This window comes from Puma concolor, chromosome A1 (genome assembly GCF_028749965.1).
Source record: "Puma concolor isolate L17-30 chromosome A1, mPumCon1.1.hap2, whole genome shotgun sequence".
In the NCBI taxonomy this organism is placed as follows: domain Eukaryota; kingdom Metazoa; phylum Chordata; class Mammalia; order Carnivora; family Felidae; genus Puma; species Puma concolor.
In genome coordinates this window covers 186657991-186802169 of record NC_141667.1, presented here as the reverse complement: position 1 = coordinate 186802169, position 144179 = coordinate 186657991, and the positions used below count along the sequence as shown (strand labels likewise).

The 144179-nt window shown below is 34.3% G+C and overlaps 1 long non-coding RNA gene across 2 annotated transcripts; it reads left to right on the top strand.

Annotated features, from left to right (window-relative positions):
- Window positions 1–51279: 51279 nt before the first annotated feature.
- Window positions 51280–136340, top strand: LOC147584674 (uncharacterized). Of its 2 annotated transcripts, none has more exons than XR_015255767.1 (3): window positions 51280–51494; window positions 60752–60843; window positions 136278–136340. It is a non-coding gene; the product is annotated as an uncharacterized LOC147584674 (long non-coding RNA). The 2 variants fall into 2 exon arrangements; XR_015255764.1 differs by lacking the exon at window positions 136278–136340 and adding an exon at window positions 77832–80138 and having other exon boundaries at window positions 51288–51494.
- The last annotated feature ends 7839 nt before the right edge of the window (window positions 136341–144179 follow it).

The window sequence follows — 144179 nt, the reverse complement described above, 5'->3', positions numbered from 1 at the left end:
ATCTGTCTTTACTATTATGTATATTGCTTTCCAATCAGTATTTATCTGGACTTCAAGATATGGATTCATGCTAATTAGTGTAAATGAGACTGATATAGATATCACAATACAATTGATAGAATTTAAAAAGGAAGATATTTCTTTCCACAGCCTGAATAATGACTTTTATCTATCCAAGTACCACTTCCTTTAAAAGTCTACAATAGGAAGGAATACAGAGAAAATGGTAACTTACTGTGTATCCATGTTATATTATATACAATTCAGTACACTAAAAATATTCAACATCATAAGAGAATGAATCTTAGATTATCCTTGCGTTCCAAACACCCATGACTTATCAAATACATGGGTTTCAGCTTGCAGTCACACAGTGCTCCCCCCTTTTGATGTATTGCCAAATTCAAGTGAGATCCCATGTAGATATAGGTCATGCAGTAGATAGGCTACAAAGACAGCCTTTATTAGTGTTTTCTCTACCTCTACATACATACCAATCACCTCAGGAGGTGAATCTACTTCCTTTACCCTTTAAAAATAATTGCTGCTCTAACAAAATCCTAATCCAAGTGGTATTGGCTCTGGGATTGAACAGTAAGCAAAGTCCAGAAAGACAGCAAGAAGATTCTCAGAAAGACAGCAAGAAACAGGAAATTCAGTGAGAAAACTGATATTGGAGACTGAAAAAAAGCAGGCATGTTATGTTTTGGTAGAAACACTGGCAAAGCTGTTGACTGTGTTACATGCATGATAGAAAATATACCCAATAGATTTGAGAGCCTAGTAAACATATTTTAAGGCATAATTTTCAAGGTGCTAGTTGGTTTATACATGCTCCCCATGATATACTGAGAGAGAGAGAGAGCGAGAGAGAGAGAGAGAGAGAGGGAGAGAGAGAAAGTGATGAACTAATGACGGGCTGTTCAGTTTTCCAGCAGAATTTGGGGGAAATATTTCAAATCCAACATTTTTAAGTTAGAAAATAAAATCTTTTGTCATCCCCTACTCTTCTGACAAGAAAATTTTCTTAAAGTGAGAAATAGCATTAAGATAAATACCAGTCCATAGTATTTCTAGTAAAATGTGGCTTCAGGGTGAAGAGAAAACTACAAGTTTAGGCTGCAAGTCTCTTATTACAATCTTTGAAAGATTGGTGTTCTATGATCCCTTGCAGCTAAACAAAATGAATTCTAAGAATCTTAAGGGGCATTGTCCCAAAGCAGCCTTTCCTGCTTTCAGTAGAAGGATGTCTGTCTCAGATGGAATTAAGAATGAGTCTTTAGGGGCATGGAGTCAATCACACTGTTACTTATTAAAACCAACAATGTTTTTAAGAGAATTGTATTGGTGAAAGAATCAACAATCTGGAATAAAAGAGGCAAGACTGTAAAAGAAAAGAGAAATGTGGGCTTTCTCTTTTTAAGGGCAGTGTAACTAAGAAGCTAAGAAACCTATTCAGTTGTAAACGCAGGCTATTTTTCATCAAGACAGAAGAAAGAGTAAACTCAAAAGGCAGAGAGAAGCTCTCAGAAGGTAGTGCTAAAAGCTGTGGAAAATACTCCCAGGGAGAGAAAGTAGGCCTTAATTGAAGAACATTTCCTGTTCCAGGAGTAGGATTCTCTAACAAAATATACACAATTAGATTTCAAAACTTTCTTGGAACAGTGGCTGTTACGTGCTTTTATGTCCTACCTGTTTGGAGTTTCTGTGATTATTTTTTTCTGTTCTCGCCTCATCATTATATTTCGGGTTGTAGGGTAAGGGGAGAAGATTTTTATTTTTGTACACATATATTTAGATTTAGAAAAACCTCAGGTAACTTATCTTTTTAGTTCTGGAATAAGAATCCATTAACCGAGAAAAAACTGAGAAGCTGCCTCTGAGGAAGGCCTCTCAGTGGGATCTGATATACATGATGTAATCCTGGCTTTGTGCTAATGCTAGTTTTGGATAGATTTTGCAAGAGGTGGGTGTGTATTTTACATATTTCTAGTCCAGTTCATTCCTGTCATCAGTTGATACAGTAGAGAGAAAAACTGCTATCTGCCATCATGTGGAACAGAACTGCCCAGCACAGCACTATGTGAATTTCTGTCCCACGAAATCACGAGAAAGAATATATTCTTGTTCTAAACTACACTATTGGAACTATTATGCGGGAATGGATGCCTGACACAGAGCAAGATATCATTGATCTCTTGTAGCAAAGTTATTATATAGATAACCATGGACAGTTCTATAATGGTTAGGTATTATAGATATATTAAAATCACTGTTACAAATATGAGAATCAATTGAAAATGAGCAATTTTTATTTAAAAAATGGAAGCCTGTGCATTATACAGAAGTTAGTAAAATTTAAATTTTACCTCAGATTTTGGATCAAATTAGAATAATGTATTGGGCCTGAAGAATTTTGCATGACACATTTTTAATTTTGTTTTTGTTTTTGTTTTCATAAAGGTACATAGGTCTCTCTCAGATCACCTGGTGTTTTTGTCACAGGCAAGCATCATGGCCATGAAATAATGATATGGTGTTCATATGAGAGAAAAAATAGAATTCAATTGTTAATTTTAGAATTGTATTATTTTAATCATATTTAATCAGATTTTAATATATTTTATTATGAAGTCTCATCATCTTGTTCATCTACTTGTAGTCCTCTTTTATTTGTTGAAATGTATAGGATACATGAAAATTACTTGTCATATGAAAAGGCCCTTTATGGTTGCTATGAGTCTATCATAACTATCTTACCAGTTCATTGAGAAAGCAATACTGTTATAAAGCTCTTAATTTAATTCATGAAACTGAGCAAAATGCATTTTTAACATCTTTTCCTTTGTATTACTTATTTTTATTATTCATCTGAGAAATAGTCAAAATAAGCAAAAATGTTTTGTGTAACTCAGATGGAGGGGCAGAATTAGACTTTGTATATGTAGCAATTCTTGAACTAAGCACACCTTCACTTGCATGGATAATGCTGAGATTATATATGTGTGTGTGTGTGTGTGTGTGTGTGTGTGTGTTTGTGTGTATGTGTATATATATACATATATATATTAATCCTGTAATTTTTATTTTATAGTGTTACTTATTGAAAATAACTGCATTAATATTTTAAATGGATACAAAACAGATTTTAAGAAAACAGTGATAAAATGTGAAAAATGTTAACAGTACTTTAAAGATTCCTTATTTACCACATTTTTAGGTCTATTTCTGCTGAAAGTGACAGAAAACTAACTTGAACCGATTTAGTCCACAAAAGAATTGATTGCAAAGCAATGGAAAAATCTTTGGGAGTAATTCTGAATTCAGATATGGATTTAAATTGTGTCATCAAGACTTGATTTCTCTCTACATTTTGCTCTGTCATCCTCTCCGTTGCCTTCACACTCATGTTCTCCAAGTTACTGAGAGTAAATCTGTACCAGAAAGCAGTGAGTGCACCTGGAATGTTCATTAGATTCACTTAAGGAAATCTTAATCCTTAGCTAAATCCATCACCTCATATTCGTTCTTAGTTAGTCTGCAGTGAACTTACACATCCATATTTTCAAAAGCTCTTCAAGTGTTTGTGACAATGAGAGTTCTCCTCTTCTCTCAATAGAGGAGCAGCCTTAGGTGCAGATCTCAATGGACTCGATTGAATCAGAACCCAACCTAAACCAATCATTTTAGGCCACTCTCAGGACTATCAGGCCAATCAAGAATGGGCCACCAGTTTGCTAGCAATTGGGACAATTCCATCAAAAGCACATGTAGAGAGTCAGTTGTAGAGAGTGGTACATAAAGAAAGTTAGGGTAATATTTTGACAAAAAGATGACAGGATACCGATAGCAAAAGCAGCAAGGTATCTATCCAACATAGATGAAAAATTTAATATACTTGTTGATGACTTTTCTAATATTTGGTGAACCATGATACAAGAAATTAGAATGTGAGAATACTTTAAAAAGTAATATTTCACTGTAAGTTATAGTAAGGTGTTTTCTGTGTGTCATACAAATTTCCCAGATGTAGGCATTATATTTTAAATATAGCAAATAAAATATATAAATGTGAACATTTATGTTATATATGCTATGAGTTATTATTATTATTATTATTATTATTATTATTACAATAACCAAGAACTTTTTCTTCCCACTAGGTACAAATTATTCTACAAATAAAAACTATGTATCTTTAATAGAAGATAAATATATGAATGAGATAAAAATTATATCAAAATTATACCCTCCTAAATTCAGACAGTGAAAGAAAGATTCTGATATACAAATCAGGATCTTATCCTTTATGTATATTCTCCTTCATTAAGAAATATAATATGTCATTCCACAATGTACTTGGATATCTGATGCTCACTTAAATCTCAAAAACTCAGATACCATTGTGAAACACCATTAAGTAAATAGACCACAATTATCAGAGAAATTGAGGTTACATACAGTGAATCACACAGAAAGAGAAAGAAGTTGGTTTACTTTAATTTAACAGACTCTCAAGTATTAATAGTACCTGTCAACAACAGAGAAGATGCTTTCCGGGAAGCAGGAGTTGCAAGTTCCCTGTTAATTCATTTATTGATCTATGACCTAATGAATAGAGGATAATTAAATGAAACTCTTTGTGAACACCTATTGCACTAATGTGAACCACAGCATTCATTTGTTAGTTATTGTTTTGGGGGGTTTTTTGGTTGTAATTACAATAACCGGTTAACATGAAGAAAAATGAATCTATCGAAAAGACAGTGGGCTATGCCAAGAAATTAGAAGAAATAACTCAAAGGCAGAAAAGAAACTTAGAAACTTCAGGAGCATCAGCACAGAATTTCGCTGACCTTCTCTCTAATGAATATCCTTGCTGTGCTAAATGTAGCTCAGCTACTAGCAACATCTGCACTACCTGAGTGCTTATAAGAAAGACAAAACTGTGTGCTGTATTGTAGACCAGAATCTGCGTTTTAACAGGTTCCTCAGTTAGCCTTATGCACAAAGATTGAGAAGCACTTCGATTAATGTGGCCCAATCACAGTAATAAATCTCTATCTCTCTGTTCCAAATTCGAAGGTATAGGAGGCAAAATCTGATCAACCTGCCTCTAGTTGAGTGTCAAAAGCTGTATCAGATATTTAGTAGGGATTGGTCACACAGCACAAACACTGGCTCTTAGATTCTCTTGTCATACCAGTGTGTTGACTCAACCGGTACATTAGTTCATAAGTGCAGAATCACTCCCTTGCCTTTTGACAGGTGTGAATATGATATGAACAGGGAATTTAAAAATAAGGAAAAGCAGGAAAGTATGAATTTGCAAAAAATAATTGCAGAAATAAGTTATGTGAAACAAGTGTTAGAATCCATAACATTTCAAAAGAAAAATATATTAATAAATTTTAATTAAGATTGAAAATCTCCTTACAAATCATCAATGAAGAATTTAAAGACATGCTTATTGAGGGACAAGAGAAAACATTTACTGTGTAGTTATCTGGGGATACTTGGGAATATGATCAATGAGTAGGTAAAGAAAAGCTGGGTTTAAAAATCACAAAGGTTGAGAAGATGTATTATTCAACATTGATCTCTATTTCAGAAAAGAGATAACTTCTTAGGCACTGATTCTTAATAATTTAATAATTGTATTATTTCTGAATGCTGTAGTAAATATATGAAAAACTTAGGGAGAATGACCTTCAAGTTACATTGTTAAGAAAGCATGCCACAGTCCATTTGTGTAGTATATATTTTATGTGTGCAACTAAATGTACAAATGCACATACATACTTATATATGCACACAAGACTATAATTATATATGCAAACATGTATTTATGAAAATATATTAATCTATTTGTATGCCTGTACTCGTATATATGTGTATATGTGTATGCACACTACGTAAAATATGCATGTATATGTACAATTGTATGTTAGTGTGTATGTCTGTATCTTTGGAATTATTTAAATACTAGTAAGAAAAATTGGGGTGAGAGTGGGGTGATAGTTCGAGAGAGAAACTAATTTTTCTATATGTTCCCTTAACTCAAAAGTGTAAATTCTCCAGTCCTCACAAAATAGTGTTTAAAGGTTTATATTTTAAGTTTTACCTTAAATGGCATAAAATACTACCTGAAGCTTGTATTATCTTTGTCATTAACTACTAACTTTAAGAATTATTTGGATTAATTTATTAAAAATTTTGTTATACATCCAGTTTTGTGATATAAACCGACATATATATGTAGATACTTGCAACCACACATGCTTACATTACAAATACTGTTCATGATTCATATTTATAAATAACTTTATAATTGATATAGATTTGGATCTTCTGGTAAATAATTCATTTATTCATTTACATTTTTTATTAGCTCATATACTGTTTTAGTAACTTCAACAGTTAAATTACCAGTAGATTATGTTTATTCCAGAATAAACAAAAATACTTTTTTATAAATGAGCTGATACATGTATATTTTCTTATATCCTTTCTTGCATGAAAATTGCCATAATATAAATATTATTTTTGTATTTTTCCTTTTTTTCCCCACTTAAAATATACTCTGGAAATAAACCCCATATATTTTCAGAGATTTTTCTTATTCTTTTTTTTGCATAATTTATTCAACCTTTCTCTTAAATATAGGTATTTAGACTGTTTTCTTTTTTTTTTTAATTTTTTTTAATGTTTATTTATTTTTGAGACAGAGAGAGACAGAGCATGAACGGGGGAGGGTCAGAGAGAGAGGGAGACACAGAATTTGAAACAGGCTCCAGGCTCGGAGCGGGTAGCACAGAGCCTGACGCAGGGCTCGAACGCACAGACCGTGAGATCATGACCTGAGCCGAAGTCGGATGCTTAACCGACTGAGCCACCCAGGTGCTCCTAGACTGTTTTCAATATTTTACAATCACATACAATACATTTAATAACCTTCTGCATGTATATGTTCATATCATTCAGGTATATCTTCAGTATAGATTTTCTGAATGCATGTCCTGGGTAAAAGCTGAGTGCTAGTTTTTTCCATATCAGGACTGCTAGATAGATAGATAGATAGATAGATAGATAGACAGATAGGAACAGGTAATGTATTAATTAATTAATGTAGAAATTAATGTAGATGTATATGTAAATGTGCATTAGTATATATACATATATTTATTATTTCACTCCACTGTATTGCTAGACAGCAACAAAGTCCACAAAGTGATAGGGGCATGTCACATGGATAAAGGAAACAACTTGAAAAAGTTCCCAGTGGCCAAAACTGGGACAATTTGAGTAAAATAAATAATGAAACTATTAGATTTTTTACCCATGTAATAAAATAAATACCCTTGAGTTTATACTGATGCAAATAAATGAATGAAAGATACATAATTTCTTAAAATAGAATTCCAACTAAAAAATACAGAAAGAATAATGGAAGTAGGAATTTACCATTTGCTAAACAATATAGTGTTAATTACTGCAAGCAAGGACCATTGACAGATATTAAAATTAGTAAGACAAAGTATAATGAGATATGAGGATGTTATTATAGTCTTAAAGTATCTCCACAAAAGACAGTTATTAATTACAAAGAGAAAAAATAATAGGATTAGAATTCAGAAATCTGACAGACACAACTGTAACAAGTGGTTAATGTTACTACCAATACCAGTAAAAAGACATATTGCTGTCATGCATCTCCTAACTGGATAGACTGTGAAGAACATGACACTATATCTGTGTCATTCTTCCACCAAATGCGAACATCAATATAATCATTAGAAAGTATTAGGCAAACTTAAATTAAGGAAAAGTCTCCAAAATAGCAGACCAGGGTTGGTGAAAAATATGAAGGCAGAAAAAGATAGGAAAGACTGAGAAATAGTCTTTAACAGATAGTCTGTAACAGAGTAGCAGAGGCTAAGGAAACGTGACTAATAAATTTAATGTAGGATTCTTGATTGGAACCTAGTCCAGAAAAAAGTACCAGTTGGGAACTTGGTGAAATTTGGATAAGGTCTGAAGTTTAATTAACAGTATTATAGCAATGTTAATTACCTGGTTTGATATTTGTAACATTGTTTTTCTTTTAATGTTTATTTATTTTTGAGACAGATTGAGACAGAGCATGAGCGAGGGAGGGGCAGAGAGAGAGGGAGACACAGAATCTGAAGCAGGCTCCAGGCTCTGAGGTGTCAGCACAGAGCCCGGCGGGGCTCGAACTCACCGACTGTGAGATCACGACCTGAGCAGAAGTCGGCCGCTTAACCGACTGAGCCACCCAGGCGCCCCTGATATTTGTAACATTGTTATATAAGATGTTAACATTGGGTAAACTAGGTGAAGGGTTCATGAGGAAACTATATGCTACTTTTATACTTTTTATTACTATTATTTTTTAAGTAGGCTCCATGCTCAGTGTGGAATCCAATGCAGGTCTTGAACTCACAACCCTGAGATCAAGACCTATACCTCTTTTGTAAGTTTCAGTGTATTTCGAAATAAAAGGTGGAAAATAAAAACTTACTTTTTTTCTTCATATACTTTTGTGTAACATTTTCTTCAGTTAAGGATTAATTCCCAACATAGTTATAAAATGTTTGAAAAGTGGACAATAAAAATCAAATTCAAGTAGTGTTGAATATGAGTTTGGATTAGACAGACTCCTTTTGATGATGTATTAATTTAGCAGATGTTTCATATTTTTTTTTGGTTGTTTGTGTCTTTACTATTAATATTTAGGAGATTTTAGTAAGTCATTTTTCTGTGATAGTAAAGCAAAAACTATCAATTTTATTTACTCATATAAGGAAAGAAAACAATGTATATGATTAGAAGGTAATAGTTTTTCTATTTTATAGCTGGTATACACAATCAAATACACAGAATCAAATGCTATATTATTTAATTTCTGAACAGTGAATTAAAATAAGCATTATTTTTTGTTGTTGAATGTTAATTCATGATGTTAGCCCACTATTCAATTTCAGTAATAAATATTTCCTGTTAATAAAGATCTCGTTCCTATAGATTTTCCAGATTACGCAAATATTTCTTAAGTCCACATCATATTTATAGTGCAGTTTTAGGTTCACAGCAAGATGAAGTGAAAAGTGTAGAGATTTCCCATATGCCATCTGCCACCACACACATGTAACCTCCTCCACTATCAATATCCAAATGGTACATTTGTTAAAATCAATGAATCTACATTGATGCCTCATTATCCAAAACCCATAGTTTACATTAGGGATCAGTGTTGATGTTACACATTCTTTGCATAATGACATGCATCTGCCGTTTTAGCATCGCATCATTGTACAGAATTAGCTTCACTGCCTTCAAGTCCTTTATGCTCCACCTATTCATTCCTTCCTTCCCACTAGCTCCTGGAGCCCCTGGATCATTCTCCTGTCTCCATCATTTTCCTTTTTCCAGAATGTCAGATAGCATATTGTATACAGTATATAGGTTGGCTTCTTTTACATAGCAATATGCATTCAAAGTTCATCCTTATGTTTTCATAGCTTGATAGCCCATTTGTTTTTAGCTCTGAATAACATTCCCTTATCTGGATGTACCACAGTTTACCCATTCATTTGCTGAAGGGCATCTCCCTTGTGTCCAAGTTTTGGCAATTTGGAGTAAAGATGCTATAAATATCCATGTGCATGTTGTGGGCGCTCCGATCAGATGGGAGCTGGTGGAGAGAGAATACACCCAAGTCAGAACAAAAGAGATAGAAGTTTATCCAATGCACTGCAAGGGAGCAGCGGGCAAGACAGCAAAGGAGAGACTATCTGCCAAGAGGAGATGGTGAGGGGCCACAGTTATAGGGCAGAGTGAGGGAGTATGAGGACACATGGAATTTTCCCTTTTTTTCGGTAATCTTAGGAACTGTGCCTAGTTATAATTGGTCATTTAGGGCCTATGGTTATTTTGAGGTGGGTCGCTTAATGAAGCTGTTTGCACTGGTATTCCTTGTGGACCCTTTTGCCTTTTGCTCAGGTTTCCATTGCTCAAGCCTGTTTCCTAAGAGAAGCCTTTGCCCAGGTTTTCATGTGGTATCATTCAACTCATTTGGGTAAATACAGGGAGTATGACTGCTGTATTTTATGGTAAGAGTGTGTTTGGTTTTGTAAGAAACTGCCAGACTGTCTTTCAAGCAGCTATTCTATTTTACATTTCTACCTGCAATGAATTTCATGTAGTCAGTGTTTTGGATTTTGGCCATTCCAATAGGTGTGTGTGGTATCTCATTCTTGTTTTAATTGGCAGTTCCTTAATGACATGCGATGTTGAGCACATTTTCACATGTTTATTTGCCATCTGTATATCTTCTTTAGTGAGGTGTCTGTAAAGAGATCTTTGCCCATTTTTAAATAGAGTTGTTCATTTTCTTATTGTAGAGTTTTAAGTGTTGCATATTTTGGAATAGCCTTTTACTACATATGTTGTTGCAAATATTTTCTCCCAGTCTGTGTTGTCTTCTCACTCTCTTGACATTGTCTTTCACAGCAGACGTGGTTAATTTTCATCAAATTTAGCCTGTCAAATATTTCTTTCATGGTGTTGTATATAAAAAGGCATCTCCAATCCTGGTCATCTAGGTTTTCTCCTACATTATCTTCTAGTTTTATAGGTTTGCATTTTATAGTTAGGTCTGGGATCTGTTTTGAGTTAGTTTTTGTTAAGGGCAGGTCTGTGTCTACATTCATTCATTTTGCTGGTGAGTGACGAGTTGTCCCAGCACAATTTGTTCAAAAGACCGTGTCTTTGGTCCACTACCTTTGTTCTTTGTCAAATATCATTTGAATATGTTTTTGTGGGGTGCTTCTTTTTCAAATTAGCATTTATCTATTTTATGAAAATGTGAAAATATCTGGAAAAATATAGTTCTTATAGTCAAGATGAAAATGAATTTTTTTTCTAGGAATTGGCAGTGTGAGAAATGAACAAACAAAAATCCTGTTGTTCACTGAACTTAAATCTAACACATTTAAATTTTCTAAAAAATTTTATTTCAGTATGTCTAGATACCCTCCTGGAGATTAAAGATGTAGAAGATTACCAGAATTCTAGCTTCCAGGTAGAAGAAGGGTACCCAATCAATTGCTTTTTCATTTTTAGATTATTGTTATAGTATCGTTATCAATAATAGACAAGCTATTATGTCACCATACTATTAAAGAAGAAAAGCATTTAATCACTTCGCTGAGATTCTTGTACCTGCTTAATCACTATGCTAATCTATCACATTGTAAGCATGTATTAGCATATATTAAGAGCAATACAGCAAAATCAAACATTCACAATATGTCAAACATTTTGCAAAAAACTTGAAAAGCAAGACACTCATTTACTTCTTTAGAAATGCTAATTAATCATGAACAGTGCTACAGAAAAAGTTATCTAAGAGCAAGCCTACTCACAGCAACAGCTTTGTCGGTTAGGAAAATGGCATTGTTCCAAAAAATCTTTTATATGAGCATTAAAGACGAAATGCAGCAAACTTCAATCTTAATTGGAAATATTGAAAAGAAACTTTGAAACCCAGAGGATGGGAATGAAAAAGAAACCAAAAAAATGATAAATAAGAAACACAGACACTTCAAAATAAATTCCTTTAGGAAAAAGGTTAAAATTACATTGTTGCTTCATAGAGAAATCTCAATGGATAGTTTCTAATTTACATCTGAAAATAATGTTTTCTGATCACAACTGTCTAAAAATTTTAACAATAACTTCGAGCGCCTGGGTGGCTCAGTTGGTTGAACGTCCGACTTTGGCTCAGGTCATGATCTCACCGTTCATGAGTTTGAGCCCCTCACTGGTCTCTGTGCCTGGAGCCTGCTTCGGAATCTGTGTCTACCTCTCTGTCTGCCCCACCCTCACTCATGCTCTGTCTCTGTCTCTCTCTCTCTCAAAAATAAATCAATGTCAATAAATAAATAAATAAATAAATAAATAAATAAATAACTTCAGAGTTCAAAATCACAGCAATAAAAGCATAAGGCTGTGGCCAGTGAGCTAATACTAAATGGTGCTGATTTGTTTTCAGATTTACAGGACAAAATGTGACCAAGAAAGTTTTCACTATTTTTGTATGCAAGAACTAAATTACTAATTAAATGAAATTATGGAAGAATGAAATTATGCATACGTTAAATATGTGTTATTTAACAGTACACTCCAAATTTGGAACTCTTTAAAGCTCTATTGCTATTTTTTACATTTTTAATATTTAAGAGATATACAAAGTCTAAACAATCAGTTCTATATATTTCAACCTGTGTTACTTAAAATAATGCTATGTGCTGTCATTGAAGTACAGATAAACAAGCCACTATTATTTATTGAAAAAGCAATAATTATTGATGGATTTGGAAATCATGGAAATCTCTCCTCCCAGTTCAGCTGTCTCAATTTATCTATGAAGAAACTGAACATCAGAAAGATGAATTGACTTGTCTAATTTTGAACTGAAAGCTAGTAAAAGCCACAGCTTTGCCTCATATATATTAAAGGTAATTCCACTTGATGATCTCATTTTTGTTCCAAATATTACTTTGTGATATTCTTGTTGAAAATCTGAACACATGCCTCTCTCCTGGAAGCAATGTTGAATATGACAATATGCTCTGTGACCAGCATTTCCAAAGACTGTATGAGCTATATATTTGTTCAAGGCTAACTTCTTGGTTCCTATAGTAGAAGTCCCTTCTGTACCCAAAGGAAAAGATATATATATACATTTCCCTTTTTAAAATTTTCTTAGGATTTGTATTACATGTTTGGATTAGTGGGACTTCTTTATTTTGCATATATCCCGTTAAGCACAACTATAAAGAAGTATGCCTTCCTTCCTCCTTTCTGGCCATACTCCCTCTCATATTTTCATTTCCTTCCCTCTAGGCTGTCAGCGACTTCATGCACTTTCTTTAAGCCATCATTTGTTATTTTTCTTTCTATCAATTATATTGTGAATGATTTATTTTAAGTCGACTAAGTTCATAGAGAAATGAACTTAATCAATTCTCTGTCCTTAATGTTATCCCAATATCCCATTACAGAATATATATATTGAATTAAAATATGACTATAATCCCAGTGGAGTTCCTTCCATATACTATGATAAAATGTATTACAAATGAATGATTCTGGCTTTTAAACTACAGAATTATTTTCAATGGACAGGTTTATCATAAATCATCTATAAAGTACTGGTCATGTCTTTAGTTCCATATTGCTTGGCCCTTAGCATCCAAACCCCAGGTCCTGTTTAAGATGAATACTCCCGTTGGAATTCAAGACTCGTTTGTTGTGCTGGGGTAGTGGTTTCTTTGCAGGGGAGCTGGACTGCCCCAGTAAGACTCTATAAATGTAGTAAAGGAACTGGTCTATTCACTTGAAGCCAAAGACTGTTTCCAGCTGATAAGTTTGATTGCTCTCTTTTAGTCAATGCAAAAGCCCTGAAGGGAAATTGCTTTAGATTCCTTTTTAGACCCTAAGCCAACTCTGCAAAGCTCCAAGAAGACTAAACAAATTAAAAGACTTGGGGAGTGATTTTAAAGTGAAAGCAAAATGGTTTAGGGTAACATGAATAATACATTATGTAACCAGGAAAAAAAAAAACAAAGATGGACTCAATCAAGCTCTATGAAAAAGACAAAAATAATCTCTCTGAAGCAATCAACTTAAATATATGAAGAATATTACAGCACATTTAAATTGTTTTCTTGCTCTAACTCTAAAATTTTGTAATGTCCATCTTATTTTTCATAAATAAAACTGAAAAGATCATGCCTATTTTGCTCAATTGAATGAATAGTCCTTTTAAACTTGTAATGCAGAATTGGATCATTCTGTACTGGAAATGATGTTACTGCAACATGGCACTCCAAGCCATCTGCAATCATGTGAATTATTCCAGTGGCATTTAAGATAGGAACAGCTAATTGTAAGACTGATGAATAATAAGTAAATAGTGGTTTCCTAATTATTTTAAATTATAAGTTTTCAAATATTCAGAGCTATGTTTATTAAAGAATAAAGGAGAGAAATCAATTCTATATCAACATTGAAAACTCACCTAAACAGATTATGAGCTTTTAAATATTAAATTATTTCAGTTTTTCTAGTTATCTCGAAGAATAAATACCATAAAATACACCTTTTCAGATGTAGCATTTTACTATACTGTTAATTTTTATAAATCTGATACAAGGATGGCAGTAATATTAATCTATTTTCTCTCACAATATATAAAATATTTCCAACTTGAAGATTCCTTTTCCTCTCCAACACATTATTGCATAGAAAAAGAAGTAAGTTTCTCTCCACAAAATTAAACAAGTGGTATACGGATACATTCTAAAAAGAGGTGGAATTTGAAGGGAGATGGAAAGAGGAACTAGTATTGACCTCATTGTAATTCATGTTAGGAGGCAACTGAAAAAAATGTAACAGAAAAAGAGTGAAATCAAATTGTTGTTTATCTCTGAATGAAGGAAAAGGTAATGAATGGCAGTAAAGACAAACAACAGCTGAAGAACAGGCTAAGACTTAAACATATCAGAGCTTGAGAATCAAAAAGGCTGAAATACAGGGAGGGGGGCGGGGAAACAAAACCAAATAACTTTTTAAGTAATTGCTTCCATGGGAAGCCACTGACTTTACAAGAATGTTGCAACTTAAAAAAGGAGCCAGAGTAATTCCCAACTTTCAAGTATCACTCATGTTGTTGTTACTTTTTGTCAAATAAACTTATTATTATAAATGTGTCTTATTGGGAACAATATTCTGAAAATAACTAAAATGATTTAATCATTTGTTTTTTTAAGCATAAAATGCACCCACAAATCTTGCTAAAGATATTTTATGACTATAGGGAAATTAGCATTGGGTACCAAAGGAAATAAAAGGTAAATTGAAGATAATAACACTTTTTTGGTATATAAAGTGGGGGTATAAAGCTAGACAGTAGCATTTAGAACCAGGTATTTAGGAAGATCATTTTTTCTATTTATTTTTTTCTTCCATTTAAGTGAATCAAAGCTCAAAACAGGAAGCCTCAGTTCATAGTGTTCTCTTGAAATACAGAGAAAAATTTATTGTATCTATGACAGTCCTATGAAGCTGTGGCCAAGATATTTAAGGAATAGTGGGCCTGAAAGAATAACTACCCTATTTAGGGGAGCATAGAGGATTATGGGAAGGAGGCAAAGGCAATCAAATGGGAAGAGTTTTTCCTCTCTCTGGGCTTTGACCCATTGAAGAGGAAGTGGTTTAGCAATAGAGGTTACCAAAAAGGGCCGACTAAGGGCTCTGACACTTACATTAGGGATACTGCAGAGAGGCTGCTGTGCAGAATATTTCATACTGACTTCAGGTTGAGTCATATCAAAGTACATCTGGTAGTACTACATGCTCAGGCAGAGGGAAGTCTCTGAGGTCTTATTTCTGCCTTTACTTCTCACATGTTGATGGCTGGATTCAGATATTGCTGGGAATCTGCATAGGGAGTTTGCCTTAGAAAAGCTAGCTAGGTCTGTCATGTACTTACAGAGCAGACTACCAAAAATGTTCCTCTAAAGCACATTATAGGGGCGCCTGGGTGGCTTAGTCCCATATGCATCTGACTTTGGCTCAGGTCATGATCCCACGGTTCATGGGTTTGAGCTCCACATCAGGCCCACTGCTGTCAGCCTGTCAACGCAGAGCCTGGAACCTGCTTCAGATTCTGTGTCTCCCTCTCTCTCTTTCCCCCTCCCCTATCCGTGCTCTGTCTCTCTTTCTGTCTCTCAAAAATGAATAAACCCTAAAAATTCTTTTTAAATCACATTATAGAATTGTTTTATATATGTACTGTGATTATGTTGTTTACTATTTAGTTTCTATGATATAAACAAGATAATATTGAATCATTCCTGAAAAAAAAAAACACTTGGTATAGTGCCTAATATGTCTAAAAGCATTTTATCTATATTCCTTAACATTTCACAAGAGTCCCACAAGAAAGTGAAGTGTTACTCTTAGCATTGTCTTAAAGCCTCCATGATGTCTATGCCATCACCAAAAACATCAATAGCAAACTGGGAAATCTACTAGATTGCCACTGGCATATTCATTGTACCACCTATCAATTCTTTGAGCCCAACATCTAAAAATCTTGATTTGCTGACCACCAGTCTCAAAACACTGGGCTTATAGTCATCTCCAGTCATTAATCTTTTTTCTTCTTTTTATTTTCATAGAAATATTCCTCATTAAATGTCTGATTGAATGCAACATCCAGGAAATATTTTCTATTACTGAGGTTCATCAGATGATTCGAATAGTCCTTCAACACCAGAAATCTGAAAAAAAACTAAGTAAATACATTTTCCTAAGTTGTTCAATGGGAAACTTGGTTTCTTTTGATCAAGAGGGAAGACTGACCAAGACAATTTTTCCTTGCCAAATCTAAGATGAGAAAAGCCTTCTCTTGAAGCTAGCAACCTCATCGTTCTGTTCATAGATCACACAGTGATCTTAATATGAGTAATGCTTTTTCTTTTTCAACTGTTTGTTTTCAAGACATATGTTTTTACACATAATATGTATTTATCAGTTTTAGAATAGTAAATAAAACAAATTACAATTTTTAAATTATTTATAAAAATAGAATATCTTTCCAATATTCATAGTAACAATACTTCTTGTTTTAAGTTACAAAAGAAGGGCGCCTGGGTGGCTCAGTCGGCTGAGCGTCCGACTTCGGCTCAGGTCATGATCTCACGGTCTCTGAGTTTGAGCCCCGCGTCGGGCTCTGTGCTGACAACTCAGCGCCTGGAGCCTGCTTGGGATTCTGTGTCTCCCTCTCTCTCTCTGACCCTCCCCCGCTCATGCTCTGTCTCTCTCTCTGTCAAAAATAAATAAACATTAAAAAAATTAAAAAAAAAAAAAGAAGTGCATCTCATGTCTAGTAACTTCTCTTGGGTAACAAAACATATTTGACATTATATGCCAAGTTCAGATAATAAGAGGAAAGAAAATGCCTTTCAATCCTTTTTTTTGATATATCAGGGATTGATTCATCACAAAAAATTATTTTATGGGCATATTTTTTGGGAGATATACCTAGGCTTACCCCTTTAAAACTATTGAATATCTTTATATTGCTTATTCAGATATGAAGCATTACCTTTATATATAGACCTGAAAAGCCCCAAAATGTTCTCTGGGATAACCTGTAGACACACATAGCTCTCAGATGTTACTCTTTTCCCATGATTTATTGTGCATATGATTATCTTAGTCCCCACTCCCTTCTAAAAATTAAATCTAACCTTACTTCTTTCTTCCCTAAGTTTCATACTGTTAATTGCATGCTTTAAAAAAAAATTGTGTACCTGGACGATCATATGGGCCTGACACAGTTAAAAGCCTTTGGTTCGGAGGAATATTTTAATTCATCTCAGAAGAGTTTTGAAGTGTTATATGAATGTGGTTAACTGATGAACTGATGTAAGAAGAGTGATTATGTCAAAACACCAGAGTCCTATCTCAAGCTTTTTCCTGATCATTTAACACAGCATCTTAGTACCTCCAATACTCTAGCAACACAAGCAACCCTATATAGAACTGTATTTTGCAATTGTAAGAAAAATAAATTGTTAAGTAATTTCAATTCAGCAACTTCCGGGTATATGTGTTGCTGTTTGAAAATCGTTTTTATGCGATACTTAATAAATCGCTTAGATCTTGTGATAGTAAATCTTTCCATAGGAGAGTGACAAAGGATGAAGGTAGCAGGTGTGAGCCACTTTCAATTTGGATTTGATTGCTACTCAAGCTACTTAAGAATCAAGAAACTGAATTTTATATCTGTGTACCTTCTGTATATAATGAAGCTAATTATTCTAAAAATAATTGAGCTGACATTTCTGTGGTAATACCATCAAACCTGATTGTCATAATCTTTGAAAAGAAAAGGTTGAAGTTTAAATGATTATTTCTTATTTATAGTACAATAATTTAGCAGAGCCTGGAAATTACTTTGTAGGATTAGAATAGATGTTAATCAAATCCAAATAAGATGTGAGAAAATAATTGGAGTTTAGGGTGCAGGTTTAATTAAGGGGTGCTTAAGAACCTGCATAACCCATTTATTTATGTAGAAAACACACATAATAACCTTTAAGGAATATTTGATAGCAAATGTATGGCATTCAGAAAATCCTGTGGGTATTACAGACACTCAACAATCATCTAACAAAAACTAAGGAATTATACTTATTTCTTTCCAAAGGTGGAAAATAGGAAATATTATATACTGAATGTTAATTATGCAAGTTAAATATGTACAAAAAGCACAGATTGAAAAGCAGTGTTTCTCAAAATGTGGTCACTAGACACATTTGATTATGAATAATATCTGATTATGAATAATATCTGTGCTTATTTAAGAGGCAGATGGATGAATCTCATCAGAATACTCATGAGTAGAATCTGAGATCTGGATCTTAATTTTCTTTTTTTTTTTTTTAATTTTTTAGATGTTTAATTTATATTTGACAGAGAGAGAGAAAGAGAGAGCAAGCACACACGCACACACACGCACAAGCGGGGAAAGGGCAAAGAAAGAGGGAGACACAGAATCTGAAGCAGACTCCAGGCTTGAGCTGTCAGCACAGAGTCCAATGCAGGGCTTGAACTCACCAACTTTGAGATCATGATCTGAGCCAAAGTCAGACGCTCAAACGACTGACCCGCCCAGGTGCCCCAAGGATCATAGTTTTCAAGGGCCCCATTGTATGAACACTAACATTCGAGAATCACAGAGGAAAGATGTAGCAAAAATTTGAAATCATCCCATTGTGAGTCCCAGTTAGGTTTGTTACATAGTAGTGCATAAACTTTAGTCAATTTCTTATTCATAAGTAACATGGAGAACTTAACAATATAGATGCTTATCTATCTCACAGGGATTGAGAAGAATAAAAACAATTCATTTTCAATTGTTATCTGCATTACATGTTATTTGCTGTTTGAACAATTTTTAAGATTGCAAATGATACAAAAAATAAATATTATATAGTATACATGTAATATTATATATATTTATAAATGTTTATAATATATATGTTAGAAAAATAAACCATTTGGGGTATGCATAACTTCTATAAGAATCTTGTTCTTGGTGTCATTGTTACTATAATCTTGGATGTTGGTAAAACATTTTCTAATATCTCTATACCCTTCATCTGTCACCATTCCCAAAACATTTTAATGATTATGATTCACTACTAAATGATCAGCTTAGAAATAAGAAGTAATTATTCCATATATATGGTCTTCAATAATAAATTATTGATTGATAATTTTATGTGCCTTGATTGATAATTTTATTGGCCTTTTCCTTGATATCCAAGTACTAGGTCAGAACATTTTAACTTTTAGGACAAGAAATTATTTATTCTCTATTCTCAGAGCAGGTGGTTTTTTTTTTTTTTTTTAAATTCTATGTATATGACTTGAAAAAGCAAATTCAGGTATTAGAAATAATAACTAAAAACAACAAATAAGTCCATTTGAATGAAGTAACATTTAACACATACAATAAATCATTATGGTAAATGTTAAGGAGCAAAACTGGACTAAAATCATATAAAGTAGTCAGAACATAAGTGGACAAACTCACATTTTAGTTGTTACTGGTGCAAAACACTAAAGAGTAATAAATTTAAGGTATTCCAAAAATATGTCTCTACACTTAAGAAAAGCAAATTTTTAACTGATGTTAAACACATCAAGCAATACAGAAAAGCATGAAATGAGTAAAATAGAAATTAGCATGTACCTATTGTTACAGAAATGTCTCCTTTATTTTTAAGCCGTTGGTTGTGTGTACATATGTAATTATTAATTTATTCATTTGATAGACATCTTCTTAGTTATTCTCCAAGTACTTTAAATGTATTAACTCATTGAAAAGATGCTCAACATCACTAATTATCAGGGAAATGCAAATCAAAACCACAGTGTGATTAAACCTCATACCAGTCACAATGGCTAGTATAAAAAAGACAAGAAATAACAGGTGTTGGTGAGGATGTGGAGAAAAGGAAACCCTCATGCACAGTTGCTAAGTGAAATAAGTCAGACAGAGAAAGACAAATACCATATGATATCATTTATATGTGGGATTTCTGAAAGCAAACCGAACAAACAAACAAAAAACAGACTCTTAAATACAGAGGACAAAATGGTGGTTACCAGAGGAAAGGTGGGTGTGCAAAATAAGTGAAGATACTTAAGAGGTACAAACTTCCAGTTATAAAATAAATAAATTACAGAAATGAAAAGTACAGCATGGGGAATGTAGCCGATAATATTGTAATAACATTCTATGGTGACAGATGGTAACTACACTTATCATGGTGAGTAATGTATAGAATTGTTGAGTCAATGTGTTATACACCTAAAAGTAATACAGCTAAAAGTAATATAGCACTATATATTAATTATACTTCAATAAAAATACGTCATTGCCACTACAAGAAGAACGTTTTTATTCTCCATAGGCCATTTTTGGTTTATGTAATTGGAATAAACTTTTATCTACAAACAACATAAAGGTATTGTATAGTTGTAGCTAACACCTGCAGATCATATATTTTTGTGGGTTTAGACATTTAAGAAATTAACTCATTTAGTCCTCATTAAAGTATTTAAAGAGAATAATCCCACAAATATATATTTATATATGTTTATATTTATTATATATGGAGAGGAATATATACATTATATTGTTATATATATTATATTATATATATTGTTGATAACTTCAAAGAACCAAGTTTTGGATTTGTTATGATCCTACGATTTGCCTGTTTATAGGCAAAATCATATTATTGATTTCTCTGCTTATTTTTTCCATATCACTTAAAAATAAATGATATTTTTTAATATGGAAAATTATGATATTCCATATCACTTATTTTTTCCATATCACTTAAGTTTGTATACATATACTTAAGTAAGTAGTGAGAGAGAGAGAGACAGGGAGAGAGAGAGAGAATTATGGCAATAAATTCAACAGTTTATACTAAATGAACAAATATCATAAAAATATAACTTCTCAGAATTGACCCAAGATCACTATAAAACATTTTTCTAGTTCAATATCTATTGGAAGACTGAATTTGTTTTCAAAAGCTTTACTTTAAATAAGAGCCCAGAATACCAATCCCACACAATTTTCAAAAGTTGAGGAGGAAGAAACACTTTCTAACTGATTTTTATAAAGAAGAAAAATGTATGATCAGTTTAATAGATGCTGGAAAAGCATTTGAGAAAGTCAACTACCAAAATTCAGCAATTAAAAATGGAGAAGAGACTCCTCCTTAAAGGGCAAGTACAAACACACCTATGTGGAACTTTGTGCCCCTAGTCCTCCACCCTGTAGGTAAGACATTGACTCATGATATGAGTAAGCTCTTTCACAAATCTTCATTGACTATTGTTCTGTGCCCTCTGGATCTGCCACCCTCTGTGAGGATCTTATTCATGATTCTCAATGGCCAGATCTGAGCTGGAGATGCACAGATTAAATACTCTATCCTAGAAGACTTATTTTAAGACCAAACAGGCTTCTCTGTTTTCTGAGTAATTGGGCCTGAGTATGTTTAAATTCGGAAAATGCCACCAAAATTGCCACTGGGCAAGGAAGGAACTGAAGGGGATTCCTGAAGCCTTATTTGTACGATGTATAATAAGAATGGGGAAAAGCTGCTTTCACAGGCACTTGTTTCTCTGGAAACCAGTTTCTACATAAAGATCTACCAAGATGATTTATTCCTCTGCTGTCAAAAAACATTTCATCTTGATATTTGTAGCAAAGGGCATATGCCTCCCTTTATATTTTAGGTATAAAATAATTACAACTTTCTATGAACTCTTCAACTATATTTCAAAGTTCAGTGTCTCTTTCTACATAAATTTATCCAATAATGTAGGTTAAATATCTTGAAAATATATCTACATATATTGGTAGGATTAAAATACCTAATAAAAGATGGGGTGCCTGGGTGGCTCAGTCGGTTAAGCGTCCAACTTCGACTCAGGTCATGATTTCACGGTCTGTGAGTTTGAGCCCCATATCGGGCTCTGTGCTGACAGCTCGGGGCCTGGAGCCTGCTTCAGATTCTGTGTCTCCCTCTCTCTGCCCTTACCTCACTCACGTTCTGCACACTCCCCCCCAAAAAAAAAATAAATAAACATTAAAATAATTTTAAACAAAAACATCTAATGGAAGAAAATTTGAGATTCATTGAATTAGACTTGTTTCTGAGAGACCAACTATACAAATGGTTGATAGCCATTCCATATATGAAAATAGCACTCTGAGCCACACAACTGGCCCATACTCTACAGCCCAGGAAGCTAAACCACAACCTGTGTAGCACTGTGGCAGGTGGCCCGAGTGGTTCAGAACTTCATCCCTAACTGCCAGCTTTCCTAATTTTTGTTCCCCTTCTCACTCCCACTTCCAACCAAGAAGTGCTCACCACAGAAAGACAAACACTCTCCTAACCAATTACATAGTATGCCTCACTTTTAGCTAGGACATCTCCTGGAATAACACAGGGAATATTAATATGGGGAATAATATTAGGAAGCCAATAATACTGGGAAACAATATACCGATAATATTGGCTTCCTCATGCCAATAACCACCAGACACGGCATACCTGAAATCCTTCTTTTTTTTTTTTTCCCCACTATAAAGCAGTCCTACACTTCTGCCTGCCTTTGAGTCTGTGCCAAACACATGTGATGGTGGATGGCTTCTTATCTGTCATGGCAAGTTCTGCATGAATAGCCTTTGTTTTCATTTGGGTGGCATTCATTTATTTCTCTCAGTTGGAGGAAAATATACAACCTCATTCTCACCTGATAAATATATATTTCAATGAGCCATTTAATTTGTTTTCTATTAAAACCAAACATACTAGAAATGATGGCAACAAAAATAACAGTTAAATCAGTCAATTGGACACGTTTATGAGATTAATGTGGGATGGCTGAAATTCTTTATGATGATTTGTAGATTTACTCACATTGGCAGAAAATCCATTTCAATATTAACTATTTATTCAATTACCTCAACCTTAATTTATTCAGATTGGCAGAAACTTTGTTTCAACATTTCTTTCAGTAATATTGATTAAAATGTATGAAAACTTTAAAATTGGTTTCCAGAAATAAGTTTCCAATGGTGTCATAAGTTTTAAGTATGTATTTTATTAGAAATGACAGAACATGTGACTTCTTTATACTTGCAAAGCACTCTCCACTGGATTCCAAAGTATTTTTAATTCTGGTAGTTGTTTTGATTTCTTTCCTATCTTATTTAGTATTCACATGTTGCTTTTGGAGCCCTAAGACTTAGAAACTTGGTAGAAACATCACTTGGGGGAGTTGATGAACAACAAATCAGAAATTCCATGACAGAGAAATTGTCATCTAACAAGAAAGAATAGGGAATAGACTAAAGGAGGGGTAAATTAGGACCTAACAGTTTTGAGGAAGAAACTCAAATTCAGGACAAGGGTGCTGTTTCATTGGCAGGATAATACACATCACACAACAAATCTGGGCTGAGATATTTTTAGGTTATCTCTGGCTTATGGTAAAACATAAGATGGAAACTGCAAGTTATCTCTTGGACACACTTCTTTTGGGGATCCAGTTTTTGGGCATTGGGTTCTACATAAAATTAGTCCCACATTCAATTTCCAAAATGATTTTGAGAAGTTTCTTCAATTTCATGATTTTTTAGTCTGTATGATATCTTTCTGCCCCCGTTCCAAATTCATAAGTTGATTTGAGATGTTTGATTCTGTAATTACACCTTATTCCAAGTATTCCAAACCACATTTTTGACTTTTAAATTATTCTTGTCCTTTGATTTCTTAAAATATTTATTCTCATATGTTTGAAATGGTCTTTATGTTTAGTATAGACTACATTAGCATCTTTAAATTAACATGAAACAGGATACTCCTAGAAAATAACTTTTGCTTCACTTATTGGAAAGCAAAAATATTTCTTTTCCTAAAGCTATGCCTTTTTCCCTAAAGCTATGCCTTCCTAAAGCTATGTTAATTTATTTTATTTTATTTTATTTATTTTATTTTATTATTTTTTTTGAGAACCACTGCTTTATTTTTTTTATTTTTTTTTATTTATATATGAAATTTATTGTCAAATTGGTTTCCATACAACACCCAGTGCTCATCCCAAAAGGTGCCCTCCTCAATACCCATCACCCACCCTCTCCTCCCTCCCAACCCCCATCAACCCTTAGTTTGTTCTCAGTTCTCAACAGTCTCTTATGCTTTGGCTCTCTCCCACTCTAACCTCTTTTTTTTTTTTTTTTCCTTCCCCTCCCCCATGGGTTCCTGTTAAGTTTCTCAGGATCCACATAAGAGTGAAAACATATGGTATCTGTCTTTCTCTGTATGGCTTATTTCACTTAGCATCACACTCTCCAGTTCCATCCACGTTGCTACAAAAGGCCATATTTCATTTTTTCTCATTGCCACGTAGTATTCCATTGTGTATATAAACCACAATTTCTTTATCCATTCATCAGTTGATGGACATTTAGGCTCTTTCCATAATTTGGCTATTGTTGAGAGTGCTGCTATGAACATTGGGGTACAAGTGCCCCTATGCATCAGTACTCCTGTGTCCCTGGATAAATTCCTAGCAGTGCTATTGCTGGGTCATAGGGTAGGTCTATTTTTAATTTTCTGAGGAACCTCCACACTGCTTTCCAGAGCGGCTGCACCAATTTGCATTCCCACCAACAGTGCCAGAGGGTTCCCGTTTCTCCACAATCTCTCCAGCATCTGTAGTCTCCTGATTTGTTCATTTTGGCCACTCTGACTGGCGTGAGGTGATACCTGAGTGTGGTTTTGATTTGTATTTCCCTGATAAGGAGCGACGCTGAACATCTTTTCATGTGCCTGTTGGCCATCCGGATGTCTTCTTTAGAGAAGTGTCTATTCATGTTTTCTGCCCATTTCTTCACTGGGTTATTTGCTTTTCGGGTGTGGAGTTTGGTGAGCTCTTTATAGATTTTGGATACTAGCCCTTTGTCCGATATGTCATTTGCAAAGATCTTTTCCCATTCCGTTGGTTGCCTTTTAGTTTTGTTGGTTGTTTCCTTTGCTGTGCAGAAGCTTTTTATCTTCATAAGGTCCCAGCAATTCACTTTTGCTTTTAATTCCCTTGCCTTTGGGGATGTGTCGAGTAAGAGATTGCTACGGCTGAGGTCAGAGAGGTCTTTTCCTGCTTTCTCCTCTAAGGTTTGGATGGTTTCCTGTCTCACATTCAGGTCCTTTATCCATTTTGAGTTTATTTTTGTGAATGGTGTGAGAAAGTGGTCTAGTTTCCACCTTCTGCATGTTGCTGTCCAGTTCTCCCAGCACCATTTGTTAAAGAGACTGTCTTTTTTCCATTGGATGTTCTTTCCTGCTTTGTCAAAGATGAGTTGGCCATACGTTTGTGGGTCTAGTTCTGGGGTTTCGATTCTATTCCATTGGTCTATGTGTCTGTTTTTGTGCCAATACCATGCTGTCTTGATGATGACAGCTTTGTAGTAGAGGCTAAAGTCTGGGATTGTGATGCCTCCTGCTTTGGTCTTCTTCTTCAAAATTACTTTGGCTATTCGGGGCCTTTTGTGGTTCCATATGAATTTTAGGATTGCTTGTTCTAGTTTCGAGAAGAATGCTGGTGCAATTTTGATTGGGATTGCATTGAATGTGTAGATAGCTTTGGGTAGTATTGACATTTTGACAATATTTATTCTTCCAATCCATGAGCAGGGAATGTCTTTCCATTTCTTTAAATCTTCTTCAATTACCTTCATAAGCTTTCTATAGTTTTCAGCATACAGATCCTTTACATCTTTGGTTAGATTTATTCCTAGGTATTTTATGCTTCTTGGTGCAATTGTGAATGGGATCAGTTTCTTTGTCTTTCTGTTGCTTCATTGTTAGTGTATAAGAATGCAACTGATTTCTGTACATTGATTTTGTATCCTGCAACTTTGCTGAATTCATGTATCAGTTCCAGCAGACTTTTGGTGGAGTCTATCGGATTTTCCATGTATAATATCATGTCATCTGCAAAAAGCGAAAGCTTGACTTCATCTTTGCCAATTTTGATGCCTTTGATTTCCTTTTGTTGTCTGATTGCTGATGCTAGAACTTCCAGCACTATGTTAAACAACAGCGGTGAGAGTGGGCATCCCTGTCGTGTTCCTGATCTCAGGGAAAAAGCTCTCAGTTTTTCCCCGTTGAGGATGATGTTAGCTGTGGGCTTTTCATAAATGGCTTTTATGATCTTTAAGTTTGTTCCTTTTATCCCGACTTTCTCAAGGGTTTTTATTAAGAAAGGGTGCTGGATTTTGTCAAAGGCCTTTTCTGCATCGATTGACAGGATCATATGGTTCTTCTCTTTTTTTTTTGTTAATGTGATGTATCACGTTGATTGATTTGCGAATGTTGAACCAGCCCTGCATCCCAGGAATGAATCCCACTTGATCATGGTGAATAATTCTTTTTATATGCCATTGAATTCGATTTGCTAGTATCTTATTGAGAATTTTTGCATCCATATTCATCAGGGATATTGGCCTGTAGTTCTGTTTTTTTACTGGGTCTCTGTCTGGTTTAGGAATCAAAGTAATACTGGCTTCATAGAATGAGTCTGGAAGTTTTCCTTCCCTTTCTATTTCTTGGAATAGCTTGAGAAGGATAGGTATTATCTCGGCTTTAAACGTCTGGTAGAACTTCCCTGGGAAGCCATCTGGTCCTGGACTCTTATTTGTTGGGAGATTTTTGATAACCGATTCAATTTCTTCGCTGGTGATGGGTCTGTTCAAGCTTTCTATTTCCTCCTGATTGAGTTTTGGAAGAGTGTGGGTGTTCAGGAATTTGTCCATTTCTTCCAGGTTGTCCAATTTGTTGGCATATAATTTTTCATAGTATTCCCTGATAATTGTTTGTATCTCTGAGGGATTGGTTGTAATCATTCCATTTTCATTCATGATTTTATCTATTTGGGTCATCTCCCTTTTCTTTTTGAGAAGCCTGGCTAGAGGTTTGTCAATTTTGTTTATTTTTTCAAAAAACCAACTCTTGGTTTCGTTGATCTGCTCTACAGTTTTTTTAGATTCTATATTGTTTATTTCTGCTCTGATCTTTATTATTTCTCTTCTTCTGCTGGGTTTAGGCTGCCTTTGCTGTTCTGCTTCTATTTCCTTTAGGTGTGCTGTTAGATTTTGTATTTGGGATTTTTCTTGTTTCTTGAGATAGGCCTGGATTGCAATGTATTTTCCTCTCAGGACTGCCTTCGCTGCGTCCCAAAGCGTTTGGATTGTTGTATTTTCATTTTCGTTTGTTTCCATATATTTTTTAATTTCTTCTCTAGTTGCCTGATTGACCCACTCATTCGTTAGTAGGGTGTTCTTTAACCTCCATGCTTTTGGAGGTTTTCCGGACTTTTTTCTGTGGTTGATTTCAAGCTTCATAGCATTGTGGTCTGAAAGTATGCATGGTATGATTTCAATTCTTGTAAACTTATGAAGGGCTGTTTTGTGACACAGTATATGATCTATCTTGGAGAATGTTCCATGTGCACTCGAGAAGAAAGTATATTCTGTTGCTTTGGGATGCAGAGTTCTAAATATATCTGTCAAGTCCATCTGATCCAATGTCTCATTCAGGGCCCTTGTTTCTTTATTGACCGTGTGTCTAGATGACCTATCCATTTCTGTAAGTGGGGTGTTAAAGTCCCCTGCAATTACCACATTCTTCTCAATAAGGTTGCTTATGTTTATGAGTAATCGTGTTATATATTTGGGTGCTCCGGTATTCGGCGCATAGACATTTATAATTGTTAGCTCTTCCTGATGGATAGACCCTGTCACTATTATATAATGTCCTTCTTCATCTCTTGTTACAGCCTTTAATTTAAAGTCTAGTTTGTCTGATATAAGTATGGCTACTCCAGCTTTCTTTTGGCTTCCAGTAGCATGATAAATAGTTCTCCATCCCCTCACTCTCAATCTAAAGGTGTCCTCAGGTCTAAAATGAGTCTCTTGTAGACAGCAAATAGATGGGTCTTGTTTTTTTATCCATTCTGATACCTTATGTCTTTTGGTTGGCGCATTTAATCCATTTACATTCAGTGTTATTATCGAAAGATATGGGTTTAGAGTCATTGTGATGTCTGTATGTTTTATGCTTGTAGTGATGTCTCTGGTACTTTGTCTCACAGGGTCCCCCTTAGGATCTCTTGGAGGGCTGGTTTAGTGGTGACAAATTCCTTCAGTTTTTGTTTGTTTGGGAAGACCTTTATCTCTCCTTCGATTCTAAATGACAGACTTGCTGGATAAAGGATTCTCGGCTGCATATTTTTTCTGTCTAGCACACTGAAAATCTCGTGCCAATTCTTTCTGGCCTGCCAAGTTTCAAAAGAGAGATCAGTCACGAGTCTTATAGGTCTCCCTTTATATGTGAGGGCACGTTTACCCCTTGCTGCTTTCAGAATTTTCTCTTTAGCCTTGTATTTTGCCAGTTTCACTATGATATGTCGTGCAGAAGATCGATTCAAGTTACGTCTGAAGGGAGTTCTCTGTGCCTCTTGGATTTCAATGCCTTTTTCCTTCCCCAGTTCAGGGAAGTTCTCAGCTATAATTTCTTCAAGTACCCCTTCAGCACCTTTCCCTCTCTCTTCCTCCTCTGGGATACCAATTATGCGTAGATTATTTCTTTTTAGTGTATCACTTAGTTCTCTAATTTTCCCCTCATACTCCTGGATTTTTTTATCTCTCTTTTTCTCAGCTTCCTCTTTTTCCATAACTTTATCTTCTAGTTCACCTATTCTCTCCTCTGCCTCTTCAATCCGAGCCGTGGTGGTTTCCATTTTGTTATGCATTTCGTTTAAAGCGTTTTTCAGCTCCTCGTGACTGTTCCTTAGTCCCTTGATCTCTGTAGCAAGAGATTCTCTGCTGTCAGCTATACTGTTTTCAAGCTCAGCGATTAATTTTATGACTATTATTCTAAATTCACTTTCTGTTATATTATTTAAATCCTTTTTGATCAGCTCATTAGCTGTTGTTATTTCCTGGAGATTCTTCTGAGGGGAATTCTTCTGCTTGGTCATTTTGGATAGTCCCTGGCGTGGTGAGGACCTGCAGGGCACTTCCCCTGTGCTGTGGTGTATAACTGGAGTTGGTAGGCGGAGCCGCAGTCAGACCTGATATCTGTCCCCAGCCCACCGCTGGGGCCACAGTCAGACTGGTGTGTGCCTTCTCTTCCCCTCTCCTAGGGGCGGGATTCACTGTGGGGTGGGGTGGCCCGTCTGGGCTACTTGCACACTGCCAGGCTTGTGATGCTGGGGATCTGGCGTCTTAGCTGGGGTGGGTAGGCAAGGCGCACGGGGGCAGGAGGGGCAGGCTTAGCTTGCTTCTCCTTAGGTGATCCACTTCAGGAGGGGCCCTGTGGCAGCAGGAGGGAGTCAGATCCGCTGCCGGAGGTTTGGCTCCGCAGAAGAGCAGAGTTGGGTTTTTGCGCGGAGCGAGCAAGTTCCCTGGCAGGAACTGGTTCTCTTTGGGATTTTGGCTGGGGGATGGGCGGGGGAGATGGCGCTGGCGAGCGCCTTTGTTCCCCACCAAACTGAGCTCTGTCGTCCGGGGGCTCAGCAGCTCTCCTTCCCTTTGTTGTCCAGCCTTCCCGCTTTCTGAGCAGAGCTGTTAACTTACGACCTCCCAGACGCTAAGTCACGCTTGCTGTCGGAACACAGTCCGTCAGGCCCCTCCGCTTTTTGCAAGCCAGACTCGGGGGCTTTGCTTGGCCGGCGAGCCGCCCCTCCGCCCCGGCTCCCTCCCGCCAGTCCGTGGAGCGCGCACCGCCTCGCCGCCCTTCCTACCCTCTTCCGTGGGTGGGCCTCTCGTCTGCGCTTGGCTCCGGCGACTCCGTTCTGCTAATCCTCTGGCGGTTCTCTGGGTTATTTAGGCAGGTGTAGGTGGAATCTAAGTGATCAGCAGGACGCGCGGTGAGCCCAGCGTCCTCCTACGCCGCCATCTTCCCTCTCTCTCCTAATTTAGTTTATTTTAAATAAACAGCTGCTTTTCCAAATTTAACAGACTTTTCTGAAGGATAGTCAAAATAAGGTGATTAAAAACTTTGGGGGATTCAGTAATCATGACTTAGTTCATCAAACAGCCAAAGGTCTTTGCAGAAAACAGTCATAGTAAGCAAATAAGTAAGCCTCATAATATAAGTTTGGTTTATCCTGAGGAGTGCCGATTTTCCCAACAGCTCATTTCAAAATTAGAGTAAGTTGCCTAAATGAAAGCAAAACTTACAAACAAAAGCAATAGCGACAGTTTTCATAATGGATTATCACTTATTGATTTCCTCTGAATTATAGTCGGTATGATTTGATTGATATCTGTTTCTATGTGAAGACACTTTTGTTGCCATACCACAGTTAACATAATAGAGGGTCATCATAACTATCATAGGATATTCACGGGGTTCCATCAGTGCCACCACCTCCTGTTCATAGGAAAATCATGCTCTAATCACATTTTTCCTTGTTGCTCTGGGAATGTTCTGGACCTTTTCTGGACCTTTCCAAAGTGTTTTGTAGTTCCCTTAATACTCCATGACAACTTTTTTTTTTTTTTTTTTTAACTACTCTGTCTCGAGTAAATTGTTATGTTACTGTCAATGGAAACAGGAGCTTTGCAGACAAATACCCTTGCAGGAGCATTGGTTCTACTGATGACTGCTCTGAAAATATATTTATTTGGAGAGCCAAGCCTTTGGTCTACTTTATGTAGAAGCTGCTGGTGTCAGTGCTGCTGAGGTTGGTGATACAGTCTCTTTTAGTTTGCAGGTCCTTGAAAAATGACCACCTTCCATGTTTCTAGATCTTTACCTGAAGCCCTTATTAATATTTTATAGTGGGTTTTCTGTCATTTTATCATTATTTGAATGAATTCATGCTATATTCACGATAAAAACATCTCATCAGTTATATTTGTTGCAAACAGCTTCTCCCCTCTTTGTCTTGCTTTTTAATTTGTTTCTGTCTTTTAATGAAATGAAGTTGTTAATTTTAATGTAGCCATTTGTCAATATTTTTCTTAAGTTTCTGTTTTGTTTTTTGTTTTATACACTTTTTTTAGTTCATTTATTTTGAGAGAGAAAGCACATGCATGCACACATGCAAGCAGCGGATGGGCAGAGAGAGATGGAGAGAGAGTGAAACCCAAGCAGGGGCTTGATCTCATGCCCGTGAGATCATGACCTGAGCTGAGGTCAAGGCTTAGCCACCCAGGTGTCCCTATATTTTTAATAAACTTTGATTTGGGAATAATTTTAGACTCACAGAAAAGTTACAAAGATAGTACAGAGTTCCTGTATACCCTACACTCAACTTCTCTTTTTTTTTTTTTTTTTTTTTAATTTTTTTTTTCAACGTTTTTTTTTTATTTATTTATGGGACAGACAGAGACAGAGCATGAACGGGGGAGGGGCAGAGAGAGAGGGAGACACAGAATCGGAAACAGGCTCCAGGCTCCGAGCCATCAGCCCAGAGCCTGACGCGGGGCTCGAACTCGCGGACCGCGAGATCGTGACCTGGCTGAAGTCGGACGCTCAACCGACTGCGCCACCCAGGCGCCCCTCAACTTCTCTTTTTTTAAATATAAATTTCCATCTGCTTTATTGATAAAGTAACAAATTACTATAAGTCAACAATACTGAAAATACAATCAATCCAGGCCTATTTTGCTCACTTGAGTTTGCCAGGATTTGTATCTGAAAAATACCAGCAGACCCTTCTAGAAAGTTATACTGTCTCTGTATATGCCAAACTAGACTGACACAGTCCACTCTATTGCATTTTTGACATACTCCAATGGGTGTTCCCTCTGCACATTTTTTTTTCAAATTTTTAGTTAAATTCTACTTAGCTAACATACAGTGTAATAATGGTTTCAGGAGTAGAATTTAGTAATTCATCATTTTCATGCTCATCACAACAAGGGCCCACCTTAATTCCCATCACCCATTTATCCCATCCCCTGTTCACCTTCCTTCATCAATCCTGTTTGTTCTCTATAGTCCAGAGTCTCTTATGGTTTGCCTTCCTCTCTTTATTTTTCCTTTCCCCTATGTTAATCTGTTTTGTTTCTTAAATTCCATATATGAATGAAATAATATGGTATTTGTCTTTCTCTGACTGACTTCTTTCACTTAGCGAAATACACCCTAGTTCTGCCCACACTGTTGCAAATGTCAAGATTTCATTATTTTTGATGGCTGAGTAACATTCTATTGTATACATATATCACCTCTTCTTTATCCATTCATCAATCAATGGACATTTAGGCTCCTTCCATAATTTGACTATTGTTGATAATGTTACTATAAATATCAGGGTGCATGTGCCCCTTCAAATCAATATTTATGTATGCTTTGGGTAAATATCTAGTAGTACAATTGCTGGGTCATAGGGTAGTTCTATTTTTGACTTTCTGAAGAACCTCCATACTGTTTTCCACAGCAGCTGCACCAGTTTACATGCCCACCAACAGGGTAAGAGGGTTCTCCTTTTTCCACATCCTCATTGACATCTGTTGTTTCCTGTATTGATTTTAGCCATTCTTAACAGGTGTGAGATGGGATCTCACTGTGGTTTTGATTTGTATTTCCCTGATGATGAGTGATGTTCAGCACCTTTTCATGTGTCTGTTGGCCAATATGGATGTTTTCTTTGGAAAAATGTCTATTCATATCTTCTGCCCATTTCTTCACTCGATTATTTGTTTTTTGGGTGTTGATTTTGATAAGCTCTTTATAGATGTTGGTTACTAACCCTTTATCAGATATGCCATTTATAATTATCTTCTCCCATTCTGTAAGCTGCCTTTTAGTTTTGTTGATTGTTTCCTTCACTGTGTAGAAGCTTTTTATCTTGATGAAGTCCCAATAGTTCATTATTTGCTTTTGTTTCCCTTGCCTTCAGAGATGTGTCTAGTAACAAGTTGCTATGGATGAGGTCAAAGGGGTACTGGATTGCGTTCTCCTCTAGGACTATTATGGTTTCCTGTCTTACATTTAGGCCATTCATTCATTTTGAATTTATTTTTATGTATGGTGTAAGAGTGGTCCAGTTTCATTCTTCTGAATGTTGCTATCCAGTTTTCCTAACACCATTTGTTGAAGAGACTGTTTTTTTTTTCCATTGGATAGTCTTTCCTGCTTTATGAAGATTAGTTGACCATATAGTTGTGGGTCTATTTCTGGGTTTTCTATTCTGCTACATTGATCTATGTGTCTGCTTTTGTGCCCATACCATACTATCTTGATGACTACAGCTTTGTAATATGATATGAAGTCCAGAACTATGGTGCCTCCATTTTTTCTTTTTCAAGATTGCTTTAGCTATTCAGGGTCTTTTGTGTTCCATACAAATTTCAGGATTGTTTTTTCTAGGTCTTTGAAAAATGCTTGTGTTATTTTGATGGGGATTGCATTAAATGTGTAGATTGCTTTTGGGTAGTATAGACATTTTTTGACAATATTTGCTCTTCCAATCTATGAGCATGGAATGTTTTTCCATTTCTTTGTGTCATCTTTAATTTCTTTCATAAATGTTTTATAGTTTTCAGAATACATATCTTTTACCTCTTTGGTTAGATTTATTCCTAGGTATCTTGTTTTGGGTACAATTGTAAATGGGATTGATTCCTGGATTTCTCTTTCTGCTGCTTCATTAATTTTTCTTAATTTTTCTAATTTTCTAAGTTTCAGTTAAGAAGTTTTTCCTAGTAGGGGTGCCTGGGTGGCTCAGTCAGTTAAGCATCTGACTCTTGTTTTCAGCTCAGGTCATGATCTCATGGTTTGTGGGTTAGAGCCCTGCATGTGGCTCCACACTTACAGTGTGGGGTCTGCTTGGGATTCTCTCTCTTTCCCTCTGTCTCTGCCCCTCCCCTGCTCTGTCTCCCTCTCAAAATAAATAAACTTAAAATTTTTTTTTCCTACTCTAAGTTTATGAATATATACTCTGATATGAAAGTTTTATTACCTCGCTTTCACATTTAGATATAACAACAAAAAAGGAAATAATTTAAGTGAATGGAATGAGGTAGGCTTTAAATTTTAATCATTTTATATACAGCTATCTAGTAGATCCAGCATCATTTAAAGTAATCTTCCCTCAGCACTGCAATACTACCTTTGTGTTAAATGAAATGAGTCTATTTTTTTAATTCACTATCCTGATCCATGAACTTTCTTGCCTATCTTTTAGGGAATAAAAAAAAGCACAGTAAAACCCTGGTTTGCGAGCATAATTTGTTCCAGAAATATACTTGTAATCCAAAGCACTCGTACATCAAAGTGAATTTCCCCATAAGAAATAATGGAAACTCAGATGATTCTTTCCACAACCCAAAAATATTCCTAGAAACATGATTACAATACTGTAATATAATACAAAATAATAAAGAAAATGCAAAATATAAAGAAAAAGAAACATATTAACCTGCATTGACTTTTGAAAACTTTTGTGGCTGTTGTGAGGGAGACAAGAGAGAGGAGTTAGTGTTAGGAGTTATTGTGTAGGGCAATTTTCACTACCACTAACAGAATCACTGCTATATGTTGGCTCATTAGAATCTTTTCTGCATGGAGGCCATAGCATACACTCACACAGATGATGACTACTGTACGATATTATAAACTCTTGTTATATACTATATTTGACAATAAGGCAGACAGGAAAGGGCTTATATCTACAGGCAACCCTACCTAGAATAAAGCAAAGAATTCCTAACCTTACTCTTATATGGAAAAGCAAAGGACTGCCCATAGGTGCTTTGAAGTGACAAAATATGCACTAGTGCCATATGTGGGCACCTTCCAAAGTTCTGAAAAATCACTGATTTCTGCCAAACACCATGGCCTGAGGCCAAGCATCCCAGCATGGGAAACGATCACCCACCATCCTTCAGTGAGAGAGAGAAGAACCATTGACTCAGTTGTGATCTTCTGATGTTCGGTGTCACATACTACTCGTATTTCAAGACATTGCTCTTTTATCAAGTTAAAATTTATTAGAAATATTTGCTCATCTTATGGAACACTAACAGAACAAGTTACTCACAATCCAAGGTGTTACTGTACTTTACTAATGTTGTTTTTAACAACTCATCTGGCAGAGTGAGTATCCCTTTTTTGGTCATCTTTACATCTTTTTACTGTTCTTGGTAACTTGAATTTTCATATATATTTTAGAATCAACTTGTTAATTTATCAAAAAAAGTGAGGGGAAACTTCCAAAGGTTTGATTGGATTTACATGAATTTATACATCAATAGATCAATTTAGGAAAATGTATCCTTTAATTATTTGAAGTCCTCCAATTCAAGAAAATATATTATATGCCTTCATTTGCTGGCATCTTCTTCAATATAGAAGAAAAATAAAGATTCTTTACATATATTTTCGATTAATTCTTAGATATTTAATGACTTTTAATTTTATTCTGTTATATTTTACTCTGTATAATTGATTTCATTTCATATAAATACAACTGATTTTTCATATTGCAGTTACATATTGATTTTAGTATATTGATTTCACATCCAAGTACATTGCTAAATTTACTTATTAAGTGATAATTTATTTGCAGACTCTTTTGATATGGCATATACACAAATGTGTCATCTGTAAATTATTAAAGCTGTATTTCCTTATTTTCACTTCTTATTCTGTTTAATATTTTTGTCTTATCTATTGGCTAGGACCTTCAATACAATATTGAATGAACGCAGTGGAAATTAATGATCATTTCTCATTTCTGATCTCAAGAAAAGTGAGTTAAGCATTTCTGATTAAGTGTAATGTTTACTGTATATTTTATGTATATACTTTTTATTTGAATACAGAATTTCTACTCGAAAATTTCTAAGTATTTTAATCACAAATAAATATTGAGTATTATCAACTGTCTCATCTGTATTGGTTAAGGTACACTGTCTGTATTGTTTAGTTGTTATAATTGTTTCTTCTCTCTCTTTATTCAGTTAATATAGTATATTTGGTTGATATAGCACATTTTTTGTTATTTGGGGGACTTGTACTGAAGTGCACAAATCCTAGATCTACAACTCAGTGAAATACTCATGCACTTAACAACTCTATGTAACCAGTATGTAAGTTAAGAAAAACTGCACTAAACCCCTATTCCCTCTGATGTTTCTTCACAATTTATGTTAACTTATAACTCCATGTATTAATTTTGTCTGCTTTGAACATTATGTAAATTGAGTCACATATGTGTACTCTTTTTTACCCGCCTTTGTAAATGTAAAAATTATTTTCTTAGGTTCATTTCTATTGATGCACATAGTTACAACTTGTACAATCAATTTCACGAGTATTTTATGTGTAAATCCCCACAATTTACTATCTTTTCTGCTATGATGATCACTGGGTTTCCAGTATGAGTAGCATTATAAACAGAACTATTATTATAAATAGTACTGGGTGGCATGACTATAATAGTACTGGATTCCAAAGACTTGTTTCTTTCCAGAATTTATCCTGCTATTTATAAGCCTGTTGATGGGAGCCATATTAAATGCCAGTCTATGTCTTTCAGATTAATCTGAGTGAACAGTGAAGTGGAATATTGATGGAAATAATTTTCAGAAGACATGATGATGCAGACATGAGGGGTATGTATTGTTGTAGACAATCCACCATGGTATTTCTACATGTTTGGGGGGAAGATTTCGTTTCACACTATCTTCAAGGGGGTTTGCCTAGCAAACAACATCAGAAGATACAACATCTTCCACTCTGGTAGAAAGAACAATGGTTTCCTTTATTTCTTTATTAATAAAAATAGTGTCTCTCTCTAGAGCAAAAGTTCAACAGGTTTGCTTGCAGCTTTGTTATAAGAGTAGGGGTTTTCTAAGCTAGGGGTTCCTCAGACGTGAAACAAATTCCGTGTTTGTGTAGCATCTACCTGGGCCCATTTCAGCACCATCCCCATGGAATTTGTGGAAAATGGGGAGTAAATTGGATATGAACATAAAGCTCATGCTGCCTGCCCTTCACTCTAATAAAGTTCATTATTTTGGAGTGAAGAATCTCGTGTTTGCTGATAGCATCCGTGAAGTTGAGGCACACTAATTTGTTAATTTGCATCATCTCATACGTTTCACGATTTTTGACATATATCTTTGTTTCAGAAAGTTATTTTTTGGCTCACCTTTTAGTTTAATAACACTCTTTTCACCAGTAACTAGTCTGATATTCAATGCATCTACTGAGTTTTTAATTTCACTTATTGTAATTCTTGGCTCTAATTACACTTGTGTTCTCATTTTTTTTTGTCTTTTAGTTTCTTAAGCATCCTAATCATTGCTTATTTTAAAGTCTGTGATTGGTACCTCCATTATCCATACTCTTTATGGGTCAATGCTTTCAGCCAGTTGTTTCTCTTGGTTTTCATTCACATTCTGTTCCTCATATACCTGATTAATTCTGATCAAGTTCTTGCCATATTATATTGTACCTTATTAAGATAATTTGAAGCTCTGGATTATGTACATTTTATCCACAGAGAATTTATCTTTGCTTCTGGCAGTGTTACAAAATTGAGAGTATCTGAAAGTAACTCTAGCTTTAGTGAAGTCTAGTTTCTTTCCAGTTCATGTTTATTCCTTTGTTGTAGATGTTTGAGGGCCCATTCCAAATTCTATGGATTTTTTTCCAGATGGACTTCAACTCCAAACTTGTCCTTTTAAGTCCACGAGTCTGTGGAAAGCTTTGCTCAGCTTCCTAGCCTCTCAGCTACCGCTTCCAAATCATTGTGCTTTTTCTAAAAGAGAAAAGGTCCCAAATGTCTATTTCATCCATTTATTCTTCTCTGCTCTCCCCGACTGATTTCACAATTTCTCACTGCCTTGTTCTTCTCTAATGCCTTTTTTTCTTGATTCAATAAGTAGTTGTTTTCATGAAGAGTTATTTCACACCATCTAGCCCATCATTACCAGAAGCAGAAATTCTTCAACCTTTTTTAATCCAATTTATTTATCTCATCTTATTCTTCCCTAAAAATGTAATATTTCCCAGTAGAGCAGTGTGTCAATCACTTACATTTCTTTTGGTTCTGCCCTAACTGTCCTAGAGTGATATTCAGTCATGTCTGCATCCTAGCATGTGCAGGAAATGTAGGTTTAGGCAGCTTTACGTTAATTATGAAATATTGTATATATAAAAATATAAATACCATATGGATATAAATGTGGCATATATTTAAGGCAAGACCTTAAAATACAACAGCAAGATCATACTACAAATCTCTTCTCAAACTCTGCAAAATTATCATGGTATTTTACCAAGAAAACCAAGTACTAAGAAAGAGGAAAACTAATATATTTCAGAGATCAGAAAAGAATGTTTCTGAGTTAACACTATTCCCTAGGGATCCATCCAGAATAACAAAGTTGTCAATTGTCAATAAAGACTTATAAAAGGCAAGTTATATAAAAAGAAATTTACTTGGAATGAATACACATTTGACTTACTGAAGTCTTGAACCTATCTCATTATACAAGCAAGCTTTAGGTGAAAACTGTAAAAGATAACATTATGGAATTGTTATGATGACCTTATCATTACATTGAATCTCTTTTCTGAGGGGTAAAGGATTTTATAGTAAGTTAAGTCCCTGGAGCAGTTTCTTCCTTCTCACTACCAAAATAGTTTACCAAAAGCAATTACATATCCTTGTCTGAATCATAGGAATTTAGAGCTTTTTAGTGAGGATTGTACTTGCTATATAAACCAAATAAATAATTTTAGTCTATACTAAAATCTAAGAAGTCTTTGACAATGATAGTACATTAACCCATAATTGTAGCTTCTGTTCTAGAGATCTTTCTGAAGCAAATCAATCCATTTGCTATCAACTCATGTCGCATTGTTGATATGGCAGTGTTCCCTTTATCATCATAAACATGAAATATCATAATCAGTCCCATTAACCTAGTAGGTACACCAATTTATTTCAACATCTTTCCTCAGGGGTCGGTCATTTCTCAAACTTGGTGCCATTTCTTAGGCTGCAGGGATCTCTAGTGTCTCCTCTTTCCAAAGGACATCAACACATGGACCCACGATATTGATTGCATCATGCTGATAGGACTGAAGCATTCAAATTAATAAATAATTTACATGACATGGTAATACATTTGTCAAAGAGTGGAAAATGTACTCCACAAAATATGTACGACTTTCATTTCAGGGAAGGTTATATGATTCTTCCACAACATAGAATAAATTGCTACACCTTTGCTCACTACCACTACAAAAGAGACATAGAGGTTTGACTCAATCTTTTTACTTTGTGATCTGAAAGACAGGCAAGCCTGAGACCAATAGCAAGGTAAACTTCTCTAGTTAAAAGTGAATCTGTTGTGGGGCGCCAAGGTGGCTTATTTGGTTGAGTGTCTGACTCTTGGTTTTGGCTCAGGTCATGATCTCCCGGTTCGTGGGTTCAAGTCCTGCATCAAGCCCCACGTGGGGCTCTGCAACTTGGCAATGTGGAGTCTACTTGGGATTTTCTCTTTCCCTCTTTCTCTGTCCTTTCCCCACTCGTGCTGTCTTTGTCTTTATCAAAATAAATAAATGAACTTAAAAAGAAAAAAAAGTGAATCTGTCAAGTGGCTCTTTGACCCAGCAAACTGAGTACCACTCAAGCATTTATGACATTTCAGAGTGATGGACAGAGGCTATAACAAACCACAATTGGAAACCACAGTGGAGACTTCTTAGTTTAGAAGCAAGACTATGCCGTCTTTTGCATGTATCCATGATCATTTTCAGAAATAGCTTTCAGGTTGTTAATAAAGCCATGAAAGTTACAAAAACTGAAATCGAGAATGCTTATCACATTGTCATATGACCCTTAATGTTCTTTGTGAATTATTTTTTTGAACTGACATAATTTTGGGTAATTATCGTCCTATACAAAAACTTGAGATGTAAAGTTGAACTTCAAAAAACACAGGTTTGAACTGCCTGAGTCCACTTACACAGAGATTTGTTTTACAGTACAATACTGAAAAAATATTTTCTCTTCCTTATGATTTTCTTTAAAATTTTTTTATGTTTTATTTATTTTTGAGAGCAAGAGAGACAGAACACGAGTGGGGGAGGAGCAGAGAGAGGGAGACACAGAATCCGAAACAGGCTCCAGGCTCTGAGGTGTTAACACAGAGCATGACGTGGGGCTCGAACTCACAGACTGAGATCATGACCTGAGCCGGAAGTTGGACGCTTAACTGACAGAACCACCGAGGTGCCCCCTCTTCTTTATGATTTTCTTAATAACATTTTATTTTCTCTAGCTTACTTTATTGCAAGAATATAGTTTATAATACACATATAAACAAAATACTTGTTAATTGGCTGTTTATGTTATTCGTTAGTCAACAGTAACCAATAGCAACAGTAGCTTTCAGTAGCTAAAGTTTTGAGGAGTTAAAAGTTATACATGTGTTTTTGACTGTGTGGGGCATTGGTACCCCTGACCCCATGTTGTTCAAGGGATAACTATATATGTAATTTCTTGATACGCACAAATAAGTTACATGATCAGACTATGTCATTAACCTTCCCATCATGATTATTTCTACCAGGTAACTTGTCTTCAACTCATACCTTTCTCGTAAGGAATTTTCCTTGGTCATCTGACAGAGGAAGTGTAAAGTAACATTTTATTGATGACTCTACCTTACATACCAATAAAATAGCCAGAAATGAGCTGTGTTGACAGTATAGCTTATTCAGGAGTGCTTCTGAAGGCAATGGGACCGAGGGATGCATATTTTCAAGAGCTATTCCTTAGAGTAGTATATCTTGTCATCCACTTTGTTTGGAAATAGATAAGGCATGAGATAAGAATATCCCATAGTTCATAGCAAGGGTAGTTATTGTTGGATAATCAAGGAAATGAAAGAAGCAAGTTGAACAACTAGAAACAATGAGGATTCTTGCAGAGAGAATTTGTATAATGGCTCAGAGTGTGAAAAATATTTGCATCACATGCGAATTCTTATTCAAAGCCCACTATGCCAGAGGAGATTTTAATTATCAGCTGGACAAGTTTACTTAAGCTAAATATTAAGCGAGCCTCCTTCACCTGCCACTGCAGTGCTTCCACAAAGACCTCACAAAGAGACAGTTTGCAAATAGGAGATGATACAGAAAATCAATGGCATGGACTTTCCATAACTAAGGTTATTTCAGTTATGGCTGCCACTGAATAATTAATATTGCTAGTAGAAATAAGCAACCTCAAGAGCCTAATATTGTATAATATGCTAAGTAAGAGAAGCCTTGAATCAGGTCAATTTTATTTACGCCTTTCACCTTAGAGAAAGTAGCAATTTATTCTCAAAGAGGTACTCATTCAGGTTTTCAAAATACTTTATCTGCCTTCATGTCTTTGTTAGTAACAAGTCCATACACTTATTAAATGATGACAAACCACTGTAGTATTTTATAGAGCATTGCTTTTGACTGAGGAGTTCTTTTTAGAGCATCATAAGGAAGGAATTGGGTTAGAGTCTACAGAAATCATTAGCTTTCCCAATCAGGGATCAGCTGTAAACAACATCATGCAATGTATAGAATGTATTCTGCACAGATCTGAAAGTTAATAAATAGAAGTAGGGCATAACACCTCCGATAGTTACTCATTCACATAGTATCACATAGTATCACTTCCCATAGTATCCATTCAAAAAATACTTGTTTATTATGTTCATGACTGTCATCTTGTGCAATTTAGAGATTTTAGTACTTCAAAGACAGGCTTCCACTAGTGGATTTATGACTCCATTGAATTAGATAATGTGACAACAAGTTACTTTTTGACGTTTCTGATGCCATTTGAAGAAAATGGGAATTTTGATATTGGTTTCAGTGATTTCCACAGATTAGATACATGGGAAAGTTTGGATGGGATGGAGCCAATTTATTATGGGAATGCTTCACCATTTTTTTAAAATATAATGATGAATGTCAGTGAAAGATTACTGTAACAGTACATAAGTGGTACCACCATGGGCTCAGATCTTTCAGAGGTAAATGTTTATGTTATAAAAAAAAGTCTTAGAACCGGTTGAGTTCCAGATTGGAATCAAAGGGGGTGTTGTATATTTAATGAAGAATGATCAGGAATTCCAACTATGAATCAGTAACAAGCTGCAGAAGTGAGGAATTATCTTTTCTTAAAATTAATTTAATTGCTTTTCTTTTCAGAGATATCTAAATCTATCTACATACTTTTTTAGTAGTTTCTTCCACCAAACTATATATAGATCATATCACTTGTGGTTAAACACAAGCATATTTGCTATACAACTTAATCTGTGTGTGAGATAATATATAGACAGCATCAGATCAGAACTAGAAAAGAAATGGACAATGCCGAGTTATCTGGACACTTAGCATTCTATGTGATAATATTGAGTTTGCCCCCCTTTGGGTCACATAGTCACATATGCATAAATTTTACATTGAAAGGAGATAGATGCTTCTTGAGAGCAATTTTTTCGTTTGGAAGCTTACATATAGGAAGAAGGATTTATATGGATCTTGAGCAATTAAGTTTTGCACTAATTATAGTTATTTGTCTTACTTTTGTTACTCAGGATATGAATACACTACCTATTTTAAGTTAGTCTACTACTATGCTATTCTGAATTCTTCTCTACCTACACTATGGAAAAAAGAAGGGCTCCCCATTTTCTCTTTTCAGCTACTGGAGAGCTGGAAGTGAACATACAGCCCGCTTCAGTGCTCTTACCTGGAGCTGTAAATATTGTGAGTATAGCTTAAAAATCAGTGGCCAATCACAGTAGTGGTGTGGAGATTAGAGGTGAGGTCGGGAGCCAATGAAGTGAGAACATCCAGAGAAGTCCATTTTTGTGAAATTCATTTCACATTGCCTACTTTTCCTTTTTCCTGACAATTTCCTTGTTCTCTAGTCTTTTGGATGATTCTTTGAGAAGCTAGATCTAGGTAGACTTCCAATAACAAACAGGAACACAAGCTGATGTAAAGAAAAAAGCATGTGAGTTGCTGAGAAACTGAAGTAAATGACAAAATATGTGTCAAAGCCAATTTTTTTCCTGTACTATGTAGCATATGCAAACAAAAAGTAATTTCACAATAATACTGCACATTCTGTATGCAGGAAACAAAAATAAGGGGAAAGGAATACAATTCTAGGAACAATAATTTATACAAAGGACACAGGCAGAAGTGAGAGCTTGAAGTAGCTGAGGAACAGATTAATCAAAGGACACAGATACTCTTGATTACTGATTAGTTGTAAAAGATAAAGTGGACACTAAGACCAAATCATTGTTTCACAAATCTACTCGAGTATAAGAATTGCTAAGAAGACTTATACATCTACCCTAGATCCTTGTGTGTTAATGTTGGGATGAGTCTAAGGATATCTATACTTTTATCTAAGTCCCTAAATAATCTCACAATCCACAATGCCTGGGACAATTCTGGACTAAAAATAAGTTTGTATGAATAAGAGAACTAATTATCAACAGATGTTTGAAACTCAGATAATTATGTTTTAAAGGGTAATTTTGCTTATAATAATAACATAATCATGCTTTTGACAAAGTTTCAAAAATGAGATTTGAAAAAGTCACCCTGCTTGAGTATGTGTTCTCTAGCTCAACAAACTGGAGAGATGTAAGTTATTTTATTATGTTGCTTGTAAGTAACTTGGACCCAAAAGTGCAGAACGGGAGAGCTGATTGTCTGTGGTTCTCTGAAACAGTCATACATACATTGCTTTCAAATTCAGTTGGCAAGAATTCAGTCAGAAACATCTGCAAGAATTTAGCACTGAGCCACGTATTCACTGATCTCTCTACCTGTTACTCTAATTACAACACTATAAAAATTTTATTTTTATTCCAGCTCCCTCTGATGCTGCTGGAAGATCATAGAATAAACACAGCAGGGAATGGGAGTCTAAGATAAAGCAATGGAACAGAATAAGGCAGGAAAACAGAGAAAATAAACTTGGAAGCTATGTGTCATCATGTGTGGAATAACAAACAGACCCTCCACATTTTATGATTTCTGCCTCCAACATAGCCTCAAAAGAAATGGAAATTGCCTTTAAGTTGGGTAATACACTTGGCAGGACAATATGGTATTAAGAAGCAAATGGAGTCAGTGGACATATATTAAAAGAGGGTGAGATAAATTTAATATAAGACTACATTTCCACACAGTTCCTCACTTCCTACTCATCTGTTTTTTAAGCTATATTGTCAACAGAGGATACTCTGAGATCTCCCAATATTATAGTTTTTTCTTAAATCTGAATATATTTGGGTCAGCTTTGGTCATATTTCCTCTTATGATATAGCTAGCACTATCAAGGAGGTAGACTATTGTATATACATATGGTTTTGAGGGCTAATACTATATTGCTTTGGAAATAGGAATTGACAAAAGGAAAGAAAATAAAAAAGGAGAGGTAGTTGTGAGAGAGACCAATATCCCAAGTGGTAATTGAACTCATGATCCTGGAAGTTTGTCACTTAGATTCTACATTGTTTTTGGAGTCTCAGTTTTCCAGTTAATTACTTTTTAAACACAATTGAAAGGAGGGGCGCCTGGGTAGCTCAGTCAATTAAAGTGTCTGACTCTTGGTCTCAGGCTGCGGTCATGATCTCCCGGTTCGTGGGATTGAGCCCCACATCAGACTCTACACTGACAACATGGAGACTGCTTAGAAGTCTCTCCCTCTCTCTCTCTCTGCCCCTCCCCTACTTGCTCACTAATTTTCAAAATAAATACATTTTTTAAAATAGTAAAAAATGAAAATAAATACAATAGGAAGGAAAACCCAATATAAACGTCTTTAAGTAAAATGGAACTTAGAAGTTACGTTGCTCAAAGTCCAGTGTTTAGTGAAACTGGACCTAGGTGCTCCAATGAGTCCCAGGACCCTCTGTTGGCTTTATGGCTGGCATCTTGGTCAGATAAGGTATTACCATGCAGTGCCAGCATGCAGTGAGACCATGGTAGTTCCTGATGGATGGTGCCCTCCAGAAAACAAGTCCACATGAAAAGTAGAGTCTGCCTCCCTATATGCATAGACAAAGAAAAGTCCAGAGATCTTGTCTCATAGCCACTAGTCACATTATGTGACCAATTTTCTGGTCAGTTATTCTGAGTTGCCAATGCTGGGTCATATTCCTGTCCCTAGAGCCACAGGTAAAATTGATTATACCTGAAAAAAATGGAAAGAGAATTGGAAATAAATAGTAACTTAAAGTAAATGTGGGGGCTATCTCACCAAAAAAATGAGGGAAGATTGTTGGCCTTGTGGGAAACCCCACAAAACCCATTAGTATGTTAACAAATTTATTCCAGGATAGTTAGTTGGGTAATGTCTCAGTTCCCAAATTGAATATCATATCAATTAGAGCATTCTGAAGTATCCTAAAAATGCACAAAAAAAGTTAATTATAAGTCTTTGAAACTTGTACTCTATCACAAGAAATAATTAACAGCTGGGTACTTCTTTCACTTTAACATAATTTAAAAACAAAATCTTTCATGGCTGAACAGTTTATTTCCAAATGCTTCCAAAATAACTATTTATTTCTAAATGTTGCCCAAATCATGCAATTAATAATTAAAATGTTTATCTAAGGATGATTCCCAGTGGTAAAATGCTGTTAATCATAAGTTTTTAAAACAAATATTTGGGGATAGCTTCTTTAAGACATCCAAACTCAGGGAAAAAGTAAACTGTTTTCATGAAATTAAGCTATCTTAACTTTTAAAGTAATTTTGTGGCTTAATAATGGTCTGGTATTGATTGTGCTTTTACTTTGTAAATTTGGTTCCTAAAGATTTTTATTATATATTAAGATAATTAATATTTTTAAAATTTATATTTTAAATAAATTAATATTTTTTTTAATTTTTTTTTCAACGTTTATTTATTTTTGGGACAGAGAGAGACAGAGCATGAACGGGGGAGGGGCAGAGAGAGAGGGAGACACAGAATCGGAAACAGGCTCCAGGCTCTGAGCCATCAGCCCAGAGCCCGACGCGGGGCTCAAACTCACTGACCGTGAGATCATGACCTGGCTGAAGTCGGACGCTTAACCGACTGCGCCACCCAGGCGCCCCAATAAATTAATATTTTTAAAATCTATATTTAAAAGCAGTCACTTATTTTTGTTTCAAGATTTGTTTTTATTTATTAAGAGCATTAATATTTTTTAATTTATTTTTAAAGGGAGTCACTTATTTTTGCTATTTTGATAGTAAAAAATGTATCTCAAAATTAAAGTCTGTTTGGTCTTGTTTAAACTTAATGTATTTGTACTCTTGGTTGCAAGTGATAGAAATCCTTCTTAACATAGCTTAAAAAATAAGAGAAATATACTAAACCTCAGGCTCCAAGGAACATTTTAGAAATTATTTTATTTTATTTTTAAACATTGACTTAAAAAAGTTTTTTTTAATGTTTATTTATTTTGAGAGAGAGAGAGAAAGAGGCAGAACGCGAGTAGGGGAGGGACAGAGAGAGAGGGAGACACAATATGAAGCAGGCTCTAGGCTCTGAGTTGTCAGCACAGAGCCCGACACAGGGCTCAAACCCACGAACCATGAGAACATGACCTGAACCAGAGTTGGATGCTTAACCGATTGAAACACTCAGGCACCCCTAGAAATTATTTTAGAGACTTTTGAGAAACCATGATTTGTGTACTGCCATGACTTTTTCCTAAATACTTTTTTTCCGTTTAGATCAGTTCCTCTTTTATTGTGTTTCTTTATATCAAGAAAGACACCAAACCTAGACGTTTTATCATGAGTTTCCTTTGCCAGTGAAAAATATTACTTTCAGTATTAATCTACTCTGAATCCAACTGAATCAAGTATCACCTCCATTTCAATCAATTTTACTAACAAGGTAACTCCTTTATTAAATCTAAGGGGAGAACAAGAACAGGTCAAGAAAAGGTGCTCAGTGCTGAATGTTTCAGGTCTTACATTAATAACTTAAAGTGGCATATACCTCATTTTTACCACTTCCTATGTTATCCTTACTTATAAATAATATACATGAGAAAAGTGAATAAACTCAGCTACTATGGTTCCATTGAGCTACTTCCTTAAACCTGCTTTTATGGCTTAACTGAAATACATTGCATAGAAATGCAAAGATTCCAATCAATCAGGTTAATTTTGATAAAGCTAAAAAAGATTAAACCCAACAGCATTTTATTTAACTTGGATTCCTTATATCATCGACTAATTCTTCTGTTTTATTTGCCTATTATGAATTTGTAAATTAAGCAACTGATTTTTCTTCTTTTTTTTTTTTTTTTTTTTTTGATAAAGAAATTCAGACAAAAATCTCAGACCGCTACAGGGAAATATTTAAAGTATTCAACACCTAATTGGGCATATTGATATTTTTATCATGCAAAGTTTTCAAGTACATGCTTTCTGTGTAACACTAAAAATCACATCTTTTCTGGTTCACACTTCTGTTTCATCTTAGAACAAGTGGAAGAAGTCTGCATGCCAAGAAATCTCCCTTGGTATTCACAGTTTGAGAGCTTGAACTCAAAGGGGATCATTTGATTTGTAAACAGTTTTACTTTTCATATAATTGATATGAAACTGGCAGTACATTCCACAGGTATGTCATAGACTATTACCCTTCACACAGTATAACATTCTTAAAACTGCTAGCACGTTGCGCTTTTAGTCTGCAACTCAAAGTTTCTAAAAATAAAATAATATATTGTTAATTGTCAAGCGTAGAGTATGTATTTTTCCCACTCAGTAAATACATGGGATCTCACATACTCATACTACAGTAAACGACATGAATCATTTCCTTTGCATTGTCATAATACTTTTTGGTACTAAATTTGCACTAAAGAAATTATTATGATAAAGGCTTAAGTGGCATTATCATTTAAAGAAACATTTCTGAGCCCATTGTTAATTGTTCACTTATACCAATGTAGATGCAAGCAGTCTCTTTGTAGATAGTAGGAACAGAATAATTTTTTAAATCCTTTTCTGGAACTTGGCCTTGCACTTGTTATAGAAGGTAAGGATGTTATTTGAAGCACACAGATATTGTAATGGCAGCAATAATTGATAGAGGGAAATAAAATGATAGTCATATGCTTCTTAAACTTTTATTTTACTTGACAAAATATTAGCTAATTCACTCCAACAATATACAAAGAGAATTGTATGCCACAATCAAGTGGGATTTATCCTACATATATAAGGCTGGTTCAACATTTGGAAATCATTTAACTCAATCCATCATATCAATAAGCTAAAAAAGAAAATCACATAAAACCATACCAATACATGCAGAAAAAGAGCATTTGACAAAATCTAAAACACATTTATAATAAAAAACAGTAAAGTAGGAATAGAGAATTTGTTCAATTTGATAAAGAATATCCTAAAAAAACTTACAACCAACATCATACTTAATGGTGAGAAATTCAAAACTTTTCCAACAAGGCAAGGAGTTCCTTCTCATTACTCTTTTTCAACATCCTACTGGAACTTCTAGCTAATGTAAATGACAAAAACAGGAAATAAAAGATATACAGATTGAGAATGGAAAAATAACAACAGTCTTTGTTCACAGATGACCTGATTATCTATGTAGAAAATCCAAAAGAAGAGACAACAAAACTCTTGGAACTGATAAGGGATAATAACCATTTGCAGAATACAAGATTTATATACAAAACTTAATTGCTTTCCTATATATAAGCAAAGAACAAGTGGACACTGATATTAAAAAGGTGATATTATTTACCTTAATACCTAAAAATGAAATATTTAGATATAAATCTAACAAAATATGTACAAGATTTATATGTGGACAACTATCAAACTCTGACTTCAAGGAAGAACTAAATACATGGAGAAATATAGCATGTTCATGGATAGGAAAACTCAATATTGTCAAAATGTCCATTCTTCCCAACTTGAGATATGGATTTAATGTAATCCTACTCAAAATCCCAGCAAGTTATTTTGTGGATATCAACAAACTGATCATACAGAAAGGCAAGAGACCCAGAATAGCCCATACAATATTGAAGAAGGACAAAGTTGAGAACAGACATTACCCAACTTCAAGTCTTATTATAAAGCTACAGTAATCAAGTGAGTATGCTATTGGTGAAAAAATAGTCAAATGGATCATTAGAACATAATAAAGAGCCCAGAAATAGTTCTACACAAATATAATCAACTAATCACTGACAAAAGAGTAATGGGAATACAACAAAGCAAAAATTGTCATTTTGATAAATGGTGATGAACTGGCCATTCACATGCAATATATATATATATATATATATATATATATATATAAATATATATATATAAATATTATATATATACATAAATATAAAATAAATAAGTATATAATATTATAAATAAAAAAAAATAAATCTGGGCACAGACCTTTCACCTTTACAAAAATTAACTCAAAATGGATAAAAGACCTAAAAGTAAAATGCAAAACTATGAAGATCATAAGAGATAATAGAGAAGAAATCTTGATAATTTTGGGTATATCTATGACTTTTTAGTCACAGCATCAAAGATATGATCCATGAAACAAATAATTGATAAGCTATACTTCATCAAATTTAAAAACTTCTGCTCTGTGAAAGATAATATCAAGAGAGTGAGAACATTAGCCACACTGGGAGAAAATATTTGTAAAAGACCTATCTGATAAAGGACTATTATCCAAAATATGTAAAGAACTCTTAAAACTACACAAGAAGAAAACAAACAACTTCATTAAAAAATGGACCAAACCTTAACAGACTCCTCATCAAAGAACAGGTACCTATGACAAATATGCATATGTAAAGATATTGCACATTATATAAGAGAAATGCAAATTCAAATCAGAGTGAGCTACTACTACACATCTATTCCTTTGGCCAAAATTGGGGACACTGACAACACCAAATGCTGGTGAGGGATGCAGAGAAGTAGGAACACTCATGCATAGGTGGTGGGAATGCAAAATGGCACAGCCACTTGGGAAGATATTTGGCAGTTTCTCACAACATCAAACATATTCTTACCATAAGATCCAGACATCATGCTCCTTGGTATTTATCCAAAGAGGTTAAAAAAAAATGTCTACAAAAAACCCTGCACATGGATGTTTATAACAGCTTTATCTGTAATTGTTAAAACTTGGAAGTAACCAAGGTATATTTTAGTAGGTGAATGGATACATAAATTGTGGAACATCCAGACAATGGGATATTATTCAGCATTAAAAAGAAATGAGCTATTATGCCCTGAAAAGACATGGAAGAAACGTAAATGCACATTACTAAGTGAGAGAAGTCAGTCTGTAAAGGCTGCTTGAGATAGATATGAATTCTTAGAAGCAAAAAGGAATGTTTTTGTTTCTTTGGTGTGTGTGTGTGTGTGTTTGAGAGAAAGGGGGGATGGGGTGGGTGAGGGAGAGGGAGAATCTTAAGCAGGCTCCATACCCAGCACCCAGCCTGATGTGGGGATCGATTTCATGACTATGAGATCATGACCTGAGCCAAAACCAAGAGTCAGAAGCTTCACTGACTGAGCCACCCAGGCACCCAAAAAAGGAGTGTTAGAAGGAGTGAACAGTACAGAGAATTAAATGCTGCTAAGGTTATTTTTAATGTCAACATTCAAAAACTAATTATGGAATGGTAAATAACTTTATCTGGTTTTGAAACATTAAATGGTATTTCTGCCTTCTTAATTATTAAGCTGATGAAAATATTATATGTTGAATTAGGACCTGATCTACCAAATACAGTTTTTTTAAACATTGAAGAGAAAGACGTGGTTTCTTTTAGAAAGTTTCTGTTTTAAAATACAGTCTGAAGATACATAAAGAAGGGAGAAGCACTGGCAGATGCTGAACATAATGGCCCTCGTCTCGTAACAGACAAGAAGTGTAAGCTCCCTTAACAGGCTGTTATTTGGGAACTAACCAACAGACACTGTGTGAGGCTCTTCTACAAGCTGAATATCTGAAGATGTTAAAACCTCCCTGTGGGATTGGCCTTCTTTTTTCTTAATTTTGAGATGGAAAAACACTGTTTTGAATTTCTTCTTCGCTCCAGTTGGCCAGCTTCGTTGAAAAAAGGAGCGATGTTTCCAGTCTCATGGATGATCCAAGGAAGTTATTCCTCAGCTTTCAGGAAGAAGCTGGAGCCAGTGGAAATGTTACAACCCTGAAAGGTAACCCAGCCCTCCATGACAGAAATAACTCAGATGCAAAAGTACTCTTCTAAGACTGTTGGGCCAATTGGCATTGAGATTTAAAAATTCCACTAGGGAGAGATCTCAGCCCTGCTGATTTAATTACTAGGCTTTGCCTGACCTTATTTATTTAGATTTTTCTGTACTGAGTGTTGCTATGGAATCCTGCCTAAATTTATTTAGTAGTATTGAAAGAAAAAATTATGGCCCTATTTTGGTTAAAAATAACAAAAACAAAAATGGGATTTGTACAGCTAAGAAAAGATCTTATGTTAGAGAGATTTTTTTTTTTTTTTTTTTTAATTCCCAGATGCTTGTCTGGTCATCCAAGCCAAATGAAGAGAATTGTTGGTAATTAAAAAGTAATTCACTGAAGTGAGTGCAGCTGTAGCAATGGCTTTCCTGCCAGACTCAATGTGATCTATAGAAGTAAATCCTAATTGTTTCAAGTGAAAAAATATTCTTCACTTATGAGGATAAATCTGAAATGTTTATTTCATTTATAAAAAATTTGGTGAATTTTTAGCAATGAAATTATAAAGAAGAAAGGAAAGTTTGCCAATTTGGCAAATATTAGCCTCACATATGTGTGCATCAGAATAATTATATACAAACTAAAATAAGCAAGTGAATATTGTACAGCCATTTTATTTCCTTTTTTATCTTTTGGGCTTAAAAGCCTTGAAAATAAGAGTCTGGAAAAGGGAGGGGAAAATGCATTTAAATTGTTTATTTGTTTTGACTTTTGAATATTGATAATACATTTAAACTTCATATTAAATATCACTAAAGTATGGATATTTTATTAACTTTCTTTGAGCATTTTCTTTGCCCAGTATTGTTTCTATGACCTTCAGATCTAAGTTTCTGCATGGTGAATACCTTCCATACCCACTGAAGGTATATGTTTCCTTTAGTTGTATTTCCCAGATTTGGGGTTGGGGGGGACTGTTGCTTAATCCTGTTAGCACTTTGAAAAATTTCCCCCCTGTTTTGGTAATTACCATAATTTTGAAACTACTTATTTCTCTTTCTGTCTTCTCTAAGAGAGTGCTATTATTTTGAAGGTAAGGGCAGTAAACATTTTCACCCTTATTGTATATGCCCCACCTTCACACATCACTTTCAGTGCATAGCAGAGTCCTGGCACCCAGGAGAACATTGGTATAAGTAAACTGTGTGAAGAAAGAGTGGAGGAATGATAAATCTTATAGAAACTCTTATAATTTATTTTGATTTTATTAGATGTTTACTGAAACGTATCAGTACTATTTTTAATGCATAAGAAATATTAGTACATGGGTTATATTTATTAATGAAATGTTGATTACTTGAAATAGAGGTGGTTTACTGCTCTACTTTTATTAAACATATGCATTTTTTATTACACTTATATTCAAACTATATAATGGATTCATTGAGGAACTGCATTAACCACAATTTAAAGCAAAGTTGTTTGACTGTAAATATTCTAAGAACTGAAGGATAGAATTATTCTCTGTCAGAGTATATATGTATATACAAGAAAAACTTTATGGATCTCAATTGTAAAACACGACCTTCTGAACTGTTCATAAACTTTATGTTGGATCCATAATTTAAGTTATGAAATAAGTAATACTTCTGTATTTAAAAAACAAAATATTTAGGGGCGCCTGGGTGGCGCAGTCGGTTAAGCGTCCGACTTCAGCCAGGTCACGATCTCGCGGTCCGGGAGTTCGAGCCCTGCGTCAGGCTCTGGGCTGATGGCTCGGAGCCTGGAGCCTGTTTCCGATTCTGTGTCTCCCTCTCTCTCTGCCCCTCCCCCGTTCATGCTCTGTCTCTCTCTGTCCCAAAAATAAATAAACGTTGAAAAAAAAAATTTAAAAAAAAATTTAAAAGTAGAATTCAAAGATTTAATAGCTATTATTGCTTTAGAGGTTTAAAAAGAACATAACATAAAACTGTATATGGAAATAGTAATAAGTTGTTCCAAGCATGAAGGGGTTAAAAAGAAGCACATGGATAATCCTAAATTAAAAATTAAAGCATATTTATTCATACAGTAAATATATTCTGAGACACTCTATGTAACAATTACTGAGAATTAAAAATTATTTAGCATTTGCTTCCACAGTTGCTTTCTAGTGTGGGTGAGGCAAGAGACAATAAACATGAATGAATGAATGAATGAATGAATGAATTTTGATAGCGATATGTGAAATGAAGAGAAGTAAAGAGAAAAATGACAACTGGAGGTCAACCGATAAAGGTCCATGTCAGCAGAGACTTGAAGTATGGGAATGAATTATCTGGATAGCCAGGGAGGAGGTTTTTGGGGCAGAGGGAACAGTATGGTAAAAGGCTCTGTGGCAGAACTATCCCTTGATTGTTTCATAAACACAGGGTAATTTGTGTGTCTGAAATGAAATGAGTGAGACAGAGACAGGTGTAATATCAGATTGGAGAAGTGGCCCAGAATGACATGAAGCAGTGCAATGTAGCTTATGAAATGACATCTTTCATTTTGCGTAAATTGTGAAGCCACTAGATGGTTTGGAGTCAAGGAACATGTCTAATTGTCTTGAAAGGAACATTATTATTGTTTTGTTAAGAATAAACAATAGAAGGCCAAGGATAGAAGCAGTGAAACTGGTTGGAAGCTCTTGTGACTAGAATTCTATATTTAGCCGGAACGCCCTAGTGTGACAATACCTTCTATTTATGACAATTGTCTTTTAAGATTTGTAAAACCTATACTGCATAACAACTGTGATTTATTTGACTTTATCTTTAATATTTTGTCATAAAATGACTTTTACTTTTTCTTCTGCTTTTGGTACTATTTTTGAACTTGTACCATTTCTTTATCTGATTAACATGATTAATACAAAGACATGTAGCTTTATCTTAATATTCATGTACCTTGTGACATGTTGTTTACATAAACCATAACAATCCTGTGAGGCAGGAGTTATCATGCCCTACTTAACAATGAAAAGTAAAGCACCTAGAGGTTAATCAACATGCCTAGTTTTCTGCTATTAAATGGCAGATCTGACATTGAGATACAGGTGTCTTTGCTACCATGGACTGCTATTTTTCCCCTGAACCAATTGGAAGTTCCTAGTCATTATGGCTTACTGATTATAACCGAAGTCAAGTGAAAGACTTATAGTGATTCTGTAATGCAAAAACATTTCCTAATTAGAAAGATTTAATAATCCAAAAGTTATGTCTTTGGCTCAAAATACATATACTGAAAATTCATATCTATACTGCTCAATTGTTTTCTAGCATAATGATATCTATAAAACACCTGCAAAGAAATTAGAAATAATCTGTCTACTTCACAATTTTCAGACTGTTATGTTGGATAAAATATTTGGTCAAATTATTTATTTTTAAAATATTGACAAGTTGGCAGCACATTTCATATACAAACTCTTCCCAGAACAAAGTGTTGCTTATTACTTATGTTTTCTCAGTTAGCCTACCCGTTATACTCTATACATAACCCGTTATAGACTATACATAAGAAATAACCTACTTTCAAATCTGTACATTGTCTCAATCTTTTTTCTAGATAATAGGAAATATGTGATTCTTGCTACTAAAAATCATTCTTGAGATAGTGCATTCTTTCCTTTAGTATAACAATAAACATATCCAATTTTTGGCATTTAATGGGAAAGAAATTTAAGACTAACAAAGTATTTGCAAGCACAGTTGATTTCTGTGAAGAATAAATAGTGTGTAAAGCCTTGTAAACCCACAAAAATAAAGAAATACTAGTAATTTATCCAACTATTTTCATATTGCTAATACACTTGAATGGGTCAATACACTTGAATGACCAAAAATGTATTTTTCAATTTATTTGTTGCAAAGTGTTGCTGGATGTCTAATTGAATTACCCACTATTTTCCAAGGAATTAATAAGTGAGATATAAAAAAACATGCAATTACAAATATTATATCTTTTTAATATTAACATAGTAAGCTAAAATTAATATGCATTTTAAAAGTATAGGGGCGCCTGGGTGGCGCAGTCGGTTAAGCGTCCGACTTCAGCCAGGTCACGATCTTGTGGTCCGTGAGTTCGAGCCCCGCATCAGGCTCTGGGCTGATGGCTCGGAGCCTGGAGCCTGTTTCCGATTCTGTGTCTCCCTCTCTCTCTGCCCCTCCCCCGTTCATGCTCTGTCTCTCTCTGTCCCAAAAATAAATAAACGTTGAAAAAAAAAATTAAAAGTATAGAAAGTATGAATTGACTGAGAAGTAGTCAAATGAGAGAAGTGGTCTTGTGGGGGAAATTCAAAATATATCTCTTCTAAAAAATCAGTAACTGCTGTTGATATTTACCTTAGAATATTCCTTTAGCTTTTCATTTTATTTGGTAACTTTAAAAAAATTGTACATTCTCTGGCTGTATGAAATGTAAAAATAATTTTTGAGAACTGTTAAAACATTTTTTTAGATGCCTCTCTATATTTCTGAGGATTTATTCAAAATATATATTGAAACACACCTTCCTAAGAAATCAACAGATTCATGGTAAAATATTTAAAATATCTATTTTCTCCTAGAAAAGAAAATAAACCTTTCACTGACTAACTGCAATTAAATTAGTTATTTTTAATGAAACCTTCCCAAACTTTAAGATATTTGATAAATGAAATGCATATTGATAGTCAAACTTATAGTCAAAGTTTTCAATTGTTCCTTTTTAGTGTCCATGGCATGATCTGGAATAGGCATGTCCCAAACAAGGGGAACAAGTAAAAATCCTGGCTGGACTTTGACTAGTTTATGTGCAGCCCATTGAGAGAGGGATAGAGAAGTAGGACATGAGGTCAGGGACACTACAAGATACTAGAGTTCTTATGTTCTACATAAAGACACTGGAATATATTTGGATGAAAATAGGAAGCATCAAAAGTCTTGAGCAGAGCAGTGAGGATTTGAATTGCATTTCAATGAGTACATTGAATTAGTAAGGGACTTATTCCTTTAAAGAATGACATTGAAAAGCTAAAAAATTTCTTACATTTCACGGACATTCATAATTCTGGAGGTGGATTCAATCCTTAAAATGTTTTTCAGCACCTGAGTTGGTAAGTGAAAATTAATCATATGTCACCAAATTCTTCCCCATTAGCCCGAATACAATTCTTCCCCTTTAGCCCCAATGCCAACTCTACCTTCATTGCAACAAATCAGATAAAATAAGAAAACAAACAAAAAGAAATTCTGAGAAAATCTGTTTGCTAGGTTTTTGTGTTTTGTTTGGTTTGGTTTGGTTTTACAGGGACTTAGGGATAGAAATTAATTTAAAGCTGAAGGGAACAGGTTAAGTATATTCTCTAAGTTTTATATTCTGCTGATTGATGAACCTAGCAACTTGATAAAGGTGAGGACTTCACACTGGGTCAACATATATTTTAATACATAAAATATTTTATGTATTTTAAAGGAAATTTCAGCAAACATATGGTACATGTATCATAAAAAATCTTTACATGTTTGAAGAGAATGGTAAAATACACATTGGGAATTTCACATCTGTGGTTTTCAAAAGACATTCACATAAATTATAATATTCATTTTGCACTAACATAATATGAAAGGGAAAGCACCTATTATTATCCACTTACTATAAAGCAATGAATTAATATCTAAATACAAGCTTATCTGTCAAGGAACTGAATGAGACAAGAATAAATTCCTTGTCTATGCTGTCTTCAGTTAGGTCCTCATTGTAACTTCGAATTGCTAAGGGAACATGAAAATGACATTTCAAGGTAAAATTAAATTTGTATTTTTGTTTCTATTATTGATTGAATTATTTATTTCCTTGAATATTAAATGTATTTTTTATGTATTCTCCATATTTAAGTTCTAAGCAAAATTAAATATGCAATATTACTTACTAGTAATATGGTTAAGATGACAAGATGTGATGTCAGTGAAAACCAGAGGTCTTTTATGTACATTTGTCCTTACCCTTGCGAACAGATTCTGGAAGACTCTAAGCTTTGGTGCAGCTTTTAAATGCAGTTTGAACATAGTTCCATTTAATAAACAAACAGATGCAAAATTAAAAATCTAGTTTTCTCCTGAACAAAGCACAAATGGAGATGGAGAGATGTCAATATTTTTTTTTCCCAAAGAAAAAGAAATGTTCAAAACAAGGACTCCATCTCAGCAGTTTTGACATGTTAATGGGTTTCCCTTCAACCTCTCACTATTTATCACAGGCTATTCAACAGCTCATTAACCTGTTACTAGGCTTTTACATTGTGTGACTCAAGAATCAAACTTTTATGAATATTTTTGGTCAATTACTTTCAACTGTGCTACCCCTAAAATGGTATTTGCTTTCCAAATATACAAAATATAAAGATTTTAAATCTTTTGGATTCTGTAATAAAAGCAGAAATATTCTATACAATTGAAAAATAAATTAAAAACTTATCTATTTCATTCATTCATTCATTCATTCATTCAATAAATATTGAGATTCTATATGTGATGAATATTATGTAAAGTATTTAAATACATTGGTGAACTAGGCAGGCTTTTCATATTCTCATACTATTTATGGTCTAGTCAATAGAATTGACTGCATATTTACTCTATGCTGGGCAGGTTACTAACAGCGTCTATGAAAAGGGGACCTTTTGTATATGGGAATATGGGAATATTTTGTATATGGGAATATGGCAAATTTTTAGAAATTGTATTCAGTTTCAATTATGTTGTATTAGTAAGACCTTTCAAATTTTACTTAATTTTTAAATGCTATGTCTTCAACAAGTGTTGGAATATGACTGATAATTAATTAGGCAAAGAAGACAAAGTCTATTAAGGGAAGTATGGATTATTCTATTATACGTGGATTTTACACTGCTTGGGGAGAAAAAAACGTCGATTTCCTATTTTCTAAATATCTAGTAGTCTCAAACCTGCTCAGAAGCAGGGTTTCTCAATGCTAGGACTGTTGACATTTTGGTCTGGATAACTATTGTGAGGGTCTGTCTGTTCATACATTATAGGAATGGTTAGTAGCATCTCTGGCCCCTGCCCAATAGATTCCAATAGCTTCCCCAGCTCCTCTCTCCCAGTTTGTTGACAACTAAAAATGTCTCCTGACCCTGTTAAATGAATCCTATAGAGGCTGCAAATTGCTTTAGCTGATAATCATTGATTTAGGAAAACTGTATCAACAAAACGTTGTTTTGATAAGTTATTTTGACCTATTTTATCTTTGGCTTTCAAAGCCTAAATAACATTTGCATCAGTGTTTTATTTTTTTTTTTTATTTTTTTTCAACGTTTATTTATTTTTGGGACAGAGAGAGACAGAGCATGAACGGGGGAGGGGCAGAGAGAGAGGGAGACACAGAATCGGAAACAGGCTCCAGGCTCTGAGCCGTCAGCCCAGAGCCTGACGCGGGGCTCGAACTCCCGGACCGCGAGATCGTGACCTGGCTGAAGTCGGACGCTTAACCGACTGCGCCACACAGGCGCCCCGCATCAGTGTTTTAAAAGGTAAGTTCAATGTGTATAAACTCATTGTAGATTGTAAAATGTATTATTTTATTCTTATGAATTGGGTATTTTGAATTATATTAAATATGAAATTTTAAAAAACCCTTTTCTTTAGCTTTCTCAAATGGGTAAAATTGATAAACTCTACATAAGAAACATACAACTGCCTCATCTACACAATAAAGATACTGCTTTTAAAGTAAATAGTCATGGAAGAGCATTTTATAGTTAATATTGTTTTAAATAAAACTGAAATATTTTGCAGGCATCAAAACTTACTTGAAATACATTAATCTGTGCTTATAATTTGAGTATCGTCTTATGTAGGTATTTCTATATTGATAAAACTTACTATTAAGGGCTTGTGCATATCTCCAAAAAGCCTATCAAATGCATTTCCATATTTTCCCCTTCCATACCTTTTATGTTTATGTTTGTCATGCTTTGCAAATGTAGGGGCACCTGGGTGGCTCGGTCGGTTGGGCAGCTGACTACAGTTCAGGTCATGATCTTGTGGTCTGTGAGTTCGAGCCCCGCGTCAGGCTCTATGCTGAGAGCTCAGGCCTGGAGCCGGCTTCCTATTCTGTGTCTCCCTCTCTCTATGCCCCTTCCCTACTCACGCTTTCTCTTTCTCTCTCTCAAAAATAATAAACCATGAAAAAATTTTAAAAAATGTAACTTGGAGGAGTGTTGGTATTTTTGGAGCTTATAGAGTTGGAGAAGAGTAACTAGTTACAATGTTATAATTCATTGCAGTTGCTTTATAGCATTATATCTAATAATCGGCTATTTTGTTTATATCTGAGAAATTATCTCCTAATCAATATTTTCATATGCAATATTCATGGGTATAGTCTTACAAATGCATGCATTTTTAAAACAAAAGAAGTAAAACTAATGAAGACAATTTTATAATATCTTTAGGCTTTTTCTCATTATCTCTCAATATGTCATTAATTATTTTCATTTCATTTACTTAATTATCCCTCATCCCATATTGCTCAACCATTCAGATTTTCAATCTTAATTTATTTGGAAACTAAGCCATGATTTTAAGTTATTACTTTGGAAAGCGACTAATAAAATTTTATATTTGGAGTGAATTTACCTTCTTTTAATAAGTTGTTTATTTATTCCTCCTCACTGTTGACCGTCTTTTCTAAGCTATCTCTGGTTTCTTTATACTTAACAGGTAAATAAAGATTTCAAACTAAACATGATATTACATGGACAGTCTTACCAATCTTTTGGAATTTATGTATTTATTTCTTATTGCTAGAAAACATATATTATGACAATAGCTATTTCCTGTACTACTTACTATGTTTTGTTTCTCCTCTTAACTTGTAACACTCACTAAGCTTCTTAGCAGCAACCTGGATAGACCACAAACTTACCAGTGGTGGGGAGTTTCTCTGATGGGCATGAAATCTGTAATGATAACTACTTGTATTTGAGGCATGTCTAAATCCATTTAGGCTAGAAATAAATACTGCTACCTTATAGCTATCTGTGGTTACTTGAGACTAGCAAAAATAGGAATGCCAACGCATTTGAAAATTTCTTTTTAGCTTTGTCCTTTAAGGCACTTAACAACAAATTTTAGTGATATTTTGTTAATACCTCCTTTTTATTATTACCTTACTATTACTTTCCCAAAATTTTGTACCAGTTTTTCTAATCATCTCAATATCTCTTTCTAAACAGGGGAATAATGGAACAGGACTGAAGCTTTTAGGATTATAGCACTACCTCCCATACAACTGAAAGGAAATGGATAACTATGTGTGGAAACAGAGGTGAGTCTTCAGAAGGTGCACATTCTGGAGAGAGAGAGTGGGTTGGAATGACTTAGCCCTTGGAATCTTGATGGTAAAAAGTAGAAGGAAACAAGGGGGCAGATTTCAAATGTCATAAATAAACATCTTCAAGCAGAAGAAACAGTACCCATAACTCCAATATAAATAGAAGTGTCATCTAGTAAAGACACTGTAATATAAAACAAAAAAAAAATCTAGTAAGTAAAAAAATCCATGAGAACCATGTGTTAATGGAAGTACAGAATCCTGAAATTCCATTGCTTACTTATCATGTAGGCAAAAATACTAAAACATGTCAAAACTTTCGCTTAGTGAGTTTGTAAGGAAACCTTAGTGAGTTTGTAGTAGGAATAAGTATACATCTTTTGATTGAATGAATTTTAATATTCATTGGGTACCTCTTGATCTGCTTATCAGAAAGTAGTTGAGAAAATGGGATATAATATCAAGAAAAATAGATGTGGGACCTGTTTTCACAGGGCTCAATCGTTGGCTGGCATCAAAAAGTTAAAGAGGTTGGATTTGACATCCTGTATCAGAAATTTAAGGTCATGAAAAAATCGTTCATCATGATTATGGCCATATAGCATATTAACAGTCAATCACAGCAATTCCATGTTGTGGACAGAGGAAAAACATGGAAATGATTGCCTGCCTCTCCTTTTTTTTTTTTTTTTTTTGCATTTCTGACCCCAAAAGCTTGAACAGTATCTCTTAGGATAGATACATTACTTTAAAATGAATAGAATACTAGTAAGTCCTTTTGACCAGATAACTGCTCTGGGAATCTGCTAATACTTACACCCTGTTTATGTCAAAATATTCATATGGGGTTTAAGGCATTGGTGCAATATGAAGGAACTGGTATATGATAAATGCTACAGTCGTACTTCATGACCAGGCCTTAGTCCTGTTGTAGCTTGTTTTCCTCTCCTGCTATCTGAGTCCTATCTACTCCCAGTATCTACACTCAAATGTTGCTGTATTCAACATAGTTACTCATCGTCACCGATACTTATCCATTACAGTGCTTTACTGTGTCTCTACATTTAAACGTTACTAACCCCAGGAATTAAAATATTTTTTTAACGTTTTATTTATTTTTGAGACAGGGAGAGACAGATCATGAACAGGGGAGGGTCAGAGAGAGGGAGACACAGAATCTGAAACAAGCTCCAGGCTCTGAGCTGTCAGCACAGAGCCCGACGCAGGGCTTGAACTCACGGACTGCGAGATCATGATCTGAGCCCAAGTCGGCCACTTCACCGGCTGAGCCACCCAGGTGCCCTGGAATTAAAATATTTTTAAAAGCGTGTCCTTTATAATCTGTAGATCATTATTTTTGCAGTTCTACTAAAAAACTTTTAGCATATAAATATCAAAAATTTCACCTTTTCATAATACATGGTGAGATAATCACCAACAAATAATTAGAAATATCCTTGTAAAATTAAACTCAAACTAACCAAGCTATAGTTATAAGTAATAAGATGCAACATTTCTTTCTATTGAACCTTTCCTTTTATCTAGGGGAGGTTAACAAAGTATTGGTGAGCTATCACTTAGAATTGCTGCTATTTTATTTTATTCTCATCTGTAAAAATCAGTTGTAAAATATAGTTCCAACCATAGGAAGAGAAGTGGAATAAAGGTACTTTGGTCTACAGCACTTGAAAAAATGTATAACTAATTCCAAATCTCTATTAATCTGGTTTGACAGAGAAATATCATTTCAGTTATTAGCATTTTGTCATACTACCTTTTCAGATTCTTATAGAAGTCCTAGGTTTTCTTTTTGTTTGTTTTTGTTTTTAATCTGCCAAAATTCTAAGAAGTCCTTCATTTCTCTCCTCCCCTGGGTTACTGACTGCTGCCTTGAAAGTCAATGGTGACTTTGCAGCTTCTGTGCTCTTCCTGAAAGAATGGAAATTGGCCCAGTATCCAGCCTCCCTAGGCAATCAGAAGGTTTATTCCTTCCTAAGGTAAACCATTTACTCAGGGGGAAAAGGCCAACATGATAGATGGCCAAAAATCTGGTGAAAATATGTAATAAAAATCAAATGGCTGAAAGACAATTTACCAAGTAGCCAGGTCATTAAATTGAAAAACTTACCTATTTAGCAAATATGATGTTTTCTAAGGATTTGAAAAATTCACAAGTTCTATAAGAACGTTATAGGGATGCCTGGGTAGCTCACTAGGTTAAGCATCTGACTCCTGGTTTTGGCTCAGGTCATGATCTCAGTTTCGTGAGTTAGAGCCATACGTCAGTCTCTGTGCTGACAGTGCAGAGCCTTCTTGGGATTTTCTGTCTCTCTTTCTCTGCCCCTTTCCCGCATGTGCCCTCTCTCGCTCAAAAATAAATAAACATTAAAAAAAACATTATGGCTTTCACAGCATTTGAGTCTCCCTCATGAATTATAACTAGCAGTTCACGGTTACAGTTTAATTTTCATTTTAAATTGTTTTCTCTTTGCCTACTGTAGTCCTGTCCTACCACTTCCTCTATGAGTAAAGTACAGGATACCCTGGGTTCTTGCAGGGTTCGGGCTTATGACATTCGGGAATGTGTTTTCTTGTGAGTTTTGACTTACAAGCGTTTACAAAGGGTGGATGTCAATACATTTGTAAATCATGAAATTTTCTTAATTTCAACACACTTTTGATCCTAATCCAGAAATAGAACTTGACCTTATCAAATGTATAGCTGGTGTATATTGAAAAGAAATGAGATGTTCAGTGTCTGAAATATGAATGCATACACATTGGCATTCAAAACCAAAGCTAATTGGCTGAATCAATGGTCTGAGATCTAAACACACACACACACACACACACACACACACACACACACACACACACATATTAAAATTAAAACTGAACCAAAACTTCAAAAATATTCAAAGATGTTGAAAACAACCCATGCACTAAAATTTGCTAAAAATTTTGCAAATATTTAACAGGAACATGTTTTGTGATAACATGTAACTTGACAAGCATAATGAGTTGTTTTGAGTTAATTTATTAACAGTGAAATGGCTTCCAAAATATAAGGCACTTCTCCAGTGGAATACTTAGCAAAGTCTCATGAATAAGCCGGAGCTTTCACATACATACAAAAATGAGACTTGTTTGAGGTAGCTTCCCCTACCTATCTTGTAAAACCTTCTTAAGCAAAGATATGCAAAAGGCCAGATTCTTCCTTTGGAATGGAAGATAAGAGGAAAATGTTTTTAAAAAGTGGAAAACAAAAACAAGCTGCAATTTTAATGCATCATTTTGAGACATCAGAATATAAAGAAAATACAACAATGTACTTGTAACAAGTTATACAAACCATAAATGAAAACAATAAGCTCATCACATGATTGATCCTATGCCCTGTACCTGCACTATAAAATTATTTAAAATGTTTTGGGGATAAAGAAATTGGTGCGTTAGAGATCGTATCAGCTCATTACCTGATCTATAAAAGTAAATCTGTAGAAGAGTTAAAGCATATTTATACCTTCTCGGTGTTTAATTGTTACTGAAGTATATGTTTCATATTTTTAGTAAAATATTATATATCCTTTCCTTGCCAAAGATCAAAAAGGAAAGTGTTCAGGAAAATGACATTTGAGAGTATGATAAAAGACCCAATCAAACATGTGTTTTACAGTAAGCACGTGACTTGCTTCTTCCACTGTTTAAACCATTTAAGGAAGAGGGTGAACTTACTGCTTTTGTATTCTTCAATCAGGTTTATTAGAGAATATTGAAAGACATTTCTTGCTTTTCTCTGATTACAACACACTTTTAACCCAAATGCAATAAATCACTCATTTATTTGCAATTGTAATTTAAGCACAGTTTAAACACCATTAATAAGGTTACTATGTAGTCTTGCAGCATACAGGACAAGAATGCAAATTTGCTGCTCAATTTCATTGCTAATGGATTTTTTTTCTTACAGTTCTTTCTTCATGCTTTTGTTATGCATTTTCTAAATCACCCACTGCTACAGTTGTTAGGGAAGTGGTCCCTGGTTACATGGAAGTGATCTTACTTCCGCTCATACCTGCTTTGCCTGCAGCTTGATGCCTCAGACTTCATTGTGCATTCTGTGCTGGCGCCTCAGCCGGCTGTGTTGCACTAGTTGTGACACCGGCACTGATGTGCAGCAAGCATTTCTGTATTCTAGATGCTTTTGTTATACATCTTCTCTAAATTCCTAAGAAATGTTCATCTAAGAGTTCAATGTAACTGTTCAGCTGATTTAGGGTTTTAACTGAGAACCTGCCTAAATTTCTTCTTGTGGCAATTTTATCCAACCTTCTATGCAATGCATAGAATCTCTTTTTAACATTTGGTGTCAAGACAGGCTGAAATTTAAGTAAATTCCCAGACTCATTTACAATTTGTAGCATCAATTTCAAATGTAGAAATTGGGAGCCCTACCAGTAATGTGATACTCCTAGAATTATGTGTAACATTTGTTAAATTAGTGAAATATCAACTCAGTTTTCCTGAGAAAGATAATAATAATAATGATGATAGTCTGAGGTGGTTATAATACATAGGAGAGGAATAGCATCCATATTTGAAGATCAGAAATTGAAATATCATATATAACTTGGACAAAAACTAGGCTTTAAAAAGATCTGGGATCATAGAAAAGGAAAATTTATTCTAGCAATGTAAAGAATTTAGAATACATGCCAGCCTTCTAAAACTAGGGCTTAGATGCTGTAGATACTGTTTAAAATCTTCAGTGTGTTCTCTTTCATGCAAAATACACATGTGTGCTCTCACATGTATATACTTACACACACAGGGTTGGCATCTGCCATTGAACATGCATAGATACATAAATCTTGATGGGGTTTTGGGGTGATGGTGGGGTTTGGAGCCAACAGCCAAGGAAGAATTCTTGAAGACATCTTTGGTACAAAAAAAAGGTGAATTTGTTAAAGCTTGGGTACAGGACCTGTGGGCAGAAAGAGCTACACTGGGGTTGTGCAGAGTGACTGATTATATACCCTCAAGTTGGGTATAAGGAATTATACCAAGTAAGTGTCTAAGGAATTTTGGAAGCAAGATTTCCAGGGCTCTGAGGGGCTAGCTGCTGTTAGGAAAATTACCATTTATTACCATTTAGTAAAACCTCAGTCATGAGACCCTTCAGATGTATATCAGGGGGCCATAAGCTTGGAATATGATTATCAGCATATATGTTAGGGGAGTTGAAAAAAAGGAGGTTTGCAAAGGAATTTTTATATGTTTAAGGAGACTCACAGAAAGGATCCTTGGGGGTTCAGGATAATGTTAAGCCAAGATTGCCTTTTGCCCCTAGCAAAGTGTGATCATTGGAGGAAGCTGAGCTCCTACAGGAAGATCACTCTGCCTGTTTCAAGGACTTGTCAATGAGCTGTAGATAGTAAGATAATTAAATTTTTCCTTTGCCTTTGTTTCCCACACCACCATGGCAAGCACTTAAACTCCTTTCCTTTGCTCTTAGGTAGCCAGGAATGTCCAAGGAATATCACACATATTCCACCTGGGGTGGGGGGGGAGGTGCTGTTAGCCTGTACTTTGCCCTCAACTTGCCTTATCTCCTCATCAAATCTGACTTTATAATCAGAGAAACGACCCTGTTTCTCAGTCTTCAGTGATATTGGTCAGATGTCTCTATAAAATAACAAAGGAAAACAAAATATCTCTCACACACACACACACACACACACACACACACACACACACACACATTTCTAGTTCTATAATTCAAAGCCAAAAAATAACCATACCTATAGTAAATGGAAACCAATAACCTAAACAAGGTCCCTTTCTCCTGTTAGCATTTTTCTTTAGCTCTATCTTTACCAATGTTTTCTTCAGGCACACTATCCACTGTAGGCTTTCACTTTAATGTGTGTAATAGATGTGCATGTGTATGCTTATCTGTAATTGTATGATATTGTTTCATGAATATGTCTGTTTATATTTTACACAAGTGCATTTTACTTTTTGTTGCTCAATAATTTGTTCTGAGTTATGCATGTATGCATAACATCCTATTATATAAACCAACTTCACTTTAATTATTTACTATATTTTTGGTTGCTAATAATCCTCAGATACAATGTAAAAATGCCAAAAAATACTGGATTTCATTGCCCATTTCTTCATTGCTAGTTATTTGAAGAACAAGATTATCATATTGATGCAGAAAATGTAAAGGCTTGGGGCGCCTGGGTGGCGCAGTCGGTTAAGCGTCCGACTTCAGCCAGGTCGCGATCTCGCGGTCCGGGAGTTCGAGCCCCGCGTCAGGCTCTGGGCTGATGGCTCAGAGCCTGGAGCCTGTTTCCGATTCTGTGTCTCCCTCTCTCTCTGCCCCTCCCCCGTTCATGCTCTGTCTCTCTCTGTCGCAAAAATAAATAAACGTTGAAAAAAAAATTAAAAAAAAAAAAAGAAAATGCAAAGGCAAAAAAAAAATGTAGATAAAATTAAATTTCCTTATAACATGCAGGCTATTAACAAATACTTGAGACAGGCAGAGTATGACATTCCTCCAAGAACTCCCAATCTTAATGTTAATGCCTTGTTGAAGAAAAAAAACAACCTTAGCTTGACAATAGTTAGGCCTCCAAGGATCCCATAAATCTTTAACATATGAAAATTCTTTTGGAAACTTCCTTTGTCTCTACCCTTCCCAACTTCAAAGTATATGATCAGTTGCTCCTCATAATGCTCCTTTCTGCCCACAGGTCCTATCCCCCATATTTTAACAAAAAACACCTTTTGCACCAAAAATGGCTCAAAAATTCTTAACTGTTGGTTCTAACCCCCACTTCAAATCACATCAATATGATTGAACTGATGGAGAGGTGACCCACAGTCACTACCAGGGACAACCTTCCAATTCTACAGAAACTAAAATTGACACAGATGAAGAATTTTTTTAAGTCATTGGATGAAAAGTATAGATGTCTGTGTGACTTCTTCATAATGATCCTACATTTTGAGTTTCTCTTTTTGTGAAATCTAAAGGTCTTGTTGCAATTTTAAGAAGAGGGTGGAACTAGGGGCACCAGGGTGACTCAGTTGGTTTAGCATCTGATTCTTGGTTTCAACTCATGTCACGATCTCACAGTCTGTGAGATCAAGACCCACATTTGGGTCTGTGCTGACATCCCCAGAGCCTGCCTGGGATTCTCTGTCTCCCTCGTTCTCTGCCCGTCCCCCACTAGCACATGTGCACATGTGCTCGCTCGCTCTCTCTCTCTCTCTCAAAATAAATAAACATTCAAAAACAAAAGAGGGTGGAACTTCATGAGACAATGACAGTCTTCTAAAGCCAGCACAGTTTGGGACCTGCCTTAGCTGCTGCTTATGATATCTATGCTTAACCTATACACTTTTACTGGTTCTTTCATATAAAAAAATTTCCAGGTTAAGTGATAAATGGTCAGAATTGTTACTTTTTATTTTCTCTTGGAAATGCCGTCAATATGAACCCGTGTATATTTATAATTATTCTGATAAGGTTTAGCTGCCATTCTAAAGAAAATCCAAATAATATTGGTTTAAACAGGAGTAAAGCTTATTTATTTCTTATGCAGCTCTTCTTATCTACTCAATCACTTTGGCATTACATCAGAATCTTTTTTTTTTTTTTTTTTTTAAATTTTTTTTTCAACGTTTATTTATTTTTGGGACAGAGAGAGACAGAGCATGAACGGGGGAGGGGCAGAGAGAGAGGGAGACACAGAATCGGAAACAGGCTCCAGGCTCTGAGCCATCAGCCCAGAGCCTGACGCGGGGCTCGAACTCACGGACCGCGAGATCGTGACCTGGCTGAAGTCGGACGCTTAACCGACTGCGCCACCCAGGCGCCCCAACATCAGAATCTTAAAGAGGAGGAAGCAGGAGAGAAAGGGGACAAGAGGAACTTTTGAGTCATCTTTCCAAATTTCCAGGCAGTTCAGCTTATATCTTGTTAGTCAACACTTATTCATGTGGCCATGCAATATGACTTCTTTATTCCAGGCAGCTGTGTGCTCATGATTGGGAAACTATTTGTTGCTATAGAGACAGGCTGGTCCCCCAAAATATGGCCCATCTTTGCAATTCTTTGTGTAACTATATGTCCTTTGCTTCTTTGCATCAAACCAGTACCTCTATCTGTTACTGCTTTTGACTTCAGAATGAGCATTTGAACTGTAGATTTTTTTTCTTGTAGTTCTTTGAGCTGTGTCAAGGAGAGTCCTCATCATTTGCTGTGCTTCTTGTCTTCACTTCTCTCCAGATAACTTCACTTCTCTCAGCCTCAGCTGCTTTTGGCAGCCCCAATATGTATTTTTGAGTTTGGGATTATATTTATCTCCAAGATTCTCTAAAAATGAGACTTCTGAGTTCTTCAAAAATTCAAAAATACATTCTTATGCTTTTGTAAAGATTCCAAGAGGATAAGGAGGAAATGCTGAAATACAGTCTTATTTAAAGCAGATGTTCTTATAAGTATTTTAAATTCTGTTCCACTGAAAGAAGAAAAAGGGATAACAGGGGAAATTTTTGTTTAACTTGTAAAGAAAGAGTAATTAACAAGAAGTTGAATAAGTTTTCTTATAGAATAAGTACATAAGTTCCTAGATAATAATGTGATTAAATCATCCTTGTGGAAAAAGGGTATAGTAAATGGGAAAGAGAGAGAAGAGGCTGGAGGAAGCAGGTTGTCATTCAACTTGCAAGTGATCTCTCAACATTTTCCAGACCTGTGAATTTTAGAGGAATTTATTTTCCATGCTTTGTGATGTATTTGTTTTAACTAGATGTGCAGAATAGTTGTGACACCCTAATAACCAAGTCCAGTTAGCATCAATATCATTGATATCATCAATGTAATAAATCAGTATAACAGCAGTCCAGTGGCATGGAGAGGTGAGCAAGGTTGCTCCAGGTTAGACTATACTGTAGGATTAGAAGTTACATAGCTATAAGGTAGGGCAGAAAAGATGTATTTCAGGTATGTTCAGTTGAAAGAAAAGCACTTCTGATGGTTTTTACCAACAAATACAGAGGAAAAAAAAACATTTTCCAGATCAATAGCTGCATACCAAGTACTAGCTGAGGGATATGTTAATCTATTCCAGCTATGAAACTTCATCTGTAACAGCAGCTGCAATTGGAGTCAATAAATGATCGAGATGATAATAGTCTGCCATTATTCTCCAAGATCCGTCTGGATTGTGTATGATCCATATAGACAACTTGAAGGAGAATGTAGCATGAATCATCACCCCTGTAATGTTCAAGTTTTCTTTTATTTATTTATTTATTTATTTATTTATTTATTTATTTATTTATTTTTCTAATTTTTTTTTCAACATTTTTTTTATTTATTTTTGGGACAGAGAGAGACAGAGCATGAACGGGGGAGGGGCAGAGAGAGGGAGACACAGAATCGGAAACAGGCTCCAGGCTCCGAGCCATCAGCCCAGAGCCTGACGCGGGGCTCGAACTCACGAACCGCGAGATCGTGACCTGGCTGAAGTCGGACGCTTAACCGACTGCGCCACCCACGCGCCCCATGTAATGTTCAAGTTTTCTAGAGTGGCACTAACCTTGGCAACATCCTTATGATTGATTTGGAATTACCGTTTTCGTAGATATAACCAGTTCTAGTGGTCTCTATTTGACCTTTCTTGTTACAAGAGCCCAGGGAATCAATGTGGAAATTCCGCCAGTTGCTAAGTGTGACTGTTCCAAATTATGGAAAATAACATCAGGATGTGTTCAGGGATCCAGCAGTCCCTCTGTGAAATGGGAACATGCCCAAATGCCATTGCTCACTTAACCTTCATAAGCCTCAAATCTGACTGGCGGAACACAATGGCATTTCAGGTGTCCAGGATTAAGGTCACTTCAGAGACAGAGTCCAGAAATCTCTCAAAAGTCTGATTATTTTCTCTTTGCCAATGCTCAGTTACCCTAGTAAATGGTCACAGGTTATTTGAAGGAAGGGAGGAAGAAATTTTAAGTATTTATTTTTTGGCTTTATGGAAAGACTTGGCCTCTACTTCAATCAAGAGACTATAGGTCTATGAAGTCACTTCAATATTAGAATTAATTTAGAGACTGCAGTTATCTATTAGGGTGATTTAAATACTTTTGTTAACCAAACTTACACTTAGTTACTCATATGAATTTAGTAGACTACCCATATGTTTCAGTTTAGAGATACAATGTTCAAGCAGTCAATTCTAAAAATTTCTGCCCATCAGATTATTAGGATTTTGGATTGACTTTGTCACCCATTATGGTAAAAATGCATTCCTTGTTTTTGACCATTAAGAGTCACAACTTGATCAAGGCCTGATTATCCTCATTGAGCTTGGAGGACTCAGTTCTGTGGCAATAGTTCCCACTATCATTTCTGGTTTACAAAGAATAGCCCGTCATAGAACTACTCAAGCACAGAAGGGTTCCACTCATGAATGTATTTTCTAGATTTAGCAAGGACTGTCCTTTGTAAGCTCTGTGGGACGTACTTAGCAAATTTTATATGATAAATCCATTCAAGCATTCCAGTCTACTCCAGCATTTGGATATCTTCATCTACAGCAAACTAAAGAAGGTCTGGTATTTCTCCTTCATTTAGTACAGTGCAGAATTGGGTCTAAAACAAGAAAAATATTAATGGTACTCTCCAGCCAGTTAGCCAAGCTATTGCATGCTCAAATTTCTTGAACATTGATATGATATTGAGATGAATTGGATGTGTAATATCTATTTTGGAAGTCTAAATTCAGCCTGATCTAACATATTCTCAAATTTGATTCAACACTTTGAGAATAGATTTCAACCCATGTTCCCTACACTTCTGTCTATATACATTTGCAAAATCTTGGTAATCCTTTTGTATATCAGACTTTCTCATGAGTCACACTTTGTACATCATTCTCTGGCCTTGTTGGAATTTAAGTCCATTTATAGATCTAGAAGTAATGACTTGTGGGTAGTTAGGCCTGGAGTAAGATCAGAAGTCCCTTAAATAATAATAGTACCACAAGGGAGGCTATAAAAGTTTTTTGCAGGCAAAAGTAGACCACCTCCTCAGATAGGGAGAAAATAGTGTTTCGACTGGTAAAGGAGGCTTAGCAAAAATTTAAGGATTCAAAGTCCTTGGCTTAAGTATAAAAGCATAATCCCATTACAATTTTCAAGGCCCCATTACTCTCTAAACATTGACTTTTTTGTCCCTGTCTAACAAGGATGCTTTCTCCTTCAGTTTACAATTACATGTTCCTTGCATCCTTTCAGCTCTCACTGGCAGCATCCTGGAAGCCTGTATTTTACTAGCAGTCTGTTCAAGGAAATTTAACTTTTCTTTATTATACTCCCCAAAATTTTTCTGGCCTCTGCCCACTGCCTGATTCCAAAGGCTCTCTCACGTGTTTAGGTATTTGTTACAGTAGTACCTCACTTCTAGGTAACAAAATCTCTTTACTTGGTAATTTTTTTAAATTTAAGTTTATTTATTTATTTATTTATTTATTTATTTATTTATTTAGAGGGTGCATGAGCAGGGGAGGGGCAGAGACAGAGGGAGAGAGAGAATCCGAAGCAGGCTCTGAGCCATCAGCACAGAGCTCGACATGGGGCTTGAACTCACAAACTGTGATATCATGAACTGAGATGAAATCAAGAGTCAGATGCTTAACCGATTGAGCCACTCAGGCACCCCTATTAATTTTCTATTATTCCCCCCCTCTCCCAAATAGCCACACAAGTAGTATCTTAAGGCAACACAGATTTGTTATGTCAAGGTTTCTGTCAATCAGGAATCTGGACAAAGATTAACTGGTTTCTCTGCTCAGGGTCTCACCAGGTTGAAATAAATTTTCCATTGGGCCTCCTTTCCTATCTGTAACTCAGGGTCCTCTTCTAAGCTTATTTGGATTGCTGGCAAAGCCAAATTCTCTTTGGTTGTAGGACTGAGCTCCCTGCTTTCTTTCCTGTGGTCCACCAGTGGCTATCCTTAGCTACTAGAGACTATTAGCAGTTTTTTGCCCTGGGATTCTTTCCACTGCATTGCAGTTTGCTCCTTCAAAGTCAGCAGACAAATTGTTTATTTCACCTTGTTTTAAGAACTCCACAAATTTGGGGTGCCTGGGCAGCTCACTCAGTTAAGTGTCTGACCCTTGATTTCAGCTCAGGTCATGAACTTATGGTTCGTGAGTTTAAGTCCCACATGGGATTCCATGCGCATAGTGTGGAGCCTGCTTGGGATTCCCTCTCATTTCCTCTCTCTCTCTACCCCTCCCCACCCTCTCGTTCAAAAAATAAATAAATAAATAAATAAATAAACAAATAAATAATAAAATAAAAAAGAACTCAGCCAACTAGGTCAAGCCCACATAGTGTAAACTCCTTTTGATTATTTAAAGCCCAACTGATTAGTAAATTAATCATAAGAATGATATTCTATTATATTCACAACTTCTGCATTCATGCAAGGGGGTGGTATTATACAAATCATGAACACTAAAGGACAGGAATCTTTTAAACTATCTTAGAATTTTATGTATGACACCTAGTAAAATCCAGAAATATAAAAAAACCCACAACATTATACTCCTTATTTTCATGAAACTGTTCCATGACAGCATTGATCCTCCAAAGTTTTGTCTCCTATAGATACATTTTTTAAAAAATATTTATTTATTTTTGAGAGAGTGAGAGACCGAGCGGGGGGAGGGGCAGAGACAGGGAGAACAGAATCTGGAGCAGGCTCAAGGCTCTGAGCAGTCAGCACAGAGCCTAATGTAGGGCTTGAACCCATGGACTGCAAGATCATGACCTGGGCTGAACTCATGCTTAACCAACTGAGCCACCCAGGTGCCTGTCCAATAGATACTTAATACAAGTGTCTACAGGTGATAATTTAAGTAACTGCTTTGACACTTCATGCCATAGACTACCAATGGACGTTTTACCACTGGAAACAGTCATTAAGCTTTTTAAAGAATTTTTTAAGTGTTTATTTATTTTTGAGACAGAGAGAGAAAGAGAGAGAGACAAAACGCAAGCGAGAGAGGGGCAGAGAGAGAGAGGGAGGCATGGAATCCAAAGCAGGCTCCAGGCCCCGAGCTGTCAGCAGAGAACCTGATGCAGGGCTCGAACTCACAAACTGCGAGATCATGACCTGAGCCCAAGTCCAGCGCTTAACCGACTGAGCCACCCAGGTGCCCCTGTCATTCATGTTTTTAAATATAATCAGGGACAGAACCACATCCAGATAACCCAGACCCAATTCAAAGAACCCACGATTAAGATTCTGTTCCTGTAAAATCTTTTAGTTTACTTATTTTTCTAAAGTTAGGGTCTGTGAAACCCTAAAATTAGGGTCTTGTGAAACCACAAAACCACTGTGAATGAAATCGTATGAAGGATTTATCACAGTGTTTAGGTCTTACACAATTTGGGGGCTAGTTGGGGAGTATTTGCCATTCTTTATCCTGGCCCAAGATCAGAGAAGATGAAGGAGTAAATCACTTGGGAACTAGAGAAGCTGCAGTTCCAGCTGAGGACCAAACACATTAGACTAATGCCAACAAGATGACCAAACACGTTAGTGACATGTACAAGCTATCACGGAGACTGTCATCCTCCTTCAATTTTTACAGTATAAAAACATGGCTCCTATTTCACTTCTGCCTTCACACCCTCACAGAAATTTAGCCTGTCATCAACACTAACATGGGACCATATAGTAAAATAATTCTGAGCAAAGCGATTGTAGCCTAAGTTGACTCCGTAATAAACCCCACAATTTACAAAATTATAGCTACCTGAGATTCAAATGAAATAGTATGCAAACCTTTCTTAAAATATTACATTCTGTCAGGTAAGTAAATATTTACAGATGTTGTATTTCAAGGCATTTTTATAATAACAGAAATGTGAAATCATAGGCATTTGGACACTATTTTACGTACCACACTTCTCAAAGAAGAAAATAGATTTGTATAATGCATAGTTTTGCAGTTTGTTTTACTAACATAGAACCATCTTTTACATTGCAGTATTTCACAATTCTGTCTTCTTAAAATTATTTGTTTAGGCAGTTAAATTTTGACTTGACATTTCAAAATCCCTGATACATATTGCAAAGTTATAGAAAGTCATAATAGAGACAATTAACATCTTGGTTCATCTCTCCTATGGTAGTACCTGGTCCTTTGTTATAGGCTATAATTTACCTGTCCTTCAACACAATTTACAGGTTTCTCAGAACAGTAGTACTCTAAAATAATAGGTTCTTGTAATACTTTACAGTTACATCTGAACTTCAGAAATTTTACATGTTGCTTTGCTTCTTTAGAGTATTTTCTTTTTTGTCGGCATATCTTATTTTTTTAAAAACGTTTCGCATTTCTCTTTGTGGGGACTATGTTGCCCCTTCTTTCAGATTCTGCATGCTTCCACTTCCTCCCAACCCCACCCTGGCCTAAAGCAATGACTCAAATATACCCAGAACTTAATAAATGTTTCATTGACTTGAGCATTCCCAGCAATGTTTTTATATTTGCCACAAACTATGTAGCTTCCAGCCTGAGAATTTATATACATTTGAGAAAAAAATTATTGACTTTAAAATAACCTCACCCTTCACAAATCATTTAAATAATGAGGTTTCTTAAAGACTATTAATCAAACTATACGGAGAAGAGTCATAAATATTGATGAATTGTTTAATACTGTTGTTGTTAATGACTGCTCATTTTATATAAGAATTCAATCTTTTTTTTCCTACGTATCATTTGGTAAAGCTCTTTACTGACTGAACAGAATGTGAATGATTATCAATTCTTTTCTTGCTTTGATGTACAGTCTGTGCCTGAAGGAAGATAAACTAAAGCATACATATATCCTCAAAGTTGTGATGCTTGTTCAGAAACGATATGAATTTGAAAGATTATGCAGATAACATCATTCAAATAGCGTGGCTTCCTATTTCCTGATTTTTTTTTTTTTGCATTAGTAAGTCTTTGTAAATTCTATAAACTCTCGAATTGTCCACAATTATTCACCAGCTATGCATGAATACCCATGTATCCAGGCTGAATACTGTAATTATCAGGACTGATTTTTATTGTGAAATTATAACCACTTCATCTCTTTCAAATGTGAATCAGACTTATAAGAATGTTATGTGCTTTGTAAATGGTAATTAGGTAAATATGTGAAAAAAAAGAATGACTTTAAAGGGGAAACTGTAATGGTTTTCTGACTTAACAAATTAGAACGGTGGCTGATTACAACTGAATATTTATTGAAGATGTCTTTTTAAAAAAATCAAATATTTTAAGAGTCTTCTTTGCTTCCTGAGTCAAAATTGGATCGCTTGACTTGTAAAAGTCAAGGTTTTAACCTCTTCCCATCTTAGACTTAAGTACTTTCATATGCGATATATAGATATAGATTTAAATCTGTGCTTGAAAAGTAAAAGATGCAAATGAGCACAGGGTAGCTAAATTAACATGGAGCAGAAGCTATATAAGAAGATTTGAGAAGTAGGCATAAGGCAAAAAGGTTTTGGAAAGAAAGTGCTAATTCAAGTATAAAGATTCTATGCTTTCTTCTTTCTAAAAATTTTGTACATCATCCTACCATGTTCATCATGTCTGATAATTATGGTTTGTTTCTGATATTATAATATGTCTCCATAAAGTAAATAGTTTTACTACTGGCATTAATAAAGTTATAGTACCTTAAAGATTACAGTTTGTTGGGATTATCTTCCTAGAGATATTATGTATCAAAAATCAATCAGTATAAGATAGTTAAGCAATAAACATCAATTTATCTACCATATACATAAATCTGACTTTCAAGGAATCCTAACTGAAGTTACCTTACCCAGTTAAATGCCCGAATTATAGACACTTTCCCAGAGTAGCTACATCTGTTGTTGGACTAGGTCACATTGACAGTCTTAAAACAAAACAAACAAAAAACAGGTTATAAATGTATGGAAAATAAAGAAACAAACAAAAACTAGTGTCTTACTTACAGAAATTTTCAAAAGTGATATCTTGCATTTTTATTGTAGTAATATTTCCCTGAATTTTTACCCTATCAACATGAAAGATCTTATGGGGATTATCCAAATATAAACTCATTCTAATGAAAGGTGATTTTACTACTGAGGAAGAGACATTTACCTGGTTCAACTAAGCAACTTACACATACTTAGTTCCATCATGTTTTTATTTTTTACAAAGATATTTAAGGGTACCTGGGTGGCTCATTGGTTAAGCGTCAACTCTTGGTTTCAGCTCAGGTCATGATTTCAGGGTTAGTGAGTTCGAGACCTGGGGGTAGGGCTCCACACTGACAGGATTCTCTCTCTCCCTCTCTCTGCCACTCCCCTGCTCTCTTGCTCTCTCTCCCTGTTCTCTCCAAATAAATATAATAAACTTAAAAAAAAATTTAAAAGATGCTTAGTCAACATCCTTCAATTTATCTAATATGTAATTATGAACTTAAATTCTTCCAAATTCTAGAGAATCTAATCACATTTAGGAAGTAATGTAAATGGATCTGTTAGAATAAAAGTTGGAGATGAAGACATCATTAAAAAGTCTGATTTTACAAGGAAATAGAGCATTCAAAATTCAACCTCATGAAGTCATGGTGTGGGTGGTGGCTATTTCAGTTTGGTTTAGTGAAATAAAATGGAGGTAGCATTCTACATAAAGTATAACATCAACTATACTTTAAATATATAGGGTCAATTTATGTATAATGTGAAATTCAATTTTTATCTTTTACCTTTTTGGGATGTGGGTTTTTTTTTCTGAATGGTTAAGAAGGATAGTTATTTGTTTGGCTTTGTCACATATATACATAACCAGCATATTTTTTTCCCTCTGGCTTTCTATCCCGACTTCAAGTGTTCAATTTTGTGATGTTTCTGACAGAGGCGGTGGTGACCAGTGTGCTCCAGACCTCGTCCTTTGTGCTGCTGCCTCTGGGCCGTGGAGTCCCAGCAAACACCTCATACAGGTCTGCTTGCTTTGGATTGCTTCTTCACAAAGGGGGAAGTGTGTTTCTTCCCTTGTCATTTACCTTTTCCAATGTTTCATTTCACTAATCTCTCTTCTTTTCTTAACAGCTTTACTTCCTTCATTGTTGTTTTTTTCTTTACTTTATTTCTAATTGCCTCATCTTGAATGAGCTTCCAGTGTCTAAAATTAGAATTCTTCAGAATCCTAAGAAGATCTAAGGAGACATTAAATGTGTTCCATTTTCCAAAAGACAAATCTGGAACATTTAAATTGTTTACTAAAGGTCATATAATACTAGGATTCAAAGTTCTTTACCATTGGGACATTTTATCTAAGGAATGATTGGGATTATATACATCACACTACCTTTCAACCAGAAATTTATCAAGGAAAACCTGCCTTATAGTATGACCTTTGGCTTTTATAATTCAGATTGAAAGAATGCTTGCTCATTTTGCCACTGAGCACATTAGCATCCTGTATCTTCACAAGGTTAATTTAATGGACTGCTATGCATATTGATGAATACTTCTGTGTTTTCTCAAAGTCACCAAATTAGAATTTCTGAATGTTCATTAGCCACATATGCAATAGGAGTAGTCTAAAGTCAATGAATTTCTGTTATGCCCTTTCTAAAACTGATATTAAAATTGCATATGCAAATTTAAGTTCAAATTGTTGTGATAAAAGTAGACATGTAAGTAAAAAAACTCATTTTCATTTTTCAAAGTTACTAAGTTCATTAGTGGTTATTTATTGGGTTAAGACATTGAATCAGAAAATGGGCCTCTGTCTTTCTCTGAGTATTCAAGTTTAGAAATGCCTTACTTAAAATGCAAGAAATTTCCAGTAAGTTTCCAGGCTGCAGAGATACATTATTTATGTTAACAAACTGGAAAGAGTTCATTTGCTTTAATATTTATAAGGGAGATCAATGAGACATACAATGCAGTATTACTAAGCTCTAAAACCACTACAAAACATAGATTCAATTAATGTAATGTTAACCAAAGAATACACTCAGCAATTCATAAATAAATAATTATAATAAATGTCCAGATTTTTAAGACTCTTTGGAATACCCTACTGAAGCCAGCCATTAAGCAATGTATTCTGCTACCTAAATCCATTAAAAAATGTAATTTTAAGGAAAATTACATGCAGTCTTGCTCAGAGCAGATTACATATTTTAAAGCTATATTGGTTTTTAAGCCTTTGAAGATAATAAGGAGGTTCATTAAGCTATTACATTTGAGTTACTTGAAATATTGAATAACCTCAGAATGACCCAATTCTAAAAGGTTTAATTGGCATGAGCTATGCCATGCCTTTTAAATAAAATATTTTGTAAGGTATTCATAAAAACACTAATTATCAAAACATGTTTACAATAGATAAATAAAAGTGAAAAATTGCACTGGTAAACAATTTGAGAATAAAAATGTTTGTAAATAAAATATCTGAATCAAATGAATTTAAAGGCTAGGGCATTTGGAAATACAAAAAAAACACAATATATTTCTTTCATATAAAACTTTAATATGGGCCAGAAAAAATAATTTTGTTTTTTTCCCTTCAGTACAAGATGTGATTTAGGAGTAAACATTAACCAGCAATTAATAAGAATTTTGAAAAAAATTCAAAGGAAGTGAAAGGACTTTTTCTTAAAATATTTATTTTAAATATGATATAGGAATAGCACTATGATCAACATTATTCAAATCTGCATGTAGTGACTTGCAAAGCAGGGAGACTGAAATCTAGCGATTCAGTTCGAATGCCCTACAGCTATCTAATCAAGCACAAGAGTTGCCAATCAGCATCACTTCACAATTGACATACGTTTTAATTTCATTTATTAAAAAACTGTATTAAAGCATTGCAAATGAATCAGTTCATATATTAAAGTGCATGTATCAGTCAGCTCAAGGGACTTTTAAGCTTTATCAAATACTTTTATCTTGATCATATTGAAATTCCTTCCAGCAGTTTATGAAATGTTCATGAATTCTTGGATGAAGACTAACATAAGTTTTTAGAGTTAACTTATATTTGGGAATTCTTTGTACAGTTGATATCAATAGGTTTTTGCAAAAAACATTATGACTAATTTTTTAATTACCATGTAAAATGTTAAATATTATAATTAAGTATAATATTCAGATGAGAGTCACCACATTTTAAAAATGTAGTAATAAATGTTGTGTATACCCTTCCATATTGATTGGATCCTTGCAAGTTATTTCTTTCCCTGAAACTTTGAATTTGTAGGATAGAGAATGCATGGTTTCTTTTGACTATAAAATAGTGTCATATTAGAAATTAGGTGTTCTGTTGCTGTTGATAATTTGTACTGGTTCTTTTTTTTTTTTTTTTTTACTGGTTCTAAATTATCCCAAGTGATGAAATTATTTTCATTGGTTTACTGACTTAGAAAAGCTCAATTGATAGTTAGCTCAAATCATGAAGCAAATTGCTTTTGATTTTTGAGATGTTGAATAATTCAACATATTTTCTTAGTAAAAAGAACACTGATAGAAATAAAGGAAGCAGCTATGCACTAGAGACAGTTTTAAACACACAGTCTCCAAAAATGAAGACATTTGTATGCCTCTGATAGCACTGATTAAGTGGCCCATCTCTGTTCCAGTTGGGGTACATAAAATGAATGTAAGTGCTGTTAACATATGAAAATTCACTTGTGCTGGTAATGATTGAAAGAAAAAGAAAAACACAGAACACTTAACATTTTTTGAAAAACGAATTCACTGAAGAAGGTTTGTTTCTATCTTCATTCAACTGCCCTCTTCATCAGCCATTCCTACATTCCAGAAGGCTATATACTTGACACATCTATTATCTCTTACTATCAGATGCCAGGGAGACTCTGTATATTCAAAGCTTACATGTTGCATTATAAAGCAATAATATTTACTATTTATTTGTTGTTGTGGATTTGGATCTATATCATGGCTTCACAACCATATGACTAACAATATTTTGTTTGGCATGGGGAAAAACACACTGCAATTCTTGCAATTTCTATCATGAGAAAAAAGGGCAAGTAACACACATTTGTTAAAATAAAAAAGTTTAGTGAAAACTGTTTTATTTAGTTTTTTGGTTCTTTGAAAGTTGATTTGAGGTCTTCTGCAATTAGAATAATTTATAGATTTTGAAGTTTGATCAAGTCAGAAGGAAAAAAATCTTCAGTCTGAATCTAGCAAGTAAGAATGCCTAGTCAATAAAAATTAGAAGAAAAACACAACCATAATAAAACCAAAAATAAGACGAAATTCTGAAAATAATGGAATACATAAAAATTTCTAGGACACAGGGGTGACTATGTGACTCAGTTGATTAAGCATCTGACTCTTAATTTGGGCTCAGGTCATGACCTCATGGTCATGGGATAGAGCCCCATGTCGGGCTCTGCACTGAGCATCAAGCCTGGTTGGGATTCTCTCTCTCTCCCTCTCTCTCTTCCCCTCCTCTGTTCCTGTTCTTGCTCTCTCTCTCAAAATAAATTTAAAAACCTACAAAAAATCCAGGACACAATTTAATTCACACAGTACAGGAAACTTGGGGATTACACAAATATTTTCTTACTTTAAGAAACCAGCTTAATATAAGAGCTATAATGTCACTTACCAGACACAGCTCCTCTTAGCAATGAAATACCTTGATTTATTTCTCAAGTTGATGTTCTTATATAAGACAACATTTATTTAAAATTACAGAGGTACTAACAAATAACGTGTTGGTCTAACTCATTCAATTATTGTGCAGTCTATTTTTAAAGGGGATATAGGATTTATTCACAAACGTGTGCACATCCCCCACTGTGTAGAAAATCAGGAGTCATCATAATGATAATCTTGATGATTAAGAAGTCAGTTGATAATATCAGCTGACAATTGATAATATAATTTATCTATTCAGAAATATTTCCCATGAGTCATGGGACAGAACTCTGGGGATAAATTGTTTATCTCAGCCTTCTGTACAATGCAAAACTGACTGATATAATGAAATTTGACCCCCGTGTAAGCTACTTTTATAGACAAACTCTATCACATGGTTGGTAATCTGAAGTGAAATACAATCAATTTCTTCAATTCAAAAAATAGAATGACAGCTTTTCTATCTTCTTGTTTGGACTAGAAACCATACATGGCTCATTTGCCAGGGGACATGATGTTGAGCTAACTGCTTTTGAGTCCCCGCCAAAAGCTCCATTTTCAAGATTATATTTGGTAGTCAGTGGACCGTGGTAAAAATTCATTGTTGTAGGTTTTAAGCTATTTTCTTTATATTTTAAATTTGATTACCAAGGACATACCTGTTTTCTAGAGAAAGTTTAAAACTCTTCTAAAAAACAAATCCAAACCTATCATGATCTGATATAGAATTTTTTTTTAATTGCTGCACATTTAAAATAGAAATATCTTCGCTTCCTCACTAAAGTCAGCTGGTGCATCCTGGCCCTGTGCTCTCCCACTGCTTTGGCAGATGCTTGCAGTCCACAACAGGGGACACCTATTGATCACATGGCTCTGGTGGTCGGGTTGGGGGTGCATTTCTGGGTCCTAAGGGACTGAAACAGAGAGACTGTTCTTGTCAGGCTACTATCTCCAGGGCACTTCATAGTTGCAGACTGAAACATATCCCCAGTCTTTCCGGAAAAAAAGGCCTATTTACTCTTTGGAGCATCTAGAGGCTATGGAGGTGTTCTCAGAGAACACAGATGAAGGCTGTCATCTTTGTTGTCTCCCTTGGTTTCACTATTGCTCACGGGTACCCTCCAGAAAGGAGCTTATCTGAATCGTGTATCTGATAAGGGGCTAATATCCCAAATACACAAAGAACTCATATAAGTCACCAGCAAAATACAAACAATCCAAATGAAAATTGAGCAGAGGATCTGAAAGATAGTTTTTCAAAGAAGACATACAGATGGCCAACAGGCAAGTGAAAAGATGCTCAACATCACTAATCATTAGGGAAATGCAAATCAAAACCACAATGAGATATTACCTCACAGCTGTTAAAATGGCTATTATCAAAAAGAAAAGAAATAACAAGTATGGGCAAGGATGTGGAGAATATGGAAAGCTCATACAGTGTTAGTGGAATATAAATTGTTGCAGTCACTGTGGAAAACAGTATCGAGGTTCCTGAATAACATTTACAGGAGAACTGTCATATGATCTAGCAATTCCACTTCTGAGTATTTATCCAAAGAAAACAAAAACACTAATTTGAAAAGATATATGCACTCTTATGCTCATTGCAACATTATTTATAATATCCAAGACACGGAAACAACCTAAGTGTCCTCTGATAGATGAATGGATAAAGAAGATGTGGTAAATATATACAGTGGAATACTACTCAGCCGCAAAAAGAATGAAATCTTGCCATTTGTGAATACACATGGACCTTGAGGATATTATGCTAAGGAAATATGTCAGGCAGAGAAAGACAAGTACCATATGATTTCACTTATATGTGGACTCTAAAAAACAAAACAAACTAATAAGACAAAACCAAAATCATATTCAAAGATGCAGAGAACAGAGTGGTGGTTGCTGGGGCTGGGGTGAGGGGTTTGGGGTGCTTTTGGAAAATGAGTCAAGGGGATCAAGAGGTATAGACTTTCGATTATAAAATAAATAAGTCATGGGGATGTAATGTACAACCTGGTGACTATAGTCAATAATATTATATTACATATTTAAAACTAGCTAAGAGAGTAAATTTTAAAAGCTCTTCTTCGCACAAGAAAAATGTTTTTATAACTTTGATGCTAGATGGTAACTACACTTATTGGTGATGATTTTTCAGTGTATACAAATATTGAATCATGTGGGGGTGCCTGGGTGGCTCAGTCAGGTAAGCATCTGACTTTGGCTCAGGTAATCTCACAGTTCATGGGTTCAAGCCCCATGTTGGTCTCTGTGGTGACAGATCAGAACCTAGAGCCTGCTTCAGATTCTGTGTCACCCTCTCTCTGCCCCTCTCCTGCTCATGCTCTCTCTCTCTCTCTCTCTCTCAAAAATAAATAAACATTAAAAAAATAATAATTTAAAAATACTGAATCATGTTGTACACCTGAAACTTATACATCTCAACTTTACCTCAATAAAAAAAAAAAAATAGCTTTAGCTTCACTGTTAAGGATGTAGTCTATTGTCAGATACAATGACCCTGAGAAAAGGATTCATATGATACATTCCTCTTAATACTAGTATTAGTCCAATTTTTTCCTCTAAAAAGACTTATAGGATTAACTATAAGAAGTTAACAGGAATTTTTCTATTTATTATTTTCTGCCTTATGCAGGACTCCAGTAAATCTCCAAGTTAAATATAATATTCAATTGCACTAACAAGATTATCTTCAGTTGCTGCTCATACAACTATCCTGACTTTCTCGGTGCTGTTGTCTTTCTATAAATCTAACTTCCCAAATATACAAAGATATAAAGATACACAGCTATACATAAATACAGATAGGAAGACACTATTTTAATGACTAGGTAAATGCATAATATAATGAATAATATAAGTTACTGTGCTCTTCCAAAAATAATTAATGAAAAATAAAAATTTCCCCATAGAACTCAGAATATGTTGCCTCAGCATCTTAGCAATTCAGAAAAGATATTATGAAGGGGTCATTTTCAAGCTGTGTTCCGAAAGCACTTAGGGCATTTTAAAATAAATTGTAGTCCAATATTGCTGACATTCAGGATGAAAGGGGAATGGGGAGAATTTAAAGTGAGGGAGATAAGAAAGGATAATCCATCATGGGCCACTGCTTGAAAAGCTTTATATGGGAAGATACAGGGCAAACTGCTGCCCCCAAGATTGGAGAAACAGACAGGAGAATCCGGGGGTTTCATCTTAACAGAGCAGACTCAGGAGTGGAAACCACTGCAGGAACCAGCACAGGAGAAAACCAGAGCTGTAACTGTCCTCCTGCTAGAGGAGGACAGTGAGGACAACTCAGAGTTGAAAACTCCAGGGGGACACAGTCTTAAGAAGACTCCCACAGTACTGTGGGAATGACCTCCAGGAGCTCAACCAGATAGATTCCCAGAGTAAGACTCTGAGAGAAAAGTACCCCCTGCTTCCTGTATGTAGAGGAGAAAAGGAACCATTTTGAAATACAAAGGAGCTCTCGGTATTTAACAAGGTCTGCCCTCAGGAGAAACTAGTTAACCGGAGTCTGACCTGTTGGGTAGTACCAGAGCCTAAGTAACCTGGGAAGCAGGAGGTATAAGGTAAATTATAAATATTAAACTCTTCTAAAAATATAGTATTTATAATGAAAACAACAACGACCACCTGTATGTCACATTAGAAAATGTGTATTTTATTCTATAGATTAGTATGTAGAAGATACCATTTTTTCAGGAGCACCTGGGTGGCTCAGTTAGTAAGCATCTGACTTCGGCTCTGGCCATGATCTCATGGTTTGTGAGTCTGAGACCCTCCTTAGGCTCTGCACTGACAGTGTAGAGCCTGCTTGGGATTCTCTGCCTCTCTCTCTCTCTCTTTCAAAATTAATAAATAAACTTAAAAAAATAGAAGACAATACTTTCTCAGAATACAAAATATACTTCCTTGAGAAAGTCAAGCAATACAAAAGTTATATATTAATGAAAACTTTGGATCCCACTTCCTACAAAATGGCAGATTAGAAAGTCTGAAAACCTTCAGTAGAAATAAAGGTTTCGACGGGGAATATAATAAACGTAAGTAAAATCAACTTGCATTCACAGGTATTTTTGATAAATCACAAGGTGAAAAGGAGTATGGATGATTCCACAGTGAAAAGCTAGTACTAAAGCCCAGGGTATGTTAAGCGTACATGGTGATACGGAGAATACAGAGCTTTGTGTATGAAAAGCTGGCCAGCATTCAGAAGGCAAGGCACTAGACCTGCACAACATATGCACTTGGAAATATGTCCTCCAGCTAAAGCTAGAATTTCATGGAGAACATGGGTTAGGCAAAGAAAATCAACTGCAAGCAAAACAAAAACAAAAACAAAAAACACAGCAACTAAATATATTGATGATAAAAGAAAGTAAAAAGAAAGAAAGAAAATGAAGAAAGGAAAAAAGTAGAGAGTAAAGGAAGACAGGATAGAGGAAGGAAGGAAGAAGAGGAAAATAAGACTCCCTAGTATTTAGTAGCAGCACACCAATTATTCATGCAAAAAGCCATTCTAGGTTGATAGCAAGTAGTGTCTTACAGAAGTAAAGCAAAACTTTTGAAGAAAAAGATCCTTTGCACAAGTCCTTCAGTAATTTATATGAGTCAAAAAAAAAGGACCCAAACATAAAACCATTGTAAAACAACTGCAGAGAAAAGTCACCCGAGTAAAAAAAATTAGAAACTGAATCTTCAATACTCCCAAGCAATTTTGACAATGAAATTATGTTGTGATTATATAACTGCCATGTTTAAAGCATTTATAGAAATAAAGAAGCAATAGAAAATTATCAGAATGACCAGGCTAATCTGCAAAAGAACCACACATGAGAGGTTCACAGGGAAAACGTGCAATGGTGACTGGGATGGTCGGCACCTCTATTCCCACACGGATGTTCACAATGAAAACATATTCACAAGGAAATGTGACTGTTCACATGGAAATGTATGTGGTGCAATGGTGAGAGCCAATGTTGATCATACCCCAGATCATACCCCAATGCTCCCAGAGTTGAAAAAAAAATTGAAATTTCAACCTCATCTGTAATATGATCACAATTTTGAAATATAGAAAGTACAGAAATTTTATAAACAAGGCTCATAAAGCTTTCTTTGCCAATGGTAGCATTTGGTATAGTTCCCATATTTTCCTATGTCAATTTATATATTTCCTATGATAGGACTGATACTTAAATTCATTTTTAAATGTCTGCATCATATAGCATTGAGTACACCTTAAATTACTGAAATATTTTTTTGGACATCAAAAGTCGCATTTTATGCATATAGATTTTTCTATATATTAAGATATTGTCTCTTGACAGATGCAGATATCCATATAACGATGAGCATTATAACTGACTTAGATTATAAAAATATTTTTCTTCCTTACATCACAAATTTTTTTGAGGCTTCCCAAATTTGTTATGCATCACTAAAATATGTAAAAAATTGTTTCTTCATACTCCTGCTCAGACATATCATGGCTTTCTTTGGTCTTGTTTTGTTTTGTTTTCTAATTTGATCAGAAGAAAATTTCTTGGGATTAGAGATTTAATTAATATTTCTTTAGAAGAATTGAAGTTTTTACACCACTATAATTAATTGTCTAATCATGCTCATTGCTTAGAAAAACATCTTAAGAACAACAATTTCCATAAAACTAATGGAATGTTGATATAAAAATCATCCAATCTATCCAGACACTGGCAAACTGCCCAGCCAATGACACCACATTCTGTGTTATTTGTCTTTTTCCCCCCTGCTAAATGGAAAAAGACATTTTACTTTTTCTCTATTAGTTATATACTTATCATCACTCCCACCAACACATACATACACTTCTGTCACCTGGTCCAGTGATTTGCACTCAATCAATGTTTGTTAAATACAGTCTGCCAATTGAAAATATGAACAAATACATCTCTCCTGCAATGATTGTCCAAAGCACATTGTTGTGAAATATAAGCACTTCTGATACTTGGTAAAGTGAATTTCAGACTATTGTTTGAAATATAAAAAGATGACCTTCAATTTCTGTTTTTTCTCAATTTCTTGGTTTTAATGTAGCATGGAAAGATAGATGTTATGTTTCTATGGAGCTTGCTGAATCTTTAAGTATAGAACTCCTAAAGAGCAAGCTTTCCAAAATCATGGTCCTTAATATGCTCCTTGAAGTGTAAATTAAGCACATAATCAGTATATCTAGGTAATAGTCACATTCAATAAGCTATATTTACCAGGTTTTTATGTTTACTAAATCCATTTTTTTTTCCTTTCAGACAGGATAAGTATAAAAACAAAGATTATGAGAATGCCTTTAGTAGCAACCCCATATTAATGCAAAATCATTTTTCCTATTTCTAAAATAATTGGGTTTTGTGTTTTCATTGGGAGAGATGCAAATATGATTCAAAAATTAAAGATTTGGGGGAGAAAGAAGAAAAGGATAGAAGGAGAAAAGAAAAATAAGAGGAATCATTATAGCACTTCTTAGATGCATATAATATAAAATGTGTTACCTTTTTAATTTAAGAGATAAGAATACAATTCAAGGTAGATTTGTTAACCTCCAAGTAACTAAATTTATGGCTTAAAGTAATTGAAAATCTGTAAATGACAACCTTTGTTATATTGTATGTAATTTTTAAAAAAATATACTTTAAAAGGACAAAATAATGATTTCTTTTTAGTATTAAGTGAATAAATGTATCATTAAAAATGAGCCGTTCCGTTCTTTTTTCATTGCTCTCAGATTTACTATAATTTCCTCATATGAAATCTTTACCTCCCTGAATAACCACTAAGAATTTATTTACAACAATGTAAGTTCTTATCTTTACTCCCAGAATAGATTTTACTCTTTGTATTTCTTCCTAGTCTTCACTGAGGTGTCTTTTATTATGGGACCGATTAATTAAAAATATTTGGTCAGGGTCATATATTTAATTCTATTGACTTTCAACTACTTAAAGATACATTGGCTGAAGACTTGTATGTATGTGTAAGAAAATGTTGACAACTTTATATCAAACTGCTTCACATATCCTACAAGATAATCAAAAAACAGAGAACCCTAAAATTCAATTTACATGTAACTGGGGAAACCAACACTTGAAAATAGCAGACGCAAGTGTGGATCCCATTTATGAAGAGTAGCAAATTTTAAGAAGTCTACAAAAGAGAAGGTTGTATAAAGGAACCCCTAAGAGTGGTGAAATGTAAATAAAACTACCCCCAGAGGCCTAGGTAAGGATGCTGAGAATGGATCTGATCTGGTGCATCAAAAAGAAAGGGTGTGAAAAGTACACAACTCCAGAGGAAACAATATACAGAAGCACATCCAGAAACAAGGAGGAAAAAGAGAGGGGTTTGGTGGTGAAAAGGGAGAAGTAATCATGCTGTTCAAGTTCATAAACCTTTGAAAACAAGACAGTATCATTGAATCACAAGCAGAAGGCACAATGACCAGCCCCCCCACTCACCAGCACACACACACACACACACACACACACACACACACACACACACAAAGTACCATTTATTAAAGAGCTGAACTTCACTGCAACTCCAAAATGGAAGGCTCTTAAAGAAAATAAATTCACCATCCCAACTCCTCACCTCACTCCACCCAGTATGTTACTGCTGGCATAAAAAAGCCTGCAAAACTTTTTATGAACAATAAAAAACAATTATTTTCACGCAAAATTACTGTAAGAATTAAAAAAGTGCCAGTCAATAATTTTAGGTATGAAAAAATAGAACTTCCTGCTGGCAGGGGACAGGTATGGAGAGGACCTGTCAAAGAGGTAAATGACACATCCTTTCTGCCTTTAATGAAAAAAATTAAATATGAAACTAGATATGTGAAAGAAACTCACCTAATTTGATATAAAAACTCCTGACTGTAGGGGCATCTGGGTGGCTCAGTCGGTTGAACGTCCGACTTCGGCTCAGGTTATGATCTCATAGTTCCTGAGTTCAAGCCCCGCATTGGGCTCTGTGCTGACAGCTTGGAGCCTGGAGCCTGCTTCGGATTCTGTGTCTCCCTCTCTCTTCCCCTTCCCCACTCATGCTCTGTCTCTCTATCTCTCAAAAATGAATAAACGTTAAAAAAATTAAAAAAAAAACAACTCCTGACTGTAATGTACAAGTAAAAAAAAAAGATATGAGATAAGAACAAACTGAACAAAAGAAAAACAACTGAAAAAAAAGACATCATCTCAGAGATATTACAAGGTACCAATGAAAGAATAGGAAAAAAACCTTTCAGCAACTCTAGGACACACACACACACACACACACACACACACACACACAGGAGAGAGAGAGAGAGAGAGAGAGAGAGAATGAGAGAGGGAGGGAGATTGTTCACACTGGGAAATGCAAACTTCAAAAGCTAATAGGGTGTTTGGTCTATTTAATAGTAAAGGTTTAATAGCATAATAACCAAAGTCCCAGATCTGGTTGATTCATAATGCTAAATATGGGCTCCAACCTGGGACTTTCTCTCATTTAGCAAAGGCTTTATTAGAGAGATGCCTACACTTAGTCTAATGTGTGATCTGTCTTGTGAGAGACTGAACTGAAAGCATTTGAAAACAGTAGTTGGAAGTAAAAAGAAGAGATAACATGCCCTTTACCTGAAAGTTATTCTCAGGGTGACTGGGTGGTTCAGTCTGTTCATGATTTCACAGTTTGTGGGCTCGAGCCCTGCGTTGGGCCCTGTGCTGACAGCTCAGAGCCTGGAGCCTGCTTCGGATTCTGTGTCTTCTCTCTCTGCCTCTCCCCTGTTCATGCTCTGTCTCTCAAAAGTAAATAAATGTTAAAAATATTTTTTTAAAAGTTATTCTCAAGTATGGGGGCTAATTCTGACCTTTTCTAGAAGGAATATATATGCATGAGGTGTCCCAAAAAATTAAGCTGCTGAATTAAAATTAAACTTAGTCTTAAAGGAGCCTTAGAGTAGTTACATAACATAGGAAGACAGAGAAACTAAGGAAATGCATTCTAAGCAGATGTTTCAGGATGGATGGATGCACAGACTAAAGCAAAGAATGGTTTGGGGGCACCCAGGTGGCTCAGTCAGTTAAGTGTCTGACTCTTGATCTCGGCTCAATTCATGTGGTTTAGGAGTTCGAGCCCCACATCGAGCTTTGCTCTGATAATGTGGAGCCAGCTTGGATTTTCTCTCTCCCTCTTTCTCTGCCCCTCCCCCAATCATGTTTGCTCTCTCTGTCTCTCTCAGAATACAAAATAAACTTTTTTTAAAAAAGAGAAGAATTTTTTTTCAGGCAAATGTGTAGCTAGAGTTTAAGATAACATGGATAGGGAAAAAAAGATTACATGTATAGGTCAGGCGAAAGGAATGACAGGAAATAAAGTTGGAAAGGTTTTGATAGGGTACATTTATGAAGGGTCTTAAAAATCATGGTAAAGATTTGAGAATTCACTTAAGCTGCAAGATGAACTTGAAGGATTAGAAAATAGCTTTTTTGGGGGGTGCCTGGGTAGCTTAGTTGGTTGAGTGTCTGATTTTGGCTCAGGTCATAATCTCATGGTTCATAAGTTCCAGCCCTGTGTCGGGCTCTGTGCTGACAGCTCAGAGACTGGAGTCTGCTCTAGATTCTGTGTCTCCCCCTCTCTCTTTCCCTCCCCCACTCATGCTCTCTCTCTCTCTCTCTCTCTCTTAAAAATAAACAGTAAAAAAATTAAAAAAAGAAAATAGGGTTTTTCTTAAAGAAAAGTAGGAACAATAGAGCAAGGACAGACACTATTTTGTTACTCAATATTATACATGAGATAAAATGAGGCTGTACTAGGGACAATATGATAGAGGTGTAGATGCATCCTAAATATGTTCCCTGGATCTGGATGAAAGTTAGTAGACAGCAATGCTTTTAGCTTGTGGGGAAATAAAGTAGGAAAATAAAAATAGGAGTATCTTGGGGCTCCTGGGTGGCTCAGTTGATTAAGAGGTTAAACTCTTGATTTTGACTCAGGTCATGATCTCTCGATTGGTGAGATTGAGCGCTGCGTTGGGCTCTTCACTGACAGCAAGAGCCTGCTTGGGATTTCTCTCTCCCTCTCTCTCTCTCTGCCCTTCCCCCATTTGCATTCTCTCTCTCTCTCTCTCTCTCTCTCTCTCTCTCTCTCTCCAAATAAATAAATAAATAAACTTAAAAAGAATAGAAGTATCTAGTAAGAAGTTGGAAAATAGACCACAAGTTCAAAAGAGAGAGATAGGACTGAAGATTTGAGAGGCATAAAAATAGTAGTTACTATGTATGGATTGCCTTCTGTGAGTCAGATAGTTGTCATGCATTATTTCATGTAATCCTCAAAATCTTCAAAGCAGAAAGTTTGCCCTTTTAAAACTGAGACTCGATCTGAAAGGGATTAAAAACTTGCCCAAAGTCACACAATTAGTAAGCCACAAATTTAGTAAGCAGCTTAACCAAGGTTGCATATTTGGAATGTTTCAAACTTATGCTTCTTTTGAATATACTTTGTGTCTGTATTTTACTGATAATTGAAACAGTGGAAGCAGATAGCCATATCTTATTAAAGACAATATCCAAATTACATTCAAGTACAGATACATAGCAATATTTTTCCTTATCCACCACAGCTAAGTATCATGGACATCATGTGTTAATACATACAGAAACATAGACACACAATCCTATGATTTAGGTTTATGATTTTGGTAAGTTTTTGTAAAATTTCTTTTAACTTTTTATCTTTTGTCATCACTTAAATCATTCAGATACTTTTGCTGTGGGTGAAATTTGAACTATGATAGTGCCATTTTAGTTTGCCTCTATAAATTAAGCTATTGAAAAGTATTAATATCAAATTATTTATAAATGAATGCAGCAAAGGCTGCTACTAGTTTCCCAAAACCTCATTTTTTTTTCTTCTTCAGCATACACCTATTCTACATTTCCCAACCTCCCTTGATTTATATAGACCCATCTGACTGCCTTCTAGACAGTGTTACAATAAATGATGGTTTCTATTTCAAGACAAAGCTTAGTGAGTATTTTCCTTCTCAGACTGTCTCTCTTTATTCTAGCTGGATTCCTGCTAGACCTGGAGGATGAGAGAGTCAAATGGTTTAAAAGACTTAGACTTTTGACTCACACCATAAAGGAGAGCTACATGCTAATCAGGAAAACCACACGGGACTGTTACACAACTAAGAAATAAATGTCTGCCATGTTTGCGATATTTATCATGTTGGGGTATTTATTATTATGACCTAGCTATCATAAAAAATTGACATATAAATAAGTATCATTATTTTAAAGGGTTCAGATTTTCATGCTCCTGATTTGTAGTAAAATTAGAAACTTACAAACAATTTAAAATCTATAATTTTGATTTTAGTCTCAACTGATTGCCAATTTACACATGAAAGAGGCATGATTGCCAAGTTAGTTTATAGGGAATATTGTAAAAGTACTTCAACGACTGTGCTGACAGGATAAAACTGTCAAAAACCTTTGCCTCTAATATCCCTATATGTGTAAGATGATCCTTACACTATGATTATAATTAACACATGACTTTCTTTTATTTCTATTGTACCATCTACGCAGCACAACATAAACGAAAGCAATTTTGCTCATCGTTACTAAGCTTTGAGAACTAGATGTGGTACTCCAGTTACTCATTTATGAAACTATGTAGAAAGTAAAATTTGTTGTGAGGAAATTGTGAAAGGACAAGAGAAATCTTCATAACTGGATCTTGGCATAACAAAGAAGTCCTTGAAACACTCAGACTTGAAATAAACTACTGTAATTTTCTCAGGAGCTTTTTGGTCCCAATTAAGCTTGTCTATTGTGACTGAATTTTAATTAGTATGGATGTTTGTACTTCAGAAATTCAGAGTTTGAATTAAACTTCATAAATTTGTGAAACAAAAAGAAAAAAAGAATAATTCAAAAAGCTTAGGATTTTAATGAGGGCATTTGAAAATGCTGGCATTCTTCCTCTCATAGCTGCTGTGTCATATGCCAAAATGCTTCTATAAAACTGGTTTGAAGATCCAGGCTGAATTAACTATTCAGTTGAGTCAAATGTTCAAAAATGTTCAAACACCACCAAAGGCACTGTTTGAGAAATTAATACGTTAGTGGAATTATTTGGTTTTTAAATTTTTAGCAAATGATCAAGTAGCTCCATAGGGATGCAGACTTGAAGTGTTTTTCAAATTGTATTTTTGATTTCTGAACAATTCAAATTTTTGGAGGATTTTTTTGAGAAGCTAATGTCTATTGCACTTCGGTTACTTAAGATTACCAAACTGGAAATGTGAGACAGTTTCAACAGTAACTGTCTTTGTTTTATTTGTTTGTTGGCTTAAAATAAATAAATAAAAATAAGAGACTACTTTATTGAGGTATGACTGACAATCAAAAAACCGTACATATTTAATGTAAACAACTTGATGAATTTGGAGAGGTGTATATATTTGAATTTGCCTTTTCATTTGTCTGCTTTTTAAAAGATTGCTTAGGAAATGGTAATGTGGCAAAATCACCTTTTACCACCCATGACAACTTTGAGCATGTAACTCTGACAGGACATAACTGAGATGCCTTAAAACCATCGGTTTTCAAACTTATGTGTGTACCACAGTCATCTGGAGAGCTGGATAAGATACCATGTGCTAGGTCTAAACCCTGAGTTTCTAATCCAGTATTTCTAGGATCGGTACCAAGTATTTGCATTTCTAATCAGTCCCCAGGTGAAGTGCTGTGTCTGGTCCAGAGTTCTGTCTGAAAACCACTGGCTGAAGCATTGAAGCCTACTTATTAACACTGGAACTGTCCATATATGACGGCATTTTAAAAAATTAAATATGTGTTTAAAACCTATAGTTTGTTACAGATAACCCTTGAACAATGTGAGGGCTAGGGGTGCTGACCCTCCACATAGTTAAAATGTGGGTATAACTTTTGACTCTCCCAAAACTTAACTGGTAACAGCCTACTGTTGACCAGAAGCCTTTCTGACAACACAGACACTTAGTTAACACATATTTTGTACATAATATGTGTTACATACTATATTTTTACAATAATGTAAGCTAGAGAAAATGAATTGTTATTCAAATCATAAGGAAGGAAAAATACCTTTACGGTACCATAGTGTATTTGTCAAAAAACATCTGTGCATAAGTGGACCCATGCAGTTCATGCCTGTGTTGTTCACAGGTGAACTGTATATCAAAATTAGGCTCCTTATTTCTACCAGGCATATGTCGGCTTTAACTATAAAAAATATATCTTTCCTATATATATTTATACAAAAGTGAAACATTATGGAAGGGAGTTTCAAAGGAAAGGGAATTTATATATACATAAAAGATATACAAATAATTATATGTACAAAAAGATATACAAATACAAATACAAAAGATACATACACACACACACACACACACACACACACACACACACACACACACGTATTTATTGTAACTTTATTGTAAATATAAACATTGTAGCTTATACATATTTGTATTGATTCCTAATCATTTTTGTCATGGTAAAAAAAGTGCTCTGTAATATTTCAATATTTTCAATTTCATTGAGATTTGTTTTATGGCCCAGTTTGTGAATTATCTTGGTGAAACATGTTCAATTTACAAACTTTATAAATAATAGTTTTGGGTATAGTGTTTTGAACATGAAAATTAAGTCAAAATGATGGATAGTGTCATTCAATAGCATCCTTCTTAGGTTTTGTATTTTATTTCAATTTCCCAGGGATGAATGGTAAAATCCAGAGATGAATGATAAATACGATTGCGGGTTTGGCTCTTTTTCTTTGTAGTACTGTCTGATTTTGCTTCATGTATATTGAGGCTCTCTAATTGGGCACATATGCGTTTATGATTTTAATGTCTTCCTGTTCAAATGGCTCATTTATCATTATGAAATGTTACTATTTCTACCTTGTGGTGAAACCTATTGTTTCTTAAATTAAAAAGAGCCACAAAAATCTTCCTTTGATTAAGATTTCATGGTGTATTTTCCTTTCTTTTACTTTCAACCTATCTGTGAGTGTGTGTGTGTGTGTGTGTGTGCTGTGTTTCCTGTAGTTGGCATACAATTGTACTCTTTTTTAAATCTCCTTGAAGTATGATAATTACTTCCCTTTACTGGATTATGTAGTTCATTTGTAAATGTAATTAGTGATATGTTTGTGTTTACATACATCATTTTTATATTTATTTTCAGATTGTTTTAGGTGTTTTTTTAAAACTGCATTTTCTCTTTTCCATCTTTTACTTTTCAGCTTAACTTTTTTTTTATTTTTAAGATGGGGGAACACGTGCTATCCCTATCAAAATCCTAATGGCATTTTTTCACAGAAATAGAAAAAAAATTTTTACTTATTATAGAACCATTATTATAGAAAGAAGAACAAAGCTGCAGGCATCATACTTCCTGATTTCAAAATATATTCCAAAGCTATAGTAATCATGACACTATGGTACCTGCCGACATTTAGATCAATAGAACACAATAGAGAGCCCATAAATAAAGCCACACATAAACAGTCAACTGATCTTCAACAAGGGGGCCAAGAATATACAATGCAGAAATGATAGTGCCTTCAACAAATTGTGTTGGGAAAACTGAATACCTACTTGCAAAAGAATGAAATGGGACCTTTATCTTACCTAATACACAAAAATCAAGTAAAAAATGATATAGAACCTAAATAAAGACCTGAAACTATAAAATTCCTGGAAGGGAACATAGGGGAAAACTTCTTCATTTTAGTATTGGCAATGATTTTTTGGACATGGCATCAAAAGCACGTGCAAGAAAAGCAAAAATATACAGGCGAGACTACCTCAAATCAAAAATCTTCTGTACAGCAAAGGAAATAATCAACAGAATGAAAAGACAATGGAATGGGAGAAAACATTTTCAAAGCATAAATCTGATAAGAGGTTAATATCCAAAATACATAAGAAACTCCTATAACTCAATAGCAAAAAAGCAAATAACCCAATAAAAAATGGGTAAGGCCTTGAATAGACATTTTTTCCAAAGAAGACATACAAATAGAGAACAGGTACATGAAAAAGTGCTCAATATCACTAATCATCAAGAAAATATAAATCAAAACCACAATGATATATTACCTCATACCTTAGGTAACTATTATCAAAAAGACAAAAGATAGCAAGTACTGTCAAGGATGTGGAGAAAAAAACAACTCTTGTATACTGTTGCCAGGAATGTAAACTGGCATAGTCACTATGAGAAGCAGGATGGATATTCCTTTAAAAATTAAAAATAGAAGTACCATATTGGGGCACTGGGCGGGTCAGTGGGTTAAGCATCTGACTCTTGATTTTGGCTCAGGTCACTATCTCACAGTTCATGGGATCAAGCACTGTGTTTGCTCTGGGATTAAAGCATGGAGCCAGCTTGGATTCTCTCTCTCCCTCTCTCTCTGTCCCTCGCCCCGTGCGCATGTGCACATCCTTACTCTCTCAGAAATAAATAAACATTTTTAAAAAATTGAAAATGAACTACCATGTGACCCAACAACTCACTTCTTGGTTCTCAAGGATATGGAAAAATTTTACCTACTTTTTAAAGGTATCACTTGCTTCCACCATTTTTAAATTTTTTTATTATAATTATTATACTTTTAGTGTTTGCTTTAAAGGTTGTAATATGCATCATTACATTTTGAATGAATCTGTTAAATTTAAAACCACTGCTTCTTCAGCTTTTAGCCCCATTGTCTCTGTAAAGATTCTTGATACTTACTATAGCACTAGAAACTTTCTCATAATCCCTGATATTTTTCTATAACTCATGAAAATTCTAGCATTTTATGACTTGCTTTTCCCTTTGAGTTTCCATTTGAATAGCTTCTATTGCTAAATTTTTCATGTTCACTGTTTTTTTTCTTCAGTATCCAATCTCCTAATAAACACATCCAATAAAATGTTCATTTCATTTCCCTGTACATTTGACTTACAGACTTCTTCATTTGGCTCTTTTTATCACTTTTATTTTTCCCCTATGAGTCCTCATCTTTATTTTTTAGTACCATCTGCTACTATTAAGTCCTTAAATACATTTATGATAGTTTTTTCAAGCCCTTTACTATTTCTATAATCAAGTGCTCTACCTCTGAACTGTAGCACCAAGTTCTTTGTTATTTCTAATACCTGGATTTGAACTATGTTGTCTTTCTTTAAAAAGTTTACTTTTGTTCTAAAAAGGAGTTAATCTATGGCAGCTTTTCTTGACCATTTTGAGGCTTCAAATTAGTCTTTGTTTTGGGGGTCAGGTTTAGAGAAGTCCTTACCATGTGATGTGGTCGTTGGTTTTAATATGTGACCAGTCTCTTGTCTCAAAAGAATGTTGAGTTATTATCGAAGTCTCTCTTACATGGATCACAGTGTCAAAGTCTGCAGCTCCATGTGCCTGCTTCATTCTGTAGCAGCTGCTTTCTGTTTGGCCTTGCGAAGTTTCACCCTGAAAATGAGGAAAGCAGTGCTTGCTCAAAGATCCTTGGGGAACCCCAGTCTCATACAGTTCCCTCCTTCTGATGCATTGTCTGTAAGTGCCACCTGCCAACAGTATCCTTGAACTCCACTGTCTGTCTTCTCCTTTCAGTAGAACCTCTGTGTTCTCCTTAGGCTTCACCACCCTGAGACAAGTTTGAGAATTGATCTCTATGCAGAAATTATCTATGGGGTAGGTGTGGGGCTTATCTCATATATTTCCTTCTTTTATTTATTTATTTTGCAAACCTAAGTTATTTTAAATGCAAAATAAGTATTTATTGAATTGGTATTTTTACTAAAGCTTCAAACATATATAACACTATATCTTGATATTTTAACCCTAAGTGGAAAATAAAAATATTTGAAGGGGTTTGGATAGATACACAGAAGACAACAAGATAAAAATAAATGAGAAGCCAGAGGTTCATAAAATTGCAATAGGAAAAGAAAGTTGAAACATGCTTCATTGATTTCTTTCTGGCTCTATTTATATTTTAAAGCAGTGCTTAAGGTTAATGTGAACTTTCTGTTCATTTGTGGCTTCAGTCTGGGGAAAAAATGCGAAATTTACTTAGGAAAGAGACTTCACAGATGTTATTTGATAGGTAACTAATGTACATGAACACAATGTATTTGTTGGTTTGCCACACCTTCAGTATGAAAATTCTCCCTAATTTGTAGCATTGGCTACTTCCTTTGATTTTCATCAGTCAAATAAACCAAGTATTGGATTTTCATTCCATTAAATTTACCTTAGATCAGAATGACTTTTTATTTTTTTATTTATTTTTTTTTTTAACATTTTTTATTTATTTTTGGGACAGAGAGAGAGAGAGCATGAACGGGGGAGGGGCAGAGAGAGAGGGAGACACAGAATCGGAAACAGGCTCCAGGCTCCGAGCCATCAGCCCAGAGCCTGACGCGGGGCTCGAACTCACGGACGGTGAGATCGTGACCTGGCTGAAGTCGGACGCTTAACCGACTGCGCCACCCAGGCGCCCCAGAATGACTTTTTAATACTTAAGTTGCCCAGTAGTTATTCCTTCCCATCATGAATAATTGATTATTTTTTTATTAATGTTAGTCATTGTCTCAGAATTCCCTGCACACGTGCTGAGAAATATTTATTAACCATAGAAGAATTTGTTGCTTCTGAAGAAATTTTGTTGCAGAAATCTCCTAATTGGGAAAAAAGAAAATATGGCCCTATTAGACTCCAACAAAATGATTCTGTTTTGCAGTTTGTGTTATTTTTCTTTGTGAAATCAGTATTTATTTTGTCATGGAGTAACCATTTTAATAGTAAAGGATATTGATCAACACATGTTTACTACAATGGAGAAAGGCTACCTATAAAGGATCAGTTACCCATAAGAAATGCCATAAAATCTTAAAGTAATTTTTTTTCAATAATGTGTGCACTTGAGAGAAAATGGAAGACAGCAACATCATCACTAGTACAGATGCAGCTGTACATTGTGTAGAAGGTGGATAATAGGACAGCACTTTTTACTTGGATCTATCTACAATTTGGAGTCCAATCAATTATACTTACATCAATAAGCCCTATTCTAACTCTAGCCAGGTCATCCAGGAAAAAAAATATGTTTAATATGACATGATTTCAATCAAAATCTTGCAAATAGTATGCATGGTTAAGAAGTAAGCCACACTTTACTAAGTTTCATCCTGTTTAAAGAATGCTATGTTGAAGTTTACAAAATTTAATATAATTTCATAATAAAGGCCTACTGACATGACATTTGGGAAGTAATAAACTGTTTACTATATAATATACTCCATTAAGATTCATCAGAAAATCTAGATCTACACCAGTAAAATGGAGTGTTCTAAAGTGATGTAAGGCCAAAAATTACAGGGTGTATTGTATACAGGCATTTTATGTCATAGAAAAGAACTTTCTCTGCAATATACAGATGATTTACCAGAAATGTTTTATTGGAAGTAAAATAATTTATCTGGTTGTCACATTTTTTAAAATTCTACCATGAATCTAGTGGTTAATTCCTTACAGTGGTCAAAATGCTATGTTCTGACACATATCAAGGTCTTTGCAAATATGATCACATTGTTTGGAATCCTTTGACTTCTCTCTGCTCTAATATTCCATAAATTCCTACAGAACTGTGTACAAACAAGTGTTTCAGTCTTCAGAGATCCTCTCAGAAAAATCACCTCCAATGCCAGTGTTATCTTTAGTCATTCCTATAAAAGAATGCTTCTATAATATCTTTTTCATATCTTGATCACAGTACTTTAGCATATTCAATGCTTTCTCTCTCTCCCCCAAACTGAATTGTAATTCCTCTTTGTATCCCAACGTCTACCTGCCTAACAGAGTGCCTAGCACATAATAGAAACTCCCACACGTATATATTGCTAAAAACTAGAAATTATAGATTAACTTCCATCTACAAGTACTTTACTTTTGTTTCTTTTCATCTTTGGAGCAGTAACGGTTTTACACATTGAAAGCATATCATCACTGCATCCGTTTTGTATTCCACAATGATATATAATAATAATAGCTAACATTTATCAACTGCATGCTCTGTGACAGGCACTGTGGTTAGCGCTTCACATGGATTAATCCATTTGATTATCACACACACAAGAAATTTGTGAAGTAGGAAAATGTATTATACCAATTTTGTAAAAGAAAATCAGAGTTTCAGAGCATTAAGTAACTTGGCCAATGTCAAAAGCTAAATGATTGCATGATAAAATTCCTAAGCTAATTCTTTCTGAATTGGTGACCTGACCTATTTCTCAACCATTACAGCCCAATACTACTATTCTCTTCCCTGTCTCCCTCCTTTCCTTCTTATTTTTCTCCTAGTCACTCTCTCTGTTTTTCTCTGTTTCTCATCCCTGACTTGTACTAAACACTGAATGAATTAAACTACTGATCAAATAGATCTTAAGAATAAGTCTTTTCTTTGAGAACATGCAAATCTTTGAAGCAAAGAACAACACACATGTTTAACAATAGCTGTCTAGGAATGAGAAAAATAAAATAACCAATGTAGCTTTAGTCTTGTGTGGATAAAAGCAATGTATAATATTTCAATAATCTGGAGTTCACTTACTTGCCAACTCCAAACACAGCTGGACACAGCTAATGAGTGGCAAATGATACATTTAAGAAATGCTCCTGTCTACTTGTAAAGATGTCATAAAATCCAAGGACTAAAACTCTTATACTTTACTTATATTTCTTCAGCTTGAAAAGAAAGAACATGCCAGGTTTTAGTCATTACACAAACACACATAGCAATTTGCCTGAATAACTGGCAAGTTTAAACCTGTCTGATGACGTTGGAGCTACTTATCTATCTTACTTTTATCTCCGTCTTGGTTGTTGGCTAGAATAATTTCTCCTTTCATATTACATTATGATTAGTTATTAGATTTTTGTAGTATGAATAAAGTCAATAGTGATATGTATGGAATCTTCACCAATAAAACATGCTTTGAAACATAAACCCTTATAATAGGGTTTTTTTTTTTTTTAAATAAATGTTTATTTATTTATTTTGAGAGACAAATATATATAGAGAGAGAGACCAGGGGAGGGGCAGAATGGGAGGAAGAGAGAGAATCCCTAGCAGGCTCTACACTGTCAGTGCAGAGCCCAATGTGGGGCTCACTCCCATTAACCATGAGTTCATGATCTGAGCCGAAATCAAGAGTCAGACGCTTAACCAACTGAGACACCCAGGCGCCCCAATAGTTGGGTTTTAAAAACCACTCTAGACACAAATTTACATGTATCAAATTTTCAACAGAACAAGCTTATTTAGAATATTGAGGAGAAATTTATTGAAAGGATCACCTGAATTTATTGCTCTTATTTTCCACAACATCCAGTTATATTTTAATATTCCCATATCATATATCTTTATATAAAATATTAATAATAAAATATTTTAATAAAATGTTAAAACATGTCATTTGAAATGTAATTCAAACAGAATTTGATAACGTATCAATTGTTTATTTGTCTCTGTAAATAGGAGCATTTAGTATGATCAATTTCACTGTTTCAGTTAACAAATAAGCTGTCTGCAAATTTCAGAGCTCTGCAGATAAAAGATGGATAGGTAAATAGAAGTAATACCTGATTCTCAAAAAGCATAGTATGAGAGTAGCCCAGCATTAGTTATTTAGGAGAACTAATGCATGCTATGAGGTCAGCAATTTTGAGTCATAGCAATGGAGTATTGTTACTAGACTGAGTCCAAAGAGCCCACCAGAGAATTTTTCTAAAAGATGTTTTTTGTTCTAGTATCTCCCCCACAGGTGTTCCTGCCCAGAAAATCCAGACCACAAGAAACTGCAAGAAACCAGATCAAACAAGATAGGCCCAAGATGGCGGACAAAATAGGCCAAAGTTCACATTATTCCTTCATTATACAATGTTAACACACTAAAATCTCCTTCCCAAGAGTGCCATGACAGGAAACCCCTGACCAAATAAGCAATAAAAAAGGATGTGGCCTAAGTTCCTGGAAATTTCTGCTCCTTCCCCAGAATCTGGCTTACATCAACCATCTTGTGTTTGTCCCCAGTCATATCATCTATGCCCCCGACACATCTGTGGAGAAGGGGGTGCCTTTATAGCATGAATTCCCTTATTCTATTCTCTGGCCCGTTGAATAAATTACCTGCTTCCATCAAATACAAATGTTTTGTTATTTGGCTATTTGGTGAACAGTACTGAGTAGGGAAAGAACCTATCTGTTTGGTAACAGTAACTTTGAACTATTTGAAAGTGTAGTCTTCTTAACAAGTAGCAACTATATTTAGATTTGGACTGCAGATCTGTTTCAGTGAAGCCAGAAAATGGGTGGAAGTGTGGTTTTGGAAGCAGGTGGCATGGAGAGTGTGAGACAGGTGAGGGAAGGCAAATGTCTTTGACTTACTTTTGCTAGCAAAATTTTCCCAATGAAACATTTTCAGTCTGTCTGTTTCCACAACAGGGAACAGGAAATTAAAATAATGCAAATAATTCCATTACCCAAAGGATACATTTTACAATAGTTTGAAAAATGTAACCTCTATATTTAAAGAGACATAAACTACTTTTTTTTCTCTTTCTTTTAGGGAGGTGATAACCAGTGCTGTGGCTGAGCCAGCCCTTGTGGTTCTTACAGTTGCAAGATGACCTCAGAAACAACTTTGAAAGTTTGGGAAAAAAATGTTTATTACTTACAAGTCTTAGGTCCACACAGTGAAGTTATGGAGAAGGGGGAAAGGAAGGGACAGGGAGAGAGGGAGGAAGAGGAGGAGTAAGGAGAAAGGGAGAAGGAGACAGAGGAAGAGGAAGAGAGATTAAGAGCAATTGAGAAAGAGAGATTGAGCACATGTGGGCCTGGATTCTACTTTACTGGGCTCAAGACGGGGGTATAGGGTTCCCCCAGGCTGAATCTTAATTGAGGAATTTACAATGTAAGAGTGAGAATTTAAAGAACAGAAAGGGAAAAAAAAGTGCCCCAAATAGTCAGCTGTCTAAGGAGTCTAGTTGTGTGGCTGACAATTAGTTTATACAAGAGCCATCTTTGAAGTTGTTGCTTCAGCAATCAATATTTAAGTCAGGCACTTGCATTACACAAAAAAAGAAAAACCAACCTGTCAGCGCTTACACTATAGGGGGCAACTCTTCTGAACTACTTGTTATATTGAAGACAGTATTTCCAAACTGGTTTTTAATATTCGTTTTTAAAATCTTGTCCTCCACAGGATTATAAACTCCTTGATTATATTAGGTCATATTACTATATTTTTTTAAAAAAGGCTTAAGATGATACATTATAGATAGCCAACACATATTTTTTGTAATGAAGACATTTTTAACAATAAGGCAGATTTGTTAATATTAGTGAAGTAATGAGGTGGGTTTATTGCTTTTGTTTTTATATCTTCTAATAGACTGTTTGATGGTACATGGATATTTTCTCTTGATGTGTAAAAGGGCATTTGTCTTAGTGACAATTTTGTTGCATCTTGTATTTACTTAACATAAATCAATACAAATTATAAAAAACAAACAACCAAAAAACACAGAAATCTGTATCCAGATTTTGGTATTTTGAGATGAGAAAAATATTGCAATGAGTTACATAATTAGTCCGTTACAAAACTTTTCTTGTGAGCAAATAGCAATCCATCTCAGTGAAATGTGCCAAGTGAGACCATTCCAGCAATAACCATTAAGACTCAGAACAGAGAAGCTAAAGTACACCAAACAGAAAGAGAGATTGACTCATTAAAACTAAATTCTCCTTCCCCCATAGGATACCCTTGAACACTCTCCTTAATATGGAGAATTTCGGCTGACATTTGCAAGAACCATTTATAACTCAGATCCTGGATGAATTGCAGAAAATGATGGGTGCTACACACACAACAGGCTTTATTCTGATTTTTCAGGAAAGATGTTTTTTCAAATAAACATCCTTAACAGAATTTGCGATGACATCTTAGTATGAATTGCTTAGAATTTTGAAAACCATTATTGTTTTTGTAAATCACTCCTAATTTGCATCTTTATTTGACAGATATCTTGATTAAAACAGATTTTAGGAATTGCACCTGGTTAGCCAGTACTACGGATATTTTATATTTTTAACGTTGAAAATTCATAATAATATCTTTTGAAAACATATATAAGACCAAAGGGGTATTTGACAATAAGAAATTGTATTAGGTGAAGCCAACTTATTCATTTAGGTCAATTACTTGGTGATGTTGTTGCAGCCTATTTCATACAATTTGAATTATTTTTCTTAGAAACAATTCTAAATTATTTATCTCTTTTATTTTTTTTTCCTGTTGCCTGCTAATTAAAGGAGTCACTGAACTCAAATTAAAACTTTTTAGGAGGCATTGCTATTTTTTCAAGGTTTACTAAGCAATTCACTAATATATACTGATAGAAGCTATTCAACTTGTCAACGAAAATCTTTATACAAAGGTTACAGATCTGTTTTAAAGTATTCCAAAGTAAACATTAGGAGATGTTCATAAAGATTGTTCTTTAATACTTTTTTTATATAAGTAGAAAATATCTTCCAAAAATAACAATTACTGTTATGGAGTCTATGTAAGTCATTATTTAATAAAGTACTATATACCAACTAAAATTATAGGTCCAGTTAATTTTTTTTATTCTAAGAGGATTATTAACATTGAATTCTTTATATCATACTTTATTCCTTTGTGTGATATAATTTTATTCCATTTACAAACCATGATACAAGTTAACATTAGTTTGGCATACTTATACCGATTTATTCCCAAAACATCCTTCCATTTTAGGCAAGGTAAATAATTTATAATCAAAACTGATGCTCATTTGAATATGAACGACTACAGCTAATAAATATAAGCTATTATTAAAAACAAAATAGAACCACTGGCACATTGGAACTGCCTTTTACTGGCTTGGATGAGCTGATTATTGAAAAAAAAAATTTGTCAGCCAGATGTTAAAAGCTGTTAGTTTGAAATGCTACCCCGGTGATAGCATTTTCACCATGAAAATCAGCTAATGCTATGAATCAAGACCTCACCCCTTCCTGGCAGTTGTTGAACACTTACCAGTATATGAAAGTGTATGCATCTAAGAATTTTGTCAAAACACAGAGTAAACCAAGATTGCTATAGGTAACTGAGCCATATGGTAATCTACATTGTAGGTCACATTTGAGGTTGCTATTATTCGGTTAATGACTAAAGAAGTATCAATGAGGCATAGTAGCACTTACTGATATTGCTCTCAAATCCACGCTGAACTCCACAGATAAAATGATATTTTCATGTGATTTAGACATTTTCCAGGCCTAATGTAAAGGCTTGTCATGCCCATTAGGATGAAGTCTGACATGCTTAATAGGGGTTTTGCTAAACTGATCTGGTGTCGAATACATCCTTAGCCTATTCTTCATCTCTTTCCCTAAACCATACTGGAAGTTGTTGGTTTTTTCCTCATTTATTAATGTATTGTGTACTTCTTTGCCCTCAGAAATTTGGATATGCTCATTTTTTTTTTTTTTTTTGCCTAGAACTGTCTTTAATTCATTTCAGTAGCTAGCTTCTACCCATTCTTTTATTCTAGAACTTAGTATCTAATCTTTTCCTGAGTCCTAATTCAGGTTCTCTGCTCCTCTCTACATCAAATCTGCGATTTTTTTCTATTTCAAGGTTATTGTTTATCAATACCCTTTGTGTGTTCCATATTCCACCAAGTTTTGAAATATTACAGTCCCTAGGAGTAGTTCACAGGAATATATATCCCTCTAATATGCTATTCTATATCCAGGTCTGCAGCTTTAAATACAAAGTTTTTGCTGATTACTCCTAAATGCATACCTTCAGACTCAACATGTCCCTTGAATTCAAAACTCACATATCTAACCTGTCAATTTAACATTTTAATTTTTGTAAATAATACATCTTTCCCTGAATGTTACAGTTAAACTTGTGCCACCTGAAATAGTTCCTTCCTGAGTTGTGGGGAAATAGGTTAAAAAAGCTTAGGGTTGAAAGCTGCCACCACAGGGTGAAATAACTCAAGGTTAGTTAGTAAGATACTACAATGGGATCATGACTAACTTGTTATATCACCTGCAGGGAATACTTTCCATTTGGCACCAATATACTTTGATCACAAACACCACCCTTGTATTAATAATGAATTTATTATAATAAATTGCTTCTTACACACACAAGTTAATGTTACTATCTGATTGTCTTCTTCATGTTCCACCCGTGTGTAAGATCTTGATAGCTCAATAAATATGGAGACAAACCTCCCTGTTCTGGGCTCTTGTCTCCTCCCAGACATTAGCCTCTCTCGTATTCAATTCTCTGTCTGCTCTCTTGCTGGACAAGAGAGAACTCCAGACTCATTGTCTATGACACTGATATCAAGAATTGATATCAACTACTTAGGATCTCAAACCAAAAACCATGGAGTTATCTTTGATTCTTTATATTTTTCATTCCATGCTTCTCCATCAGTGATTCCTATCAACATATCACAAATATTTTACTCTTCTCCATATCCAGTAATTACCAGCTCAACAGAAATTACCAAAATTTATGGTTTACACCACAGTATTATTGCGCTGATGCCTCACTGCTTTGCCTGTTTCTCTCTTTTCCATTCTTTCATCCATTCTCTATTTTCTAGAATGTTCTTTTTGAAATACAAATTTCCTTTCTGATTATATCCAATTATTATTAAAATCTTCAAATAACTTTTCTCATTTGCTTATAATAAAATATGAACTCCTTACCTGGAAAACATGATTTGTTGTTCACCTCCTATTCTATATCACTTCCTACAACTCCATTTCTGCCTTATTATTTTCACACTACAGCCATTGATATCATCTTTTTTTCTTATGCATAAGCATCTTGTTTGTGCTTTAAGTCTTTGCAATATCTAATCCTTCTGCTCAGAATTATCTTTCCTAATTCTTCATACAGTTGACTCACACCATAAGTTAGGTCTCAACATAGATACCCGTATATTAGTTCCCCAGGACTGCCACAACAAAGTACCAGAAACAGGGTAGCTTAAAATAACAACAATTCATTGTCTCACAGTTCCAGAGTCTAGAAGTCCAAAATTAAGATATTGGCAGAATTTATTCCTTCCAAGGGCTCTGATAAAGAATTCATGCCATGCCTTGCTCTTAGGGTCGGGGGATGGCCAGAGATCTATGGCATTTCTCACTTTGTAGATGCAGCACTACAGTCTCTGTCTTTGTCTCCATATGGTATTTTCTTTGTGCCTCTGTGTCTATATTTTTCTTTTTATAATAAAATCAGTTATATTGGGTTAGAGCCCACTCTAATGATCTCATCTTAACTTGATTACATCTACAGAGACCCTCTTTTCAAAAGAGGTCACATTCAGAGTGCAGGCGTTAGTGCTTCTTTTGGAGGACACAGTTCAAACCATAACATCACCTCCTCTGAATATTCTTCATATAGAACTTACTCTCATAATGCAGTATCCAATTTTCATCATAGTATTTGCCATGACTTGATAATTTTGTATTAATTTAATTAATGGTTTCTTGTATGCCTGTCCCAAATAAATAATAAATTCCATGAGGGAGTGACCTCATCGGTTCTTGATTTTCTTAGATGTGCACCTAGAAGAGTGTACAACATACAGTAAGACCTTAATATAGATTTGGTGTATGTTTTTATGTATTAATAATGAATTTATTATAATACCTGTTTATCACTAATATTACTGCCACAATATTTGTTATAATACCTAAAATAGTATGTGTACCATTTTAATTTGCCTTACCTTCAGAAATGTGGTTTTCTATATAATGACTAGTCAAGGTTATAGCAAGTTTTTTTTTTTTTAATCCAAGAGAACATAAGTGCAATTCAAGACTGAGTCTTTTTCCATTACATTAATGTAGCACAAAATTCAATTTTTGGCAGTGTTCCCAGGCAATTGAGGTTGCAAAGTCATCTTGTCCTCCACATTTGCGTATAATGGAGAAACTTATATCATCGTGATATATTGCAATGTTACTCAGAGGGGTTGACCTTATTCTAAAAGATACTTGATTATTTCCATTGACAGTTGCCATTTAGATATGATAAACATTATACTAATTTTTAAAAAGATAAATCATTGAATAAGAATTAAAGCTACTACAAATCTGTCTGGTAAAGAATAAAAATAATCAAGCAGAATGTTATTTTTCCAAGAATTTAATGCATTGTGTATATTACCACTGAGCCAAGATATAGAACTAGATAACTTTTAAATGATATTATTTTAATAATCTATGTTTCTAAAAGAAAAGTAAAATAAAAATCTATTAGAAATTTGCCTATACATGGTGGAGGTGATTAGATTTTCAAGGTTTTCACATGTCTGCATATTCTAAAAATAGCAAGTTTATTCATGGTAATTAGAAGATATATTGGTTTTCAGGCTAGCACTATGCAAAATACTGAATTATAACATAATTTATGAAAGGAGTCATTTCTACTCAATGTACTTTAGAAAAATGAATGTTTTCCTAAACATGTTTTAGTGAGAAAGAAAATCAATTAAACTTAGAAGAAACTTACTAGAAGAGGAAAAACAAATCTCATTAGTTTTTAAGAAAAGGGGATTATGATTTTCCCTTTACACAGCAGTATATTTTCTGCAACAAAGTTTGAAGAAGAAACAGAAAAACCTAAAAGAATAAAAAGGATATTTTGTTTCTTGCCCTTCAGTAAAACAAAATTTAGATTTTAATTGCAATATAAATTAATGGTATGAATTTCTTGACCTTGGCACTGTTGACATTTAGGCTGGATAATTATTTGTTGTTGAGACTACCCTTTATATGATAGGATGTTTAGCAGTACCGCTGACCTCTATCTACTAGTTTCCTGTAGTACAATCTCACCTCATTTTTGGAGACAGTGAAACATGTCTCCAGATATTGACAAATGTCTGTGTGAGTAGGGTGAGGGGGGGTAGATTTTTCTCTGGGTGAGAACTACTGCATTAAAATAAACTAATAAAATATTCCTGCCATACCAGGTTTGTTGTTTGCAGGCTTATATCTGTCTTGGCATTTAAGTAGGAAAAAAAATACCCAACTCTTTGGAAAATCAAAATCCAAGGCTGTGCTAATCATAGGATAATTTAAGGAGTCCAAGATGATAATTTATAAGAATTATATATATATATATTTATATTTATATTATATTTATATATATTATATATATATAAATATAAATATATTTATATTTATATATATATTTATATATTTATATATATAATTCTTATATAATTCTTATATATTATATATATAATTCTTATATAATTCATATATATATATAATTCTTATATAATTCATATATACATATACATATATATATATATATATATATATATATATATATATGACAGTGGGAACTCTTGGGAAACCAAAGATATTTAAATCTTTCTTTGGGAATATATCCAAAACATAGAATACACAGAAAAATAAAGTTTCCCCTATAATGGAGCTTATAATTAAAAGTAAAATCAACAAAGGGAATAATCTATTATGACCAAATCTATTTGGACCAAACTAATGTGATTAATATTCTTAGAATTTAAGATAGAGTAAAAACTCAAAAGTAGAATATAAAATAAATGTGTTTTAAAGAATTAAAATGATGAAATAATGAATGAGAAAAAATTTAGAAGCCCAGGGCACTATGAAACAAGCATAGACTGATTTGGAAAAGGACAAATGACCATACTAGAAATGAACTATTTTATTGTAATTAAAATGTTAATAGATTAATTAAAAATCAGATTAGATATAGTTCAACATAGAATGAATGGACTGGCAGAAACATCTGAGGAAAATTCTTGGAAACCATCACAATGATACAAAGAAATGAAAATATCAGAGAGGTTCTTAGACAAAAAGGATATAATACACATGTGTAGTCTATAAGCAACAGAATGGACAATTAAGAAAAATTTAAAAAGGTAATCTAAAGGTTTTCTAGTTGAGATGGCATTGCCTACAACTCATGAGACATAAAGAAAGATATATCCTAAAACTGAAAAATGTTGAGGTGAGAACAAAATAAATAAAAAACTAATCTTAGGCACATAGTTGACTCTCTAACATGCCAAATAAAGAGAAAGTCATAAAAAGAACCAATGATTATGTGCAGAAAGAAAACAATTAGAATTGTGTCTGCAGAATTATCACAATTATTAATAGAGGCCAGAACACAAAGAAGTCTAGAATAAATTTACAAAAACTATTCAAGAAATACCACAAATTTCTCAAAGTTCTTAGCGGAATACTAATGTTCCCCACCCATAGGATCCTATTTAAAATAATAATTATTATTTTAGTCCTAAGTTACCATTATGATTTTATTGTTATAATTAATGCCAGTCTATATCCCATTTATCAATTTTCTTTTTTTTTTAATTGTTTTTTAATGTTTAGTTTTGAGAGAGAGAGAGAGAGACAGAGAGAGAGAGCGGGGGGGGGGGGGTCAAAGAGAGAGGGGGAGACCCGGAATCGGATGCAGGCTCCGGGCTCTGAGCCGTCAGCGCAGAGCCAGATGCAGGGCTTGAACTCACAAACCGGGAGATCTTGACCTGAGCCGAAGTCGGAGGCTTAACCGACTGAGCCACCCAGGTGCCCCCATTTATCAATTTTCTAAGGACAGTCAATTTACATTTCTCTAATGAAATATAATATGTTAAGAGAAGAAAAAAATTTCAGAGACCAAAATATTACCCATCAAAAATCTTTACTAACAAAATAATTGTAAAACAAATTTATTTGGAGATAAATTAAATCCACTGAGACCAACAAAATTGGTAAAAATGTAGGTTGTAGGCTTCCTTTTGAGTGTCTTATGTAATTTTGAGAGAATGGAAAATGGATGCTCTTCAAACACTGTTAATGCGATTATACATTTTAAGGCATCTGAGTAAAATTGCTCAAAGATAAAAACAGAATATATATGCTCTTCAATTTTAAAGAGAAAACATGGATTAAAAATTGATCAATTCAATGCAAGATAGGAAAGGAGAAAAAAATGAAATTAAGAAAGTAAAAGTCGGAGAGAGATCTAACATGGTGGTGTAGTAGGATGGCCCTAGACTTGTCTCATCCCTCAAACACAAGTAGATAACTATCAAATCATTCTGAATACTCAGGAAATTGACCTGAGGACTGACGGAACGAACTCCACAACAAGAGGGAGAGAAGAGCCCACACTGAGAAAGGTAAGAAGCACGTAGATTTTTTTTTTTTTTTTTTTGGTGGAAGAAAGTAAAAGCTTGATCAATCGAAAGAACAAAAAAAAAGAAAAGAGATACAGATAAAGCCAATATATAATGACAATCATATTGAATACAAAAATAAAACTCTCCTCCAAATGTAGATATTTTCAGCTTAAATTCATAACAATTCTATTATTGGATAATTGTATTTTAGTATTTCTTTAGTGGCAAAACTGAAATAAAAAAGAAACAGGAAGAATGAAAGTAATAAAGAGAAATAGTTATACAAACCATAAAACAAAAAAGAAACTAGTATACAATATTACAGGAAAAGGAATTATTAAGGATAAATTGAGTCACTACATACTGATAGCCTACAATGATAAGACCAACTCAATAGGAAATTATAAGCTTGAAACTGCATATACTACTATATTAACAATATAGTTGCAAACTAGTTGAAGTAAAACTAAACAAATTTAAAGAAACACAAACAAATCCACAATCATAGTAGGAGATTGAAACTTTTTTTTCACGAGATCTTTGGGGCTGCTTCTAGGATATTAGTGTCTGCCTGAATACAAATTGTCACACATCATTTCAAAAAAATTAACATAAAAAATTAACTCCAATTGAACTAAAGATTTGAACATAAGTTTTGAAACCATAAAACTCCTGGAAAGAAATGTAATGGTAAGCTCTTTGACATTTGTCTTGGTAATGATTTTTTGGATTTGCTACCCATGAGCAAAGGAAACAGAAGCAAACATAAACAAGTGGTACTACAGCAAACTTAAAAGCTTCTGCACAGCAAAGAAAACCACCTACAAAACGAAAAAATCAACCTACAGAATTAAAGAAAATACTTGCAAATCTCATATGTGATAAAGCGTTCATATACAAAATACAAAAGAACTCAGAATCATACAATTCAATAGAAAAAAATCTATTTTTTTAATAGAGGAAAATCTCTATGGAGATTCCTCAAAAACTTAAAAATAGAACCACCTTGTGATTCAGAAATTCCACTACTGGGTACATATCCAAAGAAAACAAATCACTATCTCAAAAAGTATCTATACCCAATGTTCATTGAAGCATTATTTACAATAGCCAAAACATGGGAACACTTAAGAGTCCATTGACAGATAAATAGATAAAGAAAATATGATATATATATCACATTTATTTATAATTATCATGTGTTGATATTGCATATACTGGTAAATTAACAGCATAGTATCAAACTAGTTAATTTTAATAGTACGTAAATTTAAGGAGACAAACAAATCCACAATCATAGTAGGAGATGTAAACGTTTTTTTCACCAAAATCATTTGTGATTGCTTTAGGATATCAGTCTCTACCTGAGTATAAATTTTCCATACGTCATTTCAAAAATATACATGTATGTATATATTTGCAACAATATAAATGAAATTTGAGGGTATTAAGCTAAATGAAATAAATGAGACAGAGAAAGACAAATACCATATAATTTCACTTATATGTAGAATTTAAAAAGCAAAACAAAGAAACAAACAAACCAAAAACAGATGTTTAATTACAGAGTAGTGTCTTAGATTTATAGCTTTATAATGGTCCTATTTTAAACTGCTTCTATGATTAAATAATTTAGAACACATTGAGTGTTGGCAATTTTAAAAGTATTTTGATATTGTTTTCCTTTTGGAGGTAAATGAAGCATTTGTTCTTTTGGAATGAAGGCTGTCATATTGAATGAAATGTATTTTTGTATGTATGGATTTCAAAAAAATATGATCATCTGATAATGCATAATGATATATATTATATACCCTAACTATAAAAATGGCTTATGTTCTTTAACATATTTATGAACTTAGATGACACTTTGTTAATATGTTTTGGTAGGGAAAATTCCCTATAATCTTAGTATTTTGAAGTTTCAAGAATGGATTAAGTTTATAAAGAATTATAAAAGGTTATTAAAATAATCCATTTCGTAAGGTAGACCATTCAATATATTAATGCTTAATTACATATGAAAAATAAATTTTAAGGTATACATTATAATGCTTAAAAAAAGAAAAACAAAGTCAATTTTTTGGTTAGAGCCCTGGGTCTGGCATCCACATTGAATCAATACACTGTCAGTGAAATGATCAATAATGTAACATTTAACATGAGAAACTTTACTATTTTATGGTAAGAAAATAAAATCTAAAAATCAACTTGAAACCAGAGGTCTATTACTAATGACATTAAACTCTAGCACATTATACATGCTGTCTTCAGAAAATAAAGCTTGTTGAAAGGCCAAATATATTATAAAATAATGAACCCCAAAAAAGAGGAAATGATATATTAAGTTAAAGTGTGAAAAATTTCCTTAAATTAAAAACAAAAAAAGATTTTCTTTATTGTAAAATTTTGTCCATCAGATAATGCCATTAAAGACCATTATTTTCAAACTTAATATCATTTGATAGTTCACATTCTAAAGTTGAAAAAAGACAAATTTTTAAATAGCATGCTTGGGCTACATTATAAGCCTAAGTTAATGTCATTTACAGATCACTGGGGTTTTTGGCTTCACACTACAATGGCCTCATCCAGAGAAAAGAGGCTGACAAAATCTAATTAGGACTTGTAGATGTGACAAACCCTGGTTGCTAAAAGCTGAAATGGCATTGATCTAAACAGTACCATGGCGCAGTGGAATGAGCAAGGGTTCAGAGTTACACGAAAAGGTTATGTTTAGAAATTTCATCATTACCAGCTTTGTCACCTGGGAAAGTTATTTGATGTCTCAGCACCCTGTTATCTGCCTCTGCAAAATCTGCAATGCCGTTGTACATTTTACGTGAGGTGCCAGTAGTGTAGAATAGTAGTTAACACAATAAACCCTGCAATCAGACAGACGTGGTGGAGATGACACCACAACTTAGTACATCTGTCACAGTGGGCCAATCCTGTAGTTCATGGTCCTGGAAGATGACAATATTTATTTAATGTTTTCTTATGGATGTTTTAAGGAGGTCAGGAAACCCTGAACACATCTCTTATCACAGTACCTGGCCCATAGTAATTGCAGTGAATTTTAACTATTATCATAGGTAGAATGCTTATATGCTACACTGTTCCTGCCTCATAACTATGCTCGAAAAGATCATCCCATTATGCTCTACTTCATTATTTATTGCTATTAATAATTAAGGCACAAATTTCGTGACAAGTCTATGCTTTTGGAGGCATGTGAATATTGGTTTCATCACTGACCAGATATTTGATTTTATGCAAGTACATGTTTGCTTGGAAACTTATGATTTGGTAAAAAGTTGCTTATGCAAGTAACTGCCTCAGATATAGGTGGAGGTGTTGGGGAAATGACTTGGTAGCATACAGCAAGTGAAAATGCTCTGCACTCAACATGTCCATGAATGTGAAGGCTGGAGAAAGCAGAGTGACTAAAGTCTAGAAGAGATAAGAACTCACATTGTCAGAAATACCTTAATATTATTTAACTGTATTTTTTTTAAATATTCAATTCTAGTTATTTGCATTTCTTTGGATTTTGTGATTATTGTAACTGCTGTTTTGTTTGTTCTTTATGGAATTAAAGGAAAGGATTGACAACCACATCAATGTTATGTAAACTCATTATAATCTGGAATCTGTACAGAAATCAAAGACTGGTGGTGTGAGCAGTTCATTGACTCTTGCAGCAGAAGCAGAAGTTCATAGCCAGGTGGGAATTTGAAAACTCAGATTACCTCTATCTTATTGAACATGGCATAAGATTGCAGGAAATTTCACTTGAAGCTCAAAAGGAGATACATCTCTGCTGACATCTGGTTACAGAAGTGTCCAAACCAATTGTGAAATATAGTTTCCTAGTGGGTAAAATGGGAGCAAATGAGAGTTACCCTACCAGTTTTTGTATAAAATGTAAATGCCACGAAGGCTGGAAATTGCTGCATTTTGTTCTTCATTAGATGTCTAAGATTTAACCCAGAAGTGAAAAAAGTATTTATTCTAAAGTTTACATAACATTACCTAAAAAACAACCATATGTAATACCGAGCACATAAAAATAACTAGGCAGTGTTAGTTTAAATCTTTCGTTTCATATTTTAATATTTTATGAGTAAATAGAATTAATGTACTTAAAAAAAATATGTCCATTACTTATGTGAGTGCCTGTAGGTGAGCATCATGATTCGCACTATAAATACAAGAGGAGCCAGAACTGTCCCATACACGTGATATTAATAGATGGTTTTAAATATAATTTCAATTTCACAGGAGAAAAAAATGAATAGAAAAAAATAAATTGTTAAACTTTAGTTACTTTTTTATTGTAAGCTGAAATAAATTTTAAAAGGCCTTGCAGTTATGAAATAATTATACAATTATTAAGAGGATTTAAATAAATATTTTTGACTTTTGTCTCATTTATACTATGAGAGGAAATTAGGATTTCTATATTTATCATTTCTGCTGATTCCAAACACAAATTATTGTTTTGCACATTTACTTTTATGATACCTCCTACAAAATCAATCAAAATCTCAAAAATGCATATAGAAAACGTCAAATTAAGATGAATGTTGAAAATAAAAAAATAAGGGGCGCCTGGGTGGCGCAGTCGGTTAAGCGTCCGACTTCAGCCAGGTCACTATCTCGAGGTCCGTGAGTTCGAGCCCCGCGTCAGGCTCTGGGCTGATGGCTCAGAGCCTGGAGCCTGTTTCCGATTCTGTGTTTCCCTCTCTCTCTGCCCCTCCCCGTTCATGCTCTGTCTCTCTCTGTCCCCAAAATAAATAAACGTTGAAAAAAAAAATTAAAAAAATAAAATTAAATTAAATTAAAAAAAAAAGAAAATAAAAAATAATACTAAATTCCTGTTAACCAGGGATATAGAAGACAATGTAAACAAGTAAAATTTCAAATCCCATGAATAATAATTTTTATGTTCTCATTAAATTTTTTTAAAAATCAGAGATTATCAAATCCCATCATTTTTTCATCAGTTGTAATGTTTTTGATGTCTTGTATAAATCTGCTTAAACCTCTACTGATAATTTTCCTTGGATATTGCACAACAATGTATTTTGGACTTTCTTTCTTATTCTCCTGAGTTGAATCCACTCTCTTGATTGTAGGTATTCTTATTTTCTGTTCCTTCCCTTGTGCATTTTTCCTGTTTGTTTACATATATATGTAAGATATATATATATATATGTATATATATAATATATAGATGATCCTGATATAATATATATATAATGGGATATATATCACATTTTACATATTATATCTGTTATATATAATATAAATGTAAAATATATAATAGATTTAAATATACATTATATAGATTTTAAGTGATCCTCACATAATATCTTACGATATTGAATTTTAACATATCTATAAGCAATCTAGCAACAGATTTGATTGAGCATTGGTCTGGTATAGAATTTAACATTAAATTGAATTTTTTCCCTCAGAAATTTGAAATGAATATATCATATTATATTATCCTGTGAGGCTCAAGATGTGTTTGGTAATAATATAATACTCTTTTGTCCTCTTTAGAGAAGTGTAAAATTTTCTCTTACCCTTAGGCTCTGAACTTTTGCAGTTTGTCTAGGTCTGGGTCTTACTGTCTTCTAATTAGTAGTATGGGTAACTTCTATCAACATGGAAATGTGCCCTAAGACTATAAACATTTTCTCCTCCTATCTTTTCCTCCACTCATTTTGGATATTTTTCTTATTTTTTACTTAGGATTTTGTATGTCTTTGCTATTCACATTTGTTCTCTATCAGGTTCATTAATTAATAATGAGATTATTATTTTTGAATGTATGTTATTTTAATAGTTCTTTCCATATGTTAATTTTTATTACGTAGATGTTCTTTCATGGTTGTACCACATTCTTGATTCTTTTCAACACCAGTAGAGTTGTACATTTGTGCACAAATGCCCATATGTTTATGCAGGCCCTTTTGAGCATCTTTCATTCCTAGAAGCATATGATTTTCCTTTAGATCAATTTTTATATTACCTTACTGTAATATCTATGATGTTGTAAATATAGTTATTGGTTTATAATTAATTTCTTAAAAATAGTTTATTCATGTATTGTTTTAAATGAGTGATAAAATCACTATGGTTTTTATATTCCATTAAATATATTAAAAGAAGGGATGGGGCATTTTTATTATAAAATGTCAATAGTTTACAGTAAGCCAAAAATAATGGCATAATTTGTGGTTTGCAGTTAATTTTAAGGGATATAACAACAATGAATAGATATTTCAGTGTTCTGTGCCTATAAATGGGGCTTTTAAACTGATAGGCTTTACTTTTGATTCATCACATAAAAGTGAGGCTTCACGTGGGAAAGGTACTAAATATAAGCATTTTGAAAAAAATTGCTCACGGCCCTGTAAGAAAATTAATTTTTTATCCTATATGCCTCTCTATACAGATTTTGTATGGAGAATGGGGTTGCGAGTCAATATACTTTCTCTCTAGGAATGCTTTACATTAATGACTGTTTTTTCAGTCCTGCATCTAACTTCTGCCCTTAGCTCACCTAACACTGCAGTGATCTCAGCCTTTCAACGTACTGAGTAGAGTAACTCCTCTTTTGGCCATATCTTCCTCCACGAATATTGTTAGTTATCAGCTTTCTCCTCCCTTAACCCAGCAGTTACCACTGTTCCAACTTCTTTACTTCTTCTTCCTTGATAAATTTGATGTGCTTTTGGCCCATTTTATATCTCCTTGTTGTTGTGGATATATAAATCAGAAATATTACGTTAAATTTATGCCCTTAGAAATTTGTGGACTACAAGAATTTAGATGAGATTATCTGGCCATTATCAAACTAAATGCCCTTATTATTAGAATTTTTATCAAATTTAAATTATTTTCCTCCAAAGTATAGTTATTAATAAACCTTTCTCTCAGTATCACATTCATACAGACTAAAAGACAAACTATAATTGAATTATAGATTATGCTCAATTAAAAATATGATAGGCATTTGAAGCATGAATGGTTGAACACATTTGTGAGTGTAGGCAACAGATGTTTATTTGAACACTCTAGTAAATTTATCATATCAATAAGGCAATTGCATTTAGGCTACTTTTATCTTACAACATTGTTCATTCTGTATATTTCAAATATTTAATTGAAATTTTACAATTTACTACTGAATATACACGTAGGCAGGTTGAGATTTCAGTTAGCAAAATAACTGATATGCATTTGTATGGCTCTCACAAAATTCCAAGTACAGGTATATAGATTATTTTCAGTGAGTATATTAATTGAAATTGAAAATAAATTAATTGATTTCTTTGTTTTTCTATAAATGATGTCAAATGGAATTGTGTTACTGTAAAACTAATATTTGTTCAGTGCCTATATTCTAGGTTTTTCATTGACATCTGTCTGATATATTATTCATTCATTCATTCATTCATTCATTCTTTATTTAAATTCCAGTTAGTTAACAAACACTGTAATATTCAGGTGTAGAAGTTAGTGGTTCATTACATACAACACACAATGCTCACCACAAGTGTCCTCCTTAATACCCATCACCTATTTTTAACTCATCTGCCTGCCCACCTTCCTTCCAGTAACCCTTATTTATAGTTAAGAATCTGTTTCCTGGTTTGCTTCTCTTTTTTCCCCCCATATGTTTATCTGTTTTATCCACATATATAAATAAATGAATAAATTTAAAAATTTCTTATGATCCTTGATTTTTAATTTTAATGAGAAAACTAAACTTCCAAGTGTGAAAACAACTTATACAAAAGCTGTTCTATTAGTAAGTCATAAGAAAAAAACGGAAGTCCAGATTATTTGTTAGTAGCTGATACTTTCTCTCTCACCTCTGGTTGTATTTCACTTTGTCATAAGTAATCAATCTAGAAAATATCAATTACATTCAAGAGCAAAGATGAGCCTACCACTTTTAATTCCTCAAAAATTTTGATGGAGTCACATGCTTTAATACCCCCAAATGTAAGTGAGAAACTCACTGTGTGCATACTCCAAATCTACCCTTTGAACATGAATACACAGTTAATCTGAACAGTATTTTTGAAATAATAAGACTCTTCCACCAACGTACAGGTCAATTCTGCCACCAAAACTTTTACTCATTTTAACAACTTCTTATCCTTTTACCATTAGATTATTCATACGTTTGTTCATTTACTAAAAATCTAGGTACTATTAATAAGTATATTAAAACATAGCCAACTTCAGGAGAAATCATGAAATTATAATTTTGTAGATTATCAAGCTTTTTCTTGTTGATTCTATAGAAATAAAAATTCAGAAAGGTGTTTTGTAGACTGTAAAATCATGGACTTTCTACATTAGACTCTTCACCCTGCTTCCTCACTCTACTAATTGCCTGGAACTTAAGTGAGATTCCCTGAGGCATAGCAGCCACTTTTAAATCATGAAGATAAAAGTTAAGTGTTAAGGTAAACAGAACATGAAAATAAGTAGATTTAGGATTCTTTATGATGGTGTACCTGATTCCCTACTTCCATTTATCTTGATATTTAAAGATTTTTTTTCCCATACCTGTTTAAACCATTCTTGATGAAGCATCCTGTGGCTTGCCAAACAAAATCTTACTTGGTAAAGATTAGATCCAATAATTTTCACATAATCTAAGTTGTACTTATGGGAAAAGAGCTACAAAAAGACATCCTAGGGGCGTCTGGGTGGCTCAGTAGGTTAAGTTTCCAATTCTTGATTTTGGCTCAAGTTGTGAACTCACAGTTGGTGAGATCAAGCCCTGACTCTGGCTCCGTCCTGTCAGCATGGACCCTGCTTGGGGATCCTCTCTCTCCCTCTTTCTCTGCCTTTCCCCTACTTGTGTGTTCTCTCTCGCTCAAAATAAGTAAATAATGTTAAAAAAAAGACATTTTAACATATTGGATGTCACAGTAATTATATCATAGCAATGCCTTTGCTGAAGCCAATAAATATTAGTTTAGTTTACAGGTGAATAAAAATTCAGCATTTATGAAATAAATTTATGCTATAGGATCAATGAAAATGACTAAAATTAGTCATTGGAATATATTTGTAAATAACGTTACAGGGCTTTATAGGGTATATCCAAATATTTAAGTGGTAAAATTTCTTTCAATATTTTCTCGTCTATCTATTCATTTACCCATGGGAGCTTTATTAATATTTTTATTAGAATGGAGTTAAACTTTTAATTTACCAAATAAATGTACCAACAAAAAATCTGCACCAGTACTGAAAACATATAATATACTACAAATTTGTATAAACTTAAATCAATAGGATATTAAAGACTGACCCCTAAACTTAATAATGAGTAGCAGAGAGCCATTTAGATTTCCCTGTCCTAAAATGCCCCAATTTTAGAGCATGAACAGATGGGGAAACACGAGAGAGATAGGAACCATTTCACCAGGGATACTGCTAAGCATATTTTAGCTGCTAAAGTTCATGGCTATTTTTGGTGATTCAAGGATATTTAAAGGTTAAAAAAAAATGATGGTATGCTGGCAGTGTCCTTGCTTGACATACCAGAGCCAGCCCTTCCAAGTGGCAGGACAGACCTGCATTTTAGAATCATTTTGAAAGGGCCTAGCACAATACTCTCATAAATGGCCCACAGCCCAGCCTGGAGAAGATCCTCCAAATACCCAGTGGGTTGATGCTTCATCATGCTGTTCTCATCCCTCTTCAGGGACCTTTCAAACATTGATCAAAATAACCCAAACACTTCTCCTACCACCACTGGCTGCTACTCCATAATTTTTCAACTGGAAAAAAGTTCTCTGTATATACATACTAAAATATATTTGCAAATGCATTTTTTAGATGAGCTCATGTATTTCAAGTTAACAGAGACAAAAGCAAACATAACTAGGCATATCACAACAAAAAGATGCAGTGGGAACCAAACAATTCTTTAAACTTTTTTTTAACATTTTTATTTATTTTTGAGAGAGAGAAAGAGACAGAGTGCGAGCGGGGGAGGGGCAGAGACTGAGGGAGGCACAGAAACCGAAGCAGGCTCCAGGCTCCGAGCTGTCAGCACAGAGCCAGATGCGGGCTCGAACTCACAAGCCATGAGATCATGACCTGAGCCGAAGCTGGATGCTTAACTGACTGACCCACCCAGGCACCCCCAAACAATTCTTTAAAAATATATGATGACTGACAGAAATAGCACCAAATATATCATTTATAAGTATCAGAGTGGAAGAAATATTCTCACTTAATGATAATAATTATATTCTGAATAAAACTTGATAAAGTGACTGCATAACATGTCTCAAAATCTAGTATAAAAGCTAATAATTATTTATTACTATGGATTTCAGTCATATAGCAATAAAAATTATAATATCCTGAGATTATTTAAAAGGCTGAAAAGAATATATAAATAACAATAACCCTGTCATGTTTTGCTGTGTGAATTCATGGTTGGTATTAAGGGTGTAGGTAGAGAAGGAAGATGTTGTAATGTAATCTCATACTTAAAAAACAACAACAACAACAACAACAACAACAACCAGGTTTGCAGTCCAGAATATAAGGAGCTTAGAAGTTGCTAGTTCATCCTAACGACAAGTAAAAAGCTGAACAAACTGAAAAATCAATAACTAGTCTTGGATATGGCAGAGAAATGAAGTCAGGGGGCAAGATACTGCCCCTCAAAGTTGGATAGACTGGTGGACACAGTCATAACTTACACAGTGTAGGGGCAAAGGCTTTCCAGAAGTCAGAGACTAATCACAGGACACTGCCCATCTCCCCACACGCTGCCCACACATCACCGAAGACCTGTTTACTGCAGTTCCTTTTATGCAGTACCGCATACCCACCTTGTAACAAAGTTTTAAAGATACTAAAAGGCAAAAACACAGTTTACAGAGACTTAAAAAGCAACAAAAGCAAAGTCAGATATGGCAGGAATGTAGGAATTTTTTAAAACCTCTGATTAATATAAAGGGCTTTAATGGTAAAAGTGGACAACATGCAAGAACAGATGGGCATTGTGAGCAAATAAATAGAAATTCTAAGAAAAACAAGACAAAAATAAATGCTAGAGATATAAAACAAAGTAACAGAAAAGAAAAATGCTTTTGATGGGCTGGACACAACTGAGGAAGGAATCTGTGAGCTTGAGGATATGACAGTAGAAACTTCCAAAACTGAAAAGCAAAGAGAAAAGACTGTAAAAATAAACAACAGAATAGGACACTCTCAAACTGTGGTACTACAGTGGTGTAATGGGGATGCCAAAAGGAGAAGAAAGAAAGAAAAGAAAAGAAGCAGTATCTGAAGCAGTAATGACTGAGAATGTCCCCAATTAATGTCAAACACCAAGCCATAGATCTGGGAAACTCAGAGAACACGAAGGGAGATGGACGCTAAAACACTACCTAGTTATATTCGCATTTCATATAAACACTACCTAATTACACCATATTAACATTTCATAAATATAAGGAAAAAGTCTTGAAAGAAACCAGGCAAAGAAAATATCTCACTTAGAGTGGAGGCTTTATTTGTATGCCAAATCTTGGGGACACCAAGATGTCCTAGGTTAATGGATAAATGAATTTTGTTGGATCTAGACAGAGGAATATTATTCAAACATACAAATAAATGAGCTATCAAGCCATCAAGACATGGAGAAACCTTATATGCATATTACTAACAGAAAGAAACCAATTTGAAAAGGCTTATATCCTGTTTAATGTCACCTATATGACATTCTGGGAAAGGCAAAACTATGGAAAAAATAAAATGATCAATGGTGGCCAGAGGTTATGGAGAAGGTGCGATGAATAGGTTTAGGGCAGTGAAAATATTCTGTATGACACTACAATGGTGGGCATATGTAACTATACATTTGTTCAAGCACATAGAATATATAGCACCAAAAGTGAACCCTGATGTAAACCATGGTCTTTGGGTGATAATCATTTTTCAGCCTTCGTTCAATTATAACAAATGTACCATTATGAAGTGAAATGTCAATAGTGGGGGTTTTATGGGAGTGGGTGAAGAGGGAGTAGTGTATGTGGGAGCTCTCTGGATTTTCTGCTCTATTTGCTGTCAATCTAAAACGGTTTACTAGAATAAAGTTGATTAACTAAAAAAGCACTATTTTACCATGCAGCTACGCTGACTTTTAGGAATAGTTAATGTACTATATCAATATGATCACACAAAAGGCAAACTCCACTTTGGAAGGTTTTTGTCATTGTCCATAAGACCACATCTTTCCCATTATCGAGGGAGGCCTACCAAATGCTCAAGAGTGCTTTGATTTCTGAGTCAAGTATAGATTTTATAATTAATATGAATAAAAATATTACCACTATGACAAAAAAAAAACCTACCAAATGCTCAGAGCTAATTACCTTGAATTAGATTTAGGATGCATGATCTCCTTTTTATTTTTTATTATTATTTTTAAGGTAATCATAAAGAAATGTATGTTATTACTTTATCAAAACATTCTTCTAGAATCCTGAAATTCATTCATTACTGCATTTATAGATATGCAAGTAATTTTATATAATGTTCAAGTATATTGATGCTATGCATAGTGTTTCCAAAAATTTATGTTCATGTAATTAGCCTGTCTTTATAAAGAGGTGGAGTCATCATTTGCGTCGTAAGAGATTCTTCTCATCACTCCATCTATAAACCTCATATCTGTCTTCCCCTTCTCCCATCCCCACATCTTGCACATACCTCTCAGCCATTTATTTCATAGATTTTTAGGGTCTCTTTCACATTAAGAATATTTCTCTGGTTCCATTTGCAATAAACTGCATTTCCTGATAATCTTCAGGGAGTAAAAGTTGTTTGTTTATTTTTTAAAGTTTATTTATTGATTTTGAGAGAGAGATCTGGGGAGGGGCAGAGAGAGGGAGAGAACGAATCCCAAGCAGGCTCCACAATGTCAGCCTACAGCCCTCCCCGGGGCTTGAAATCATGAACCATGAGGTCATGACCTGAGCTGAAATTGAGTCCAAAGCTTAACCAACTGAGCCACCCAGGAGCCCCCAGGGGAAAAAAAAAGTTGTTATATGAATATCTACATAAACACACTATTTATATGATACTTCTAAATGTGAATAAAGCACTTTTTTCCCCCAATTCTAATGTTAATTCTCTGTAGCACCAGAAGAATTTAATTCTGGTTCTTTTGAAGTCTTACACTTTTAGGTTTATTTTGAATTACTTTTCAATCAGTGACACGTAGACCACTAGCCAGTAAAAAATGAAATGAGATATACCTATAAAGGTAAGAAAAAAAAGGAAAGCATGTTCACTAGTTTTATTCCTTGATGGCTGAGGTAATCGTACCAGTGAGTTTGTTCACTTCACATATAATGCATACAAAACCCAGGAGACCATAGTTAATAGAAAACCTGCATTAGACCTCACCTGCATGTTCAAAGAAGTTGGATTTTCCTTCTGAATACAAATTTTAGTCCAGAGAAAAGGAAATTTAGTTTCTTTTGCTTTGAGTTTTTCCCAGGCCTAGCGGCTAAATACTGTCTTTAAAATGTGTCAGTGGCAATATCTAAATGGGAAAAATTAATGAATTATTCTACCATGATTTTTAACCACAGCATGTAAAAATTAAAGTTAAGTAATGCATTGAAAAATCATGGCAAAGTGTCATTATTGAAATGCGTAGATGTACCATAACCAAATTTCAATTTGTACTTTGAAGGTTTGTGTACTAGAAAGCAGGGTCAGCTATTTTATCTAACATTTAAATGCATTTACTGATATAATCGTCAAGATCTAGGAACTTTCTCACATGCTAATGAGAATTACAAAAAACCTTAATTTCACGCATTACAAGTCAACATTGTTAGCACTGATACTGAAATTAATAAAAAAACAATTTTCTCACTGAAAAAAACAATGTAAAGAACATATGCAAAAGTCGATAAGGATATGCATATGCAAAAATAAGAAATAAGGATTTAATGAAAGAATATTATCTTTAGTTGAAACTCAAATGCGTGGCTTCTGGACCTACTTCTGACCCCACCATTATGTGGAAGTATAGCTTTCAGGAGATGAGGTTTTTATAACTTATAAAAAATTCCATTTGTATCCCTATAGATTGAGGACTGAAGTCCAGTGCTTCTTCCACACCTAAAATTAAAAAAAATAAAACTATGCATTCTTCCTACCTACAAGTAGGAACTTGCAGGTCTATAGGAAGAAATATCCACAAAGCTTTTAGACTGGAATCTTGAAACTCGGTGATTGATTTAATACTAAAATATTATTAAATTATATTTATTTCTTCCTGACCTTGAATGTTTGTGAGAAGGGTGTTGTAAAATAGAACTTTATATTTTCAAATTACTGGTAACTGCATTGGCAATATAACACAGTCTAAGGAATTATGTTGTCCATGGCCACTAAAATGTCATGCTAATTTAATGAAAAGTCACTGGTATTTCCTTTCTTATTTCAAAGTAGTAATAGTTAAATAAATTTTGTTTCACCATGAGATACTTAGTAACTCATTTAACCAAATCTTTATGAATCGCAAATTACAGTATTTTTGATTTAAAAGAATTCTCAATGTAAACTCCATCTGTAATTTATGGGTAAAGAAAAATGTTAGAAAATGAACAAAAGTCAGGTCATATAAGTAGAAATATAAACCTAAAATATTTTGCTGCAATATGGCCAAAAATAAATAAAAATATTCATTGAGTCCTGATTCATTATATATTTTTTAATATTCTAGCTAGAGTGTATATCTAGAAATGACTTGTGACATGGTTAGTGATTCCTGTTTGCTTTGTATTGTTAAAGAGATTTATTTATGTACTATACACATCTGCTGTATTTATTTGTTTTTAGTTTTTATGTAGATAGTTAGAAAGATACAGAGATTTCTTTCTCATTATAGATTTTATTTTGAAAATACAGGAATGTATAGAGAAAATATTTTTTCAAGTGCATTAGGCAGGCTACAGGCTAAGCTGCTATGACAATATCAAATATATTGACTTAAATACAAGTTTATTTTTACTCGGTAAAATACTAGAACAAGATTTTCAGCTTTGAGGGGATGATGGTGGTACTTCTGTCATCAAAACCAAACTCCCAAATTTGCTCTAATTATCACCATTTCCCAGAGAGTATGAAAGAAAAATGTAGAATCAAGAACAAGTGGCTTTATCTGTAAGGTGATGACCCAGAAATAATCCACATCATTACCATTTACATTTCATTGCCCAAAGTTAATTACTTGGCTTCACTCAACTGTTAGAGAACGAAGAATTATTATCTTTAGCTGGATGTTAACGTGTGCATATAAAATTTGGCACCTAAAAATAAGGGGTGAGTGGATGTGGGGAACAACTAGTACTTCCTGTTACATTTTGCTTCACTAGCCTTTCAGGTATTTAAGTGCTCCCCTTTTCTCCATGAAGAACAAAACCTATCTCATCACTAATCCTATTATATTATTAGATCCAGCTTTATTGATATCTGGGTTATGTACAGTTCACCAGGTTTGATGTGGCAGGTTTTTTTTTTTTTTTTTCTTTTCCATCTTACCTCCACCAGGCTAGAAAACTTAAGCAGCATACAAAAACCAGTGCTAGTGGATTAATGGGGAACTCATACACAGCTGATAACATGAAATCGGCACAACACCATGAACAAGTTGGTATCATTTAATAAAAATAGACATGCATGTATTCAAAAATTTGGCAATTTTACTGATAGGTGAGTTTCTTAAAAAACAAAAAAAGTCAGTGCACTTGCACCAAGGTAAATGTTTGGATATATTCATATTGAAATTATTTTAGTAAGAAGAAAAAGGAAGCTATCCCAAAAGTTGGAATTTGCTGGGAAGCACTTATATGGCTGTTTCTTTTAAGTTGTAATTTGTTCAGAGTGGTTACAGTTCTATTTTAACTGTTCAATTTTTATGTACCACTTATTATTAAATATTTTGAATATTTTCCCAGGAACTGTCCATCAATAGAACAAAGGAGAAATAAATCATGTATATCCTTATAAAATTGTAAAAGACATCACTGAAAACAAATGTACCATGGCTACATATATCAATTTGGATAGGTCATAAATATGTAATATTGAGCCAAATAAACAAAATGCACTGAATAGAGCACATAGTTTTATATGAATTGTATACAGTTCAAACCAAGAAAATGTCATATATATAAAATACATATATATATATATATATATATATTACTGTAACAGACAAATGTTTAAATTGTAAAGGAAATCAAATGGATGGGTAATAAAAAAAAAAAAAAAAGGCATGTCTGGTTAGAGGACTTCCAAAGTACTACTTATGTTCAAATTGTCAAGCTTGGCAATGTGGCCATCAATATTTATTTTAATATAACATTTCATGTGATAAATATATTCTAACTATAATATTTGTGCGTGATACATTTTGTATGATATTTTTGAAAGTGAGAGGATTTCTTGATAAAAACAGATGATCTCTCAACACAGTTTTATTACATTTTGAGTTACCTTTGTAGAAGTTAAAAGTGTGGTTGTTAATTATTATTTCTTATATGTGGATCCTGGTAGCTATTAAGAGATTGCTCCGCTCCTCTGCAAATATTTGACACACTCAACACAAAATCCAGGGAGACTCTATGCTCCCTGTTTGCACCTCTGTTCACCCACTGCTGTGATTGCCACAGGGTGAAGAAGGGGAAATGAATTATAGAGAGGCACAAGGGTGATTGCTTTCTCATCTTAATTCCCTTCCTGTCAGTCCTGCCTCTGCTGATTTAAAGAGAGAATGAGCTGGGATCAGAGCAAAGGTGAGAACCTTGGCCATATCTAAATTAAAAATTAAATTTAAAAATATGGCCAAACCTATAAAATGTAACTGCATTAGAAGTTGTGACTGAAAGAGCATTGCATGTCTCATTGGTTAAGAATGAGAGGGGTTTTTTTTAAATAAAAAGAATATAATGGATATATGAGGATTAATATGTCCTGATTATTTGCTTCATAAAATAGCTAAGAGGAAAACTAGAAAAGGTAAGTTATAGTATTGTTTATAAATATTCTGAATTGTAATGCCTTTTACCAAGATTCCCAAATTCCCTCCTACCCTAGTGAGTCAGAGAACACAATGTATACCACAATATTCTTTTTTTTTAATTTTTTAAAAATGTTTTATTTATTTTTGAGACAGAGAGAGAGAGACAGAGCATGAGCAGGGGAGGGGCAGAGAGAGAGCGAGACACAGAATCCAAAGCAGGCTCCAGGCTCTGAGCTATTAGCACAGAACCCGACGCGGGGCTCAAACTCACAAACCATGAAATCATGACCTAAGCCGAAGTCAGACGCTTAACCAACTGAGCCACCCATGTGCCCCCCACAATATTCTTTTTAAATGTGCATTAGTGATACAAATATAGCTTTGGGTAAAATGATCCTTCCTTACTAAAATTAAGGTCCTTTGTTTCTTCTTCCATTGTTACTGTCATTGCTATTATTATTATTTGACAGTTCTGCTCTACCTTAATAAAAAGCAAATTTAGAATACTATAAAAATCAGTCTTTAATGATGCTCAGCTGTAATAAAGTGTACTGAGTCACTCATTGTATAAAACTATGCATTAAGTATGTTAAAGAAGGGCCTTTTCAGGGCACCGGGGTGGCTCAGTAAGTTAAGCATCCAACTTGGTTTTGGCTCAGGTTGTGATCTCACAGTTCATGAGTTCAAACTGATATGCGGAGCCTGCTTGGGATTCTCTGTTTCTCTCTCTGCCCCTCCCTCACATGCTCTCATTCTCTGTCTCTCAAAAATAAATAAATAAACTTTAAAAAGGGGGGGGTGCTTTTCTTATTTAGCAATTATAAAGGTGATTTGTATTCCTCATGAATTTTAACTAGAAATTTTTTCATTTGGACATTTCTAGTGCATAAGACTATAAGCCTCCCTGACCTTCATAGTGTTTGTTTGCTTTAGTATATAGATATGAACTCAGACATGCTTATACAGAAAAAAAAAAAAAACCTGCACATTTATGCAGATATCAGCTCATCACTTCTTTGATAGCCATTTTAGAAAATATTTTACAGAGAAAAGCACCTCCCTCACCTCTGAAATATAAAGAAAATATTAAATATATGAAAATAATTTATTAAACTCCTATATTCAAAGTTTGGTAGACAGGATGATAAAGAAACCAGAGAAAAAGTATACTTGGTATTAGCAAAAAATAATATCTAAGTTTTATCAGAACTTGGATAGATAAAAACTTAGATAAAACACCTAAGTTTTATCAGAACATTCTCCTTAATATTTTGGTTAAGTTTTTCCACCGACTTTCTGCTAAGGAAGAATTAGATATAAATACCAGAATCACACTGTAGTTTATTAAAGGCTTATTGCATAGGGGCACGTGGGTGGCTCAGTTGGTTAAGCGTCTGACTTTGGCTCAGGTCATGATCTAACAATTCATGGGTTTGAGACCCGTGTTGGGCTCTGTGCTGACAGCTCTGAGCCTGGAGCCTGCTTCGAATTCTGTCTCTCCCTCTATCTCTGCTGTGGAGAATAAGCTTAGGAATTCCCCAAGCTTGCACTGATGGGTTAACAAGGCATAAAGAAATAAAAAGCCACAGGATGTGCATCCAAGATTAAGTAAACAAATTAGGTAAACAGGACAAAGATCCTCAGTATAGCACAAAGGTATAGAAATAGGAAATCTCAGGATGAAAATATCCAAAATTAGGTAAACAAGATTAGGTATTCAGGGTGGAAATGCCCCCCAATTTAGTACAATAGCAGAAAGCTGCATTCACAGGAAGGACCAAAATAGGTAAACAGGTAAACTGGGCTATAGACCACAGCAGGGTGAAGTTGCCCAGAGCAGAGCTAATTAGCAAAAGAAAGGTGCCTTGTTGACCCTGAGGTAGCAAGCTCTGTCTTTCTTGTCCCCTAAGCAAGTTTAGGTAAACTGAAGTAGTGCCTCATGTCTGCTGCACACAACCTTCCACCAGGAGCCAGGATTTTGTTTTGTATTGAACCAAATCCCTATCACTGCATATCTTCAAAACCCCCTTTCCCTCACACCCATGAGTTAATGTTCACAGTTTCATTGTCTCTTTGTGCACGTCCATCATGCTTATCAGCCTTCTGATCTTAATCCAAATGGAGCAAGGACCCTTACTCGGGCTCTAGTCTCCCCGGACATTAGCCTCTCTCACATCTCAATCCTGTGTCCTCTCTTTTGCTGGACAAGAGACAACTCCAGACCCAGACCTATGACATTCTGACACTTGTAGACACTCTCTCTCCTCTCAAAAAAAATTAACATTAAAAAAAAAAAAAAGCCTACTGCATATATTTTCTTGAACTTGTCCCTACACCACATAAAAGCCCTTCTTTTATTCAAATGTTTAAACGTTGGCCTAAGCCACAAGCATGGTCTTTCTTTCTCACTTCTGTTTTCCATTTCTCACACTTAATTAATCATTAGGGGTAATTGATTTTATCATCAAAATATTTACTGTTATCTTCCTCCTGCAAAGTAGTACAGGCCATTATCTTCCAACCCTCAATTACTACCAGACCTTTTAAATTGGTGTCTCTCCATCCTTGGGCCATCCTCTTCCTCTGAGTAATTCTTTTCAATTATCAATGATGATCATTTACAGACATGCATCTGATTACACATATTGCTCTGCTTAACAACTTCACATGGGTTTTGCATTATCCTCCAAGTTAAATAGAACTCCTTAATATGGCACCCTGGTCAATTCTGTCCCTGTTTTGCTCAAGTAACATCTCTCACCATATGACTTTTACATGTCTGTCCCTCTGTGCTCCTCCTCTCCATTGCCTTCTCTTCTTTCATCCGCTTAACCACTGCTTCTTCTTCACACATCAGCTTAAATGAGACGTCTTCCAAAGAGCTCCCCCTAAATTATTAGGGCACTGTCTCTGGTAGGTACTAACATGCTAAGAATATATGGACATTGAAGGAAGGTAGTGGAATAAAGTATTTTAGAGAGAAAAAAAAAAACATAAGAAAGGTTACAAACTGACTGGTGTATCCAAGCCATCGAAAATAAGCTTAGAATGAATGGTTTGAACAGAAAAAGAGAGTGAATGGTGTAGAACTTTGATAAAGGTGAATATAGTTTTGTGGATACCAAAATTTAAGATATAAAAGATGGATAAGTGAAAGGTTAAGATTGAATAGGTAAGCAGAACCAGATGATAATTTTGGGGGTTCATTTTATGCTACTATAGTATTTTTTGTATTATATTTTTGACACAGATACAGAGGTTCTTTTTATTTTAAGTTTATTTATTTTTGAGAGACAAAGAGAGACAGAGCAAGAGGGGGGAAGGGGCAGAGAGAGGGAGACACAGAATCTGAAGCAGGCTTAGGTTCTGAGCTGTCAGCATAGAGCCCAATGCGAGTCTTGAACCCATAATCTGTGCTCAAACCTACAAACTGTGCTCGAACCCATGAACTGTGAGATCTTGACCTGAGCTGAAGTCAAATGCTTAACCGACTGAGCCACCCAGGAGCCCCCAGATACAGAGGTTTTAAAAGATGTTCATAAAGTGCTAGGAGCCCTGTGGAAGATTTGGAGGGGTTTGAGTAGTGCCAGGAAAAATAGTTAGAACTTCCAAGCCATTTATAAATGTCTCCTAATCCGCATGATAGAAGTCATTACTCCTGAGAGTATTTCCTCCCCACTGAAAAAGATGTTAGAAATGTTATTTTTTAAAAAGCTTTATCGAGAGTCACAACAAAGATACAAGCTACAACAGATTATCAACAGATTATCGCCACATTTTTTCAGATAACTTTGAAACAACCTGTTTACTTTGGTTATTTGTAACACTAAAAATAATTTGACAATTATAGATCACTTGTTTTAGTACAGAAAATATCATATTTTCTTCCTGAACTAGTATAGAACTTTAGAATTAGTGTGCAATCCATATTTGTTGGGTTGCTGATTATGTTGGATAAGTTTCAAAATTTTATTACCTTTGATTTGCTTTCTAATGATTTTTATTTAATAATTCTTTTTCTTGCTATATACGAGAAAATAGACCAAAGAAAAGTTTTAAAATCTGTTTCTCTGACTCATAAACCCTGTCACTGGTTTCTAGTAATGATTTAAGGTCACAAAGATAATTTGTGTGTTGCTGTGAGGTATAGAACACTAATCTGAAGGCTAAAATTGTATTACCTAACATTTTACAAAAATTTAATAATTATTAAAGTTGACTTTCTGTGAGGTCTATAGATCTTTATGCTGCTATTTCATAAATGAGTAACCTGGAGCTTCCTTCCATGACATTCCAAAGACCACAAATGTCAATGGAATGGAGCCAAGAGGGAATGGTAGACAATTTTGATGACAATCAAAATGCATAGGGCAGTATCCTCTAACTCAATCCATTAACAACATTGCCTCAGATCTAATGAATTAAATGTCATTGAAAAAGTGAAACTTTTGTTAAAGCATTTCTCCTTATATAGAGTGGACAGATTTTTCATTTAAGTTCACTGTCCAAGTGACAAATTGAGGAGAGCATCCTAATGAGAGCATCCTATTTAGTAGCACATATGTAGAGGTCAAGTGTAACATTAAAGACGAAAATAGCATTATAATAATAGCTGATAGCTCACTGAGCTGTGTGCTCAGCACTAAATACACATAACAGGAAAGGGGAGGAGGTGATATGTGCTCAAGTGGCCATCTATTTAGCATCTATGGAATAAATAATCCATTCATGATTATTTGAAGGGCAGTGGAGAATTGTGCCTTTCTTGTTAAGGTGGTTAATTATACTTCAGATTTGTTTTTTATGGGAAAAGTAGTTTCTGTCTTTTGAAATTATAATATAGAGATAATTGCTGCTTTTGATTGTGCCCTCAGTAAATATTTATTGAGTAAATTAACAAAACAATAAAACTAATTTAGAAATAGATTATAAATAAATTATAAATAGCAACACAATATTTAATCTCTTCCTGTCCTTACCAGCCAAAAAACAACATAACAAAACAAAATAACACAGTTTTAATTTAGTTTATCTGAGCTATAACAATATTATCAACAACTTTCACAGATTTGTAAAAATTATAAAATAAACTTCATGGTGAAATCAAACTGGCCAATTTGATAAAGAGTACTTTTGGAGTTTAACCACATTAATATGAAAACACTGATTGTCAAGATAAACAATTAAATTTAATAAAGTCAAAATGAAATATTTAAGTAAGCACAGTCTTGGGAAAGAAGCTACTATATAAGGAATAAAAAAGTAAGTTTTCTTTCCATGTAGCAGTTCTGCATCAATTATCTCATTTAACTACCTAAACAATGCTGAAAGAAGAATATTATGCATTTTTTGCAAAGGAAGATACCTCAGGTGAAAGCTTTGAAATGAGTCTCTCAATACACATACTTTCTGTCCTACATTTCATGGTCTTCAGGTCAGCCTCACTAAATGTGGTTTGATCTCTCCAAAACTTCATGGTTCATCTTTGTTGTAGGTTTTTTAAATAGCAGATCCTGCATTCCAGAGCAATCATTTCCTATTTCTCCTACCTCTTTCACTGGACTAAGTCCTCCTTTAGTCAATTATTAATTTTTAAGTCCCTATTCTGTGCTAGAAAATGTAATTCTCTCTCACCAGGCATGTCTTAGTTAGTCTTACCAGTCATGAATTTCTTAAATTCAAAAGCATTCCCTGATGTTCCAAAGATAAGATGGTAGCCCGTCTATACCAGGGATTGACAACATACAGACTGCAATACCTACCTTGCTGCCTATTTGTACAATCCCTGAGCTAAAAATGTTTCTTTTAAATTTTTAAATGGGTGAAAAAGTCAAAAGAAGAATAATTATTTTTGTGCAAAGTGAACATTTTTTGAAATTCAAATTTCAATGTCCATAAATGTTTACTGGAACACAGCTATACTATTTATTAATAAAATTTTAATAAACACTGGAATATTCTGCCATGCTCAGAAATATCCATCAAGGACATGTCTAATTTTCTGCCTGATACCAGTGGTATCAATTTCACCATCAGGAAGCAATGAAGAACCTGGGTAATTTCTGGGATTTAAAAAAACTCATATCAGTGAAGACTATCCTTATATGAGGTAGATGAAAAGTGTGGTAAATAAAAAATGACTCTATGATGAAAAAGTCAGGGAATTATTAAAGAATCCAGGTTCATTAAAACAAAGAAAGATACATAAGCAATATGTAAATTCTGAGGCGATAGAGGGAATATTGCAAAGAAGGATATTGCCTGTGGGCATATGTGTGTGTGCACACGCGCGTGTGTGGTGTTGCAAACATATTATTTACTATTTGTCTTGCAAATTCATGTTTATTCCAATAATGGAATCTATTTGACAAACAAAATATAACTTAATCCTTTTTCATTATAAATTTTTGCATTTTCCTTAAGTTTTGTCATTTCAGGCTAGATTTTATTTTCCTGAAGATTGAGAATTAATCACTCATTTGAATTATTGAATATTCTAAAATACATAAGCAAAAAACAACTTAAATATTATGGTACAGTGCTAAGTGAAATAAGTTAATCAGAGAAAGAAAAATACCATATGATTTCACTCTTACCTGGAATTTAAGAAACAAACCAAAGGAATAAACAAAAAAAAAAAAGAGATGAGGAATAAAGTCTTAAAACTTTTAAAGGTTCTTAAATACAGAGGTTCCTGGAGGGGAGGCAGATGGAGAGATGGGTAAAGTAAATTAAGGGGATTAAAAGTACACTTAACCATGATGAGCACTGAGTAATGTATAGAATTGTTGAATGACTATATTGTACATCTGAAACTAATGTAACACTGTATGTTAACTATACTTGAATAAAAAAACCCAACGCATTAGGAACACTTTCAATTTAATTCCAAAATACTGCATTTATCAAAATACTGGACTTACATATTTTTTATTATCAATTTAAATAAATAAATTATTTTAATTTTCTGGTTCAGTGTTTCTATAATCATTTTTACACTGTGGAGGTTTCGTGTATGATAGTTTTTCTATACGAACATTTAATGATGGAGAGTAGTGAATCCAAATTTTAGTCTGTGACTAGCAGCAGAATTTTAACTACTTCAGTTTCCAATATCCAGTAGCTTATGTGTAATCCCTGATTGTATCTCCAGGTTTTTAATATTCTTCACTCCAAAAGACCTTGATCATAGTAATTTCCACGTTCTGCTTACAAGGTTAGATTTCTTATTTTATTTTAATAATTTAGAACTCATCTATAATTCAGAATAATGCATGATTGATTAAATAAATAAACCTAAATAACTTCTTGTCATATTAGAAAGGTGGAAATCAAAATGTATTCAACTGGTTCGATTATATTAAGTGTGGCAGTCTATTGTTAGATTCAAATTTATGAGACTGAACAGTTTCAAGGATTAAATAAGGTCAAATATCCTAACTTTCTGAATAACTTTAAAATTAATATTTTTTTTCTGATTAAGTTTTTTTTTTTTTTTTTTAAGAAGACCAAAAAATGTGCTCTCAACTGAAATACAGGTCATTGGATAGTATCCACATTTTTACTGTGTTGATTACATTATGTCTTCCTTTCAAAATATCTTCCTGCTGGTTTCTATGGAGATGGTTTAATCTGTATTGAACTGAATAGAGGATGATTAGTGTGCTCAGCATGATAAAAGCAGACACTATCTTCTTGCTTGGCCCTAGTTGATTAGATTGGGTCTGTTTAGAATTTTCTCTTAATGTTAGGATATTTCCTGACTTTACAGCATAGCACTTACTACTAAAACATAAGATTTCTGGAGTCACAAATGAATGCCTAAGGTGCTCAATGATGTTTCCACTCAGGGTAGACAGAACTCCAACATGTTCAAGGAATGCGTAACTACTGATATAGCCATTTTGCTTTCAATATCACAGTGGTTACACTCTTCAAGACTTCAAACTTCTCATCCTTCACCTGCCCAGACCAACTCTTGGTCAACAACATAAAGGAAATCCTCATGAAGACTTCTGGGACCAAACTTTGGGATAGCCTACTATTTTCCAGTAATATATTCTGCAAATTTCAGCTGCTTTTGAAAACTAAATTCCAATGGTTGTGCCCTCAGCTCAGAAAAACTACCTCTATTTCTGCTTGACTTACATTTTTTGGCCATAGTTTTGAGTGCATTAATGTTGAAATCCAGACTGAAGGTAAGGCCCTCCTGATTTGTCTCCCTCCTATCAAGCTTCAGAGTTATACACTACCTGTTTTCCTACACTTAAAAAAAAAGATTTGCCTTACATATTTGGTCAAGTTTTATGGTTGTTTACTGTGTTAGAGTTAAGTCCAGCACCAGTACCTCCAAAATGTGCTGAAGCAAAACTGTCATTAATTAAAATGTTATCTTACTAGTTTAAAGTCTAATAATTGCATTGTGTAATCTTCATTTTATTGTTTCAATCCCAAAATTGATACCAAAGAAGTTTTGATTTCATCTTATCCCAAAATGATGATGAAACATATCTATTACTGAATATATAATAAATATATATTCTAACATATCTATATCTATTCATTTCCAAGTAATTAGGTCTATTTTATTCAAAATTTTGTTTTGTATTTCTGCTTTTAGTGCCCTTTTTTATGAGAACGTGGTACTTAATATTTAAGTTTCTAAAACTTAAAGGTATTTTTATAATGGCTTAATATTTTGTGGCTTTTGGATAAATTTTCTTACTGCTTGAAAATAATTGTTTTTATTGTTTTATGGTACAAAGCTTATATATAGAGTTAATTATATTTAGGTCATTATCTTTATTCTGTCATCTAGTTTATCTTTCAAATTTGGAAATACTTATGCTAACGTTTACTTTTGGATTTCTGCAAATGTACATTTATCTATCTATCTATCTATCATCTATCATCTATCTATCTATTTCTTTATTGGTTTTGTATCTTTAACAGCTGTTATTTGCATTTTCCTTTAATTCTATTTTTCCTGCTAGTAATTTAATACATTCTATTTCTTATGAAAAATCAATCCCTAAAAGCAAACACTGTTCATTCAGCATTACTCTAACATTTGCTTTTCTGGAGGACACTTATTCACAATGACATTACATGGGAAGCCCCCACTCATAGGAACCCATTCTTACTTCCTACTGCCAATTCTTACTTCCTATTGCCAATGATATGAAGCATTTCGTTTAAACCAGTAACATTCACTTGCACCATTTTCAGAATTATTCTTATTCATAGAACTACAAATAATGATTTAATTATTCTGGGCATGTGTCTTAGAATTCATCATACCCTTTCTTGCCACACTGCTCCTTTGTCTTGGATTCTTTGTCAGTAACCAAAATGAAGAAAGATTGAAGAGGTTAGATAGTTGGAATAGTTTCTTCTCAGTTTATAAAGATCATATAGAACTTAAAAACCACAAGTCATGAAACCTAAGTGGGTTTTCAGATTTAGCTTAAAATGAAATAAGAACATGCAGAGTGATAAGCAATTTAATCAAATCTTATGCTCTCCTGTCCCTCCCTACCCTCCCTCACATATAGACTCACACAATATAGCTATTAATAAATAATTGTAAAATTATTCATAGCTTGAAATTTAAAATAGCATTGCATTATGTTTTTAAGAGTTCATATTAAATATATCAACTATAATATGATATCACAAAACATTAATGTTTTATATACCTTAGAAAGATTATAACAGATTGTTTTTTTCTAAGTAAATCTGTGTGTGATACATGCAAACAAGTTTTTAATGACAATTTCAATTGTTCACATTCTGCAAATTTTCATATGGTACTTTGTGTTCCCTTGTAATAAGTTTCTTCACAAGTAATTGAAGCTATTTATATACAATGTTTTCATAAGCAGTGACTTCATTATTCTTGATTCATTTGGGGAGATGAGAAATGTGCATTATGGCAATAGGTAGAAAAAAATAATTAAGTCTAAAATGAATTATGTCAAACATCAACCTCATATTAACGTGTTCTATCAATACTCCATCTTTTTTTTTTTTTTTAATTTTTTTTTTTCAACGTTTATTTATTTTGGGGACAGAGAGAAACAGAGCATGAACGGGGGAGGGGCAGAGAGAGAGGGAGACAAAGAATCGGAAACAGGCTCCAGGCTCTGAGCCATCAGCCCAGAGCCCGACGCGGGGCTCGAACTCACGGAGCGCGAGATCGTGACCTGGCTGAAGTCGGACGCTTAACCGACTGCGCCACCCAGGCGCCCCTCAATACTCCATCTTAATCAAATTACTATTGTAAATAATTCACAGTGTAGTAATTTAATAGCTTATAAATCTTAAAAAAGATATGACATTTAAGGCTTTCGTGCATCTATAAAACAACTTGTTAGACTATTACAAATCTAATGACAAAACACCTACTTTAGTATTCCAATCACAACATATATTTTTTGGGTATTGTTTTCCATATAAAGTTGAGTAAAACCTCATATTTATTATCAAAGTGAAAGAGCCCACACATGAAATTCTTCCAAAACATGTTCTCCATAGTTGGTTGACTATATCCCTTCTGTCACAGAACAAATGGAAATAGATTCATTTTGTTACACTGGATGCCTGGAGGTAAATACATGTCTATGACATTTTAGAAGTGGCTTTCTTTTCTGTAAGTGTGAAATTCCTAGTGATATATAAGAGAAAAATATAATCTTACTATTTTTGATTCTCTATTTCCCTTAAAGTCAATTTATCCTCATATATTAAAATTTATTTTATTGCAAATTTTGTACCCAAAGATATGGATTTGAATTATATATTATTTAAAAATAAAAGTTAAATTTTGGCTGCTAAAAAGACTATTAAAAACCATAACACACAAAATATAAGATTAAAAACAAAACATAAATGGGTCTATTTTTAACAGCATAAAATTGCTGTTTTTAGTATAAAATATGAAACTAAAATGTAATAAGATTACTTCTAAGGGGAGAGATTTATTTTATGGAATATTTATGATTGCATAGAAGATTTTCTTTAGAAGAGAATGATATTTTACCTCTTGTTATATAGAATTTCACAAACTACATATGACATAGATTTATTTAGCTAGTTAATGTATTTGAAAATGATTGCTTCTAAAGTTTCAGTAATATTTATAAAAGGGGTGTTTCCACTATAAAACTCTTGTCCCATGTACAGGCAAATAGATTTCTGCCATACCCTTCAATTTTAATATAGTTTATATGACACTCTTGATCTTCTAAAACAAACATGTATCTTATCTTGGCAATTTGGTACTTAAAGCCAGTGGTTCAAATGTTTAATCTTTAAATACCCTAGAAATAGAAAGGTCAATATTACATTCACTTTGTAATTTTTAAAATTTGAATAATTCAACCTACTAATCTCTGGATGGATTTAAATGAATCAATAAATTAAAAATATATATTTTTTAAATTATACATTAATAGGACTCCTGGGTGGATCAGTTAGTCAGTTAAGCATCTGACTCTTGATCTGGCTTAGATCATGATCTCATGGTTTGTGTTTCAAGCCCCACATCAGGCTCTGTGCTGGCAGCATGGAGCCTGCTTGGGATTCTCTCTCTGTCTCTCTGTCCCTCTGTCTCTCTCCTTCTCTCTCTGCTCCTCCCCTGTTCTCTATCAAAAATGAATAAATAAACTTAGAAAAATAGTACATATTAACAATAATGATTGAGTTGTTCTGAATGTGAACAATGAATGAAACATATCATCTCTAGTTTCTTCTTAATGCCAATATTGTACAGTTTTGTTTTGTTTTTTTTTTAGTTTTGGAAAGTAATTTATTTATTAATAATTATAATTATTTAAGCACATAAAATACATTCCAGAATAAGTGACTCACATTTCAATTCACTTTATAACCTCAATGACAAAACAGAGCAAACATGTTGTTACATTAGGATTAGCTCATGTCCATTTGTCTAGTACAGTGATACTATAACAAATCTCAGTGTTAATAAAAATCATCTGGTAAAGAGCTTTTAAAAAATGGAATATGAAGGGGTGCCTGGGTGGCTCAGTGGTTAAGCATCTGACTTTGGCTCAGGTCACGATCTCATGTCTCATGGCTCATGGGCCTGAACCCCAGGTTGGGCTCTGTGCTGATGGCTCAGAGCCTGGAGCCTGTTTTGGATTCCGTGTCTCCTTCCCTTTCTGCCCCTCCCCACTCATACTGTATGTCTCTGTCTCTCAAAATTGAATAAACGTTCAAAAAAATGTTTCTTTAAAAAAATGGAATATAAAAACATATTAATAGAAGAAGTCATTTCTATAGTTGAGCATTCCCCAAACTGAAGATTATAGAAGATTGTTTTAAAAAGAAGAGGGAAGGGGATGAGGGAAGGAAAATATGAACATGAAAAAAAAAGATAAGTATTTAAGGCAGTACTCTTATCATGTTCTAATAAGTTCAACAATTAGATTCTAATAAGATTCTTGCAAGACTTGCCAGAGTCTACAGTGTGCAATATGCTTTGGAATATTAAAAGAAAGGATAGATTATACAATTATTTGCTAATGTTTTTTTCCATAAAACTTATTATTTGGAGAAGTAGACCTTGAAACACAACTGTAAATGATGCTTAAGTTTCAAAAAGAATGATACACTCTGTCCTCTATACTTATTCATAATGAAAAACATTAAAATAAATGCAAAAAATAAAATATAAAATAATAATTAAAAATAAAATTAAGGGCCAGATATAGGTAAAAGAAATATTGCTCAAAATGTATCCTAAAAATTATGTTGAATATGTTGACCCTGCAAATTCTTATTAACATGATGTTAAAAGTATTTACAAAATTATGTGAGAAAACACTGAATTGTTTAAATATGTGGCTTAAAAATCATTTCAAATAAACATTTTTAGTGATAAAATGGCTTTAAAACCAGGAGAATTCATTAAATGAAAATACAGTTAAAAACAACATTTTCTTGTCCTTAATAATATGAGATTAAACACAGTGATGGTAGCATCACAAGGTCAAATGATCACAGAAGTTGATAGTGTATAGTCCTTCAATTCCTCAAAGCAATTACATGAAAAAGACAATCTGATTAAACTCTGGTGGCCTGAAAGCCCTCTCTTACCTCTTCATCAAAATAGGTAAACTCACAGACCCCTGCACACACACACCCACACAAACACATAATTTTCCTTACACAATATGTGCTGTTGCCCATAACTGAAAAACTTCAAGAGTTATTCACAAAGTCCATGAATCCCCCTGGGCTAGTTGATGCCTCTCCTCACTACTGAATTAATGTGACGACTTACAGTTTATTTGAAGGTCAGCTGTACTTGTGTTTGAATTCCTTGAAATTTCTCTGACCTTTATTCTATATCCCTCTTGGCTTTTCCTGAGTTGAGAGTAATAACTTTTCCCCCAAACACCTGAATAAGACATGGAGACACACTTAAAAATCAAATAAAATATTTGCAATATGAAAAAAAAGTAGTTAAATTTCTGGTTAAATATAGTGGTGGGAATCTTGTCCCCTGAAAGCACCAGTTGGTTGATGGTAAAGAGTAAAGAAATTAAACTGGTCTAAGCTCATCAAGACAAAGAGAATAAGATAACAGATCCACATTTTCCCAAAGAATTCAATAAAATTTGAAGAAAAATATGGATGGAGGGGAGGGTCACTTGCTTACTAGAAGTAAACTATAAACTAAATGCTTACATTGGGATATAATGTTAGGGGGAAATGACTTCTCCCTTGAGTCTTTTAAAGTCTCAAGATTTAGAAGCACCAGTACCAAGAAAGGTGATAATTAGATTTAGAACAAAATTCGTGAAGATGGATTGAAAGTATGTATATGGAGTATTTGTATCCTTGGATACTTTTCCTTCAACTTGCAGAGTCAGGGCACCACTCTTCTAAGACACTAAAAGTTATTCTCAGAATAATGTTGCCTGAGAGGCTTCACACCTGGGGACAATGATGCAAACAGAGATTGGCACTCTTGCAGAAGAAGCATGGAGAGGTAAGAGTAGGTTTATATGTCTGAACCATGGGCATCTGGGTTTGTTGTTGCTGCCAAAAGAACTTAGACAACAAGGGGCGCCTGGGTGGCGCAGTCGGTTAAGCGTCCGACTTCAGCCAGGTCACGATCTCGCGGTCCGTGAGTTCGAGCCCCGCATCAGGCTCTGGGCTGATGGCTCAGAGCCTGGAGCCTGTTTCCGATTCTGTGTCTCCCTCTCTCTCTGCCCCTCCCCCGTTCATGCTCTGTCTCTCTCTGTCCCAAAAATAAATAAACGTTGGAAAAAAAAAAAAAATTTAGAACTTAGACAACAAGCACTATCGGTTCAGAAATGAGCAAAAACTAATAATGTCAATATAAACAGTGTTTATGAAACAATTCTTTGGTTAGGTGTATGGATTTCCAATTCAGAAAACTGAGACATGTTACTGTAGATGACAATTGCAAAATAACAAAAGAAGTGCTAGGAAAGAAAGAAACATCCAAGGTATTTGAGTCTGTCACAAACAAAAACAGAATGAAGAAGTGGCTGCATTTCTTATAGGAAGAGGAAAATTTAATATTATTTCAAAGAACCTAAAATTAATACTATACATCTATATTAGTTTCATGCTCCTCAAAATGTAACTATTAACATTTTAAAATAATCTCTTGGCCTTTCAATATTCACTCATATTTTAGATGCAATGTATTTTGTAATGATGATTGAGTCAATTCATTTCATTCAATGACAATGGAGGTTATAGAGATAATAGGGCTTTGATAAAGATTTTTTAGTTGGTGTTCTAACCAGAATAAAAAAGTCATAGGCTATCTCTAGACATTAATGAATAATCACTTATAATTCTTCAAAAGAATTCATCTGCTCCTTCACAGAGTATCAAGACAATTTTTTTCCATATCGATTCACATTGTTTCAAGGCAGAGTAGTAGAACAATTCTTTGACTAGTGTGAAAAAAAGTACGCTTAGTATTGTGGTAGGCTGAATAATGGCCCCTCCAAAAGATAGCCACATCCTAGTCCCTGGAACCTATAAATGT